General features: G+C 46.6%; 1 long non-coding RNA gene across 1 annotated transcript; it reads right to left on the minus strand.

Moving 5' to 3' along the window:
- Window positions 1-26,567: 26,567 nt before the first annotated feature.
- Window positions 26,568-113,552, minus strand: LOC138580551 (uncharacterized). Its single transcript, XR_011304290.1, has 2 exons — window positions 113,357-113,552; window positions 26,568-31,614 (listed from the first exon to the last, which is right to left on the minus strand). It is a non-coding gene; the product is annotated as an uncharacterized lncRNA (long non-coding RNA).
- Window positions 113,553-144,179: the final 30,627 nt, after the last annotated feature.

The following is a 144,179-nucleotide window of genomic DNA, read 5'->3' on the forward strand; positions in this document are numbered from 1 at the left end:
TCCCCTAATTAAGGCCACCGTCAATGGGTTCTCCCCCTTCATCTGAAGCCAAAAACCTTGTAGTCATCTTTGACTCATCTCTTTCCTTCCTCTCTCACATCCTGGACGTTGCCAAGAAGGACCACTTTCAACTCCACCTCCTCAAAAGGATCATTCCTTTCCTCACTTTCCCCCAGAGGTTCAACGTCTCTAGAGCTTGGGTACTCTCTGAGCTTGACTACTGCAATAGCGCCTTCCTTAATGTACCCTCTTCCTACTCTACGTCCCCTCCAGCTAATCCAGAACAGGGCTGAGAGACTTATCATTGGCCTCAAGCCCAGGAACCACACTCTCCAGCCCTAAAAACTCTCCACTGGCTCCCGACTGCTACAAGGATCAAATTCAAATCCCTCTGCATCATCCATAAGGCTGTCTGGGGCCATGGGCCACGCTATCTACAGCTGACTCTCACTAAATACACGCCCTACAGATCTTTACATTCCTCTGGCAACAACTCACTGCGTGTCAAATGATTCGCTAAACAGCGAGCTGGTGGACGATCTCTTTCCTCGGCTGGCTCCCTCCTATAGAACAGTCTCCCCCTACCTCTTTATCTTGAACTGGAGCTCCTCAAATTCCAGAAGCTCCTCAAGACTTTCCTTTTCCGCTCTTCCTTCCCCCCTCCCTCCCTTGCTAAACCCCACCATCACTGAGATTGGTGACCAGGCCCCTTATGTGTCTACTTGGGCCCTGGCCTTCCACCCCCAATCGCCTTCAGCCTCCGCTCACTCCCAGCGCTTGCCTTAGGCGCCCACTGGCATGGGCTATCACAGGCCTGCACTTACTTAATAGCAGTTGACCAATCTCACCAAGTGATCTCTGCCAGTCACTTAAAAGTGTGCAACTTACTCCTTAGCACGTCCCACCTTGTTACTCCTAGCACCGACCCCCTCATCCCCTGCTCTCTCTGCACTTACACGCTCTGAATGCTCAAAAGGCCTAGTAGGACCCCTCTCTCTTTTCAATTGTTATATTTGCCTTTCATTCCCATGTTCCCTCCCCGTTGCCCTGTGGGCGCTTTGAAACACCATTTACTTGATGTATATGTGCCTTACAAATGCACAACAAATAATGAAATGGCAACTGAATAAGTTCATATTTGTTTAATGAGTAACGGAGTGTCCGAGCCGGGCACTGAATGGACCCCCATTCCAACTGTGTAGAATAAAGTGAGTTTACCATGCATAGTTGGGCTGTCTCTCAAAAATCACTGCTTTCCTCCAAACGGACACTCTCCATCATTCCTTCCCCTTATTTCCGGTAGTGTCACAGCCAGGGAGGGCGAAGGGTAGAGGTGCGCCACAGCAACCGTTTCACCTGTTACTAATTATCGCCCCTTTTCTGCTGCGTTTAGAAGGTGACTTATGCACGCAGGCCACGTTCTCCGCGTGACCGGCCCCTTTCAAGGGCGGGCCCTGGCTGTTTCCCAGGGATGTGATAACTGCTGACATCCTTTCAAAAGCTGTCACAGAAGATTGACATCCTTGGCTAATGCACGAAGGTGCCCATTTGGTGCAGAGAGACCCCTTGACTTGCGTGGCACTTAATGATGTCTGATGGGTGCTAGTGGTTAGCACTTGGTTGCGACACATGTAGAGACTTCGGGAATCTTGGCGAGACACACACATGGCAGCAACATTTGTCCTGAAGTCGTATTTTTTTATTAAGTGCGGTGGGCGTGTTTTTTCGACCTTACTTCCATTGGAAGTCATGGACGCCCCACCTCGCCCCCCCCCCCCCCCCCCGCCCGCCTCAACACCCTTCCGCCAATTACCAATGGTCCTTCACTGAAGAAGAGTGATATATCGGCAAGCGTGGCGGAGTTTCACACTGAGGCAACGACCGGGCCTGACTCTTGGCTGTTTTTATTCTGAATATGAGTCGTCGTTTGAGTGAAAACTCGCTCTTCATTCGCGTTTTGGGGAAATTATAAAACACTTGAGCGGTTTTCCATTAGTTTCACAGATAAAAGGCCTCGCTGTAAACAATTATTCACGCACACTGTAAATTGCACACTATACATGCGTTTTTTCATAGTGCTACACCGTGTAAATCCCTGCTGGTTTCCTGGACGTAGTCATGTTATTCCCGCCTTCCGGACTCCCCAATGACTCGTGTTCTTGGCCATTTGCTTTTGCCTTCGACATAGAGCACACTTATTAGAAAGTTAAACACGTGTACGTGTGAGGTTCTTGCGTCTTCAAGCCGCTTCAAAGGAAAAGTGGATGGAACGGGAAGATGGAAGAGTGGGAATAGAATGAGTGGGAAAGTGAGGCAGGAGATGAGCATGAAAGAAAGATTGGGGGTGGGGATTGCAGTGAAAATTGCGTTTTTCTTAATAAGCAGTGCACAAAAATCGTAATGTTAATAAAGGCTACTGAGGCGCAGATATTGCACTGAACTCCTTTACTGGACCGCCAGGAGCAAAGAATTAACAGGTTAACTTTGATTAAAAAAAACAAAGTAAAACACTGTGAACGTGGCCCACGTGGTCCTAGCAGTGTATTAATAGTTTGTGAGGCACCAATTCTTCCTCTTCCTTGTTTGTCATTGCTGTACATTTTATTCTCAAGACGACGAACTATCGCTGTCACAATGAACGCAAAGCCATGCCATGTCCAACTGATCTAAAACATTGTTGTCTAGTAATAATGCAAAAAAAAAACCTAGTGACAAGGAAGGGCAATGGGGAAATCTACGCCTACGTTGTCTTTATTAAAATTGCGATTTTCGTACGCAGCTTATTAAGAAAATCGCTATTTTAGGTCAAGAGACAGAGGCTGCAATTTTGCACGTTTAAAGCATATTTACAACTTTCTGAGAAGCAGGTAAGATCGGTTTAAAATAATACACCTTGAATGTGGAATTGCTAGACCAATGAGCTGATCTCAAAAAATCTTGCTGGGAACCACCTGCTAAAAAAGGATTTAGAAGCCAACGCTCCCGGGAAGAATAAGCCCCAAAAATGCAAGTATCAATTCCAGCTAAAGACATGACTCAGCTGGCCAGTGTAGGGGAGGAAACTGGTTTCAAAGGGTTCTTGGAAGGAATGCAAAGCTGTGGTTGGTTACTAGTTCTGAGATCGGCTGTGGTTAATTCACACTGTTTTAAACATTTAACAACACGTAATTGTTCTTGTTCTGCAAAAGAGGACTAGTTAATGGTAGCAGAACCACATTTTGTACATCTGGAAATAATAGAACATATACCAAAAGGATAAACATATCTGTTGGCAATGTCTAATGCTTTATCACCTGAAACCCTCCTAAAACATATAAGGCAAAGAAGCATAGCAAGTTTGGCAGAACATTGGTTCAAGGATAAGAATTCGTTAGGCCAAATATTGAAAAGATTGAACATAAAATTACCATCCCATAAAACATTATATTTAGGGCCTGAGGGTTTTCGCACATTAATTTCATTTGGAAACAGCATACCAAAGGGTGGTTACTTACGGATTGCCCATCTAAGAGGACATGTCCAGTTGATCTGTATAGATTAATAGTTTGAACTGCTTTGTTCTGATCAAACAGAGAAGGTACGATATTTACCACCTGGATTGGAGTCACCATAACAGGATCCAGCTCTCGTCCCACACACCTGCGATTTGACAACCCTTGGAAGTTCCGGGAACCAAGATTCCCTGACGACATGAGAAGCCAACGCTGAAAGTCCCTGCAAATTCCAAGAGACCATTAAATCTTCCACGCTACTAACTGAAGTGATCCTTGAATCATCAAGTCATGAGAATTTCCATCTGGATCTACTAGGACCTTGGGAAACATGGGAATTAGGTGAGGGAAATCCACCGACATTTCTAGGAGAGCTGGGTACAAAGCTTGAGATGGCCATAGAGGAGTTATGAGAACTACCTTTGTTTCCTGTATTCTCACATGTCGAAGAAGTCTGGGAATCATGAATGGTGGAAACGCATATCCCTGAAGCTTGGACCAGTCTTGTTGGAATGCATCTAGAGCTAATGATTCCGGGTCTGGTCTCCAACTGAACAACTGTGGAAGTTGAGTATTGAGACAGGATGGAAACAGATCTACCCCCAGAGGTCCCCAAATTCGGACAATTGTCTGAAAAACTGATTGATGTAGTTTCCAATTGTTGGATTCCTTCAGGTGTCTTGAGTTCCAATCTGCAACTCGGTTGTGCAACCCTGGGAGGTATTCTGTTTGGAGTATAATGTCCCTGTCTAGGCAAAAGTGCCAAAAATCCTTCGCGATTTCTGCTAACATGCGTGATTGGGGGGGGGGCATCTTGTGATATATTGTACTGCTGAAATGTTGTTTGACAGGATGACAGGATTGTCGGAAGCGGCTGATGTTGACTCAGTGTGAAGGGCTCAGTGATCAGTGCAGCTTGACAATCAGACGTGGTGCGTGCTGCGTGCTAGATGCCCCAGACGTGTGGTCCTTTCCTCTGGACATAGCAGCAGTGAGGAGCACAGAGAGTTGGTACTGGTGCCGGTGTGGCGGAGGTACTGATGGTGTGTATACACATGACAGAGTTCCCACTTTACCTGCCCACGGGTTATGTCCCTGCTCTCCATGGCTCCCTGCCCCTTTGTTTTGGTGGTGGTGACGGTGAGTCGGAGTTGGCAAGTGGGTGTAGGTGCGAGTCGCGGGCAGGAGTGAATCAGGTAATGTGGGTAAGACTTCCTGGCGAAAAAAGGAAATGTTGAGCGTTGCGCTCACTGCACCATGCATATTAGTTGCAAGGTAATTAGCCAGTCAAATAGTCAGGGAAGGCTCTCTGCCTGCAAAAGTAGCAACAAATTAGTAAGCTGCTATTCTGGCTTCCTGACAATTTAAATTTTGGCCTTGTATGTGTTATATCCTACATTGATCCTCTGTGGCCACTAAACACAACGCTCTGCTGATCCTAGGATTTTGGTCTTGGGTTTTGGTGTTTGGGCTCTAAGAAGCGCCGGTGGGGATTAGTTCCCGTTGAGTGGCGTTGACCTGAGCCAATGTCGCCCAGTGTTGGTGCAGATCCTAGCCAGTCAGTAAGAGGTACAGAGCACTCTGTGAGCAAACCTTAATATTAAGGAATATGACTGATAGGCAGTGACTGCAGGGATTGCTCCATTGGAGCTGCCTGTCTCCAGAAAGCATAAAGTTGGACTTGAATATTGCAAAAACAATGCTTTTGTTAATTCAGTAGAGGTACACTTACCTGTGGAAGCCATGTCTGTCTGGTCTACAAACACTGAAAGTCAAACAATCATTGAAAGTGCACATGCATGGAAAGGCAGGAAAATCAGATATAATTTAGGAAGTGGTGATCCCACAAAAGTCTTAACAGTATCTGAAAGGGTTGAAGGAAACTTGATCGTAAGTCAACAGTCTCCACACAGAGAGCAATCAGAAAATGTTACAATCACAGTCAAGACCATATTGAATGAAGGGACAGGAAAGACATCTAAAAACATTAAAGGTTCTGTTAGGTCCACGAACAGAGGATAAAGAAAATCCTGAGAAAGATCTTAGGAGAAACTAAGATGAGAGAACAATCAGATAAATCTGGGAAAAACACAGGGGGAACATCTCAGTCTATCATTGAAATTACAGACAGCTCGAAATTGACAACAGGAAATAAGTTGCGCAAGAGATATAAAGCATTATTTGAACATGTGATGCACCTAGTCCAACAACGTCGGGCCTTCAAAAAAGGTTGACTCATGGAACAAAGAAGTGGAAAAAGCAGAAGAAAAGGAAAGGATATTGCAGACTTCCTGAAATGGAACCAACATCCAGTAGTAGTTTACAGGGTTGAAGTCAACAAAGTAGTAGAGACGAATAAGACACAAATCATCCTTATATGGTAATCATCCTTAAATGGTAACAAACTTTGATATCCAACCACTAAGAACAAATCCCATGTCTAAGTTCCTTAAGAGGCAGCTGGAAAAAACACACAATCTATAAAATAGACGGGGGAACATGGACGATTTAAACCAGCCAAGAATTTTTGAATCGGTATTTGAGTATGATTGGAATGTGCCGCTCAGCAAAGCTAGAGTAATGTCTGTTTTTCATACAATTCCTCAGTTAAGGTCAATTACTTCGTCTGACACGTTTGATTAAAATCTCTTGTGGAAATGTGTGTTTTACTTTTATTCTATTTTAGTGTGTGATAGACAAGAAGAATTCCTGATTAACGGGTTTGAAAGTTATTATATGAAGGGTGATAAAGTTGACAAGCAACCCAACTATGGAAAACATACTAATGACAGAACAAACTCAATTTGCTTGGTAAACAATGACGGATGGAGGCAGGTTTGCTTTGGGAAATAGACAGGTATTTGGGCTTGGCTTGCAAACACATGATCCACTTCAACCAGAACCCAGCCTGGGTTTTAGAATAAGTGAACGTAAACTCGAGTTGGAATTCAAGAGGACATAATAGCTTTCTGAACACCGATATGAGGGACTTCTTTGTAGGACATGACTACATTCTAATACAAGAATCATGGTTGAATGTGGATCCCATATTTGACGGGTATACATTACATACTAAAAAGGCTATGAAGGGTACCAAGGGAAGAACATGTGATGGAATTCTCACTATGATAAAAAATGCACAGAGACAGACCATTTGTAAAAAGAAACAGGTCTCTGAAGCTGTTTTAGCAACAGAAGTGGTTGATAACCTAGGTGGCACAGAGAAAAAGTGTCCTTATTATTAACATCTATTTCACCCCTCTGCGCCTGAATGTGGATGAAGTGGTTGACAAAATTGAAACATCTTGACTGATTGGATGAGTGACGGTAGCAACTGGCCAATAATATTAGGTGGGGATTTCACCTCCTCATGTACGACTACGGTTGCTGCATTCGAGGAGTTGAATACAGAAACAGTCCACATAAGAAAATCGGGATGAAATGGTGTACAAAGGAGAAGGATGGTAAGGTATGGGCGGGATTCCTAACCAGGTGGGGGTTTTGTCAGACAAATACAGTTTTGAAGCCTGGTGAACCCCCAGAGCCTACGTGGTTCAGATTCTCGTCTTTGTCTGTGATTGCCATATATCTATATGGCAAACTTGGAAATCTTGGATATAATAAACTTGAGACAGTTACCACCAGAAACAGCGATAATGTAATGTTAGTAGTCTCCTTTCTCACACATGTTAGCATAGACAAAAGGCTCCAGTCTGGATGCAAAAACGTAGTTCTAAACGCTTCCAAGAACAGATTTTCACATTTAGCAAACACTCAAAGAAAGCAAATGATCATTTATCAAAGTGGTGGAATTTAATGAGTGAAGAAGAAAACATCTCACATTGTTCCCCCCTTTGAATTCGCCAACATGTTGCTCATGTTAAAGAATTCAAACAAATAGCTTGTAAATTGGGAAAAGACGTTTTTTTGCGGCAGACAAAGGCAAACAGTTCGACAAAGTTATTAGACAAAAAGAAAGTGAGGTTAATCGCTCAATGAGAGCGGAACGAAATCCAAACAATTAGAGTGGATTGAAATAAAGGCTGCAAAACGTTTTAATTTTCAGAAACCTAAGAACTGGTTAAAACATCATAAGATTCAGAAATATATAGGTGAGAATCAGGAGCTACTAGAGAAGATCATCAATAAGGATGCTCGAGCAATATGGTGGGGGCTGAATCAGAAAAACAGGGCGCAGTTAATACATCAGTCCTTGTGTGTTGCAGAAGGTGTCTGGGTGGTCTACTTTACCAGAAGGTTTAAGGATGATGTAAGTCATTTGACAGAATCTTCTTTGGTAAATTGTACTGCACCGACCAAATGGGCCTTTTTGTTTGACAGACTGGATATTATGAACATCATAGGGAATCTGAAAAACTCACAAGGCTATGGTCCGGACAGCATCACTAATGTTCTGCTAAAGGATAATATTGAGCTCTGGGCAGAGATTCTATTTCTATTATTTACACAGGTAACCGTCTCTGGGATGTGTCCTAAGACATGGAACCAGGCCACGCTGGTACCAATCTTTAAAAAAGTTCTCAGAGAAATCCTGGCGAGTTACAGGCCCATAACATCAATTGATACTTCTTCGAAAATGTGAGCAGCTCTGGTTTTAAAAGACCTAACACAGTGGACAGAGAATTCAAGGTTTCTCAGTCCCCTGCAGACTCGATACAGAAAGGGCATGGGCATGATTTTGAGTGGTTTGGCATTGTCTGCGTGTATGTCACTGGCTGGGGGATGGTCAGGGCGCACATTATATGTGGAAGCCCTAGATCTTTCCTCAGCATTTGACAAAATAGACACGTCTAGGTTTTGGAGAAAACAAACTGGTTGGTGCATTGATAGTGGGCTGTTAAGTATGTTACAGCTTCTATATTCAAAGAACACGGCTAACGTTGGGCTACACACAGAAGGAGACCTGTCAAGGAGCCTTGAGATTGAGAAGGGAGCCAGACAAGGCTGTGTACTCACCCCAACCCTTTTTGATCTATATATGGAAGATCTTTGGGATGTGGGTAATGGCTGGGGCGGGTACCCACCGAAATGCGTGATTTATGACTCAACTACATTGTCTATGCTGCTGACCTCTTCCTTCTGGATTTCACTCTGGCAGGTTTGCAGCAAACTCTTAATGGGGTAGAGGCCTACTTAAGTGCAAATAGATTGGTTGTACACCCATCAAATCCTGCACAATGGTAGTGAGCTGTAACATAAAAAGAAAGAGGTTTGTTTGTTTGTTTGTTTGTTTGTTTGTTTTATTACTTGTATTGCGCTCCGGACCCAAAGGTATCAGGGCGCATTGCAGAAGATAATTTACAGCTTAGTTACACACATAAGTAGGGGCATACAAAGTACAGCTTTTTACAAAGGAGAAATAGATCATACCCATCTATACATAAATACACATAGCTACGCGTTGGATAACATGCAGCTTAGTTAGACACATTAGTAGGGGCATACAAAGTACGAAGTACAACTTTTTACAAAGGGGAATAGATCATATCCATCTATACATAAATACCCATATCTACACGTAGGTACAAATGGGTGGGCATATTTACATGTTGGTCCAAATGGGTGAGAAGGAGATAGGTCAGTCGTTAGTCTACATTTTTTAGCCATATTATGAAGTTCTGATGGAATTTGGGGTAAGATTGGTCCACTCGCAGGAGGGGAGGTAGTGAGTTCCAAAGCAGAGCTGCTTTAACCTGAAAGCTGCGTCCTCCAACTCTAGAGTGTTTAAATCGGGGAACTGCAAGACATTTGGTGCTGGATGATCTAGTGTATCTGATAGGAATAGATTTGATGAATCTCTCTGAAAGATAGTGAGGAGCAGCCTCATTTAAACATTTGAAAACGAGTGAGGCGACTTTTAGTTGAATTTTTTCTTGAGTTGAGAGCCAATTGTTAGCTTTTCTGGTTTCAGATATATGATCTCTTCTCGAGATTCCAAGTGCTGCTCTCAGAGCGTTATTCTGGAGAAGCTGGATCCTCTTGTTGGCTCCAATGTAAAGAGCGTTACAATAATCCAACTTTGACAGAATCAGCGCTCTGGCCAAGGTGATACAGCTACTGTTGGAAAGGAAGGGTTTCCTGTTCTGATTAATTTACAAGTGTATGCGGTCGCAGAAGCCATAGCACTAACTTGCTTGTTAAAGGTAAGGGTTGAATCTAGGTAAATGCCTAGAGTTTTCTCTACCGTGGCGGCTGTGATAAGGTTGTCGTCCACATTGAATGAGGAATATCTGGGTCCCAATTCTTTTATGGTGGAAGAGGTACCCAGAATGAGAATCTCCGTTTTATCATCATTCAGGCATAGTCCATGGGTGGCCATCCATGCCTGAATGACTGGTCACCCACGCCAAATCCTTATCATAATCATCAGAAAGTGGTAGGAGAATCTGGGTGTCATCTGCATAGTTCGTGTAGGTGACACAGAGATGGTCCAGATCATCGAAAAGGGGCTTAGTGAAAATGTTATATAACGTCGGAGATACGCATGAACCCTGGGGCACTCTACATGTAATGGGGATAGGGTCTGCAGCTGCTGTATGGGGAGAAGACTCTCATGGTCCTATTGTTGAGAAAGGATTGGATCCACACTATGGCCTCATCAGAGAAATTAGCAGCTGAGTGCAGGTTATTGCAGAGAACCTTGTGGTCCACGAGGTCGAAGGCAGCTGATAAGTCCAGGAGGAGGAGTAGGGCTGGTTTTCCAGAGTCCCTGAGCACGTCAATTTGTGCCTTTAAGTCAATTAAAGCTGTTTCAGTACCGTGCTGGGGGCGGAAGCTGGACTGTCGAACTCCCAGCAAGTGGTTGGATTCCAGGCATTTCTGAATTTGAGAGTATTCCATTTTATCTATGATTTTCAGGAGGAATGGTACGGTGGCAATAGGTCGGTAATTGGTCGATATGGCTGGGTCAAGTGTTTGCTTTTTGAGTAGGGGTAGTACCCAGGATTCTTTGAGATTCCTTGGTATAGAGCCCAGGGACAAAGAAGCATTGATTAGTTTAGTGATGAAGGGGGGCAGGTCTCTAGCTCCGTCCTTTATGAGTTGGGGGGGGCATAGGTCTCCTTTAAAGTTGGAAGGTTTAAGCGTGAGGATGGTTTTTTGGGTCTCGATGATAGAGACTTTTGAGAATTTGAATCGAGGGCAGGCAACATTATTTGTGGAAGAGGGCGGGAGGTTGTTGTGTGCGGGAATGGTAGAGAGTGAAGCTTTTTTCTTTGTGATTTTGGCTTGAAGAGTTGTAACTTTGTTGGCTAATGCGAGCTGTATATTTGAGCACCAAGATTTGTCTTTGACACAGTTGTCGGGTGCTGGTGTGGGAGTTTCTAATTCCTTCAGAATGATAAAGAGTTGTTTTGTGCTTGAGTTGGCTTGAGATATTCTGGTATTATAGGTCTCACGTTTGGCCAGTAGTATTTCCTTTTTGTAGAGAGTGGTTATGTTACTTAGAATAGTTTTGTTTTCATCAGAGGGCAGTAATCTCCATGATGCTTCACATTGTCTTTTTTTGTACGTAAGGTTTTTAATTGCGGTGTGTACCATGAATTGAGGTGAGCTTTAGGCTTCCCTTGCCTCATTTTAAGAGGTGCGATATGGTCAATTGAGGTAGACATTATTTTATTATACACATCCACGAAGGCTTCCGGGGCCAAGTTGAATGGTAAGGAGTTGAGTCTGGGGAGAATCAAAGGGAGTAGTTTGTCAGGGGTAATGGTTGGAATGGGCGATGCCATTTGAGAGTGAGTAAAGGTCGATCTTTTGGTAGCTAGGGAGAAAGCCATTAGGTAGTGGTCTGTCCAAATCTGGGGGGAGATTGACAGGATAGAGGCATTGCAATTGTGATCTGCCACCCAGTCTAGTATTCTGCTTTTATTGTGTGTAGGGTGGAGTACTCTTTGGGTGAGGCCAATGTCATGATGCCTACCCCCGGAGCACCAGGCCAGGCTCAGCACCCCCGGGAGCAGGCATCACACCCCTGGGTAAAAGCCCAGCGGCCCTTTATAGGGGCTCTTTGGACTCTGTCCTGGCGCCGTTGGCGCCAGGCTCATGTTGGACATCAGCCCTGGCATCATAGGCGCCAGGCTCATAAGGGGAAGTGTTTGGTGCACTTACCTGAAGCAGACCATGCTGCACACTCACCTGATGCAGACCATGCTGCATGAAGAACCAAGCCAAATGAGGCTTAGGAGGGACTATTTTTCTGAAGGAACTATTTTGTTACTTGGGTGGGGCTGTGGAAAAATACTCACCTGGAACTTCTTCCAAGGCTATTTAAGCCACACCCGGACAGCCACACGTGCTTCGCGTTGTTCTGCATCCCAGAAGCTGAACGCTTACCGTGTCTGCTCCTGCACCTGGACTCCAGCCACGCCCGCCTCGAACCTGGAACACCTGTAAGGAAAGAAGAGAAGAGAAAGGTGAAAACCAAGAACTTATTCAATCTTCTTACCTGCATCCGGAATCTTCACGCCAGCATTCCTGAAGGAAGACTTCCATTTAAAAGCACTGCGTTGCTCGCTGCAGCGCCGCGCTTCGCTCACCTGTTCCCGAGACGCCGCCCGGCTCCATCGCGGCTCTCAGCACCGGTCGCCACATCTCTGCACCTAGGGGAGAGAAGAAGAGACAAAAGGTGAGCAAGGGAACACAAGAGGAAAGCCGAATTTTCAGCCATATTACTTACCGGCTTTTCTTGGTGAACCATTCCACATCTCGGGTCGGCGCCGCATCTTTGGCAGGTACCGCACCCCGGCCCCTATGGGGAAAGGACAAAAGACATTACTGGGGAATTATAAAGACATTTAGAGGGGTTGCCCTCATCACTAACTCACCTGATTTTACCACCGGCAATTTAACCCCTCAACGCATCGCCTTTGTTCTGCACCTGAAATAAAGGACAGATCACAGGTTAGGAAAAACAACATAAAAGGAGGCTCACACTTGAACTTTTGCATCTTCTTACTTACGGCGTATCGCTCAGAAAAGTCAAGTGGATTTGCCAGCGCCATTCTGAAAACCAGTGAAGTAACTGGACGAACGCGCGCCCCTGCACCAGAAGCAGGATGGAGAGTTCATCCTTCCAAACCATAAGGTGAGCTTAAACCGGGGGTTTTGGAGGAAGTCAGAGAAGAACGAAGGGGGAAAGGGAGGAGCAAGCACACTATTCAGCAGACAGTTAATCCCTTTTCTCATCTGCAGAAGGATATTCTTACGGGCCAGACAAGCAAGATTTGGGGGTCCTGTTCAATCGGTGGTCCGAATTCTGCGCATCACGCTTGAAGAGGCCACAGCAACCCAGACCAGACCAGTGCCTCCGTGGGAGCCAGGTGAGCGTTACAGCCAAGTTCGGACAGAATATTGGCAACACTGGTAGCACGAGGGTCTTTGGGATCGTTAAATCCTAGGTTGAAGTCCCCTAGTAGAATGACTTGGGAGGAGTTATTTAGGTTGTGTGATAAGATATTTGATAAGTCTTCCTCGAAAGTTCCCATAGGTCCTAGAGGACGGTATATCAGATGGATGGTGTGAGTCTGGGAGTTGTTAATGAGCAACTTGGCTGTGAGATTTTCACAGGAGTGGATGTCAGAGGATGAAGCTAATCTGAAGGCAAGGGTAGATTTGAAAATAAGGGCTATGCCACCTCCACGTGTTTCGCTTCTATCCGATCTGAGGATAGTGTACCCATTAGGGATAGCTAGCGAGAGGGCCGGGCCTGCAGCACCGTGCAGCCAAGATTCAGTGATAGCCAAAAAATCAAGGTTATCTTTTTGGATGAGGTTGGCTATTTCAATGGTATGTGCTAGAATTGATCTGTCATTTATTAGGGCTCCCTTGAGTTGATCGCAGGCAGATTTGGGGATAGCAGTCGTTCCTGAAGGCGTGGACTTAGGAATAGAGTGAGTTCTTGACGCGTTGGCCTTCAGAGGACTGTATGATTTTTTTATCTTGTTGTTAGATGATACATTAGGAAAGGTGGCCTTCCTGTCGTTTGTGTAAGGGAGAGATCTAGCTAAGGGTTTGAATATTTTAGCTAGTCTTGCGCGCAGTCTTTGGTTCCTAGCTGTTGTGTTGCAAGGTTGAGTGATAAAGGTGAGGGCTGTTGTGGTCTTGCCTCATTGTTAGTAATAGGTGCATGGGAGAGTGTCTGGATAAAATGGGTCATTGTTGAGCTACAGACTGAGAGGTGGTGAGAGTCCGGGCCTGTCGTGTATATACCGACTAAGGCTATAGTTAGTGTAACCAAGAGTATATGTGACCCCAAAGCCCACATTTTGACACAGTGATTGAATGGGATTATAGGCTGTAACACGATGCGCATATGCAGTAGTGCTTGGGTTGCAGCATCAAACGGTCCTGAATCGGAAGGTAGGCAATGTAGGAAGGACTGATTCTGTGCTGGGCTGCAAATAGTTTCACAATATGAGGAGAGAACTGGTGTGACTTTGTTTAGTTTGCACGAAATGCAGGATAGGCTGGACCAATATAGGTACATAATGTAGTTTGGTTAAGTGGCAAAGGAAGCGTGCCCTGCACTGGCTTTGTGAGATGACGTGTTCGCAATACACACGAAAGAATTGATTAGACAGGTACAGTGGGCGATAGGCTGCATATGCTGGACCAGTAATGGAAGCAGTGTGATAGGCTAGCTCGATGTGTGTCGGTTACAGTATGTATAAACAGAGTTAGTAGTATAGGATGAACAATGAGATGAGCTGGAGCAATTTGCAGGTTGTTCCATAGATAGGCTAGTACAGTGAGTGACTAAGAACATGGTGAGCTAATAGAGATGGTTGAGTTGGCATGTAGGCTAGTTCACTTAGCCCTTAGGTTACGTGGGCTAGATCATTCCTACAGGCAGTTGTTTAGCATAGTAAGTATAACAGAATGCAGACTGTTGTAAAGGTATTAGTAAGTGATGTGGTCGGTTTGCAGTTGAAAATCAAGAAGCAGGTTATATACAGTGCATATCAAGCGAGCGACCATATAACAGAGAAGCTAATAGTGATGCAGATACGAGTAACAGACCTCTTGGAATAGGCGGGCTATAAGTACTTACAGGAAAGGTAGACTGTAGGCAAGATGGCGTATATTAAGCAGGCTATCGATAGTGCTAGCTTTAAGAGCTGCAAGTACGTACAGTTGTTGGAATCGAGAACAAGATGCATTCGATGGTGTCATATGGTACGACCCGGGTGTGGAAGAGTTATTTGGGCCATGGATAATGGTGGTTAAACCTGCATAACCGTGCGCATAACAGTGGCAGAACATGGCCTTTTCCCCAGGGGCCTTATCCAGTGAGGGCCAGCTTCCGCCTCGCAGGCGGATGCTGTGCTGTTAATATTACGGGCAACAGATGATGCTCAGGAGGCGGCGGCCATCTTAGAAGCAAGCCGAAGAACGGTATCTGTGCAGGCAAAGCGAGCAGCTGATTTATAGGGCTGCTTTGCATGAGGTGCTCGGATCACGTCGGGCGAAGAGCAGCAGTAGACTGTAGTGTCGGATGGTGTTGAGAGGGTTGTGGGGGACTCCAGGCAGAAGGTTGATTGCATCAGGAGCGCAGTGGCTGCCCTGGTGCCGGAGCACGATGTGGGATGCTGGGCTCCTGCCCACTCCGATGCTGCAAGATGTATGGAGGAGGGGCGCAGAACAGTGCCTTTTCTCCATGGGCCTTATCCAGTGAGGGCCGGCTTCCACCTATGTGTGGAGCATAAATAAGATTAAAGTTACTGAAGTGGTCTCATTACAATATTTAGGATCCATGCAAAAGGTGTTATTAAATCACAAAAACACATTAGAGGAAAAGACCAGATTATGTGTAACTTTAAAGAAGGTGATAAAAAGCAGACTTGTGCCTTCTCATTAGACCCCCTGATTGAGTTTTTTTTTTTTGCTTGAAGGTTTCCCACATGGTACTGTACGGTATAGAGCTGGTGAATATTTCTACTAGGAATTATTTAGATTCTCTGGAGGGTAAATCTTTGAAACAAGTTCTGTGCCTGTCAAAATCAGTCCCCATTAGCTTTGTGCGGTTAGATCTTGGTTTAAAATCCTTGTGGGTACAGTATATAAAGAAATCAATATCTTTGTATTTGAAGGTTAAGAAATCAGAAAAATCCACTCTTGGCACCTTTTTAAGGGACATTTTAGCAAGTGAATCAAATCCTTTTTTGAATAAGTTCAACAAGTGAGGTGTACGTTTGCTGGAAAATGTAAACACTGATTCGGAATCGACCATTAAAACAAGATCAAAATGTGGGACAGAATAACTAACATCGAAGATCTGGAGAGACTGACACTATACAGAAATAGAGGAATTGTCTATGTTCCCACAACAGAAAGGAAATTGTATCTATGTAAATTTCCATCTGAGAGGCACACAGACTGGTATTTCAGAATTCATCTGAATTGTTTGTCCGCATTGGAGGTCATTGGACCACATTGGAGGTCATTGGACCAAGACTCGGAATGCCATACAAGCTTCGTAAGTGTCGCCTTTGTAAGTCCGATAGTCAGGAAATGTTATACCATGATGTGATAAAGTGTCCAGAGACAATCTCTTTTAGACTCATGACATTGGCATCTTTTGCACACTCTACATCATCAATCGTAGCTAAGGACTTATAGATGAGACTAATGACGAGTACCAATACATTGCTTTTACTTGCATTAGTAAGACTCTATTTGCAGCTCTTGAAAGTGTGATATATCAGGGGGAGGAGCTACTTGCTGAAATGATGCACAACGCACTTTAAATGACACAAATAAGATAACATTTGAAATGTTACGTATTCTTGTGATTTATTAAGAAAGCATTAGGGAACGTCACATTAAGATGGACTAAGTTAAAGAATATATTGACCAATATGCATTTAATTGCGTAGTACTGTCTGTATGTGGTTGATATGTTTTCATAATTTTACCTTCTTTCTTTTAATAGTTGAATTGGTTGGGGGAATATTGTGCAGTGAAGTTTTATGTCTTGACTACAATCAGAATCGTTTTAACAACTTGGTATGAACTCTAGAACGGCAAAGGAAGAAGTAGTACCACTGTGCAAACGTTTTTGTTTATCACACACCAGTCTGTATTTCTCCATGGTCATTCACCTTTGTTTAATTGTGGTATTTGTAGTGTTCTTAATCTGTTTCTTTTTATGTGTAAGCTATTCATATACTAAAAACACAGCTTCTAATAAAAAAAAAAAGAAAATGTTGTCCATTGCCAGAAGAATGCAAAAATGTACGTTGTGTTTCACTGGGCTCTTCAGAGCAAAATAGCCCGCTAAATGTTCTAGACAATTTATGTGAAGTTCCTTCTCCTGGGGAGTCAATTTCCTCCTGGTGGATAGGAGGCCGAAATGAGTACTTCAACCTAGGAGATGGGCATCCGACTCTATGACTAGATCTGGCATCATCGTGAAGATCGCTTTGACATTCCATGCCTGCATGTGTTACAACCACCAATGGTGCAACCGAGGCCTTTCCTGAGGTGTAAAATCCTCAATCTCTAGAAGGCTCGATAATGATGAGGACCTGGAAATATTGCTTGGATTGATGCCAATAGTAGGCCCACAATCTGGGCTAATGACCATAGAGATATTATGTGAGCTTTCAGAATGGATTTGATATAATTCTTTATGGACTTGATTTTGACAAGCGGCAGTTGTAGTGAGGTTTGTTTTGTGTCTATCCGGAAACCCTACAACTCTATTATCTTACAGGGTCTGACCTAAGAGTTCTTCCAATTGATGATTAAGACCAATTGTTGAATGAGATTTGTGGTGATTTTTCGATGTTGAGATGTTAGTGTTTTGGATTGTGACATTAGTAAAATGTCATCCTTGTTAATAATAAGACGACTCCCCCTCGCTCTCAGAGCTGTTACCACAGGTTTTATCACGTCGGTGAAACACCCAAGAATTGATGACAGACCGAACAGGAGAGCTAGACATTTTTATGTCTTGTTGCCTCAAAGACATTGAAGGTAATTCTGATGGGGACCATGAACAGGTATGGTCAGATAAGCATCTTTGAGATCCAACCTGGACATCCAGTCTCCTGGAATAGAGTATCTCTCAATAGGTGAATGTCCTCCATTTTGAAGTGGTTGTATTGTAGGAAACTGTTGAACTCTTTTAGGTTGATTGCCAGACAGACGCGTTCTAGCTTTTTCTTGACTAGGTAAAGATTGCTGAGAATCCCTGGAGTGTCATGGGTACCTGTTTGATGGTGCCTTTTAATTGGATTGGGATGACAAGTCTGAAATGGTGGAGTGTAGACTAGAATGTGAAAAGGATAGTATGTAGAATGCATGGGCTCGAGTGAAATTATAGCAAGACTGTAAAATGTTTGCCAACCTGCCCCCTATCATTGCCGGGAAAGAACATTGATGGGGAAGAAGATTACTCACCACTGTTAAACCTTTGTCATTGGTAACCCCTGTTGTTCCTGGATCTGGTATGCCAGGCTCTTCCACATTGGGGATAAAACATGGATGTTTGGTTGTCATCTTGGATCTTTTGGGAAGGATGTACTTGTCTATGAGGTCCTTGAAATGGGCGGCCAGGTAAACAATCTCTGCCTTTTCTGGCCAGCTAATGAGGTATATAGCCCCACATACTTGGAAATGTCTTTAATAAACCCATCTCCAAATTGCATAGAGCCTGCTTCCACAACAGGCTCCCTAGAGGTGAGATCTGCAAGTCTGGGATTAAGTGCTAGTAGGATCCCTTTCCTGCATTCATCAGCAATTGCGGAATTGGCATTGCTCAGGAAACATATTGCTCTTTGGGCCCATACTCTTAGCGGGACCGAATCTACTGATCCCTCAGTTGCCATAGCTTCCTCAGCTAATTCAAAACATTTTGTCAATGGACCTGAAATGTCCAACACGTTGTCTTGAAATAGTTTAAGGGCCTATCGAAACCTTTTTTGGGTCTCTGCCAAATTATGCCATGAAATTTGTGGCTCTCACTCCTGGGTAACAGTGACTTTTTTTTATTAGTAGAAGGTCTGGGGCACTCAGGTCTGAGTTTGTTCTTTTCCACTCTTTCTAGAGGTTTTCTCCAGCGTATATCTAAATACTTCGCCACATGTGGTATCAGAGTCAATCCTCTGGACCTTGGGTGAGTCACTTCAGACGGATTGAATAAGGGTTTGTTTGCCTCTGGGACCTAAATTTCACCGTGAAACCTCAGATCCTTTAACATTAGGGGAAGCATGACCCTCCCCCATAGGAGGGTGCAGAGATATATTTATGTCACTTTTGGTTCTCCGAAACCAAAACTAGGCCAGAGGAATCTGTATCATTTTCTGCCTCGGACCCTGAGGTAGATGAAAGGGCTACTTCTCGTTTCCTTTTAACAGAAACAGCCTTCTTAAAGGAGAAGCAAAACCGTTCTTAAAGCTTTTCGTGGTATGCAGAGGTATGTGCACTGCTTAATCCCTTGCATTTGTGTTGTGAAACTGCCTCCACAGACTGTGTAGTAGGTTCCTCAAGTAAAGGTTCCTCAAGTAAAGATTCCTCAGGTCCGGACACTTCAGCCAACCAAAACTGCTCCTCAGACTCAGGAGATGTAATCACTTTATCATTTTTATTTTTGGTAGAGGTTCTGACATTAACCCTAGAAACGTTTGTCATATTTTTAGATAATGATCGCAGAGCCCCTAAAAGGGACAAGTGTAGCTGGGCTAAATCGTTCATTTGGTCTCTAGTAATGGCAGGGTTTCCCTCTTGAGGGACTGAATCTACCCACAATTCCATTATAATTAAATAAATATGTAACAAAATATATTAAATATTCTAAACAATCATTTTGAATGCAGGCAAAAGGTAATTGTGTGGCACAAAGTTTCCTTTGTGAGTAAGAAAGAACATGGGCAAAAAGAATAAGACTGGGGAAGCCGTGCATCAGAATCCACACACATTACTTAAAGCAACCCCTCCGGTCCTGAAGTACCAGTCTAGTTGTTGAAAGGAGCTGCTTTGTTCTCCTTAGCCCGCAGGGACGCTCTATAACAATTGAACATAACAACTGATACAAAGGAGGCTCATGCCTCCCGACGTACAACGTAAATGCAAGACAAAAGGAACTGAAGCAGTCGCGTCCAATAAAGGAGTTTAGTACAAAATCACAGCCTCTGTGTCTTGACCTAAAATAATGAGGGTCTGACAGTGAAGCACTGTGGAAGTCCTAGCACGTTAGACATATTTTTGTGTATTTCCACCAAAGGCGTTTCTTTATCAATGTAATATTTATCCTACTTTCTGATTGAACTCACTCAATAAGTGCATATTCTTAGTATGCTATTCCTCAGTTTGTATATAGTGTTTCATGCTGGATTCCTCCCACTTCTATGCACTGTAATAATAACAATGTTGTTACCCAATTGACAAGTATTCAATTCAGAATGACGAACAGCTGAGTTAGCCAAGGCGGGATTCAAACCCGTGTCCTGTGGGCTGAACAAGATGTCTAATACAAGATTTTAACTCACTGAGCTATGTTGATGGACATCACCTAAAGCAGAGGTCTGCAACATAAGGCTCCCCAGATGTATTGAATTACTGCTCCCATTGGCATTGCCATTGCCATTGACTCTGCTGGCAAGGGCTGATGGAAGTTGTAATGCAAAACATCTATAGAGCCAGGGATTTCATACCTAACAAATGCAAATGGATGGTTCAGGATAGAAGACATTCTACAAGTCAACTTTTCAATTTACCATTGACCATAAGAGATGTCCGACGAGAATGTTATAAAACACATCCCTTCAAAGTAAATTGTGAAGTAACACAGGTGAAATGGTGACTTGTTCCAGGTTTGTGGAGCAACTACAGACAACACCAGACCAACAGTTCTTTACTTCATGACCCAGGGTAAGATGTGTGAGAAACCTGAAGGTGTCTTGCCCACTAATCCCAGGGGATCTGTCATCCAGGTGACCAAGACACGGCCATTACTTTTGGATCCATTTCCTGGGGGTGGACCAGTGAGGGAGGATCACCTGGGTGAGGGGTCTTTGGGGAGTGGAAGTGGCACACTGGATGGTGAGACGCGGTATCCCCTTCCCTGTAACACTGTTACCCCATCCTACCAGTTAGGGTACTTGGGAACTCAACCCGACCCCACTTTCCCAACACAAAAATGTCCTCATGGACAGCTTACTACAAGAGAAAACGAACTAACACCCGAGCCGTATACCTGACATGTCCCAATAAAATGGTCAGGCAGGGTCAGAAAATTACTGACCATTACAAACACCTGACCTCCATCACACTTCCCCCATACGGATAAAAGGCGGATGACAAGAGCACACTCTGAGCAAGGCAAAGCACATGAAGAAGCAGCAGTTCCAAGATGGCAGTTTAATACAAGGCAAAAGACGGCAAAACCGAAGAGGATTGCAAGGAGGGAAGTGCCCTGGACCTTTTCAATGAAAGGCTGTTACTTTCATAAACCTTGAAGAATAGGAAATGTAAGACCAGGAATCAAGGCTGAAGAATCCTGCATTGTGTGTCAGAGTTACGCGGAGCTCTCCTGCGTCGATAGTCAAAGCGGGGAGAATCGTTTGCCACTGTGGTACTGTCCTTGGCTCCTACAACAAAGCAGTGCCAGTGAAGTCAGCACACCTCGTGAGTTGGGGAGAATGATACCAGACTGGTCGGTGTTGAAGCCAAGGTTGCAAGCGCCAACATTGTATAGTGAAAGCTGAAGAGAACAGTGTATGAAGCGTATGTGGTAGGTAACGCAAACACAATTAAACAGCAGATGAGTGATTGAACTTTGAAGCCAAGATACGATACCTTAGACATAGTGGTCCCGCACCACATGGGTGCTCATTCGAAAGTCTCTACTAGGTATCCAGCTGAAAAGTGGCACATGTGAAGAGTGATAAAGAATTGTGAAATCAAAGTGGTCCTGCAACGGGTCAAGCAAAACCCTGTGCACAGTCGAAGGTCTTCGATAGTAATAACATAAAGAAAGTTGATGACAAAGTAGATGAAGTTTATCCGAGCCCGGCGGAGGGAGATCAGCTGAAAGCTTTTGGTTCAAGCAAGTTTGTGTAAAGTTATATTTGAAATTGGAATTAGACCAAGCCCAACAGAGGGAGACTAATTGAACGTTTTGTTAAGAGGAACCTAGCCCGGCGGAGGGGGATCCGGAATCTGATCTCGGCTGAGGGGGATCTGGGGTGAACCATGAGCCACCCAAGAAAGAATGTCCTATGAGAAATTGGAAGCATAGATCATCTACGAACATTGTGATGAGAGGATCTGAGCCCGACTGAGGGGGATCCGAGGTGAATAGTGAATCGCCTGAGAGATTGAGTACTTGTGAAAATCTGAAAGAGGAAACAAACTTATCGTTTGTCGCATCAGGCCCCTGAATGAAGAGACTTTGAAAGGCAAAGGCGCTTGGGCACGGAAGGCCCTCATGCTTGTGGATTGAACTGTATCGTTGTGCTAGAGAAGTCAGAGTCTGTGCTAAGCTCGAGTGTACCGTCTTGTCCCGTGCTGAAAACGTGGGGAAGGGAGGCCAACGGCCAGAACATCCTGACATATCATTTTGTTAACACTCCTTTCTTTTTCCTAACATTGTTTCCCACACTATTTGTATTTAGAGGTAAGGATTGGCAATAGGTTTATTAGTATAGGCCCTTTTATTTGGACAAGACACTACTAGGACTGCATTATTATTATTTTAAGGGTCATAGCTTGCTCCCATCTGTAGATTTAGGATTAGATAGGTGTTTTTTAAACGGTTTTTGAAGTTCAATAAACACCCTTTAACTGTGGTCACTTGTGCCTGTCTTACTGTTGATACTAAGCCTTCGTTACACATGGGACAGGGTTGTCATGATTAGGGAAAGCTTTTTCATGTGAAATCATTGGAACTGGAAGCTTAAGTTAATTTTGTTAAATTAAAGTTAAGTAAGACCTCCATCCCTCAAACGAATCAGAATGTTAAATAAAAGCCCACTAGAGATTCACTGCCATGGAATCACTTGGTCACCTAAATGCGATGTTATGTGTTGATGAATAGCAGGAAAGAACAATTTCCCTCCTGTGGTCTGTATATGGGGATTTGTTCAAATGCGAGGCAGTGGCTCCTGCTAGGGACTTGCCTTTCCATTGGCAATCAGAAGAGGCGGATCAAAAGTGAATCCATGTGATTATATCGCCTGCCCCATGAGGTCTAGCTGCATAGAATGGATACAAATATTTTTGGATTGCAGCCAGCAACAGGCTTTGTAAAACCCCAGCCTAGAATCAACAAATAATTGACCAAACATTTCTCCAAGAAATGGTTTACCCTTTTCATCGAAAAAACTCAGAGATCTGCAACAATATTCAACATCAAAGCAAAGCCCCTTCTAAAAACTGCCAACTGGCAGATCTAGATAAAACTAACCGCCACCGATCCCCACCATTTTTCTAATGTGATCCTAAAATCGTACCCAAGCAAATACTCAAGATTATGAGAAACATTCCCCACCTAGAAATATCATGCCTAGCAAGTGAGCAGGCATACATCTTAGCTATCTTTAAAACCAATTCCATATAGCATTACTTCAAACAAGGAACAGATACAGTTCACACTCAAAGAAGCCATTGTTATGTCTCAAACCAGCGGTTACGGCCTACAGTCACACCGTCGACCTTCACATCTTATTCAAATTCCTTGAATAAAACATTGTTTCCCCTCTCCAAAGTGATCTTGGCAGCCACAGCCTTCTCAAACCACTATAGCCGTGCCCCAGTTCAAGGGCTGTTAGAGAAATAACACTCTTCCAAATTTGGTACAATGCCATGACACAGCTCCTGGGTGTAAGTCATGCCAGCTACCACTCCCGGACCAGGATAGTCTGCTTCATCACCTCTCAGAATGAGGATAGTCTGCAGACCCCTTCTTCCAACGACCTGTATTCTTCCTCACCAATGGATTCCAATGACTCAAACTGAGGCTCTTCCTTTGTGGATCATGCCTCTTTCACCTATGCCCTTTAACATCTACTAATTTCCATCCACAAGATAATCAGCAACCTCAGCCTACCCGCCCATTCCTATGCTAGTGACACCTACCTCTACCTACACATCACCAAAACGCAAAGCCACAAATCATGCATGGGGGACTTCCTGAAATTCAATGGTTTAAAAAATGATCTAATGCTTCTCAATGCCAAACCCACCACTAACTTCTCCATTGAACAAATGCCTCCACTGACACTATGGGAGTCAAATACAGTATCAAGCAAAGCGTAGGAGTTCGCCTCAATGAAAAAAGGATGACAATTTCCAGAAAGGGTTGGCAGTCAACACATTGCACCCTTGTCACCCCCTCCTTTGCTGTATTTGTTCCTTCCACTCTCCGAAGACAGCCTGGTAATAATGGGATCTATCACCAGCTCCATGATCAACATTGGTAAATTGCCAACCTGTCGTCACATGACTCACCTCCAAGTGGGCCAGAACACCACAGCCTGTTTATTGCAGAGAAGACGTACGGCTCTACCTCTGCGATCCTCAAATTATAATAGTATCACACTTGTATGTAGTGCTTAATACCTAAGACCTCTCACTTCTGAATGTTGTAAAAATAGGTGTTGCTGTTACCCATATCAATACTGCTCACTTTACCGACTTTGGAAGAATGGTAGTCTGCATCACCTCCATCGGGGATAAAATGTGGCCTGGAGGCTGAACACATATGCTGGGGGTGTCACTTAGCTTGAGGAGATATATTCAAGTCTCTCCATACAGTAGTAGTTGTAGCCTTCCCAATATACAATCGATAGCATGGTTTAGAAAGAAATTTGAAATCAAATGGCGCAAACAGGATGGTGGCTCAAAAGTAGGCGCAAGGCAGGATTTAGGGCCTCATTATGAGATCGGCAGTTGGTAATTCCGGCAGCATGTGCAAAACAACTCCTTAAATAATATCTACTGAATTCATGTTTACGACGAATCCCTGTGGCAGCATTCGAAAATGGGATACCGCCGGCGTTAAAGGCCTCCGGTGGATTTTCAACAAAGAAAGTCTGCTTTTACCTCCGCCTAAAAGGCGGAGGTAAAACATGTAAAATAACACCAAAAGCATGCTTGTTTTTACTCTTCAGAAATTAAGCAAAGGTGCTTCCTTTCCATACAGTAAAAAATGTATTAAACAATATAGAGGAGGTTAAAAGGTGTGTGTCTCTGAGGCCTCGGCTCACTGCTTTACCCTTATAATGCATTAAAGGGTCAGTTTTGGCCCTTATCTGTATTTAAAAATGTACAGCTGCGCATTATTCATTTCAGCCTTCTTGTGCAAAAAAATCTGTCCAACTCATATCAAGGCTCCTAGTCCTCATGCGCCCCTTGGAACACTGAACAGTGTCAAATTTCCACCAAGTCCTCTGGAACGTCATTTCACCAAAATGCCAGGGGGAGCGGAAGTGACCTTTGATGACATCACAGGAAGCTATATCATTTGACCCGCCCCCGAGTGACATCATGGGAAATGATGGCACACAACCTTCAGCTGAGTCTAACATCCATGTTTCCAGGTGCTCTAATTTCAGCCACATATAAGAACTGAGGCACAGAGGGAGGCGAGATTGGTTCACAATCACACATTTGGTGAATGTCATTTTCCAGATTCGACGTGGAGCCTATAAGTAAAAGATACATAATGCAGTACTTGTAACAGGGTAACCAAACGCTCTAACGCAGGCGACACCTAGTGTATTAAGCATCTATAGCTCAATGGACACAGAAGTACTCGTTATCTGTGGCATTGATGCCAAAAAAGCACTGACTTGGGGAGGGCGTGCACTGCTGTATAACCAGGAGCAATATTCTGCATAAGTAAGGCTGGAAAATTAAATTATTGACCAGGATTTAGTTTCAACAAAATTCCCTGGTTATAAGCGTATCTATGAGTCAGCTACCACTACATTAGAAAAAAACTATTGTGCAGGTGCAGGTTGAGGCCATCTGTCTCTGTGTGCATTTATTTTTTAAGTTATGTGGTAAGCAACCTCATCTTGTCACCCCCAACCGAGAGCCGAACACATTAAACCTTAAAATCCTGGCTTTGATACATGACTCTTCTTCAATCTTTTTTAACGGGATGAGGTGTGCGGCTGCACTTCCCTCAAGAGTGGGGCTCAATGCATCTATGAGTTTCAGAGCTCTATGTGCGAGGTGTGCTATTCAATGACCCACCAGAACCGGCCCATGAATGAAGGTTCCACCAACCCTTTCCAAGAAGGAGTTTGAGTGTAAAGGGGTGGGTCACTCCATGGCTCTCTCCCTTCTGAGAATCGGTGTCCAATGCTTATTTTCTTAAACAGTGTTGCACCAGAGCAGGTTCCTGGTCGAGTTTTCGGTCCCTCTCAACCATTCACATCACGCTTGAATACGTTCAAGATGAGCAGAGCCCAATCAGTGGCATAGCACACAATTTGTGGCCCCTGCGAGCCATGCTGAGTCACCCCCACCCTAAGCTCCTTAAAAAAGCTCAAGGCATGCCACACCCCAGGCCAGCCCGGACCACACGTGTGCGCAATGTCCATGACGAGTCTCCTTGTAGCTCACACTACAGGGGCATGCACGACTTCAAGTGAAAGAGGTAAATATGTTTTTTAATCAAAGCTTAAATGTTTGACCTAGCATAGAAAGAAAGGGCTGGTGCTTGGTCCCAAAATATACCAGCCACCAGTGGTGGCTGGAGAGTTGTTTTATTGGAGGGTGTAAATATTTGCCACAAATAAATATGCGATTGCAACTGAGCATAGCAAGGGGGCCCGAACAAACAAAAACGTTTCGTGGGGTTTAGCGGAATTCTTCCTCCCTCATGATAAATGTTTTGAATAATGATTTAAAATGGTGCATTGCACAGCACACTTTATGTGAAAATTTAGGTAGAAGGCCAGACAGTCTGCAATTGGTTTTGTAGGGTGTAGGGTAACTCATGGAAAAAAGTACTGAACTTAAGGTCCTTAATTAGTAACATGTCATGCATTGATGGGATGCAGGATAACTCTTACACCAAATAATCAGAGCGACTCAGGAAGCTGGCAAAAAAGTCTCATCTGACTGTTTTATTATCAATTGTCTAAAACAGGGAGTTACAACGGACATCAACGGACGTTTGTTCAAGCTCTCAACGTATACCATGAAAAATTACACTTAAGTACTGAAAATTCATCACAAGTGACGTCATACTACGTGGCAAATAAGAGAAACCTGCAGGATGTTGTGGTTGGATCAAAGGGACCATCTAAGTTTACTTTCTATATAGGAACGTGTTGTGATTGGGTCTCTAAAGTCAGGTGGATGGACAACATATGCCCACCCCTAGTGCAAGTACACAGAATACTATTATCTCTTAAACTATAAGGCCCTTTGTTATAGGGCCTTCTATAACTGGTTGGCATGCTTGTGCCATGTCTGGAACATTTGGCTCCTTAGCAACACGTAAGCTGATACCCAGGTGCCGGGAGGTGGGCATGACTTTTGCTTCACACCCAATTAGCCCCTCATCTCTCATCGCCCATACCTTCTGCCATGCATATTGTCTTTGAACTTTGCCTTGCAGTAGATTCTCTTCTCTTGGGAAATAAAGGGAGTACAGGCACACGCTTATCACAGTTCTGGTCTGCGTGCCCAACTCCTATTTTCATCCTTGGTTCACATGACACAAGACTGTATTTCGGGCTGTTTTGCAGCATTTAATTGGCTTTAATTAATAAACTTGGCACTCATGGTGTTCCTTCTTTGCACCTTAACACGAGATGATTCAACGTCTCATGGTTTCTGTTCTTCATGGATAGATGACCAGTTCTTGGCTGCTTCAGCTTTGACATCCGGCCAAACGGCTTCACCCTTCAAGTCTGCAATCTCCAGCTAATTCTTTGCTGCGACACACACAGCTCTTGATCCTTCTTTCTCTGTGGATTTGAACTTACTAAAATTGTGGCACCGATGTCCACACACTATACAATGGCGGCTTCGCCTGCAGTTTATTCACTACGTATAACTATCTTCTACGATTGCTTGATGTACTTGCGTTGCTGCATCTGTACAATTATTAAACGGCCTGCATTTTCTGCAGTACTCTTTACATGTGCAATCTTCATTCTGCATAAGGATTTTCACTTGATTCCTTATTTCATCATCAGTTTCTATAAGGTCCATGCATCCTCTTCCTCAGCCACTCCTCTCAGTACATCAATCTCATTTCTTGTGACGTCACCAGCTTCTCTTTCTTTTGTCTTCATATTCCTTCAGGAATCTCCTGCAAGAGATTGTCATCTCTACAGGGGGTACATCAGGTATGGCTTTCTTATTGGATAACTTTTCTCAAACACTCTGCGCAATATGGTCATAACTACTGGCGTCAAGCATGGTGCAGTTTCAACCTTCCAACATACAGGCAGTAAGGGGTTCTGACTTCCTGCAGAGGCATTCGACTGATCCTCTACACTCCCCCCTCTGGTTGATTCATCAACCACACCTTTATCAGACCCCATATCTTGAGACCTTTTCTTGAAGAAGTGCTTCTTTGGAGCCCAGACTTTCACTACTCCCTTCAGGGAGCCAGCTGCTTTGACATGCTCGTCTACACTCCAGGTCATGTGACTGCATTGTCCATTTGGACTACAATAGAGCCACTGTCCCATGTGTGTCTTGTGGTTCTTTGGATACAGGAACTTTGTTCCCTCAGGTGCTAACATACTGGCCTTTATGTATTTTCTGATTAATTCATTAGTCAATTCTCATTCCCACTGCTTTCTTGGCTGTCGTCTTGCACTGTGCAATTATTATCTTAATCACACAGAATTCAAACATCACCATCACCAATATTGCTCCAAAAAACTTAAAGATGTTTGCCATTCACTGTGGAACACATGAGAAGATAGATGCAAACCAAATGTCATCTGCAACATCCTCTGTCTCGTCTTCCATCTTGTTGTGCAGGTTCATCAACAATGTTATGGCCTCTGTCAAGGGCCCATTTTCGTCATCATGAGAAGGTATGAACGTGCAACATGATGGCCCATTTTTGGCGCGAACTCCTCCTTCCATCACTGTGATCATGTCAAGGACATATCTGTTCTTGGGGGTCATTAGTCGTATGGCCCTCAGCTTTTCCTTGATAGCATTACATCCCTTTATGGTGGTGTTTATTGTCTGCAGAAGCTCCCAGAAAGTGATTTGTAACCACTTAGCATTTGCCATTATCTGTATCTCAGGCATAAAGATAGTCATGAAGATTGAAGCAGTTTTGCTGAACAACATGTGCTCTTATGGAATAGCATCAAAGGCTTCTATTGATTTTGCTGAGAAATAGTTCTCCCTCTTTGTTCAATTGAGAAATTCGAGTACTCTTCTCCTTCTCAAATGGGCATCCACTTTTGGAAATTCACCAATATTCAGGTCACTGTGAGGAATCACTAATGCTGGAAAATGGATGAGCACTAAGAAACACGTCCCTCCCCAGTCCTCGGGCAGCTTCAGGTCGGCTCCAGACTCACAAGCCCACTATCGATCCATCAGGACAGCTATCCCTGCCCACATCCTGGAGACATCAACTATAGTCTTGCCACCTATGTTATTTCCCACATGCTTCTTTCCTTCTCTTCTGAAGCACCGTGTCGCATTTGTCAGTGGAATCACATCCATTGGACCTGATTCGTCTTCTACCCATGTGAACAGTTTGGCATGTTCGGCCCATGACTTCAAACACCCACCATTTACTTTCTGTACTCCTCATACATATTCTTGTTTAAAAAAATGAGCTGCACAGGACATCAATCCTTCTTTCCATCTTTTCTTGGACTTCACTCATCAATAGACTAGCATCTGAGTTCTTTCCCAGCATCCAGGCATCCAAGCTATCGGCTTTATGAGGACAGTGCATTCTCTTCATTTCTTTTACAACCACTTCATCCTGTCCTGTCCTAGGATACGTAATTATATTGATCTTCCATTCAGGCTCCTTTTCCATCTGTGTAGTTTTGATATAATCATCCTGGAATGGAAATGACCATTTTGATCTCCATCGCAAAGTGGCGCAATGTCCTTGGAACTGTCCTCGAGTCATGCATGCAGCAAGGTAAACAAGACATCTGGCATTGTGTTCTGGAACTTCTTTGGAGATGAAAGTTCGGGGAGCATACATGGCATAGGGTATGAGCGCACAAACGTACCAACTGTACTCAGATGTTCTTTCCCCTACACTTTTCATGTGCTGATACCACATGTTGTGACCCAAGTGTGCCGCACTATCCAAGTAGGTATTTATCCCCTCATTTTCATCCTCCACGCTTCTCGTGTCTTCCTAACAGAACGGTTGCAGCCCATGGAAACAACTCTCAAGCAGCTTTACTACGGTAAGAAAACAAAAGGGGTTTTGGCTCACCTGTAATGGGCAAATCAACAGCAGTTCCTGGAGTGGGGGGGATTAAAGGGACATCTGCTTTGTTTGGATCCATGAGATAGAAATCAGGAGATACAAAAAGACACAAAGCATAATTGTGCATATATATATATTATAAGCCAACATATTAATCCCCACCACTTGTGCCATTCTGAAATTTCTTGGGATTGCTCATTCTCTGAAAACGTACCAGCTTCAACATTCCTCATTTTTACTTCAATTATTAAGGAGGAAATAAAACACTTTACTCCTGAAGTTGTGACACCTGTTCAATTATTGCGATTAGCAGTCTCCTAATTATTGGGCCATTTTTAGGATCCTGTATAAAAAGTACAAACATCAACGTCTCTTCTGATAAGAGCAGGATAAGCTTGAAGGATAAACCCAAAAGCAGCAAGCACAAGGCGATACACATCACTATCTGTGAGGACCATAAATCTAGCCAAATAAATGCTCAGCGAGAAACGAGTTGGGGTGTTGCTCTTGTTTCAAATTCTTAATCAAGTGTTGTCGTTTAGGCATAATCGTGATACATCAGTATTTCTCTAAAGTTCATTTTAAAGGTTTCTGTGACTCTAGCGAAGAATTGCACCAGGAAATGTTAGTGCACACCACTCTTCAAATCTCAAGAAATTCAAAGTCTTTAAACAATGTTAGGAAACCCTTGAGGTGCAGGGGAAGAACTTTGGTCCTGGCACAGAACCACTACACAATAGAGAAAAAAGAGATGATCCAAAGGTCGGATCCTCCCGTCCCCTGCACACTTTCAAATATTGTATAAAACAGTCAACATTTCAATGGCAAGTATACCAACTTTTGTCCAAATAGTTGTTAATCAGAAAAACATCCATCCAATTTTTCATAACAAAAAGTAGAATTTCAATCACAAACATTTTAAAAATGCAATGTTCAGGTCTGCTTTTTTGGCTGACACATTTCGAGGTCAAAACCCCTTCTTCTTGAGCTTTGCAGACCAAGAGGTTTCCTCTGGAATGGGGCAGGGCTTTATGTCAGATGCATGTTAGTGACACAACAGGCGGCATGAACGTCGGGGTCCATGCACTAATTATTGAATATTGTGCAGGAGGCCGCTGATCATTTTGTCATGCCACTGGTAGTGCAGTATACAACATTGAAATCCATGGGTACAATCTGTCCAGGGTCATACAGGTCTCATCCCTCAACAGGCTCAGGCTCCCACCAATGACACATGGACACGGGGCACGATTTGGAACGTCTAGCAAAGAATTGCACACCTGCTATAATAGCTATAAGGAGTGTCCAAGGGAAGTCACAGTTCAAATGCAAATCTGTATTTATCAACTTGTAGCTTTATCGTCCTTCTTCCTCATCATCGATCGAGTCTGCACACGCTGAAATTCTTCATCTTGCCTTGTTTCTGGATCAGCAATGGTGTGAGATACAGTCTCGCCTTGGTATGGTTTAGAGTCATTTAAGTGGAGCCAAACATACCTCCTTTGAACTTTTACTGCTAATGGGGTTATGTTTTCAATGATAAAAGGGGCATGGGATTGGGCTCATGCCTCTTTCAGGTAAAGTTTCTAATTAATATGGCCTCTCCAACAAATAGTTTAGGTGCTGATAGTAATTCATTTGGTCCGGTTGCTGAATGGTTTTCATCTGTGTTCTGAGTCCATCCTCCTTGACGCTTGAGTTGATCTGAAATGAGAGAGATGCTAGATATCATACATGTCAAATATTCATTCAATTCATTTCCTGACATTTTTGCTGTACTCTGGGCTTCACTTCTACTCCTCGATGGAGGGGTAACAGGCGTTCTCATTCGCCTCCCTGTTACTAGCTCGTGGAGGTGAGATGCTGGTCTGGACCAGGCTGATTCCTTAGAGCATATAGAGCTAAGGGCAGGAAATATAGCCATCCCTTTTTACAAAGTTAGCTTAATCTTGGCAATCCTTTTTTTAAGGAGGCCGTTGACTCACTCACATATTCCGTTTGCTTGCAGATGATAAGCAGAAGAAAATGTAGGCTTAATGTTTAATAACAGCGCTTTCGAGGGGATTGGGTCCTCCGACGTATTCCATATCTATGACAGTAATCACCACAGCTGTGCTGCTTCGGAAAATCTTCGGCGTCTGCATCCTGCATCGATGACGTTGATACGCCGCCCTCGAGGACCTCCTCCGACGGCCGACGTCACTGGATGTTATAAGTAGGACGCACGACGCCCATAGCCTCAGTTCCGTTTTTTCCGCGAACGTGTTCGCTTCGGAGATCTCAGCACGCCTCGACACTTTGGAGTTCCTGTTCTTTCTCGGTTCTTCAAACCTGTTTCGTATTGTGAAGTCTTTCTTCGTGAAGATGTCTACCACGTCTTCCACACCGCGTCCGGGCTTTAAGAAGTGCGGGGACTGTGGGTCCAAGATGTCGGTTATGGACTCGCACGATGCCTGCCTCTGATGCCTCGGGGAGGCCCATGACACGGATGACTGTGTCGACTGCCGGTCGCTCACGTCTTAAGCCTTGAGGGAGCGCAAGAAGAAGTTATCGGTAGGTAAGGTGTTTAAGCCACGGAAGTCGAGGTTTGCAGGGCTTTCGACGGACGATTCGATAGGCGACTCTCCGCGCCGTCATCGGAAGTCCAGTGGGTCTCGGTCCCGGAGTCGGTCCCGCCACTCCTCTGCCTCTTTGAGGCACTCCCGGAAGCGCCGGCATCGGTCACCTTCCCTGTCCTCTTCTGAGGACTTCGCCCATCGGACAAGGGGAATCATTCTCGGCATGCCCGTTCCAGGTCCCGGTCCTCGACGTGCTCGAGATCGTGTGAACCTGTGGTGTCTTCGAGGAAGACGTCGACGCCGGTGGCGCCGAGGTCGTCGACTGACTCTTTTGAGGCCCCCGCCTTCGAAGAAGTCGTCGACGCCATCGGCACCCCGGCTGTCGAGGGACACGCTTGGGGCCCCGGCCTCGAGGACTGTGTCGACACCATCGATGCTGTCGGCGCCGCGTTCACGTCAACGCCGATTCACTCGACGCCCTCGACTCCTTTTGAGGCTGTTTCGATGCGGGTTCCCCAGGGCTCAGAGGGACCACCTAGAAAGGCTCTGGCAAAAGCCAAGCATGGCTTTGTTCCGCATTCTGTACCTTCTTTGCGCCAGCTTGAGTTTATTTTGGAGGTGGATGAGGGCTTTGATGATGGCATGGTTCCGGATACGGTTCCGGACAAGATTTTCTCAGGCCATAGCCAAATTGAAGACCTGCGGCGATCCCCGCACGATGCCAGTGGGCTGGACACCTCTCCGGAGGTGGAGCTTTGTAGGCCAGAGCCTGGCACTCATGCCAACTCCTCGTACCGGCGCCTTATGTTTTAGGGTCACCGAGTACTTGGGATGGTCTGCTCCCCCAGGGGATTTTCTTCAGGATGACCTTATGGATATCCTTGATCAAGGTCCACCAACTGACCCGGCACTGCCGTTCCATATGGCTCTACAGAGGTGTGTGGCAGCGGTTGGACTGCTCCGGAGAGTCTCTCGGCAGTGGGCAAGTCTTTGCCGCGAAAATACCGCCCAGCCAGTAGCGACCCCTGCTACTTGACCAAGCATCCCACTCCGGAGAGTTTGGTGGTGCAGGCGGCTACGGCCCCGGCAAAGCAGGTGTCGCATCCTACCATCCCTCCTGATAGGGACGACAAGCGTTTTGACGGCTGGGTGAAGAAAGTGTTTTCTTCAGGGGGTATGGCGCTTCAGGCAGCCAACTCTGTGTGTGCCTTGTCACGTTTCACGCACACTCTGCGGAACTGTGTTTCCTTAGCGGCTGAACATATTCCCAAAGGGGTTGAACGGGATGGTTTCCTTGCCATGGTTCAGGATGGTAAGGACGCCATGTGTGAGGCCGTTCAGTCGGGTTTGGACATGGCAGATTGCGTCAGCCAGTCCATGGCAGCGAGCACCGTGATACGCAGTTTTGCGTGGTTGCCGAAGTTGGGGTTTGCTCCTGATGTGCAGGCCCGGCTCCTCAACATGCCCTTTGACGGGGAACATCTTTTTGGCAGCAAGGCTGACGAGAGCCTTGAGAGGTTGCAGACCTCCAAAGCTGCAGCAAAGTCGTTGGGCGCTGCAGTTCGCCAACCTCCGCCTTTTCATCCTAGGGGACAGCAATGGAGGGGAGGTTCCTTTCGTTATTACTCGTCCTTTGGTAAAGCGAGAGGAGCTGCCAGTCAAAGGGGCCACCGTAGTAGTGCCAGAGGTGGAAAACAAGGTACTCGAGGTGCCAAGGCCGCTCGGGCTGTTGCCTCTTTGCCCTCAGTCAATGCTGCAGCCGCTTAAGCTCAGTCATGAGGCCATGTCCCATGGTTCACCGGTTGGGGGAAGGCTGGCGCAGCATCTTGCAGAGTGGTGCGCCGTTACTTCAGATGTGTGGGTTCTGGAGATCATAACCCACGGCTACTGTCTTCCTTTCCGGCAGAGGCCTCAAGACAATCCACCGGGGAATCTCTCTTTGAAGAGTCCGGATCCGCTCCTCGCGCAGGAAATTCAATCCCTGCTGGAGAAAGGCGCCATAGAACTGGTGCCTGTACCAGAGAGGAACAAGGGATGGTATTCCCCTTATTTTTTGATTTCCAAGAAAGACAGGGGATTGAGACCCATCATGGATTTGCGCGGTTTGAACAAACTCTTCAGGAAGGACAAGTTCAAGATGGTTACTTTCTCTCAAGTCCTCCAGGCCCTTCAACTTCAGGAATGGTTGGTGTCTCTCGACCTCAAGGATGCTTATTTTCATGTGCCGATACATCCAAAGCACAAGAAGTACCTGAGGTTTGCGGTTGGTGATTCGCATTTTCAGTTTCCGGTCCTGCCATTCGGATTGACCTCCGCCCCGAGGGTCTTCACCAAGCTCATGGTAGTAGTGGCAGCGCACCTCAGGAAAGGGGGAATTCACATCTACCCCTACCTGGACGATTGGTTGATCAGGGCGTGCTCTCCCGAGCAAGTCCTGGATCATCTGACAGTCACCTGCCACTCCCTCCACAAGCTCGGTATCTCCCTCAACTTAAAGAAGTCCCATCTGACACCAACTCAGAGGCTCCAGTACATCGGAGCAGTGCTCAACACGTCCCTGGGGCAGTGTTTTCCTCCCCAGGTAAGGGCTCATCACATTCAGCAGATGGTGCACAAGTTTCAGCTTGCCCAGAGTCTCCCAGCGTTCGAGTTCTTGAGATTGCTCAGCCTCATGGCATCCTGCATTCTTCTGGTGCCAGAGGCCAGGTTGCGGATGAGATCTTTGCAATGGGCACTCAAGCTCCAGTGGTCTCAGTCCTCCGGCAGGATGTCGGACCCTGTTCAGGTGCTGTCCTCGGTCGCCCAGGACCTTCTGTAGTGGGCCGTCGAAGACAATCTGATAAGGGGGGCTCCATTTTGGCTACCCTGGCCGGAGGTGACAATCATGACGGACGCATCCCTCACGGGATGGGGAGCTCTTGCCAACGAGTTGACAGTCAGCGGTCGTTGGTCTCCATCGGAGTCCAGACTCCATATCAATCTGTTGGAGCTGAGGGCCGTCAGGCTAGCCCTGAAGGCTTTTCTGCCAAGTGTGCGAGGGAAGAATGTCCTGATCCTGACGGACAACACGGTGGCCATGCACTACCTCAACAAAAAGGGGGGCAGGGTCACTTCCTCTGTGCAGGGAGGTGATGCAGCTCTGGTTCTGGGCAATCCAGCCGGAAGTTTCGATCTCGGCACTACATCTGGCCGGAGACGTAAACAAGATGGCGGATGCTCTGAGCGGGCAGAGCGCGATCTCTCACGAGTGGGAGCTGACTCAGGAGATTCTCCTGGAGATCTTCGCCATGTGGGGGACCCCTCAAGTGGATCTATTCACCTCCAGTGTCAACCGGAAGTGCGAGAGGTTCTGCTCGCGGGAATTTCCTCCAAAAGGAGCCTTAGGAGACGCGTTCGTGGTGGAGTGGTCATTCCCACTGCTGTACGTATTTCCTCCAGTCCCCGTCATTCCACAAGTACTGCAGAGGTTACGGAGGTTCGGTTCCCGGATGATCCTCGTTGCTCCGGCGTGGGCCCGGAGGATGTGGTACCCGGACCTTCTCGACTTGTCCATCTGCCCTTCACGTCGTCTTCCCTACCAAGACGATCTACTCTCACGGGAGGGGGGTCAGGTTCTCCATCCAGAGGTCAGATCCCTCAACCTTCACGCTTGGTTTCTGAAAGGTTGAGGTGTATGGATTGGGACCTCCCTGAAGACGTGATGGCGGTGTTGCTCTCGGCCAGACGGCTAGCAAAAAAATCCCTGTACCGTTGCCATAAGTTCTGCCACTGTTGCAGGGTTAAGAATGTGGATCCTTTTGCATGTGACATTCCCATGGTTCTGTCTTTTTTGCTTTCTTTGGCCCACAGGGGCCTGCAAGTGGGTACCGTTAAAGGTTACCTGGCGGCGCTGTCCATATTTAAGCGCTAGTCTGAAGAGTGTTCTTATTTTAAAATTCCTTTAATTTCTCAGTTTCTGAAAGGGCTCACTAATGTGTTCCCTCCGTCACCTTTCCTAATGCCCGGTTGGGATTTGAACCTTGTTCTCAAGTTTTTGATGGGTGCTCCGTTTGAGCCTTTGCATTCATGTCCTTTGAGACTGTTAACTCTTAAAACTGTATTTTTGATTGCGGTCACTTCCGCTCGCAGAGTGAGTGAGTTACAGGCACTTTCAGTTAAGCCACTCTTCTCTGTGTTTCATAAGGACAGGGTTGTCCTTAGAGTTCGTCCTTCCTTTCTTCCGAAGGTGATGTCGGAATTTCATTTAAGCCAGAAGGTTGTTCTTCCAGTGTTTTATCCTCCTCCACATCCTGGTAAGGAAGAGGAGTGGCTCCATAGGCTTGATCCTAGGAGAGCGTTAAGCTTTTATATTTCACGCATGTCCCGGGTCAGAGTGGACGATCAACTCTTCATTGGCTACGCTGGAAAGCGTTTGGGACAAGCTGTGACGAAACAGACTTTGTCTCGCTGGATTATTATGGCTATCTCTGAGTGTTACCGCTTGGCGGGTAAGGACCCACCGGTCAGTTTACAGGCCCATTCTACCAGGGGTATGGCTGCCTCTACTGCCCTACAGAGGGGGGTTCCTATTCGTAACATCTGTGATGCAGCCACCTGGGCTTTCGGTACATACTTGTGTACGTCACTACTCCCTCGATTCCATCCGTGGGCAGAATTTGGCCTTTGGCAAGGTGGTCCTTTACTCCGCAATTTGATTGGGCATTCTAAATTTCTGTTTTCTAAATACTTTTCCCACCTCCTTGCATTGGTACTGCTTTGGGAGTCTGTCATAGATATGGAATACGTCAGAGGACCCAATCCCCTCAAAGAACAAGTTACTCTCTTACCTGGTAACGTTCTTTCAATGGGATGGCACGACGACATATTCCATATCGCTCCCTCCCTAACTTCCCTGCTACAGAATTTCTTATGCGATTGGAGCTTACGTTTCCGCAAGGCTTTGTGTGTCAGACTGGCAGAAAACTGGTGCCACACATTCTGGGGGAAAAACTACAACTGAGGCTACTGGCGTCGTGCGTCCTACTTATAACATCCAGTGATGTTGGCCATCGGAGGAGGTCCTCGAGAGCGGCGTATCGACGTCATCGACGCAGGACGGTGATGCCGAAGATTTTCCGAAGCAGCACAGCTGTGGTGATTACTGTCATAGTTATGGAATACGTCGTCAGACCATCCCATCGAAAGAACGTTACCAGGTAAGAGAGTAACTTGTTCATCTGTTCAAATACTTAATTGATAAAATGTGGCCTGTTATCGGATCTCAGCACACACACACCCCATCTTGGAAAGACTTCACATACTAAAAACTTCACTGCACAAATGGCATCAGGGTGTGTACACGGACCTGCTTCGATCCACCTGGAGAAGGGACACACCACCACTATCAGATGCCTGTATCCACTACATACCTGCAGCATATCAACATAGTCAATATGGAAATGCTGAAAAGGACCATTTGGTCGAGGAATGACTCCTCTAATCGTTCTAGGGTACACCCATAGGCAAACATTTGACATACGATACAGTTTACTACATAAAATGCAACGTGTTCTAACAAATTTGGAATAAACCAGTCTTCCACAATTGTTGCAGCAAGACTTTCCCTAGTTACAGGCGCAAGGTAATGCAGCTGTTCAAGCGCGATCTTTAATAATGCTAGTGACATCACCGGCTTCCCAGTGCCGTCCTGTCGCCATAATGCTTCTGTGGGGGATAAAGAGCACCCCCTTTATTTCCATAATTCCTGCTCTTCCTGTGGTGCACTTCCTTGAATCTCCATTAATTTGGGTCATTGGTAATTTATTAAACCCTTCTTGCAACACCATAGCCGTGACTACCTTTTATTTGACATGCGGTGTATCAACACTTGAAATATCTGAAGAATATGCAACACTCTTTGCTTCTGCATATGCAGCTTCGTTCCTGCAAGAAATAAAGTCTGTTTCTTTAGTATGAGCGGCGCATTTAACAACCGCTATGGCTACTGGGAATTGTAGTGCCTTAATAAGCCTGTCCAATAAAGATGTGTGTTGCACTGGAGTGCCATCGGCTCAGAAGTAGCCCCTCATTTTCCAATGTACTAACCCTGCATGTACGGTTGACGTCACATAGGCGGAGTCACTGTCCTTCGCGATTCTTAAGCGTGACAATGAGCGCTACTATTCTGCCACTTGCGCTGAAAAGTGAAACAGTAGTCTTGCACTTGCTACAACTTCAACCTCGCCATTTACTCTATGCCTCACTACAGCTGCGGCAGAATGCCTATCTCCACTTATTTAATAATTCTCGAAGAACCATCAATAAAGAGAATTTACCCTCCTGGAAATACTTTCTCTTTAATACAAGGTAAATCATCATAGAATTCAACATAGTTTGCGCAATCATGCACATGGTCATTCTCTGTCACTGGCTCAGCTACAAATGTGGCAAGGTTCACTATTTTACAACTGACAATTTTGATTGTTGGATTCAAAATCATTACTTTGTAAACAGAAGCTCTCTGGGATGTCAATGTACCCTTGGGTTCCTCTAAAATGGCAAACCGAGCATGCTCCACAAAAAGAGTCATAGTACAGCCCATTACAATGCTTGTAGACTTCTCAATGCTGAACACGGCAGCTGCCAATGACTGTTCGCAAGGAAAGTGTCCTTTCATAACTGGGTCTAGAATCCCACTATAATACGCAAGAGGCTTGTATCCCAATGTGGTCCTCTGTGTAAGCACTGCAGTCATGACTGTCCCATTCGTATGCGAGAATAAGAAAAACTCCTCAGCATAATTGGGAATTCACAAAACAGGAGCACTACAAATAGCTTTTTTTAACTCTTCAAATCATTCCTCCATTTCCTCAGTCCATTCTATTGTGACTTTATCTACCTGTGCCTTATTTAAAGCCTGCGGAAGGGGTCTTGTGTATGAACTGTATTCAAACACCCAGGCTCTAACATAATTACAATTAAAACCGTTGCATCTGTTTTACCATGTGCGGTTTTACGGTTTTCATAATTGCCTCAGCCCTTTCAGGTGTCAACTTTTTTCCCTCATGTGAAATCAACCTTCCTATGTACACCACCTCTTCTTTGCAGTACTGTAGTTTTTTCTTGTTTACCTTATATACCTTGTCTGCTAGGATAGTCATTAATCTAATCAAGCCTTGTCTGCACTCATCTTCTATAGTGCGACAAATTAAAATGTCATCTACATATTGTATCACCACACTTTTCAAATCAATATTGCTAAGGTCCATCTGGAGGACTCTGATAAAGATAGATGGAGACTCACAGTACCCTTGGGGCAAACAAGTGTGTTTCAGACGAGTCTGGCGGAATGTAAATGAAGTCACGTCTTGTGAGTCCTTGTGCAACGGGATTGAGAAAAATGCATTTTTCAAATCAATCACCATGAAATATCGAGCTTCCACAGGGATACTGCATAGTATCGTCACCGGGTTAGGAACTAAAGGAAACTCTGCCTCTTCAATCTGGTTAATCAGTCTCATATCCTGTATGAATCTCCACGACCCTCCCTTTGATTTCTTCACAGGATACACTGCACTGCAGTGTTGCACGATGATTCTGACGGTACCCGAATACCTTGTTCCATCAGTGCTGAAATGGCCTTGAATATACCCTCATAAGCTTCTCGAGTCATGTGGTACTGTCTTGCTTGAGGTAAAATTGCCCCTGGTTTCAGCTTTATTTTAACTTCCCATAAACCCTTTAATAAACCTACATCATAAGGGCCTGTAGTCCATAGGGCGCTGGGCACCTTCTCCAAATCTTCGTCAAAAAATACTGGACGCTGTCGCACTATCGCCATTCTCTCTGGGACTTCCCTTTTCTATATCCTTACCAAGTATGTGATGCTCATAAAGAACACCACTTCATCATCTATTGGGTCATCTCTAAACATGTCATTATCAGTAATGTCAGTCAGTCTGTACCCTTCTTCAATAGCTATCACTGTCCTCCATGGTCTACACTCATCATCCATTCCTTCGAGCATTACCATTTCCCTTCGTACTATGGCTGCTTCTAGCTCTATATGGATAGTCTGCCCCCCTCTTCCTCCATAGGTATCTGTTGTCTAAATATACATTTGTCAGGTATTCTCACAGTATTCCCCACTAAGCCAGGTAATCGTGTTAATAGAATGCTTACCCCATAAAGGAAAACGTCTGGCTCAACTGGAATGCCTCGCAGAGCCACTTGCCCTGTGAATGGCAGTATAAATTTGCCCACATTCATGTAGTGTATTCCAGGAGTGGAACACACTATCCCTTCATCAGTAAATCGTCATGTTAAGTTTTGTCATCAAATCTCTTCCCAAAATGTTAACTGGTGTCTGCCGTGAATACAATAATGGAACAGACATGTCACGCTCTCCTATAGAGACTGGTAAATTATTAGTAAAAAGAACTTGACTTGTAGCTCCAGAGAACCCTTGAGCATTCATGGCAATTCCCGACATTGGATATTTTCCCTCTCGTATACACAGATAGCCCCAGTGTCTACAGAAAAGAAAAAGATTTGCCTCCTATTGTCACATCTGCTGTCACAGATACTACTGAACACATCAAGTCACTATGTGAGCTGTCCTATTGTGGGTATATGCACACCACTGTACCTGTGAAAGGATTCCCTCCCACTACAGAGGCATCTCCTATTCTAGGTGTCAATAGTTGTCCTGTGTTTGCATGCTGCTGTGTCTGCATGGGGGTGTGTTGTGACTGCCCTTGCGGTGGATTCATTGGCACTTGCTGTGATTGCTGTTTCTGTTTCATTCGTGACGCTTGTGTCTGATACACTGCCTGATCCTGGGTAAACCCTTCCCTAGTTTGTGTGCTATATGGTGGAGGATAAGCTGTCCCCCCTCTAGTGAATTGTCCATTCTGTACATTCCTTTGGCTCCCACATCTGCGTGCAATGTGCCCTGTCACCCCACTAGTCCCCCTTGAATATTTCCTCCTTGCACATTCTGATTCTCATTCTGTGCGTTCTGAAACCCACAGTGGTTACTTTTGAATCCACCCCTTCCTCTATATCCCATACCTCTTGCACGCAGCATTAACCCATTTCCTCCTAGGTCCATCAGGCGCTGATTATTTCCTGCAATGTACCCACTGCTTGCTATATTCCCTTCTCCGCTTGTCAATACTGCCCCTTCTATGGCATATTTTGATAATTTCTTCTGAACTAATTTAGCTTCCTCAGTTTTCCTAGCCTCATCTTTCTTTTTGTTTTTCTCCTGGTATATCCGACAGTGATGCACTATTTAAACTGTATCTCAGCCCACGGTTTGGCTTCCATTCCCACCAATTTCTTTGTCTGCCTCTGTATTGGTTCAGGCAACCCTTGACATAAAATGTGGTAAAATAATGCCACTGTTTTTTCTCATGGCTCCTTCGTTTCAAGAGTCCAATGCTTTTGAATATCCTGAATGTGAGCAAGGGTCTTCATCTTCTTTCAACTTGCGTGTCATAATTGAACCCATATCTGATGTGTCAGGATACTGCACTCTAAGAGCCCTCCAAATATCTGCTCAGCAATTATTAAACAGTGCTCCATCGTGTGCTGTGTTCTGTGCTGTCACGCATGAAAAGCTTGCTCTCCTCCATATGTCATCAGCTCTTTCCCCAAGAATGGCTGCCAGGAAACTCTAATGTCTCCAATGGCCAACATAGTTCCTCCTGTCATTTTGTTGTAAATCCATTTTCCCGCACCCAATGTCAAACTCGAGAGTTTTCTTCTTAAATTATCCTTATCCATCTGTGGCCATGGAATATACTGTGGTCTTGCTCCCCTTTTTTGCAATAAGGGAAAATGCATAAACCCTAACCCACAAACAGCTCCCCATCTGCCTATGCATGGCAGGGACAAAGGTCCCTGACCATCTCCTCCCTGGCAATGATCTCAACCTGCTCACATATGGTGGTGATTCTCTCTTCTCACCATACAATCGTCTTCGGGTATGCTCTGGATATGTAATTGGATCTGGTGTCCTTTCCTTAGGCTGCTCTAGAATGGACCATCTTTCTTTCTTGTCCATCTGTAGGCTTCCCTCAGGGGCACATGTGCCTCTTCCCCATGGAAGGATTCTCTCTTCGTCTGACATGTCTAGTCCCCAACTAGTGTGACTCTCGTCCCCTTCACCCTGGTCTAGGTTCAGTCTGCTCAATGTCAAGGCTCTATGCTCTATACGAAGCAGATCTTCCTCTTTGTTTTGTAATTGAAATACTAGGGATTGATCTTCCTCCCCTCAGCTTCCTGATCTGCTACCTTCCTTTAATTCTTGGTAAGCCTTATCGATCCTATCTCTGATACTTCCTATGTCTAAATTATCTCCATCTAGTGCTACTCTAGAAGCTACTGATGTTGCCTCCTTCCTTGATTTTGGCCCATTGTATTGTTGGACCCAGTTCCATTAGCTCCTTTTGAATGCAGTTAATATCAAGCTCACTTTGTCTCCTCTTATGTTCTAATTCGTCATCTACTTCTCTTTGCTTTCTCGCCTCCCTTCTAATGCTATCCTTCTCTTGTCTTATCTCTTTTCTCTTTGCTTCTGCTCTTCTTTCTTCCTCTTCTCTTCGTCTCTGTATTCTTTTGTCTCTTAATTTCTGCACTTCCTCCTCTTCTCTCTTCCTTTCTCGTCTGTTCTTATCTTCAATGGCTCTCCGCCTGTTGTCATACTTTCTTTACTCCTCTGCCTGCTCTTGCTTTTTCTCTTGCTCCTCCTGATACATCTGTTATCGTCACTCCTTGCTCTTTCTCTTATGCTCATTTTCTTTCAAATCTTTTTTCTCGTTCCCTGTCTTTTCTGTCCTGTTCATCTTTATCTTCTCTTTGTCTTACTTCTTCAATGGTTTTCCCATTTAGCTTTAGTAATATCTGTCCTCCCATCCATTCGTTCTGTACGAGCATTACCTCATCAGCTTTATCTTTCTCTCCTTTCCATCTCTTGATCTCTCATTCTATTTCTGTTGATTTTTGATTGCTCACTTTTCTCTTCTTTATCTTTTATGATCTTAAAAATGTCCTCTTTTCTCCTACTCTCCTCTGGACTATTGTCGCTGCTATAAGTTGGTGGTTCGTATATCGGATTACTATACCCTGCTGCCGCCTTCAGTTCCTTTAACGGATCCAACCCAATGTCTTCCATTTCAATGCCTGTCACTTCAGGCGAGGCAAGGGCAGCCAAAGGCTCGACACCTTCCTCCTTACAGTGACTAAGAATCCACTCCTCAGGTGGTGGATCGTCTCTCTCTTCCTGATACATTTTCCAAAGCTCTAAAGTAGCTAACCTTTTCTCCAACATCTTCCCCTTGTACACAGCGTGCAAGTATGTTGCAATACCACTTTTGACAGCGATCCCCCTTGTAGCCATGGCATGAACATCTCGTCTGCTGTGCCTCCCACCCATTCCGCACTATACTGTTTGAGCTTGGGCATGTGCTTTGGCAATGTCTTAGCTAAATGCATCAGATGAGTGTCATCTCCCATTGTGACAGGTCTCACTTGACTGTCAATACTGACCAGATTTTATAAAAAATACCTTCACCAAAAACAACAAATGAGAGCGCTCCAAAAATCACAGCTCAAAACCTCTTTCTATCTCTAGATTGGTACCAACAGCTTCCTTAGATAGACAATATAACTCCTTGACTTTTTATCTTAATTCCTTCATAACTGTTCGGTTCGTGATGCTCTTCAACAACTAAATTCACACAAATACACAGATAGACTAGTCGACTTTTCACATTTAAATCCTTGGTGATCACCCTTTTTCTTCTTTGCCTCTACTCAATACTCTATAACAAAGTTTAACTTGTCTTCTCATATGAACCTGTTCACACGTCTCCTAGAGACCCTGACTGCAGTATAAGACAAGTTCTTCTGGAATTCACTTGAGTCAGGACTCGTTAGGCGCCATCTCTATTTCTTCATACAATATTTCCTGTTACCCCTGTTACTTTTCATTACTTTCGTTACTTTTAAAATTACCATAATCATGTTCCCTTAATTTGCCATTCCCCTCAATCTACTCACCATTCCGTCGTTTGGCTCAAGGTCTTCCGTATCGTTTCCCCCTCCAACCAACCACTTTCGCCTTCTGCCTGCAAAGCGCCTGTGGAAACCAGGTAGGGATTTCGTCAAAGAGGGACCCCGCCCACCGTCTCGATTTTCTTGCAAGTTTTCTATTCAGCCGCTCTCCACAGGAAACCCTGTGATCTTCCGGCTAAATGGCAGAGGATGTCCGATCATCTGAACCCAACAGGTCAGTGGGTCTTTTTAACCATCCGACATTGCCATCACGTGAATTTAAGGTCCTTATTCAGTGACATGTCATGCATGAACGGGATGCAGAATAACTCTTACAGCAAATAATCAGACCAATTCAGGAAGGTGGCAAAAAGTCTCATCTGACTGTTTTATTATCAATTGTCTAAAACAGGGAGTTACAACAGACATGAACAGATGTTTGCTCGAGCTCTCAGTGTATTTCATCAAAAATGACACTTGAGTACTGAACATTCGTCATAAGTGATGTCATACTATGTGGCAAATAAGAGAAACTTATGGGGTGTTGTGGTTGGATCAAGGGGAACATCTAAGTATACTTTCTATATAGGAATGCATTGTGATTGGGTCTCTATAGTCAGGTGGACAACTTTTGCCCACCCCTAGTGCAAGTTATCTTCAGCACTTATTAAGTACACAGAAAACTATTGGCAATTAAACGATAAGGCCCTTTGTTATATGGCCTTCTATAACTGGTTGGCATGCTTGTGCCATGTCTGAAACATTTAGCTCCTTAGCAGCACGTAAGCTCATACCAAAGTGCCGGGAGGTGGGCATGACTTTTGCTTCCCACTCCTCATCTGTCATCGCCCATGCCTTCTGCCATGCAGACTGTGTTTGAACTTGGCCTTGCACTAGATTATCTTCTCTTGGGACTAAAAGGGAGTACAGGCACATGCTTATCACAGTTGTGGTCTGCGTGCCCAACATCTATTTTCATCTCTGGTTCACGTGACAGGAGACTGCATTTCAGCCTGTTTTGCAGCATTTAATGAATAAACTTGGCACTCGTGTTCTTTCTTTGTACCTTAACACAAGATGATTCAACGTCTCATAGTTTCTGTTCTTATGGATAGATTACTAGTTCTTGGCTGATTCAGCTTTGACATCCGGTCAAACAGCTTCACCCTTCAAGTTTTACTTACGTTGCTGCATCTGTACAATTATTAAGAAATAAAATGCTCACTGCTCTTAGAAAGGCACAGCTTCTCCTCACTGATGATGCCCAACTAGGCTGAAACACGTGTATGCGGTTGTTGTGGTACTCTCGTTCAGAGGAGACTTGCCTAGCATTTCGGTGCTGGACTGCCCCTGGGCAGGACAAGACTGATATGCGGGGATATTTCTTCTCTGTGAAAAGAACAGTGAGCTAAAGACCTGGTTGAGACTCTCCCAGGGGCCATCCACCCAAGAACATGTCAATGGGCTGTGTTTGTGTTGGTAGAGAGTTTCCCAGACCCCCCATCTGTTTTGCAATTATTAAACAGCTTACATTTTCTTTACACATGCAATCTTCATTCTGCATAAGGATGTTCACTCAATTCCTTATTTCTTCATCAGTTTCTATAGGGTCCATACATCCTCTTCCTCAGTCACTCTTCTCAGTGGGTCACTCTCATTTCTTGTGATGTCACCAGCTTCTCTTTCTTTTGTCTACATATTCCTTCAGGAATCTCCTCCAAGAGATTGTCATCTCTACGGGGGTACATCAGGTATGGCTTTCTTAGTGGATACCTTTTCTCGAACACTCTACGCAGTATGGTCATAACTACTGGTGTCAAACATGGCGCCGTTTCAGCCTTCCAACATACAGGCAGTAGGGGGGTGGGACTTCCTGCAGAAGCATTCGGCTGCTCCTCTACACTACAATAGATGCAAGTTACCAAAAGTGCACAAGCACATCTCCCAATTCGTTGTCATGGAGGTGCCTTCAATATTTGCCAGTATAAAAAACATTTTCATGCTGACTGTGCCCATACATTTCCATGCTGGCTCCACCAACATATGCTAGTATTCCCATATAAGAACATATTCATGTTCGCTTTATAGTATTTATTTAATTTTATTTAATAGTTTTTTTATAATGCGCCTAATACCATACCAGAGTTCAGTTTCTAAGCACAGATCCAGGATTTTAACCTCTATTGCTCTGCGTGATCTTGTTTCCAAGACCAGCACATTGCCCCTGTGCTGTCCTCAGCTCACAAATCATTACTTGCAATAGGCACAAGGCTGGCTCTGCCAATATATGCCAGTACTCCTATGTAAGAAAATACTCCTGTTGGTTTGGCCATTAAAAGTGACATGTCGCAATAAGAAAACATGTCCAAACTGGTTCCAATGTAAGCCAGTCTAGACCCATAAGAACACTTATCATCCTTGCTACATCATAGATGCTCAGTTAATAAAATGTCATGTTACAGTATGAAATATACAGGCCGCTACACCAAAACGTTAGTCTAGTGAGATAATACAACTTATCATTCTTGCTTTATCAAAAATGACGAGTAATAAATGGCTTGCCACAGTGAGCAATGGCTAGACTGGCTGTACCAAAATGCCATTCTAGCCAGGTAATGACACACATGAACTTAGCTTTGTCCGAAAATACCAGTAAAACGTGCAAAACTAATAAAGGATGTGTCAAAAATGCTCTAGTGATCCACAGTCTCCCATGGCTTTACACACAGACACACATGCAGGCATCCCCTTTCACCCACCCATACATCTCCTCTCACATTCATTCACATTGCATTCACCACACAGGTATGCACCCACCCACCCAGAACATTCACACACACAATCACATTCATATCCATTCACCCACCAGTCACTCACCCATATACCTTCTCTCACACACACTTACACTGGCACCCACACACCCAGAACATTTACACACACACACACACTCACATCCCTACTCACACACCCCCGCCCACTCACCCATAAACCTCTCACGTCCACTTGCACTGCATTCTCCACATAGGAATGCACCCACCCACCCAGAACATTCAAACAGACACTATCACATTCACACTCGTTGACCCACCAATCACTCACCAATACACCTTCTCTTAAATCCACTCTCACTGCATTCTCTACACAGGCACGCACCCACAACATTCAAACACACACACTATCACATTTCATCCAATTCACCCACCACTCACTGACCCATAGTACATACTTGCATCTGACACACACTTCATACATGCAAAATACACATCACATTTATTTTTAAAAGCCTTCTTACCTGTTTTTCCAGCTTCGGTCTGTCACTCCAGGCCACCCTCGGCTCCTCTGTGCTGCTCACAAACAGAAACCAGGAAGCTGGGAGAGCTTCCTGGTTCCTGTCTATGAGCCGCAAGGAAGTTGGAGGAAAAGGGGCTGGAGCTGAATGTGGCATGTGACACGTGCCACATTTAATGGTCAGCTCCAACTCCTACTGAGTGCTTCCTTCTCGTGCTGCAAGCCCCGGCCCAACCTTCACCTTTATGGGTGAAGACTGCACTGGGGCACCCCCAGACCTGGTGTGGCAGGGCCCCGGCACTGCAGGGGCTGTGGGAGACCTTGCTACTCCAGGAGCTTCAGTTTAAATATATATACTGCTGGCAAGCCACACGTCTGTGGTGAAACGCGTCAGGCTGCCTGCTCACACAAATGAAACTGGGAAATGAAATTTTAAAATGCGGATATACGCTTTGAAATAAAGTTTGTTACATGGATCAAACTTCGGCAGCAATCTTGGCTTTCTTCAACATTGGGCATCTGCATCACGGGAGTCCTACTTGCTAAAACAGAGTTTTCGTCACGGTTTAATTTTGTCTGTATATGTATATATATATATATATATATATATATACACACACAAGGGAGATTGCAGAGTTAGCAATGAAGAACATAGGGGTCGCAGCTGCGTCCCCTGGCGACCCCCAAATTACGTCCCTGCGCATCCTCCACTCCCCCCCCCCTAGCCCGCAGTTTACCTAGCTCATGAGCCATAGCATTGCACCTTCCCACATTCTGAATAATATGCTTGGTTCGGTGGGGGGGGGAACTAAAGGAGTAATTAGTGTAGAGATGTTACAGCACTGATTATTTTGAAGGTAGACACTGCTTTTGGGCGCATCAGTCAATGGGATCTGGTACCCTTGGGCCCAAGTTTATGATGAGTTAAAACTGACCCTGGGCAGTGTCAGATGTAGCAAAATTGACTACATCGAATACTTCCCCTGATAGAGTTCTTGTTCTTTTCTGTAACACTAACACTTAGGTAAAATCATGTCAGGGCAGTTCTGCGGATCATTTAAAGTAACAAAAACTGGACCGAGCAGTCAGACCTTGTCCACACAGAGAGCTGGCGTAGAGGCAGAACCTTAAGGGCCGAGCGATAGTTGATCAGGTACTGGAATCAAGAGGATGTTCAAGTAGTTGTGTTGATGTTGGTTTGAGACACTGACTGCTGGATGTGTGCTATCAGTAGGTAGATGAAGGCTCGCGCCTGCTTGTTTTGGCAGGCAGTGCCCAGGGGCTGGTTTGATGTTGCTCAATAATGTGATGAAGTTGGAGTTTTCAACAAGCTGAGGCAAGATTTACCTCTCCCCTTTACACCATTCAAATGTATACAGCACGAATCTCCATGTATTGGAGTCAGAATGCAGAAAGCACCTGCGCTATTCCAACACTTTTATGGGCCAATCCCCAACTACAGTTTTGAGAATCACATTTTTCAAGTAACAGGGCTTTTAATGTCCTCCGACAACCCACTCATGATCCTGAAGCCAGCCCAGGGCTTGAACCGGCTGATCCCACCTCCTCAGTGAGTAATATCAGCGGATGTAACACCAATGAATAATCTTTTGGACAGGAACTTGCCAATAAACACGCATGCCATTGGCGGGATATTAGCACTTGTGAATTTGTTGGGGCTTCCGACGCCATTTCCAGGTCTCCTGTGTGCTGTGATCACATTTCCCCCCACTAAAATGAATCATTTTGCTGTTTCTAAACCTTGGCCACAAAGCACCGGCAATGCGCTTGGAGACGTTCTCCATGTGGCACCTGCCCTGCGCGCGGAGCCTTTGTGATCCCGCTTCCCTGTCTATCAACACCTATTCAATTGCTTTCATAGGCGGCGAATTACGCATGGGTCATGCCGTAGAGTAGTCATGGTGGAGGGAGAAAGATACATTCTTTCAAATGTCATTTAACCCGGCCCAGTGCGAATGTCCAGGTTAGGGGTGTATGGCACACAAGTGCGATTGGGGTCCCCTGACGAGAAATGTCATTGTCATAAACTTTATTCGGCGCAAGCATTAAAAGTGCAACACATTTGTGAGGTTTAAAAGTGAAACCGCGTGCTTACGGGAAGGCTGATAATAACCCAACTATACATCGTTTGTGCAGCCATAAAATGTCCTTCGGACCCTTCCTGTTGCTGGCAAGCTCCTAAAATGATAAGGCCTTTAAGAGAGAGCTATTTCACAAACCAATATTTACTTGGAGTACGGTGTGGTTTAAGAGTTCTAAGACACTAAGGAACTGTGATAAGAGGACTCCTTTTATTTTTCTAAAATTGTGCTCTAAGTGACGTGTTTTCGATCTATTGAAAAAATAAACCTGGCATGATAGGGAGACAATTTCCCATGCATAAGTGCGTTAATCAATGACACGCACAGTTATATGTGCTGTCCATATTCCAGACTATGGATATTGATTACTGAAAGGCACGCTGCACCTCTGTTTGGCACAAGGGTCTGATTCTCAAAAATTTTAACATGAGCAAATCAGGAGATGCCCATGAGCGTCTAGATTTACACTTTCTACCTTATACCAAATTCCAGAAGCCAAAGTCTAGAGCAGATCAGGAGATGCCCATGAGCATCTATATTTACGCTTTCTACCTTTTACCGAATTCCTGAAGCCAAAGTCTAGAGCGAATCAGGAGATGCCCATGAGCATCTAGATTTACGCTTTCTACCTTTTACCGAATTCCTGAAGCCAAAGTCTAGAGCAAATCAGGAGATGCCCATGAGCGTCTAGATTTACACTTTCTACCTTTTACCGAATTCCTGAAGCCAAAGTCTAGAGCAAATCAGGAGATGCCCATGAGCGTCTAGATTTACACTTTCTACCTTTTACCGAATTCCTGAAGCCAAAGTCTAGAGCAAATCAGGAGATGCCCATGAGCGTCTAGATTTACACTTTCTACCTTATACCAAATTCCAGAAGCCAAAGTCTAGAGCAAATCAGGAGATGCACATGAGCGTCTAGATTTACACTTTCTACCTTATACCGAATTCTCAAAGCCAAAGTCTAGAGCAAATCAGGAGATGTCCATGAACATCTAGATTTACAGTTGCTACCTTATACCGGATTCTTGAAGCAAAGTCCAGAGCAAATCAGGACATGCCCAGGAGCATCTAGATTTACCTTATAGCAGATTCCCGAAGCCAAAGACTAGAGTAAATCAAATCAGGAGATGCCTGTGAGAATTTAATTTACAGTTAGTACTTTATACCAGATTCTCGAAGCCAAAGTGTACAGCAAATCAGGAGATGGCCATGAACATCTAGATTAACAGTTGCTACCTTATAACGGATTCTCAAAGCAAAACCCAGACAGAATCGAAAGATGCCTGTGAGCATCTAGATTTACATTTGCTACCTTATACCCGATTTCCAAAGCCAAAGCCTAGAGCAAATCCAGAGATGCCTGTGTGCATCTAGATTTACAGTTGCTACCGTATACCGGATTCTTGAAGTCAAAGTCTAGAGCAAATCGGGAGATGCCTGTGAGCATCTGGATTTACAGTTACTACCTTATACCGGATTCTCCAAGTCAAAGTCTAGAGCAAATTGGGAGATGCCTGTGTGCATCTAGATTTACAGTTGCTACCGTATACCGGATTCTCGAAGGCAAAGTCTAGAGCAAATCGGGAGATGCCTGTGAGCATCTGGATTTACAGTTACTACCTTAAACTGGATTCTCTAAGCCAAAGTCTAGAGCAAATCCAGAGATGCCTGTGTGCATCTAGATTTACAGTTGCTACTGTATACCAGATTCTCGAAGTCAAAGTCTAGAGCAAATCAGGAGATGCCTGTGAGCATCTGGATTTACAGTTACTATCTTATACCGGATTCTCCAAGTCAAAGTCTAGAGCAAATTGGGAGATGCCTGTGTGCATCTAGATTTACAGTTGCTACCGTATACCGGATTCTCGAAGGCAAAGTCTAGAGCAAATCGGGAGATGCCTGTGAGCATCTGGATTTACAGTTACTACCTTAAACCGTACTCACTAAGCCAAAGTCTAGAGCAAATCAGGAGATGCCCATGAACATCTGGATTAACAGTTGCTACCTTATACAGATTCTCAAAGCAAAGTCCGGAGTGAATCAAAAGATGCCTGTGAGCATCTCAATTTACAGTTGCTACCTTATACCCAAGTCCCAAAGCCAAAGTCTAGAGCAAATCGGGAGATGCCTGTGTGCATCTAGATTTACAGTTGTTACCGTATACCGGATTCTCGAAGACAAAGTCTAGTGCAAATTGGGAGATGCCTGTGAGCATCTGGATTTACAGTTAATACCTTATATCAGATTCACAAAGCAAAGTACAGAGCTAATCGGGAGATGCCTGTGAGCATCTAGATTCACAGTTGCTACCGTATACCAGATTCTCTAAGCCAAAGTCTAGAGCAAATCAGGAGATGCCCATGAACATCTGGATTAACAGTTGCTACCTTATACAGATTCTCAAAGCAAAGTCCGGAGTGAATCAAAAGATGCCTGCGAGCATCTAAATTTACAGTTGCTACCTTATACCCAATTCCCAAAGCCAAAGTCTAGAGCAAATCAGGAGATGCCCATGAACATCTGGATTAACAGTTGCTACCTTATACAGATTCTCAAAGCAAAGTCCGTAGTGAATCAAAAGATGCCTGTGAGCATCTAAATTTACAGTTGCTACCTTATACCCAATTCCCAAAGCCAAAGTCTAGAGCAAATCAGGAGATGTCCATGAACATCTAGATTTACAGTTGCTACCTTATACCGGATTCTTGAAGCAAAGTCCAGAGCAAATCAGGACATGCCCAGGAGCATCTAGATTTACCTTATAGCAGATTCCCGAAGCCAAAGACTAGAGTAAATCAAATCAGGAGATGCCTGTGAGAATTTAATTTACAGTTACTACTTTATACCAGATTCTCGAAGCCAAAGTGTACAGCAAATCAGGAGATGGCCATGATCATCTAGATTAACAGTTGCTACCTTATAACGGATTCTCAAAGCAAATCCCAGACAGAATCGAAAGATGCCTGTGAGCATCTAGATTTACATTTGCTACCTTATACCCGATTTCCAAAGCCAAAGCCTAGAGCAAATCCAGAGATGCCTCTGTGCATCTAGATTTACAGTTGCTACCGTATACCGGATTCTCGAAGTCAAAGTCTAGAGCAAATCGGGAGATGCCTGTGAGCATCTGGATTTACAGTTACTACCTTATACCGGATTCTCCAAGTCAAAGTCTAGAGCAAATTGGTAGATGCCTGTGTGCATCTAGATTTACAGTTGCTACCGTATACCGGATTCTCGAAGGCAAAGTCTAGAGCAAATCGGGAGATGCCTGTGAGCATCTGGATTTACAGTTACTATCTTATACCGGATTCTCCAAGTCAAAGTCTAGAGCAAATCCAGAGATGCCTGTGTGCATCTAGATTTACAGTTGCTACCGTATACCGGATTCTCGAAGGCAAAGTCTAGAGCAAATCGGGAGATGCCTGTGAGCATCTGGATTTACAGTTACTACCATAAACCGTACTCACTAAGCCAAAGTCTAGAGCAAATCAGGAGATGCCCATGAACATCTGGATTAACAGTTGCTACCTTATACAGATTCTCAAAGCAAAGTCCGGAGTGAATCAAAAGATGCCTGTGAGCATCTAAATTTACAGTTGCTACCTTATACCCAAGTCCCAAAGCCAAAGTCTAGAGCAAATCGGGAGATGCCTGTGTGCATCTAGATTTACAGTTGTTACCGTATACCGGATTCTCGAAGACAAAGTCTAGTGCAAATTGGGAGATGCCTGTGAGCATCTGGATTTACAGTTAATACCTTATATCAGATTCACAAAGCAAAGTCCAGAGCTAATCGGGAGATGCCTGTGAGCATCTAGATTCACAGTTGCTACCGTATACCAGATTCTCTAAGCCAAAGTCTAGAGCAAATCAGGAGATGCCCATGAACATCTGGATTAACAGTTGCTACCTTATACAGATTCTCAAAGCAAAGTCCGGTGTGAATCAAAAGATGCCTGCGAGCATCTAAATTTACAGTTGCTACCTTATACCCAATTCCCAAAGCCAAAGTCTAGAGCAAATCAGGAGTTGCCCATGAACATCTGGATTAACAGTTGCTACCTTATACAGATTCTCAAAGCAAAGTCCGGAGTGAATCAAAAGATGCCTGTGAGCATCTAAATTTACAGTTGCTACCTTATACCCAATTCCCAAAGCCAAAGTCTAGAGCAAATCAGGAGATGTCCATGAACATCTAGTTTTACAGTTGCTACCTTATACCGGATTCTTGAAGCAAAGTCCAGAGCAAATCAGGACATGCCCAGGAGCATCTAGATTTACCTTATAGCAGATTCCCGAAGCCAAAGACTAGAGTAAATCAAATCAGGAGATGCCTGTGAGAATTTAATTTACAGTTACTACTTTATACCAGATTCTCGAAGCCAAAGTGTACAGCAAATCAGGAGATGGCCATGAACATCTAGATTAACAGTTGCTACCTTATAACGGATTCTCAAAGCAAAACCCAGACAGAATCGAAAGATGCCTGTGAGCATCTAGATTTACATTTGCTACCTTATACCCAATTTCCAAAGCCAAAGCCTAGAGCAAATCCAGAGATGCCTCTGTGCATCTAGATTTACAGTTGCAACCGTATACCGGATTCTCGAAGTCAAAGTCTAGAGCAAATCGGGAGATGCCTGTGAGCATCTGGATTTACAGTTACTACCTTATACCGGATTGTCCAAGTCAAAGTCTAGAGCAAATTGGGAGATGCCTGTGTGCATCTAGATTTACAGTTGCTACCGTATACCGGATTCTCGAAGGAAAAGTCTAGAGCAAATCGGGAGATGCCTGTGAGCATCTGGATTTACAGTTACTACCTTAAACCGGATTCTCTAAGCCAAAGTCTAGAGCAAATCCAGAGATGCCCATGAACATCTGGATTAACAGTTGCTACCTTATACAGATTCTCAAAGCAAAGTCCGGAGTGAATCAAAAGATGCCTGTGAGCATCTAAATTTACAGTTGCTACCTTATACCCAAGTCCCAAAGCCAAAGTCTAGAGCAAATCGGGAGATGCCTGTGTGCATCTAGATTTACAGTTGTTACCGTATACCGGATTCTCGAAGACAAAGTCTAGTGCAAATTGGGAGATGCCTGTGAGCATCTGGGTTTACAGTTAATACCTTATATCAGATTCACAAAGCAAAGTCCAGAGCTAATCGGGAGATGCCTGTGAGCATCTAGATTCACAGTTGCTACCGTATACCAGATTCTCTAAGCCAAAGTCTAGAGCAAATCAGGAGATGCCCATGAACATCTGGATTAACAGTTGCTACCTTATACAGATTCTCAAAGCAAAGTCCGGAGTGAATCAAAAGATGCCTGTGAGCATCTAAATTTACATTTGCTACCTTATACCCAATTCCCAAAGCCAAAGTCTAGAGCAAATCGGGAGATGCCTGTGTGCATCTAGATTTACAGTTGCTACCTTATACAGGATTTCCAAAGCCAAAGTCTGGAGCAAATCAGCAGATGACTGTGAGCATCTGGATTTACAGTTACTTCCTTATGCCAGATTCTCGAAGCGAAAGTCTAGAGCAAATCAGGAGATGCCTGTGAGAATTTAATTTACAGTTACTACTTTATACCAGATTCTCTAAGCCAATGTGTACAGCAAATCAGGAGATGGCCATGAACATCTAGATTAACAGTTGCTACCTTATAACGGATTCTCAAAGCAAAACCCAGACAGAATCGAAAGATGCCTGTGAGCATCTAGATTTACATTTGCTACCTTATACCCGATTTCCAAAGCCAAAGCCTAGAGCAAATCCAGAGATGCCTGTGTGCATCTAGATTTACAGTTGCTACCGTATACCGGATTCTCGAAGTCAAAGTCTAGAGCAAATCGGGAGATGCCTGTGAGCATCTGGATTTACAGTTACTACCTTATACCGGATTCTCCAAGTCAAAGTCTAGAGCAAATTGGGAGATGCCTGTGTGCATCTAGGTTTACAGTTGCTACCGTATACCGGATTCTCGAAGGCAAAGTCTAGAGCAAATCGGGAGATGCCTGTGAGCATCTGGATTTACAGTTACTACCTTAAACCGGATTCTCTAAGCCAAAGTCTAGAGCAAATCCAGAGATGCCTGTGTGCATCTAGATATACAGTTGCTACCGTATACCAGATTCTCGAAGTCAAAGTCTAGAGCAAATCAGGAGATGCCTGTGAGCATCTGGATTTACAGTTACTATCTTATACCGGATTTTCCAAGTCAAAGTCTAGAGCAAATTGGGAGATGCCCATGAACATCTGGATTAACAGTTGCTACCTTATACAGATTCTCAAAGCAAAGTCCGGAGTGAATCAAAAGATGCCTGTGAGCATCTACATTTACAGTTGCTACCTTATACCCAAGTCCCAAAGCCAAAGTCTAGAGCAAATCGGGAGATGCCTGTGTGCATCTAGATTTACAGTTGTTACCGTATACCGGATTCTCGAAGACAAAGTCTAGTGCAAATTGGGAGATGCCTGTGAGCATCTGGATTTACAGTTAATACCTTATATCAGATTCACAAAGCAAAGTCCAGAGTTAATCGGGAGATGCCTGTGAGCATCTAGATTCACAGTTGCTACCGTATACCAGATTCTCTAAGCCAAAGTCTAGAGCAAATCAGGAGATCCCCATGAACATCTGGATTAACAGTTGCTACCTTATACAGATTCTCAAAGCAAAGTCCGGAATGAATCAAAAGATGCCTGTGAGCATCTAAATTTACAGTTGCTACCTTATACCCAATTCCCAAAGCCAAAGTCTAGAGCAAATCGGGAGATGCCTATGTGCATCTAGATTTACAGTTACTTCCTTATGCCAGATTCTAGAAGCGAAAGTCTAGAGCAAATCGGGAGATGCCTGTGAGCATCTAGATTCACAGTTGCTACCGTATACCAGATTCTTGAAGACAAAGTCTAGAGCAAATCAGGAGATGCCTGTGAGTATCTGGATTTACAGTTACTGCTGTATACCAGATTCTCTAAGCCAAAAACCAGAACAAATCTGGAGATTCCCTTGAGCAAACCTTTGGGAAACGCACTTGACATCAGCATATCAAAGATACGCAAGGGCATTTTCTGATTTGCACCAGTTTTAGGGTTTGAGAATTAAATATAAGGAAGCAGGTGCAAACCAGAGAGTCTCACTGGCACCGCCTCAATTGCTCCAGTGCAAACCTTTCGGGAATCAGGCTTAATGGGTCTGTAAAAGAACTGTCTCAGGCCCTACAAATCAACCCATTTCAAATAGTTCTCATCTGGGTGACAATAATGCAAATTAACCAGGCACTGGATTCAACAGTAACATACCGCTGTTAATTATAGGCCTTTTCTTTATCTAGGGCTCACATTTGCTGTGTTGAAGAATGTACTGCTTACCGCTGGCGCCAGTTCAATCTGGCACACAGAATGAAAATGAAGTGCCAAGATAAACTGCTGCTCGGCAGAAATGGAGCTCTAAAAACAGCTCTAAATTGCCTGACTGTGTGCAACGGCACAGAAGGTAGCAAACAATATAAATATATACATTTTTAACTCTCCTGCCTATAAATATTCGCAATCTATTTATGGTTCGTTTGACGATGGTCGAAGGAGATGTGTACATTTCCCTGGGCAGCTTATTAATACATCTTGTTTTTTTTTTTGGGTCGGTAGATGGGCATGCAGGCCTCCATTTTCCTTGTGAAAGTAAGAGAACAATGTGAAGAGGAAAAAGAGGAGAAAATGCAAGGGCATTGTCTGCAGGGAGTGTAGTGTGGGGCAGTTAATGCCAGCAACATGTTCCGCCTTCTAGCACTGTGGACTGCTCTGCAACCCCGGTGATGTTATGCTATGTTAATCTGCCTGACGAATGATTACTGCTGCGCAGCAGGTAAATGGCCTACTCAGCCTCACACTGCTACTAAACCGGAAGTGATCCCAGCCGTCGGCTAGACTTCTTGCACCTCTTATGGAATCGTGGGCCACGGTGCAGTTTATACCCTCAGAAGGGGCGCGAAGTGATAGCAGAAATACAAACGGCAATAGTTCAAAGTCTCCAAAATAAAAGAATGTCCAGTCAAAGTTCTATAACAATGTATAAACTTTAACTAAACACACAAAAATGCAATCAACTAACTAAAACACTACAAAAAATGCACCCCTGTCTAGATAACGCAGAAAATGCAGAACTGGTAAAGTGATGCAGTCTCTGTACTTGAGCGGGAGTGATCAAGCAAGCAATTGCAGCAATGCCACCTTAAAGCATATGTGAATGAGGAATAAGCTAAAATAAGTGGACGTACAGCTCACAATGGTCCCAGAAATTGGGCCAGGGAACAGGGCCTCTCAACAGTACCGTATTCTTATCTTGGAAGGCTTGACAGAGTCACGCAGGGCTTCTTGGCACTTTTCCTAACCAGATTTGAGATAATGGGAGTCGCTTTGATCCAGTGGCAAGGTGGAGTCGAGACGGCATGAAGACGGGACTCCGTGTGTTTCGAGTCATACATTCAAATTGGTTCGAGACAATGTTCCTCTGGGTCCAGTCGGTGTGAGATAAGGATGATGTTGTGATTATATATATATATATATGTATATATGCAGCCAGCGATTTAAAGATGCACAATGTACCAAAAGCAGCACCATAACAGGATTATAGGAGATTTTGGGCTACTCAGGTTGCTGTAAATCCAAATCCATGTGCTCTAGGACAGGTGGGTCTTTCTTTCTCTGCACTCTGAGTCCACAGAGTTTGTCTGGCACCTAAAGGGGGGTTCCGTCACCTCCATTGAGGAACCTGGTTCCAGTGCAGTTGAAAGAGTGGCAGGCTTTGGTCCACAGCAGTTCAGCCCAATCTTATATGAGGGTGGTTATGGGGCACATCTCTGCTCTGCCTTGGATCCCTTCTTCAGTCACCTCTTTGTCAGAGGACTTTGGAATAGACTGCACTCCCAGCAGAGGTCCAAAAGGGAATGCTTCTTCCAATAACCAAAGTTGAATCCAGGAAAGGGTGGGAGACGCCCTCCTTATAAAGGCAAAATGTCATTGGGGATTGGCTGCAATCAACCCTGCAGTAGGGGATCCAATCCCTGCTGCTATATCAAGTGACCATACCCATCTGACATCAGGCCAGAAGGCCTTGTACTGCAGTAAATTGAGGTAACAGGAATGAAGGGATCCCTCAAAGAAAACCAAGATGGGGAGACCTCTTCTCATGCTGTCTTCTCTCCCTGGCCACTGCAACTCCGCCTGTGTCCATACCCTGCTGACTTCAAAGGCCCTTTCGCATGCAAAACAAATATGTGAGACTGGTCTTTGTTAGTGAGTGCCCCTTAAAAGAATGATAAATCTCCTTGGAAGATCTCCCGGGCACTAAGGAGAGGTGTTATTTTTCCTTGCAGGGAGTCAAAGGATGGTAGTATCCTGGCTAGTGTGTTAATTGGAGCAGTGAAAACAGCCAGCTAGCCATGAGTATGCATCGTCTTCACATCACAACTGATGTGGATACATCGTTGACACTTGAATGATATTGCATTCTGTAGGTTTGATCATTTTGGGATCCTATCAGTGACAATTCACGATGGCTTTTTCTGAGAGCCAACCCTGCCACCACTGATAAGCCAACATTGATTACATTTTAGTTTAGAGGTGCAAAAGTTAAAATGCTATGTCTGTCTGAAGGAACCTGGTGTTCCCGCCACTGTCAGGAATGCACCTCTGACCTTTAAACCTGCCCTGTGCCACTGGAGAAAAAGGGCTGCAGATCAGAGCAGACTGGTGCAACAAAGGCACATGGGTCCACAATGCTTTTGGCATTGAGATACTGCAATAAAACACCACCATAGTGTTATCAGAGTGCCTGGGCTTGTCCGTGGAGGGGCGTACTGTGCCCCCACCAGGGTTATTCAGACCTTGCTCTGCTGGAAAAGAGACAATGAGCGAGGGGAAAAATAAGAGATGGGGGAAAAAGGGAAGGAAGGCCTACAAGGAGAGGGAGGCAGAGATGCAGCAGGGAAGAATCGCATGTCATTTCTGTTAGTAGTTCTGGAAAAGAGAGGATGTGGATACATCCTAAAGGTTTGTGGTAAGTCCTTAGGGGTCCATTTTTGATTCTCCCGTAATTTATCGGCAGTAACCTGTCATATTTGCACTTCTGTTTGCATCGGTCCCCGCCGCCGAATTTTTCCTCATTTGCACGGCGGCCTGCAAAAGGGGAGTGTAAAAAGGTGGCAAACACGCTTGTACACCACCCTTTTGCACTCCACCATGGAGATTAAGTTAATGCTACCTGCCATGTACGCATGATAGGCTGCGTTTACAATGGATTCCTATGGAGTCTGCCTGCTTTTTGCTGGTGTAAAAAGTCAGAGGGCTCCATAGGAATCCACAGCATTTGCACCAGTAGGAAAATGCATCCTAGCACAAATGCTGGTGTATTTGAATGGCTAAGAGGAAGGGAGCGGCGGAATCGTATGTTACGATCCACCCCTCCTCTCTGCCATATAACTGCATGAAAATGTGCCGAGACGTGAATGTAAACCGTGAAAGCGTTACGCAAGGCTTTTACTCCTTTCATTTACGTTACCATTACCATTGTGTTTCTAAGGCATATTTGGAGAATTGGAACTTGGTACACAATGTTGGATGCATGAGGTGCTTGTAAGTGTGCTCGGGCAATCCTGGAAGTGGTGTAGCTCAATCCGTTAACATGAAAAGGCATTATAACCCGGGCATTTGACGTTTTTGGGAGGCAGACAAGAATTGTAGCCCTTAATATACTTTCCAAACGTGTCTTGTAATATTCTCAATTGCAAAAAAAAAAAAAAAAACTAATTGATGCTAAATAAGTCAAGGAAAAATAGCCATATTTCTTCTCTCAGTGTGTATCTCATACACACAATTGAAACTGGGTGTCCGTGCGCTCATTAGAGTCAGGCTGGATAATGGCACCACATAACGGGACTGGTGCAGACATTCTGTGCAAAGCTTATCATTTATGTAAATTATTGCTTTGAATTCATCCACTCCACTGGTCCCTATTTACTAGCTGCCTCACTCCCTTTTGGGTTGCTCGCTTGATCTTTCCTTCACTACCAGGCCTTCTGGGTGATGTGGTCCTAGAGGACAAACAGAGAAACTAGCCAGCATTGTGCAATAAAAGTAGAGGTTGTAGACAATTCAGTCACGAGATGCTTATTGTGAGAGGAGCAGTGATACGCAATCTAAATTCATCATTTGAAAAGGAGAAACATGATATTGATCAGGACAATCGGCTTTCCCGACCAACCGTCTTCCACAAGGAAGCAGTTCAAGGGATACTGTTGGTTAATGGACCCAAATGCGTCATGTTAGGAATCAGGGCTGCAGCACACACGCCACCAGGTGCAAACGCTCCTGAACTATCATGGCGAGGGGCTCCTAAGGGCACTCAAGCTCTTCTGATAATTAAAGAAGAAAGGTGAGAATTATGTTCACTCTATTGATTGGCCTTGCATGCTGGGAAGGCTGATATTGCCCTGTAGGAATTAAACCGCTGGCCCGGCGGTTGCACAGATAGCTGTAATATGTGTACTTTATAATTGTATTTTTTGAGGGGAAACATTTTTCTCGTTTAGAAACACTTACAGAGTGAAGATACATTAATCAGGGTAATCCTGAAACAGGTGCCATACATTTGAGGAGAAATGTGCCGGAAGAACTGACCAGGTGGTGGGTGAACTACACCAGCACATAAACCAGGGACAAGATAGGAATATGGATATGTTAGCAGCAGTCAAGGCGATCAGCAGGCTAGATATGGCCTGGTGGTCTTTCCTTGCCATTGAGGTCTACTTTTCTGTCTCTTCAATGGGTACATCACCTCACTGATCCTAGAGTACCCACTAAAATAGTCCAGACAGTCCCCATGACTATTAGAGATGCTAATCTAGATCAGTGTGCAAAACACTTGCATTAGTGGACTGGGTGCAACCTGCGGATCACTTTTGAATCCTAGAGGGTTCACCCAGCCTCTCACACTTCTGGGGCACTAAAATGAGAGCTTGGGGGTCATCACATTAGCAATCATGTCCCCGCTGTCCACTGCTTTGCCATGCCCTGTACAGCACACTCCTTATCAGTGGCCTTGATGACGGTGCCAGCTACACCCACCGTGAGTTCATTCAGGGCTGTACCTATCTCTCCTTGATTTATCTTCCCATATTTGTCTTTTGACACATGGAAGACCCCAAGAACCCTGTTTCCTCTCCAATCCTCTTGTCCCTTTTCGCCAGCAGTCCGCTGATGTGGCACAATGGTTCTGTCACATATGTCTGTGTAAAAGAAGGTGGAGTAATTTTCCTCGGCACCAACATTGAAACATATTGAATACACGTGGAGTGTTTATTCTAATGGTACATGTCAATGCAATCAGTTTAAGGCATCACACGGAGGAGGTTTGGAAAGACGTGGTGTATGCAGATGATTCTGAGAAGAGCCTTCCACTCTTCGGTTTCAAGAGTCGCCCTATCCCCGCAACACCAGTGGGACCCCAAAAGGAAACTGAAATGGTAGGGAGGACCTAAACATGTAACAGACAGGCAGCACTCAGAGTATGCTGGTGTGTGGGGATTCACACGGTGAGAAAGTGTCCTGGAAAATAACTGTTGCTTTCCCTGAACTATGCTTTTGGTGAAGGCGTCTTACAAATTCAATTTTCCTTTGCACTTTTTTTTTCTTGTCATATTATACAATTAATAGATCTGTGAGGTTCCACAAATTATAATGCTTTATGCACCATTTTTAGCCTTTGCAACATCAACAAAAAAGGCATGTTTCACACGATTGGTCTACTTCAAGTGCTCTACAATCATGATATGATATGATATGGCATTTGTAATGCGCCTATACACAAGTGTTTCAAGGCGCGACGATGCGGGGGGGGGGAACAAGGGGAGACAGACAACGATCCTACTAGGGCAAGTGTCATTCAGATCGCCCAAGTACATGGGTAGAGGGGAAGGGAAAAGTGCAAAGGGGAAAGGGAGAGGGGAAAGTGCAGTACAGGGTTAGTAAATGCAAGTAAATGCAAGATAAATAATAAGGGCCAGCTGGTGGCAAGTGCAAGATAAGTGCAGACAAGTGCTGGGAAGGGGGGGCTGTAGGGATACAGAGACAGTCCCGTAGTGCAGGGGTTGCCAGGGAGGCAGTGCAGGGGAGAGAGGCTGGGCCACGGACCGAGTTTGGTGAGTGGCCCAGTTGCAGATTCATTGCAGTTTCAGTGATTAGCAGGGGAGAGGGGGAGAGAAAGCAGAAGCAAAGAGGAAGGTTTTGAGGTGCTTCCGGAACCGGAGATGGTTCTCCAAGTTTCAGGGAGGCAGGAAGGATGTTCCAGAGGGAGGCCCCTGCTGCGGAGAGAGATCTCCCCCCAACTCGTTGCTTGGAGAAGCGGCTGACCATGAGGGAGTTGGAGGCGGATGAGCGAAGAGCTTGAGAAGGAAGATATTTGGGAAGAGAGAGTTGAAGGTATTTTGGCCCCAATCTCTAGAAGGCCTTGTGGACAATGCAGAGGGTTTTGAACTTAATCCTCGCAGCCACTGGGAGCCAGTGTAGTGATTTCAGTCCTGGAGAGATAGGGTCCCTGGGCTTGAGGCCAAGGACAAGTCTCTCAGTCCTGTTCTGGATGAGTTGTAGAGGGCGGAGAGTAGAGGCAGGCAGATTTAGATAGAGGCTGTTACAGTAGTCCAGCTTAGAGAGCACCAGGGCTCTGGAGACAGTGAGCTTCTGGGGGAAGGAGAGGAAAGGAAGGATACCTCTGAGGAGGTGCAGCTGGTAGTGTGACTTCTTAGAAACGTCAGAAATGTGAGGAGAGAAGGAGAGTGTGGAGTCGAAGATGACCCTGAGGTTTTTAGCCTTGCAGGTAGGAGCAGGAAGAGGGCCAAGAGAGGCCGGCCAAAGAGCTGCACGGAAGGAGGGAATTGGTGTGACGATAGGTAGAATCTCAGACTTACTGGCATTAAGGCAGAGGTCATTGGCGGCACACCATTCCTGGATAGCAGAAAGACAGTCAGAGATGAGGGAAGGAGAAGAGGAGGCTGAGGGTAGCCTGAAAATGGGCTGGGTATCATCCGCATAGCACTGAAAGTTGGGGCAGAGAGCGGTGATGCGGTGGGCAAGGAGTGCCAGATACTGGTTGAACAGCCAGGGAGAGATGTCAGATCCCTGGGGGACACCACAGGTAGAGAAAAAGATGTCAGAGAGGAAGGACCCCAGTTGGACCTGGGAGGGTCGATTGGAGAGGAAAGAGGTCAGCCACGCCAGGGCCTGACCAGTGATACCCAGGTTATCACGGAGACGGTTAAGCAGGATGGCATGGTTGACAGTATCAAAGGCAGGAGAGAGATCGAGCAAAATGAGAACACATGGAGTGTTAGAGTCATGGTTCGAGAGCAGGTCCTCACGGATGTTCAGGAGCGCGGTTTCCGTGGTTCTGGCAGCTCTGAAGCCAGACTGATGGTCATGAAGACTACCAACAGATTCAGCATGGAGATTAAGCTGGGAGATGGCCAGTTTCTCCAGGAGCTTGCCCAGGAAGGGAGTGATGGAGATTGGGCAATAGTTAGCCAGGCAGGAGGGATCGGAAGAGGGTTTCTTAAGAAGAGGGTGCACAAGGGAGTGCTTAAGGGGGGATGGGAAGACTCCAGAGGCGAAGGAGTGATTGCAGAAGTCAACCAGGGCAGGAGCCAGGGAGTCTATGTGGTCCTTGATAGTTTTGGAGGAACAGGGATGAACCTGTTTTGACGAGACTTTCATAGATCGGACTTGTCTGGAAACCTTGTCAGCAGAAATAAGTGGAAAGGCAGAGAAGGAGGGAGGAGGGATGGCTGCAGAAGGGCCAGAGGAAGAGCAGGGAATAGAGGGGGGGGTGATAGGAGGAGAGTGAGGACAGGATGTCCTGAGTTTTTTAAATTAAGTGAGAGGCCAGTGCCGTGCAGAGGGCCTGGGAGGGGACAGGAGAGGTAGAGACTGCAGCAGGGTTGGCCAGCTGCTTGCAGATTTTAAAGAGTTCAGCCGAATTGTTAGATTCCGCGGAGATGCAGGCTTGGATAAGGGCTCTCTTCTTGGTGAGAACGGAGAGCCGGTATTGTCAGAGAAAGAACATGAACCACGCCATTTCCTCTCTGCCACCCTGCACTTGCGTTTTAGGGTGACCAGATCAGAGTCAAACCAGGAGTTACATTTGGCTTTGGGCTTCTGGCGGATTCTCATGACAGGGGCAAGGATATCAAGAGTATCAGATATAGCAGAGTGGAGAGTGGAGAGGGCTGTGTCAGGGTGGGAGTCAGCTGAAGGGGGGGGGCGAGAAGGTGGCGGCGAAAGCCTCAACTGACACACGCTTCATGGGTCGGATGACCGAGAAGGAGGGTGGCAGTGATGAAGGTGGCTTTGCCTGCGGAGTAGGGAAGATGAGGTTGGAGGATAGGAGAAAGTGATCACTCCAGTAGAGGAGTGGAGAGAGGGACAGAGAGGGGAAGGTCAGAGGAGATCAGAGCATCAAGAGTGTGCCCTGCAGAATGAGTCGGCAAAGAAGATTGTACACTATAATCACCCTACAATGTCGATTTTGTGTCTTCATGCCGAAATGCAATGCATAGGAAAGGGCAATTACTTGCTATATGGAAAAGGCTTGTCTTGCCTTCCTAGAATGCCAGTGGCTAATAAATGGGAAGGAACACTTATACTTAACAATGTACACCATAACATTCATGAAGCGCCCCTTTCCCTTTCACCCACAGATCATGGCCTGGTTTACCATGGGCAGGGCACATTATACCTCTATCCGGATACGCCTCAGCACCGGAATCCCACTACGGTGGTGGTGGGCGCAGTATATATATATATATAAACTCTTAGTATCCCTGTGGATTTACTCATTTTATGGCAAGAATCCAAAATAAAATTGCAAACACTAACACTAACAAGTAACAGTAACTCACTATAGCACTTTCAGACAAGGTAAGACAAGGTAAGGAGGGCTAGCGGTATACCAGGCAGAGACATGTGGCCACATTTAGTATCTTACAAATTGAAGCTAAAGCTCACTTGATAGTGTTCTTCTGTCTTTCAGGACACCCAGCCCACTCCTACCCATCCATAGAGTGGGGCTTTCAGTGTGTCTGCCTTGTTAAAGCCCTTCTCTTTGGGCTAAGGGCTAGAGCACAGTCGCCAGGGTGCACAGATGTGTGTTCATATTTATTGAGGGTCTTTGGACAGACAGCGTTACTAAAGTAGTCATCCACTGGTCACCAGTTCAATTTAGCTCACCACATTTATCGTATTTGGGGTTTATACAAATGGTAAATTTTAATGCAAGGAGCTAAAGGCATCACACAGAGGATGTTTGAGAAGTGGTGTGCGTAGACGATTCTGAGAAGAGTTTACCCCCTGGATCACGATGTGCGAAAGGTAACCACTGTATATGAACGTGTTCAGTGTTGCACAACCCATTCCACTATCCTACGTGTATGGTTACCATTGGGAATGTCATTCCAGGGTATTGTTTTGACTCTTCTTTGTACACTACCAACAGATACCTATAGCTATACCCCTATGCCGTTCACACTTAATGGAGACACTACAGACAGAATTCCTGTGGCACAAAGGTAGGCTTCTCAATGCCGCAACGCCTCACTCTTAAATTGTTCTCCAAGCATATTGCTTCATGGGCACAGACACTTGAGCAATATTCTGACCAGTCCTCAAAACTCAGACACACCCATCCACCTACCATCTACAAAAAATCACTTTGACCATTTCTCTTAGACTCCCCCTCTCGCTCTACCAACTATCTTCGCCAAGGCCCAAAACACAGCTGTCAAGGTGACACTCAAGTAGACCATTCTCCTTTCCCAGCTTCTACTCCTACCTTTGCTGATCTGGAAAGGCACACGCCCAAAGATCCTCGCTTTCATCCCTATTCATAATGACTAAACAGAGCTTCGAAAAGACAAAACTAGACGAGCCAAGATTACATTCAGTCAATAGTCATCCTAAAACCTGCTGCACATTATTTTTCACATAAACAACAATAGTAAAAGTAACAATGTTTCACCATCAGCAAATAGAATGAAATTTACAGAAGAACAAAAGCATCATAAATAATTCAGACCAAACAAAAATAACCAACCATAGTGAAACATAACCAACAAAATAACAATAACCATAAAAGACAACACACCAAAAAAAAAAAAAAAAAAGGGAACCCCACCAATTATACCACGAATACCATAGCCATTAAAACAAGCCCACCTTCCCGTCAATCATAAAGAGCGATAAATGAACCCCATAATTTCATATAGCCCTCATCCTTATCTTTATTACGAAATGAAACCTTATCATACTGTGCCAAAACATGCAATTCCGTCAGCCATTCATCAACATTCGGTTTCTTCCTCGATTTCCAAACCCTGAGTATTAACTTAATCGCTACCATTATGGCCCTGTCAATCCAGCAAGAATGTCTCCTAATTCGACCACCCCTATCTTTATGGGAAAGTAGAATGATATTTACCGCCATTCTCTGCAAAACCACACCAAAAATCAAATCAATCCTATCAATCACTGCTGTCCAAAACTCCCGCACTCTCGGGCAATCCCACAGTAAATGCAATAATGTACCCTTGTCAACATTACAACACCAACATAAATCGTTAGGCCGGAGCCCCAATCTAAACATCTTAAAAGGCTTCCAATATAACCTTCCAATAATTTTTTGCCGAATTAAATGGAAACCCATATCAGGACCCAAAGTCAAGTTAACCTTCAGAATGTATCTCCAATCTAACTCAGAAATATCATCCAGAACATCATCCGACCAAATATCTCTCAATCTAGACCATGCCCCTCGGAGTTTCTCGTCAATAGGCATCATTTGCATATAAGTACGTACCCCATATTCCTGACCCTCCAATAATTTACTAATCTCCGGTTTCTCCCCAATAGAACCATCAGCCAATTCCATCCTATTATTTATCATAGTCACAAAAGTCAAGTACCTATTCAGTTCACTTCGCCTTAAACCGTACACATCCATCAATTCCACAAAACTCAACAACCTATCCCTATCCATCACATCCGCCAGCCTCAGAATACCTTTCTTTACCCAACTAAGCCAATTCAAACATTTATTATCAATCTGCAAAGCTTCATTATACCATATAGATGCATCACGACTGAAACCATAACTCATTCCAAACCACTCCCCCATCACCTGTCTTGTAGCCACTATCGGACACAACTTCAACCTCTTAATTGGCAATTTATCCATAGTGTATATGGATCTCAAGTCAAAAGGAGCACAAATGTTCCTTTCCATATGCAACCAAATTGGTTCATTCACATCACAATCTCTAAAATAATAGGAGTTTTTTTTAAGTGAAAATGCCTTGTAATATTTTACCAAATCAGGGAACCCAAAACCCCCATCCTTAACCTTTTATACTAGCATGTATTTTGGAACCCGAGGCCTTCTTCCAGGACCCCACAAGAAAGAAGAAAAAAGTTTTTCAATCTTAAATAATTGTTTTTTATACAACAACAACGGGATGGACTGAAGAACATACAAGATTTTTGGCAAAAGAACCATTTTAATCGCGTTGATCTTTGCCCACAGATTCAAAGTCAATCCCTCCCATCTCCTAATCAATAATGACATATGCGCAGTTACCAAATCCAGATTATATTGCAGCAATTTCTTTAAATCCCCAATAACATAAATCCCTAAATACTTAACCCCCCCTGGAGACCACTTACAATTCCATGAACTCAAAACCGTACACTCACGCCGACTAGACAAGGGGAAAACCTCAGTTTTATCCCAATTCACCTTATGCCCTGACAATTCACCCACTTCTTGAAACATCGATTTTATTACATCCCCACACACTTCTGGATTTGACAACACAAGAAGCATATCATCAGCATACGATAGAACTTTCACTTCAACCTCCGCAACTTTAATACCTCTAATAATCTCACATTGCCTAAAATAAGTAGCAAGAGGTTCTAACGCCAAATCAAACAAAAAAGGTGACAACGGACAACCTTGTCTCGTGCCCCTCAACAACTGAAACGGATCCGAAACCACCCCATTAACCAACACTCAGGCCTTAACATCACTATGAATACATTCTACCATTTTCATGAAAATCGGGCCAAAACCCATTTTCAGTAAAGTATATTCCAAAAACCTGCAGTTTACCCTATCAAAGGCTTTTTCAGCATCAAAAAACCCTATGACTTCACAAAAGATTCTGTTGAGCTAAGGAAAGACGGGGGGGGCCCGTACATTTGCAAAATAACAATTGGACCAATATCTCATTAGTTCACATTGCAATTAGACCTAACATTGCATGTACATACAAAGTTTCACATAGATATAACGCTCAACAGAATCTTTTGTGCGTATATCCACATATATCTATATTTTATAAATCCGCGGATCCACATAGGAAAGAGTCCTTCTCTTTTAATCCAGTGATGCTCCATTGCTACAACACTGACAAGGCATGACAGGACTTTTGAAAAGGTTAAAGCGCCTGTATTTTGGGTTCTTTAAAACAACAGATACAGTTCTGTACGGGCTGCTTCCCGCATTACATCACCCAAAAGGAGTTAGATGTTTACGTCCGTGCGCGTGCGATGACGTGATGACTTCATCACGCGACGTCGCGTGCACGTCGGTTCATGTCGTGATGACTCCATCACGTCCCCCGCGAGAGCGATCCCGGGATACTGATTTTTTAAAAACAGATTCTATCAGAGGCACTCCGTGGATCGTGCTACCTGTAATTTTGAGATTTACCTAGTGAGCATATTGTATAATTATTACTTTGGCTATAGCTGATAACTAAAAGACCAGTGATCTTCTTGAAGGATCTGTTATTTTACAGCTTCTAAAACAAAGAGGACAACTCCTCTTGTGGAGCGACAACTAGCCTATTTGAATGGGCGTTTTGGAGATTTTCTCTCTATCACTGTTACACAAGTAAGTGGATGCCTCGAATTCATCAGCATTTTCACTTTAAAATCAATAAGCGGACAAACCATTGAGGGCAATTGTTTCCATAATTATATCTTTCAGGGAACAGTCAGCCTCTTGAGAATATGAGTTTCTTTGAGAAGTCGGAACACACCATGACTTGTTAGAGAGTCATTGTGGCCATATGTTTACAACAATATGGTGAGACTTTTATTTACGAAAGCAGGATATGATGATACATTGCATCACAGGCCAATATGAGTCTAATACAAATATGTGTTGTATATTAGGACATAAGATAGAGGAAACAAGGCATCAATTTCTAAAGTAATTGGAATTTTGACATCAAATTAACCAATCAAGGTTAGAGAAGACTCCAGGATATTGATCCCTCGAGCCAGAGAGGTATGTAATTAATAACATGCTTTTTCACCCTTATGGGGATAAGGGTTACACAGCCAGTTTAATTAATGGACTAGTATTGTGACATGAGGGAGTAATATAGTGCCTCCTTTTTATTAACAGGGTACATCGTCTTTACAAGAAGACGAAGGTTTGGTAATACAGTTTCATCTTGAATAGAATCGACACAAGATACTTCACACCCCTGAAGAATTTGCTAATTGTTGTGCTAATGGGACATAAACTTGTACAAGTTGGGAATCTGGAAAGGAAAATTTGAAATAGCCAAAAAAACATCTTCGGCTAAGGGAACTCAGTGTGATTAGCCCACACGTGTTTGACCAAATATCGAATTTAAGATGAGAACCTATTTAGGATGATTCACTTGTGTTGTTTTAAGGTTGATTGATTGTTTTATGTGATATGATCATTTTTATGATGACTTTTTTAGTAATGAACTCTGTATGACTAATAACATTTTTATTTTTTGAGTATTAGAGTATTACTTAACTGTTAGATAGGATACCCATGTGTGTTTGGCACCTTTTAGGAATCGAACTTCTTTTTGTAGATAACGTATATAATGAATACACCACATTAGATCTTATCCAAAGAGACCCAATGAGATTAACAAATAATAGCATGTCACTAAGAAGGACATGTTATGTGACAAAAGAATCTAACAATGTATAAAGAAGATTAAAAGGCCCGTTCCTCCAAGTAGACCCGCAGAACATATGAAGCATCCAACACAAACCATTCATCTTTTTACGCATATCCCCAGGACTGCAGCATCCGGGTTCAAGAGATAGAGCTGCAAATTACACCACACCCCCACTAATGGAACTCAAAAGGAAAGAGAGGGACGAGGAATTTAAGGGAAACAGCAGATAAAACCATAGGGACACCCCCATGAAAGCATGGAAAATGAACCATGGATCATTGAAGATGTATGTGCTCAAGATCCTTCCGTAGTCAAGTGAAAGCTATATGAAGCCGCCCCGAAATCAGCTGTGACCAGGTGACTTACTTCTAAGGGCATCTTGGCTGCGAAAAGTCACACAACGTGCCATGCCTTCCAACAGCTCCATGTCCAGTCACATAGGGAACGACATTCCAACGCTATTTTTCCTTTCCTCCCCCTTTATATAGATCATCAATCCACTTCCAAGTTCGCATGTAAGTCAACTTATACAACAGTACCTCACACCAGCGAATGGAGACAGCACAGCATAAGATACCTCAGTAGCGGGACACGCATGAAGTGCGAAGTGCATACAGCTGCGAACACATAGAGAATTAAAAAGCTGCTTCCAATTTCGTTCCCGTTAGAATGCTGGAATTTAGAACATTCAAAGACATCTGCGGGTGGAAAAAGTCTCAATCCACGGTTGCAACTCCAAAAAACACATCGGAAGCCATTCCAGGTCCATACCAATCTACCCAGCCTCAACGCCAGGTCAATGCACCAAAGCCCATACCCTTGTCTTTGCACCTCCCCTGCAGCGGGATTCAGCACTGTCCACATAAGTAAACATACCAATCAGGAGGAGGTAGTCCACTTGATGAAATGACAACAACGGGATGTTTGGGCCAAAGCAGACCACCCGTAATAAGCTTGAACCAGCGATCTCCAGGATAGTCAAGAGGAAAGCCTGTAGAACAAAACTCTGTGCACAAAAACTAGTCTCTGAAACAGCTTACCCAAGTTGCAGAGGAGCAAACGGGGACAGGACACACTGCAAGCTGGAACGAAGCTGCGTAAAGTTGAAGCCCCGAACATTGAATCAGGCAACAGTTGGAACGAAGCTGCGTAAAGTTGAAGCCCTGAACATTGAATCAGGCAACCTCCGCAGAGAGTAAAGTAGTTGAAGCACGCAATCGCCACCATGACGGTATACGCGCACAGAGCGATCCGGTTGTGTTCCATTCCCGTCTCACCACTTTGGTCACGCTCGGTAAATGAAGAGGGCGTGACAAACAGGAAGCGAAGGCATATGCACAACATTAGCATCTAAGGGTGGTTGTCCTTCTATAACTCGAACCAACCTGTTACACCCCGTACCCCTGGGCTACTCCATAACAGTAAGACTCGTCTATTCTTAACCCCGAGGATGCCTGCACATGAGCACCTCGCGGACAATCTACATACCAGGCACAAAAGAGTGCCAGATACATGCTGCTTCTATAATTAATATACCCCTATATCCAGTCAGGCGTTCCACCTTATAAACAGATGGCTGTATATGGAGGATGTGCTCACTAACCCCAATCGTGTCTATTAGCTGTTTTCCTTAGCTTATTCCACCTGAGCACCATCACACGTTACTCCATTTGCTTCATCATAGTTTCTGTCAGCCCTATTACTCTAGGGACATAGGCAGATACTCCACAACAGCTCCACCACAACAGAGACTAGCATCTCTGTCAATGCGCATGCCTGGCACTTCGTTTTCCAGCAAATAGTGCACTCGTACTTTTCTCGCATCAGACTTTCAGATGCCATCAATTAGCAGCTATATCGCACTAGTTGTAATACTTTTAACATAGGACTATGCACATACTCTGATTGATATCGAGCAGTCCCTCACATCCTGATCTCTTTACTTACACACCAGGATAGACGCTAGTCACCTGACGCACGTGCAGCCGTGCAAACGTATTGGTTCGAGTTTAGAAAGCTACACTAGCAACGGCAGCCTTTCTTCTTGATCGGAACCCTTTGCCGCAGCCACATCACGATGAAGCGCCTCCGGACTTCGCATTGCAGGTAACATGTTACCTAGCGAGGCAGCACGCCATTAACTCGTCTTTGAGAATCGCGCAATACAGATTGAATTCCAGCCTTCTCTTTAATTCGGAAGCAACTGGAGTGAATACACTTGTTTTCTGACTTTGCCACATTGCAATGCGCTAGCAAATTGCCCTCAAGTCATTTTTGCAACAGTTCTGGTCTACACCTGGCCAGATGGCGTCTTTAATCTGGTAGATTCTTACTACACATTTCTCCTATTTAGTTTCTCACTGCTTCCATTCTTTACACCGTAAACATTGCCTTTACTGATCAATGAGTTAAACAACAATTCCCGACTACATATTTATATGGGTTCCATTTTCTACTCCACAGAATTTGGTACTAAACCCTGTATGCCTGCATCAACAATATTTAAACAGGCACTCCAATCTTTCAATGAATTTTTTAGCACACAAGTGAAACTTAAAGTAAGTCTTCTTTCACCTATACCTGTGTGACTTAATTTAAACCATTTATCACACAACAATTTTCACAATATTTATATAGAACCCTAATCTTTTAGGTTTGACAGGACGGTGTGTTTTTATATCTGTATACTTATAGGACTCTTATTGGAGACTGCAACACTGTGATTCCAGACAGTACTAGCGCGCTGCTTACTAACACTAAGAGACGGTAAGTGCCCATTATAAGTGCATCTTCTAATTAAAATTGATTACTGATGTAACTTATCGAGCAACCACACTAATTAAGATGTGGTTTTTCTTGTGTTTTGCTTGAATAGGTGTGGCCTGGATCGATTTTCTTGTACTGTTAACAAGATTACACAGACATTATCTCCCTAAATGGTCCATTAAGAAACATTGAACAAGACTTCACACATTTACGACAGTCTGACAGCTACTAATTCAACTTGGGCTGGGAGTGTCTTCCGCCCCAACCCCCACACATTTTCCCCTCAAGAAGTTCCTACTATCAACCTATAGGACTATAGGAACGAAACATGTTGGGTTTTGAACAGATGGATTAGTATACCATAGATGCACTTTAGGTACTCCTTGACTAAGGCATCAAAATTAGAGACACCCAACAAAGAAGGTCTCTACTTATGCACTTTGTGTGGTTTCTTTGCTTTGTTGTATTTTGTTTGATTCAAGCTGTATATTAGACTCATTTCAAAAGTACACAACTGTTTACAAATTTGTATGTACAATTGGAGCCTGATATGATCTATGTACCTTGCCCTTTTGTAGCCATGTGGCAAAGTGTACTTAGCACTTTGTGTTGTTAGCACTAGTCAATTTGTCAGTGCGTATGTTAGATTTTACATGTTGGTTTTACATAGTTGGTTTTAATGCTTGTATGTTTTTTATTAAAATTTCATTATCAACTGTATTTTTCAATGAGGTAAGGTTGTATTTTCCTTAGACTTCGATTATGCACTGTCCCCTAATTGCCTTTGAGTGTGATTTCTTTAGTGATCCAGTAAAACGCATGCTCACACCCACCCCAGGCGCGGGAGGCCCGTTTATGTTTTTTCCCTCTCAAAGGTGTCCAGATGGGCAGGTCTACAAGGTGCTCTCGTTTTTCCTACTGCATGGATAGTGTTCTCATCCTCAGATATATAAGCACAATCGATTCTCAGGCATGTAGCACCAGGTTGCTCCCTGACTTAATTCACAGTCACAACCTAGGAGTTTGGGATAAACACCCACAGGGCCTAAGGGTTTCCGTGCTATGTCACAGGGAGTCCATCCTTGGGAATGGCCAATCTTCTCAGTGCCAGGATGGGACACGCAGTAAAGTGCTCTGGTAATGCCTCTCTTCCCCAGACTCTCTAAACAGGTGCACTCTCAGGGGTGTAGTGTCTAGACGAGCATTGACTCAAACTCATAGTCTGAAGGTCATAGCGAGCCCAGATGTGTTTTGGTTCAGCTCACACCCTTAGGGAGGGAGCGCTTCTTTACCAAAGGTTCTTTTCGCAGGGGTCTAGAGGCTTGTACACTATTTGTAATCCACCACCAGGAGGATAGTGCCTGGTCCGCTTCTTGCTGGTACAGGCTTAGCTTTCCAACAGAGTTAGAACTGCTGAGTCCAGGTAAGTGTTGGATCCTTGGACAATATTCTCAAAGAACCCAAATCCTTCCACTTCCCTTATGTTGGCTCCACAACTTCTTGGTTCGGGTCTTTAACTACCTGAAGAGCCGCTCCTTGTTATCTCTGCAGGCTCACAAACCCACTGGCAGTGTCTGCCCCAGGTGTTCACTGCGGTACCAGCCTGGCCTCCCCCAGCCCCTGCAGGTTTTCTTCCCTCCCAAGTCCCTCTCCTTCCCTCTTAGATCACGCTCCATCTCTTCTCTCTCCAGTCTCCTGCAACTCCCACATTGGTCTCTGGGCTTCCACAGCCGCTTCACAACTTCTAGGGTCTTTTACAGGCCTCTTTCCATGTTTCCAGCTCTCTAATTAGTTGGAAATAGACACTCCATTAGTTAACTGCTATGTCCATCTCAATTAGCCAACTCCCTGTGGGTCTGTATTCTCCTGAAGTGATAAAAAGAACAGGAAGACATTTTCAAGTCAGATGAAGTCCTGTCCCTCCAGAGTTCTCATGTGTACCCTGTGCAAGTGCTAAACTCATCTCCCCGGGCTTGGTCTGCTTTCATGGATCCATCTTTCTACGCCACTCTTGCCACCCTCTCACTCCCCACAGCCCCACTAGTGTGTCTGTGGCTAAGTGTTCACAGCCATATTGGGCAGCATTTGCTGGCTCCTCTTTCTTTGGCACCCTCTATCCCCTGTGGTCCTGCAATCTTTGCTCCACTGCTGTACTAGTCTTTGAGGTAAAGGTCATTCCGGGAACCTCTAACTCCAGGGGTCCTAGTCAAACCACCATTGCCAGAGTTAACCCGGCTGAGACTGGGGTTGGTCTTTCTATGGATCTTCATGTGGCCACTGCAAAGAGTGGTTAATAAGACAGATCTAGCCTTCTCCTCAGAGTCTGAGGTAGTGACTCATCAGGGCATGGCCCAAAGAATGTAGGGGACCTCTGCAGCTTCCTCTCAAAATCACCTCGGGTAGCACCATGGCTTTGGCTAGTTTGCCCTAGTTGCCCAGCTTTCCCGGGCTGCAGAGACCCTTCTGGCCATGATGACAGTTAGGGAGCTGACTGTCACAGTGTTTTAGCCTGAAGGGTAATTGTTATTTTGAATAGTGTGTTTGCACGGCAGAATAGTCCCCATGGTAACCTGTCAAACAGGGAAATTGGTATTTCCTTGGTAAAGAGTAGATTAGTCTCTATAAGTGAACATTATGAAGTGTGGCAAAACCTGCTGCCTGACACCATTGGAGGCCCCCCACATGGCCTCCTCTCTCACTTCACTCTGGTGAACTTCCAGGAAAACACTCAGCCTGGAATTGCAAAAAATAAGCAAATCCACAGAATTCCCCAGATGAGATTGGGGTTGGATTTCTCATCAAATTGTGAACAAAACAGGGTTTTAGGAAATTGGCTAAAAGCCATCGATTTGACATACAGTTTACTTATGTATGCACTTGGAAAAAAACTCCGATACATTTTAAGACCAATGAAGCTTCTTCATCAAATACGCTATTGGTTTAGTTTCATCTTCAAGGCAGCAGGGTAAGCGGCAATTGGAGTACCTGGGAACGGACAGCTGGAGGCCATGCCGGATGGAGGTGGGGCTCCCTGAGGAGGGGATTGGAACACCTACTGGAGCATAGGACTCCCATCAGTGACATATGAGGATCGTGGTGGTGGGAACTAGTGTAAGCGCCCCCCCTCTTTTGGAGGTGAACAATCTGGCTTTGAGGATGCCAGGGTCAACTACATCTAAATTGCACGCATCGTGCACAGTCTTCTTTGTTGTATGGAAATCAGAGGTATTACATTAGCGCAAATAAGGCTGACCAGCTATTAGCAAGGCAGTTGCGAGTAGACACAGCATCTCAGAGAATTCTCAAGGTTAAAGTTAGGAGGAAATTGCAAGGGCAATTCATTCTCATCCGCTCAATTGCATAAAAAATATAAGTCTAAATTGCTCCCATGGTTGACTCCACTATTTAATTATTTTAAGGATGTGGGAGGTATTACACCCTTCATGGAGCAGGCCAAGGGAGTGAGATTTCCGAAACCCCAGAAATATCCAACGACCTGTGGGTCTTATAGACCCATCGCGCTCATTAATAGCAACTCTCATTAATATCATCACTAAGCTATTTGCTAGTTTTGGGGAACTGTCTGTCCCCAATTCTTTCTAAGTTGGTCGCACCTGATCAATCTGCCTTTATTCCTGCTCGACAAACGTTTCATGTTAGGCAAGTTTGTCATTTGAGTGAAAAGGTTGCGTCACATAGACCCCGGCCATATTGTTATCACTTGACGGCGAAAAAGTGGTTGACCGAGTTGAATGGTCTTTCCTTCTCCACATGCTTGACTGTATGGAGTTTGGTTCTAGTTTTATGAAACTGGTCAGGGCAAACTGTCAGTCTCCATGCATGAGATTATCAATTAATGACGTCAGTTCAGGCGCATTCCCCTTACGCGGGGGACCAAACAGGGATGCCCACTCTCTCCCCTACTTTATGTATTATATTTGGAACCACTCTTAGCTAAGATCCTGATATCTGAGGCTGTAAAGGGGACAGATTTTGGCAGCATCGAGCATAAATTGCGTTTGCTGATGATATGTTGGTGACACTTACAGATCCTAACTTGTCTCTGGTGGCATTAAACAAAGTATTAGGGGACTTTGGGGCCATTGCGGGGGTTAAGAAAAAATATGCAGAAATCGGAAATCTTAGAGTTGGGTGGGATGTGGAGAGGTGGTGCCGTGGCTGGACAGACCCACCTTTTTTTTGGGCTCAGGGGCCATTAGATACTTAGGGGGGTTTGATCACTCACTCTCCTACCCTACTGCATTTGGCTAATTTCCCCACATTATTAACATCCGTAAAGGCAGAACCCACTCTCCATCACGTGGTTGGGCTGCATAGCTACGGTCAAAAAGTGATGTTATGTTATAGGGCATTTGTATAGTGCCTTTTTCCATTGGTATTATTCCAAAGTGCTGTGGGGTGAAAGCTCTCGGGGACCATAGTCCAGGTCAGTGGAGAAAGTAGCGTAGTAAATAATGTTTGGGTTCACTCAGTATGTGTGCAGCCAGGGCGGATTAAGTGGTGTGTTGCTGCATTCTAGTGCTAGGCATGGTGCAGTGGTTGTATGAGATCAGTAGAATGTGGGCAGCAAGGCGATTATGATTCGCCTAATAGCAGCATTTTTTATCATTGCCCAGAGGTGGAAGCAAAGAGATCCTCCAACTGAGTATGATTGGCTACACAACGTTTAGCATTTTTTCTCTATGAAATGGAATACATACAGGATCCAAGTGGGACTATGCAGCTTTTAAGAAAGATTGGGGATTGATTCATCTTAACGTCTCTCTCCAGTGTCTCTATGTTTCAATGTTGCCCACACAGACTACGAATGTTGGACATTCTATGAACCTATGGGTGAGCGATGACTTGAGGTGATTGGTTGTTATTGTTTGTTAACTGCCTCTGATATTCCCTGGGGGAAGGGGACAAGGATGAAGGGTGGGAGAGGGAGGAGGGCTGTGCTGGGTTATTGTTAGTATCATTTTTGAAAAACTCCAATAAAAAGAATGTAAAAAAGATATCTGTCTCATTAGTCCCTCTTCCCTCTTCTTTGCTGCTCGTCACAGCAGACTATGTGAAGAATCATATGTATCCCTCACTGAAACCCTGCCTAAAGTCTCCTTCCAGGTGGCCATGGAAAACAAGCGCTTCCTGATCTTCACCTTGGGGGTGGTGTACTGCGGGAGGATCATCTGGGAGGAGAAAGGGCCCAGGGTGGTGAGGAGATTTCATGGGATGAGACACGTTGTGCTCTAAAAATCTCAAATTACCAGCATGGCGCTCTTAACATGTCCGCCCAGCAAGAGGGTGCTAATAGCGTACCATTACGAGTACGTGGACACGAGCATAGCGTCATGCCGGTAATGACCCTACCGCCATGCCGCTAAAGACCCCAAAAAGTCACTTACCGCCCTCGACGAAAGTGCAGATAGCACCTCCGCCCTCACGCTGCATGCAAATAGCGGTCACTGCTAATAGCGGTGACCGCTAAATTGCGGAACCGGAAATAGCGTCATCGCACAGGAATGGGAAAGAGCACGGCGGCCATCTTTAAAAACACAATCCATTGCCATCCTCTGCCCCCTGGACCTGTTTGGAGTAGCTTGCAGTTGCAAATCATCAGGGACACCCTCAACATGCCCAAGGCATTGAAAAAAAACACCGACCGGCAGCGGAAAGAAATATTCACCTCAGAGGAGCTAATCATGCTGACCCAGACCCTAGCTGACAATGCCGCCGTTGTCTTTGCCAACGACATGGGGCGGGAGACACTCATTAAAAAAAAGGCAATCTGGGCTGATGTTGCGGTGAAAGTTAGTGCAGTGGGCACCACCACCCGCAATGTGCGGTAGTGCAGGAAAAGGTGGGACATCCTCAGACTCCGGGTGAGAAGCATCCTTGCCGAAAACCACAAAATAGCCACTGCAGGTGGATCCGGTTCACCCATCAAACTAAAGGAATGGGAGGAGACCTGTGCGAACCTAATCGGAGTGGAATGCATTGAGGGAGTCGGCACTATGGAGCATGGCGTGGCAACCACTTCAGATGGAGGTGAGTGTACACATGACAGGATGCTATGTTAATGTACTGGTCCCCCCAAATGTGAGCCCAGAATCATCTCATGGATGGACAAACATCCACACATGCATCCATCCTTGCCCATGTCAGTGTCAGACCCAAACACACACACATGCACACATCACCAGAGACAAGTGCCAAACACAACCATGCATGGATGAGGCACTGAACTGACACATCACCTGCATCCCCAACAATGAAGTCCCAATGGCCACAACTGCATTATTGCTGTATTCTGCATAAAGTACATAGAAACGTAACCAATGCCACCCCCTTTCTTGTCCCTGACAGGCTCACATACAGACAGTGAGGATGCCGGAAATGCATCCCAGGCACCCCCTGCAAGTAAGAGAACAAGGGCACAGGACTCTGAGGACACCCCCACGACATCAAGGGGCAAGGGGGGAAGGTTCCACATGATGAGTGTCAAGCATCAGAGGAGTGCCACTGCCAGGATAGAAGTAGCCACACCACCCATTACAGCCCCACCACCGAAGGTGAACCCACAACCACCAATCCCAGCCACGGAGGGCCCACCATCAGCTGCGCCAAGCTCCGCAGGAGAGGCAGCAGCCACTGCCCCACTATCTGATGTTGAGGACACAAAAGATGTCACAATGGAGATGCACACCCCAACCCCCCCTGGAACTCCTGAGCCATCACCACTCCAGACACCTGGGTCTGATGCCACTGGCGAGGACAACATTCTAGGTTCTTTGACCCCCACGGTGCTTCACCTGCTGACATGGATGCATCAGAGGGCACAGCAGCCACTCCACCAGCACCCAGCACTGCCCTCGACCTGGCCACCATCAGCCAGCGGCAACAGGAACTAACTGTGCTGGTTGGCCAGCATGTGGAGGAGGCTGCCCGTCTCAGGGAGGAGATTGTGGAGACAGCAAGGCACTCCAGGGAGGGGATGGAGGCCTGTACAGACAGGCTGTGTGAGGAGTTAGGCAGACTTAGGGAGGTCCTCACTCGAATAGCAGACACAATGGACCGCCACTTCACACCACCAGGACAGTCAGTCACGTCATCAGCCGCCGGTTCAACGCAGACAAGCCCCCTCCGCCGCTCCACACGCACCACCAGGCGCATGTCTAGCCACCCTCCAATTGCTGCTGCAGACAATGGCCAATAGGGAGTTCATGGCGAAGCTTCTGCGTGCATGGCCGGACGGAAACATAGTGGCAGACACATGAGGAACTGTTGTGGGGGGTGGGGGAAAGGGTGTTATGGGTCTGTTGTGGGGGGTGGGGAAAGGGTGTTATGGGTCTGTTGTGGGGGGTGGGGGTAAGGGTGTTATGGGTCTGTTGTGGGGGGTGGGTGGAAGGGTGGTGGGAAGTTTGGGGACATGCACTTTGTCATCTTTCCGTTACTTAATACACTGGTGTCTGATCAAAACACAGGCTTGGACATCTTCATTGTGTTTGTGTACTTTATTGGCGACAGGGTCCATTGCATGCTTCCAAACATACACCAGTGCATTCATACCCATATCCATGTGACAGTAAAAAAACACGTTACTCAGAATATTTGGTTGATCAGATGTTGTCTCACAGCACGTCCCTTCTGACCATCCCCTCTTGCATGTCCCGCATCCCCTTCACCTCCATCCTCATCACCATCATCATCCTCATCAGGTGCTTCCATTTCAACAACAGGGGGCAGTGGCACATTCCGTCTGATACACAAATTGTGCAGCATGACACATGCCATGGTGATCTTGGCCACCTTCTCATGGCCATACAGGAGAGCACCACCAGACCTGCTAATGCACCTAAACCGTGTCTTCAAAAGGCCAAAAGTCTGCTCAATCACGTTGCGGGTACGGGTATGTGCACGATTGTATTCCTCCTCGTGCCTGTTCTGTGGGTTCCGTACAGGGGTAAGGAGCCACCTCTTCAGGGGATAGCCAGCATCACCTGTATGGGGGGACGAATGGGGACCTGTTACTGTTCAGCTCAAGTGCGGCAGTTCATTTCAGGCTTTTTTAATTTGCATTGTGATTGAAGTGAACAATTAACAGCATACATGCAGACTGTCTGTGTGACTGGAATGTGCAAAGGTAAGGGCGATCCTGCAAGTACACATGCCCCGTCAATGCCTACAACAGTAATTGACATGTCCTGGCTGAAGCCGTGTGTTAGGGGTTCCTTGGTCCTAGGCAGATTTGGTATCACACTGCTGGTGTACTGCCATTCCAACATTGATGTTGCCATGCTGAGAGGCATCACTTGAGTTGTGCTATAAGTGTGTGGTGTAATGCTATAGCTAGGGGTGATCCCTTCGCATGCATTCAAGGCCACAATGCATTATTGATGTTGTGCTGCGCTCATTTTGTATGACTATGTTGGTGGCATGTATGAGATTTGTGTATTTTGAGGTGTGGAATGTTGTGCAATGTGGATGTGGATGGATGTTTGATTTTTCTAGACCTTGATTGTCATCTATGTTATGTAGCTCACCCTTGCATGTCCATTCATCTCTGGTACGTTTTGGGCCTACCCAGATGGATGTTGGCGTACATCTGTATGTGCATTTGTCCAACGGACAACAACCTACACCCAATCGGAGTATGTATCTCTCCCCCCCCCAATCACACTGCCATGTGATTGCCCTGCTACTCACCAAGTAGCCACACACGTTGTCCGGCTTGTCGCTCCATATAGCGTGGGATAGTTGAGTTCCGCAGGACCATGGAATCATGGGTTGATCCAGGAAATCGGGCACAGCAATAAGTGATTATCTTGTTGGCGTCACATACCATTTGGACATTGATGGAGTGGAATTGCTTCCTGTTTCGGTACACTACTTCATTGTGATGTGGGACCACCAATTCCACATGGGTACAGTCGATTGCCCCGATGCAACTTGAGATGCCTGCCAGTGCATAGAAGCCAACTTTGGTGTTTGCACTCTCCTGGGCAGTCCGTGGCATGAATATGTGTTCAGATGCATGCTTCAGGAGGGCATCGAGTACCTGGGTCAGCGTGCGTGAGAACACTGGTTGTGAGATGCCATGCATCTGCCCCACTGTATGCTGGTAAGTGCCTGTGGCCAGGAAGTGGAGCACAGTCACCACCTTGAGTAGAGGGGGGATGGCAGTTCGGATGTCTCTGAGGCTCACAATGTCGTTGTGTATCATGTCTACAATGCTGGTGATGGTATCCCGGTCCAGACAGTACAGGGTGTGTATCTGCTCCGGGGTTAGGTTAAATGGACTGGCTCTGATCCTGGGGATTGGTGGGTGCCTCTGTGGTATGATTAGGTGCCGTGATGGTGCTTGCTGTGCCTGTCTTGCCCTCCTCCTCCTCCTCCTGCGTCTCCTCTGTGCTGCCTACTGCTGCTGCTGCTGCGCTGCGATCATGTCCTCCAGCCCATGTAATGCTGCTAGTATTGGAACCATCTTGGTGTGGGAAGGGGTGTGGTGTGCTCCTTTTGTGCTGCCTGAGTCTCCATTGCCTCCACCTGTGCTGATTGTGTCCACCTGTGGCAGGTGGGAACACTGCTCAGTTCTCTTAACGGGTGGTTCGCGATGGTGGTATTAGCACCATGGTGGTAAGGGGTTTTGGGTGCTTTTCCATGCCGCTATTGGCACGTCCGCCTGGCTTGTGATGATGTGCTAATAGCGGCATGGCATAAATTATGGACTCGAGGGTCGCGCGCCCGCGGACTGGCCGCTATTAGTGGCACCGTACTTAGCGGTGCCGCAAATAGCGGTGAGCCAGGTCGTTATTTGGATGGGGATTTAACGTTACCGGTATTCCATTACCGGTAACGTTAAATACCTACCGCCTACCGTGTAATGAGGCCCAGTATGTGTTATCTGACAGGAAGAATCTTTCCATGATACCAACACAGGTAATGTTTTATTGCCATTATAATGTCCCTGACCCTCTTACCAGACCTATGGTAAGGGGTGTAAATACCATAGAACCGGAGCAAGAATTGCCTATATAGAGATCCTTCAAAGTGATTCAGGATAAACACCTTCCTCAACCCCAAAGGCAGAATGGAAGGAAAGCTAGAAATATTTCCTTAACTAAATTGTCTTCCCCCTATAGCAACAAATTCTCATGATTCCTTTTTAAATGACTTGGAGGGAAATAGGTTCACCCTCGAAATCAAGCCTATGCTTAAAAGAACTGACTTTGTTGTTGGGGACTATGTGTACCATAATCCCATGAGTACTAGGATGAGGAAGAGGGCAGTAGTCAGGCATTTAAGCCTAACACCCCACACCTGAAGCAGTCTGGGAGGCATAAAAGACCCTCTCGGATGCAAGCAATGAGGAGGAGCTGGAACTGTGGCTGCAGTGAGCATTGTAGAAGCAGAGGCAGAAGGAAGAAGGCGCAGTGCTGGCAAATGAAGCAGAAGTGGGAGAACGAGAGGGACACCCGAACGTGGATGCAGCAGATTTCACCTGCTTGTTCTGAGATGGTCCCGTTTTCCCAAACTCTGAAGTGCAGGGACTGTGCAGTGGAAGACGTGCAGGGAGGCTGTCTTTACCCATGTGAGCCTGATTGCCATTATTGCTGTGCAGTAACCGTGTTGGAGACCAAAGCGAGGAGCTGTGGGTGAGTCACAGGTCTCCTGAGTAGGAGGGGATCCAAAACCGAGAGGCTGGACCGAAGACACCTTCAGCGAGGAATGATGCAGGTCCGTAAGAAGCCAGAAGCAGTAGAAGTTGTGCCCGAAGTTGTAGAAGCTGGGCAATCCACAGAACAATGATCACAGAAGCTGGTGAGTCAAACCTGGCTTTCTGATTCCTTGTGCGAGCACTGCTGGCAACAGTATCCAGTCCAAATATTCCCTTGCATATAAGTTAAAGCAAACTGAAGTGTTTGTTGAAGTCTTTCAGCAAAGGAGCACTCGTGTAATTCATATTTCACTCGCGCAAAGAGCAAGCGTTACAAAGACCATTGTTGAACCCTTAACCCCGTAAGTGCCAAGGACGAGGTATCTCTTCCTTGGGATTACCTCCAGGTTGCTAAGGACGAGATAGCTTGTCCTTTTTGGCACTTTGTTTTGAGCGATCTCTGCAAAGCAGGAATCACTCAAAACAGTGATCCAACCCCCGGGCTATGTGAGGGGGAGGTCCCTCCTCACTGCCGGGGGGATGGATTACCTTCAGTTTCATGTCGGTGTGTGTAATGCACGCCGACGTGAAAGTGAAAGTAACTTCACCACGGCAGCCATTTCAGGCTGCCGCGGTGAAAGAGAGAAGGTAAGAGCCCTTCTCCCTCTCCCTCGATCTCCGGCTGTATTTCAAGTCGGAGATCGAGGGAGGTGTCGTTGGAAAGGGAAGATTCTCCCCTTTCCAACGACACCTTTTATGAAAGCATTGCTGGGCGCGGATCGGGCACAGAGCGCTCGATCCGTGCCCAGCAATGCCCACTAGACCACCAGGGATCTGTTTTAGAAGCGGGGGTGAGGTGGAGGCTGCTTACAGTAAGCAGCCCTCTCCCCTTCAGCCTCCAAAGCATGGGGGCACATATGAATAACCCTGGGGGAAGATGGCTGATCATCTGCCCCCAGGGAAAGGGGTAAATTGAAAGATAAAAGTAAAACAAATGAAATGCAACGGGGATGGGAGTGGGTGAGGGCCACCAGGAATAAGTGTGCAGGACCCCCAAAGGATGGGGTCTACAGGTTAGGGTCCCCCTGGGGTCAGATGGGTGATCATCTGCCCCCATCATGGGGGATATTTGGAAAAAAATAATTGAGTAAACAAATAGAAAAGGGGGCTGGGGTGGGGTGGCCCTTTCCCTCCCACCCCAAGTGGAAAGGGGGGGACCCCTTGCAGCCCTCCCTGGGAGTAGATTTCTGCCCCCAGGCAGGAGTACATAAGGTGGCACCCCATCCAATTGGAGGGTGTGTGAGGGCCACCAGGAAAGTGTGGACAGGCCCCCCAAAGGATGGGGCCTGTGGTTTAGGGTCCCCCTGGGGCAGATGCGTGCCCATCTGCCCCCATCTGCCCCTAGGGAATGGGCCTTAGGAAAAAGGAATAAGGGAAAAAATTGGATGATGTTGCGGAAGTGCCCCACACCCCCAATAGACCACCAGGGAATTGTTCTTATGGAAAGGGGATGTTCCCCCTACCCAAAATGGACTGGGGGCCATGGTATGCAACCCTCCCTGGGGGCAGTTATCTGCTCCCAAGTAGGGGCATCTGACCCCAAGGGGGGCTGCATGAGATGCCCCCTCTTATCTGCCCCCAGGGAGGGCTGATTGAGATGGCCCCCCTTTCATTTGGTGTGGGGGGGAGAGGGCCACCCCCCTTTACATTGGAAAATTCCCCAGAGGTTTAGGGTGGCAAACTATTGTGCCTATTTGCGGCAAGGGGAGTTGGGTAAACAAAGGAAAACAAGTGAAAATGGTAGACAGCATTTTAGGTGGGGGGGGCTGTGGCGCACACCACGATGGGGAATTTTCTAATGGGAAGGGGTGGTGGCCCGATACCCCCCCATCCACAATGGAGTGATGGCCATGTCATGCAACCCTCCCTGGGGGCAGATATCTGCTCCTAGGAAGGGACACCTGACCCCAGGGAGGAGTGCATGACAGCCCCCCTATCCGCCCCTAGGGAGGGCTACATGAGATGCGCTGCTCCTTCATTTGGGGGGGTTGGAGAGGTACACCCCCCTTCACATTACAAAATTCCTCTGCGGTTTAGGGTGCCCCCAGCCCCCCCCCCCCTAAAGTGCAGCCTGCCATTTTCAATTTTTTTCTTTGTTTGCCAAACTTGGCTTGGCGCAGATGGGCACATTGGTGCACATATCTTACTGCCCCACCCGCTGGGGGGCCTGTCCCACATTTTTTGGTGCCCCCCCCAAATGGAGGGGGGGTGTACCTCACGCAGCCGTTTGTAGGAGGCCCAGGGAGGCCTGCATGAGGTGCCCTCCCACCCATTTGGGGTGAGGGGGGAGCGGGCCACCACAAAATGTTGGACAGGCCCCCCAATGGGTGGGGAAGTATGTTTTGGGCACCCTGGGGGCAGAATGGCACCCTATGGTGCCCATCTGCACCAAGGGGAGTTGGGTAAACAAAGGAAAAAAGTTAAAAGGGTAGACAGCATTTTAGGTGGGGGGCTGTGGCGCACACCAAACCGATGGGGAATTTTCTAATGGGAAGGGGTGGTGGCCCGATCCTCCCCACAATGGAGTGGGGGCCATGTCATGCAGCCCTCCCTGGGGGCAGATATCTACTCCTAGGAAGGGACACCTCACCCCAGGGAGGAGTGCATGACAGGCCCCCCTTATTTGCCCCTAGGGAGGGCTAAATGTGATGTGCTGCCCCTCCATTTGGGGGGGTGGAGAGGTGCGCCCCCCCTTTACATTTCAAAATTCCCCAGCGGTTAAGGGTGTCCCTCAGCCCCCCCTAAAGTGCAGCCTACCATTTTCAGTTTTTTTCTTTGTTTACCAAACTTCCCTTGGCGCGGATGGGCACATTGGTGTGCCAATCAGCCCCCAGGGTGCTCAAACCCTACTGCCCCATCCATTGGGGGGCCTGTCTGACGTTTTGGGGTGGGTTTCTCCCCCCACCCCAAATGGAGTGTGGGAGGCACTTCATTCAGTCCTCCCTGGGGGCAGATTTCTGCCCATAGGAAGGGGCAACTGTGTTTTCACTGGGGTGGTGAGGTTCAGTCGACCGCCAGGGATGGCTTGCAAGGGGGGGCATTATTGCAAAGTATGAGCGTAGATTTGTTTTTGCTGGGGTGACTGTAGGTAACACATGTTTTTTGTTTTGTTTGCAGCTTTTTCTACCTGAGCAGCTGCAACGTTATGTGAGTACTGTTTTTTTTATTATTCTATGGTTAGGGGTCAGTGGGGTGGGTAAGACTGGGGCTGGATTGTGGTGGTGTGGATGGGAATGGGCTGTCTGGGAAGATATTTTGGTGGGCTGGGACACAATTGCAGGAGAAGGCCACAAATTGCCCCCCATGCCAGCAGAACATTGGTGTTTCCCTGAGAGCAGATGTCTCCCATGTGGGTTGTCCCTCTGCAAGCTCAGGCTGCACCTTTGACTGTGCTACGTTACAGATGACAACTACGGGGAGGAATGGGGACCCTGCCGGGCCTCCCTGGAGCTGCTGCTGTGCTTAGGGGACGGTATACCCACATTGTACATTGGTGTCCAAGGCCGGGGACATCACCTCCAACCGTCCTGGAGTTGCAGCTGGGCTGCATTATAGCTTTTCCCTTTGGGGAGGTATTGGCACACTGCCAGGACTCCCTGGTGGGGAGTAGCTGTAACGCAGGCCAGCCAGATCTCCAGCAAAGTCGGCGGTAATGTCCCTGGCATTGGGCACTCTTCTCCCATGTGGGTCTTTGGCGGGGCTTTTGGGTAATACATTCTGGGGAGGTTTGCACAAGTCAGACATCTTTGGATTCCCACTGGTGTCTTCTTTTCCGAAATGCATGGGGTTCCCTGTTTTCCCTGGTGGCTTGAACACCCTAGGCCCATATCTGTATGGTGTGCGCTTCAGAAAAATCCCTGATACTCAGCTGTCGGAAAAGACTTGGGGTTAGCCGTGTTTTAGGCTTTCCCCTTTGTGCCCAGGTATGTGCACCCACACATGTGAGGTACCATTTTCATTGGGACATGTGTGGGAACGCGGGAAGGTAGGCCATGTGTTGTTGGCGGCATGTTTCTGTGGGTGAGCCGAATGAAATGAGTGGAAATTGGTGTTTTTTTTGCCACATTTCAGACTTTGCCAGGGTTTCTTGGTAATAAATTCTGGGCTGATTTGCACAAGTCAGACCTCTGCGGATTCCCATCTTTTTTGAAATGCATGGGGTTCCCTGTTTTCCTTGGTGGCTTGTACACCCTAGACCCATATCTGTATGGTGTGCGCTTGGACAGAATTCCACAAATTCTGCTGTCGGAAAAGACTTGGGGTTAGCCGTGTTTTCGGCTTTCTCCTTGGCGCCTATGTAGCTGCACCCACACCTCTGAGGTACCATTATCATCGGGACACCTGTGGGAACATGGGAAGGGAGGCCATGTATTGTTGGAGGCATGTTTCGGTGGGTGAGCCGAGTGAAATGTGCAGAAATTTGGGGTTTTTCACCACATTTCAGACTTTGCTGTTGTTTCTGGGCAATAAATTCTAGGCTGATTTGCGCAAGTCAGACCTATGCGGATTCCCATGGGTGTCCTCTTTTCGGAAAAGCATGGGGTTCCCTGTTTTCCTTCGTGGCTTGGATACCTTAGGCCCATATCTGTACGGTGTGCGCTTGAACAGAATTCCACAAATTCTGCTGTCGGAAAAGACTTGGGGTCAGCCGTGTTTTCGGCTTTGCCCTTGGTGCCCAGGTATCTGCAGCCACACATGTGTGGTACTCTTTTAGTCGGGACACCTGTGGGAACGCGGGAAGGTAAGCCATGTGTTGTTGGCGGTGTGCTTCGGTGGGTGGGCCAGGTGAAATGTGCGTAAATTGGGTTCTTTTCGACACATTTCTGACTTTGCTGGGTTTCTGGGTAATACATTCTGGGCCGATTTGCGCAAGTCAGACCTCTGCAGATTCCCACGTGTGTCCTCTTTTCAGAAATGCAAGAGGTTCCCTGTTTTCCTTGGTGACTTGGACACCCCAGGCCCATATCTGTATGGAGTGCGCTACTGAAAAAATCCTGAAATTCTGCGGTCGGAAAAGACTTGGAGTTAGCCGTGTTTTAGGCTTTCCCCTTTGTGCCCAGGTAGGTGCACCCACACATTTGAGCTACAGTTTTCATCGGGACACATGTGGGAACGCGGGAAGGTAGGCCATGTGTGTTGCCGGCGTGTTTCGGTGGGTGAGCCGAGTGAAATGTGTGGAAATAGTGTTTTTTTTCCCCACATTTCGGACTTTGCCAGGGTTTCTGGGTAATAAATTCTGGGCCGATTTGCGCAAGTCAGACCTCTGCGGATTCCCACAGGTGTCCTCTTTTCGGAAATGCATGGGTTTCCCTGTTTTCCGTGGTGGCTTGGACACCCTAGGCCCATATTTTTATGGTGTGCGATTGAACAGAATTCCACAAATTCTGCTGTCGGAAAAGACTTGGGGTTAGCCGTGTTTTCGGCTTTCCCCTTAGCGCCCAGGTAGCTACACCCACACATGTGAGGTACTGTTTTCGTCGGAACACCTGTGGGAATGCGAGAAGGTAGGCCATATGTTGTTGGCTGCGTGTTTCGGTGGGTGAGCGGAGTGAAAGGTGCGGAAATTGGGGGTTTTTCACCACATTTTGGACTTTGCCAGGGTTTCTGGGTAATAGATTCTGGGCCGATTTATGCAAGTCAGACCTTTGCAGATCGCCATGGTTGTCCTCCTTTCGGAAATGCATGGGGCCCCTGTTTTTGTTGGTGTCTTGGACATCCTAGGCCCATATCTGTCTGGTGTGTACTTCTGAAAAAAGCCTGAAATTCAGCTGTCGGAAAAGACTTGGGGTTAGCCGTTTTTTAGGCTTTCCTCTTTGCACTCAGGTAGGTGCACCCAAACCTGTGAGGTGCCATTTTCATCGGGACACGTGCAAGAATATGGGAAGGTAAGCCATGTGTTGTTGGCCGCATGTTTCGGTGGGTGAGCAGAGTAAAATGTGCAGAAATTGGGGGTTTTTTTCACCACATTTCGGACTTTGCGTGGGTTTCTGGGTAATACATTCTGTGCCGATTTGTGAACGTCAGACCTCTGCGGATTCCCACGGTTTCCTTTCTTCGGAAATGCATGGGGTTTCCTGTTTTCCTTGGTGGCTTGGACACCCTAGGCCCATATCTGTATGGTGTGCGCTTCTGAAAAAATCCTTAACTTCAGCTGTCGGAAAAGACTTGGGGTTAGCCGTGTTTTAGGCTCTCCCCTTTGCACCCAGGTATGGGCACCTACACATGTGAGGCACCATTTTCGTTGGGACACCTGTGGGAACGCGGGATGGTATGCCATGTGTTGTTGGCGGCGTGTTTCGGTGGGTGAGCCGAGTGAGAAATGTGCGGATATGGTTTTTTTTGGCCACATTTCAGACTTTGCCACGGTTTCTGGGTAATACATTCTGGCCGATTCCCACAGGTGTCCTCTTTTCGGAAATGCATGGGGTTCCCTATTTTCCTTGGCGGGTCGGACACCCGAGGCCCATATCTGTATGTTGTGCGCTTGAACAGAATTCCACAAATTCTGCCGTCTGAAAAGACTTGGGGTTAGCTGCGTTTTCGGCTTCCCCCTCAGCGCCAAGGTAGCTGCACCCACACACGTAAGGTACAATTTTCATCAGGACACCTGTGGGAACGTGGAAAGTATGACATTTGTTGTGTTTGTGTGGTTTTCATAACGTTTTGACCCATTTGCTGGTGCCCTTTGTCACACAACCCTTTCATTTCCCAAATGTGCCCTACATTTAGTCGCTGCTTTTGGCACCATACACTTTTGTAACCTGCACAAGTCACCTACCCATGAAACGGTCTGCCTGTGTTCTTTCAAAAAATGTATTCTTGCCATTCCTCACCACATTGGTTCTCCTGATTTACACATGCTAAATATGTCTGTTCAAGCCGTAAGCATAAAACTCTGGTGTACCATGGCTCCGTTTTTGGCTTGTGGTATTGCTTGTTTTGTGAAACACTGCAAAGAATGTGTCATTTCCTAACTGCAAGAGTTGGGGGAATGTAGCGGAGCATTGTTTTACTCAAAATTCATAGAAGCCATTGCCGTACCAGGCCAACCATGTCCACCACATACCTTTGTTTCGGTAATTTTCCTGCTTTTTCCCCAAACTATGGAATTTTCCTCTACCTAATTCTTGCCTGACCTGCGCAAATCACCCCTTCCTAAACTTGGAATGTTGTCGTCTTTTCAGAAATGTATGCCTTTCTGTCCTCCAATTCGGCTTTCCTACCCTTTTCTTCCATTCCGTCCACACATGTCCAATTGGCAAAAATGACCAAAAACGCCTACCTCTCACAAAACGGTTGATAACCGAATCAAAATAATTGTTTTTCATTTTCAATCAACCTGTTCTTGAAAGCCAGGAGATTGGGGAATCCAGCAAAGCAAACCATCTGTTCCTAGCTCTTACAAGGAAAAAACCACAGGCTTCTTTGTACATCATTTTATTGGCATTTTCAGAAGAAAAAAAAACAATTTTCCCCCCTTTTTGGTCATTTTCTCTCACCCCCCCCTACAGCAACCCAGGATTACGACCGCCACCATGTGGGAAAAAAAGGGGCCAAATTTGGCTGTGATATCTCATGTAACAAAAAAGTTACAAGGCATTGAATGGCGACATACCGAAATCACCAAAAAAGGCCTTGGCACTGGGGGGAAACCCATGGCACGTAAAGGGTTAAAGCTCATAGACTTTATGAAGAAGTTGTTGCGGGTCTGCCATTATGCAGAATAAACATTGGGAAAGACATTGTTGAACCTCTAACCTTCATAAACCCATTTAGAAGTGGTTGCATGTGCCCAATTTCGATTTCCAAAGAAAGACTGAACTCAAGTGGTAAAACATTGTATAATTGCATACACGACCGCAGAGAACGAGCAAGCATTGCTAAAGCCAAGACTCTTTACATATTGATAGTAAAAGCAGCCTGTTTTAGAGCCAAAACGGAATCCTACAAATACTGTGAGGCCCATAGAAGTTCAATCTTCAATCTTGCTTGTAAAAGCATAACCTAAAACCAAGAGAGGGCCACCAAGGCTTTTGGGTAATTGTTTGGCTAACAACTGGCAGAGAAAGTAAAGGCAAAGCTGGGGAATGGGAACATGCTGCTCATAAAGATTTGTAAAGTTGATACAACCTATATTGCCACAGACTGTAAGAGAGAGGTGGGTCATGAAGGCAAACCTGGGTTGTTATTGAGGCAGAGAGACAAGAGACGCAAAGAGGTTGCCCCTTTTAAAGAGAGACATTCACAGTAGGGGTGCCTTGCCTATATGGTGGTGTTGAAGTACTGTGAAGGGAGTCTTGTTGAAGTCTGTCTTTAGTCTTAATACTACTGAAGCAGTTGTGGTGTATCTAATTGTCAGTGGATGCAAACTTTCAGGGGAACAAGTAAAGTGAAGTGTTATAAGGCAAAGGAGAATGTCCTGATGGTAACCACTAGTAGAAGTGAAGTGGATGAAGTGGAAGTAGTCGCAGCACTGTAAAGTCATCCTGACAAATATACCCATTACAAAGTAATGAAGCTGTGGTTGTATCACAAAGTACTGCTGTGGTTGTATCACAAAGTACTGAAGGTCTGGCTGTATGGTAAGTTGAACATGATATGATATGATATGATATGGCATTTATAACGTGCCTATACACAAGTGTTTCAAGGCGCGAAGAAGAATAAGCACTGTTAACCAAGATTTGTGTTCCACTAACCTTTTAGAAGTTGTTCTTCTTTTGAACTGTATCAAGAATACTTGAAAGTGGTGACAAGGCATTGTGGCTGGGAATAACATTGATGCTATTCTGAGTAAGTGGAAAGTATGTATTTCTTAAGGAAGATGAACTCTGGTGTTGGTGGAAATTTGGTTAACAACAATTTACCTTACCAGCGGACTTTCAAGAACTGAATTCAGACTTCGCTACTTATGTGGATCTTTCTTCTTTTCCTTTTGATGTACAATGGAGCTGAATTATCCTTGAATCCTGGGAAAAGGAGGTCACCAAGGTCACTGAAAAGGTTTACAGGACACTGCAACTATCTGTTTGTTTATTGAAATGCCATATATTTCCTTTCTATTGAATGTTTAAGTGTGAGGCCCAGATATCCTGTGTTAGAGTGTTTCCCCTTAATTTGTTTAGACCTGGACATCCTCAGGAGAGTAGGGATAGTGAGGCATTTCATATTATTTTCATCCTAATGAAATGGCATGTTTGGAGAAATCATCAAACAGCTGTTTTCCTTGCATTGCTGACCCCTCATAACAAGCACTCTTCATTTCTGTAACTTCTGGTTACCTAGCCTTTTAACTGACTTTCAGTTATGTGGTGTGCTTTAGCTTAAGCAGTTCAATACTCTGCTTACTTTTATTTACAAGGCTTCTCTTTTTGTTCAGTAGATCCCTGACTTTGGAGTGCAGGTTTCTTTTTTGTTGCTTCTCTCTCCTGAGCGCAGTATTTGGAGGCTCTCCTCTGTGGGAGGAGACTCTGGGGAAACGTGGCTTTGCTGCTGGTCATGCAGACTACAGCCCCGCTGTGTGCCTTGTTGTTTTCCAGCGCATGGTCTTGGAGGCCCTCGCTTGCATGGGAGCTCTGATTTAAGTGTAGCTGGTCACACATAAAGCGCATGGGTTAACCTTCTGTGGTACAGCGGGTAAACTCTTGACTTTGAATTTCTTTTTTTTACTTGGTTTTATTTGCATTTATGAAAGAGAACAAGGCATTTCAATACAACAAAGATTACATGTGTAAGCCACAACAGTGCTAACAGTCTAGGTATCCCCCTCCCCAAACACCCCTTCCCCCTGAACCAACCCCTACAGACCCCTACCCTCCAGCCACCTCCCTCTTCCCCCCTTCTAATCCCAAACTTGTTCAGTGGTGCAGGGCCCCTTTTTCAGCATCTTGGAGACTGAAATCCTCAGTTTGTCTGTTTGTTCCCATAGTAATCACTTGCTTAATCGATCCCTGATGTCGCCTTCCTCCAGACCCCATGTGAACAGCAAGGAGCACCACTCTGCTTGAAACTCATCCGTCCGGTCGTTCACTGCCCCTGCCAACCGCTCCATTATCATCATGGTTTGTACTTTCCCCTACCAAACCTCTTTCGAGGGGAGCCTTTTACTTTTCCAGCCCTGGGCCATGGCTAATGTCCCCACCCTTAGCATTGCTTCTGATATCTTAGGGAGTCTGTATTTTTGCCTATCTTTTTGCGATATCCCTAGTAGTGACTGCAGCGGGTCCAGGCCCAACCTTATGCCCGTGATCTCTTCCATCCAGTATAGCACCTCTTTCCAAAACACTTGCACCTTGGGACACCACCACCACGTATGCGCTAGGGATCCCCGACTCCCACAACCCTGGGGCACATTGGAGAGGCACCCTCGAACATCCTGGACAACCTCTGGGGATCTCCGTGCCAGCCTATTAGCATTTTTAAGTTATGTTCTATCGTGGAGGTGAACAGTCCCCTCTGAAAGACAATTTTATAGATGCATGCCCAGTCCTCATCGGGGGTCTCCTCCCCTACAATATCTACCGAATATCTCTAGAAAGTTTGCCGCCCTTGTAAGCAGTTTTCATTCATAGCTTTATAAAACCTGGATAGTATTCCCTTTCTTGTTGTGGACGTGTCAAGGACTTTCTCCACTGTTGTTAAATCTATAGCCACTAATCCACCCCACTTTGGGTCTGTCAGGTTACCCGTGATGCGGATATATTCAAATACCGAGATCAAGTCCTCTCCCAGTAACTCCCGTACCATTACCCACTCATGAAATCCTCTGCCCCCGAATAGTTGTCCCACCCTTTCAAGGCCCGCGTCCGACCAAGTCTGTGAGCGTGCCAGACCCCAGTGTCCTTGGTCAAATGGGGGCCCCCATACGGATGACAATGGGGAGGGCCACGTTGTATACCTCTGTGTGTCCATGGACTCTCGCCAGAATGACCAAAAAAAAACCCAACATGGATTGGGACATTAGCCGTTCTGGGATTTACCTAAATGGAGACCAGAGATAGTCCCTCACCTTCAGTGGGTGCTCCGCTAGGTCCTCTAAGTAGGTCCAGTAGACCCTAAGGTTGTCCCTCATATGTTGAAGCATAACCCTGAGTTGGGTCACCTTATAGTAAAGGTGGATGTCCGGAAACCCAAATACCCATTTGTCCATTGGTACCAAGTATCAGGGTTGTCATTTTTACCCTTTGCGTCTTATTCCTCCAGATAAATCTACAGAGCTCTCCTATAACTTCTGCAAAGAACTTCTCCGGGAGCCGCCTCGGGGTGGCTGCAAACAGGTATAACAGTCTGGGGAGCACGTTAATTTTTATCCAAGTCATCCTGCCATACCATGTCAAAACCAGTGGGTCCCATCTCTTTAAGTCAGCCATCAATTGCGTCCGGAAAGGGTTGCAGTTAGCCGCAACCATCTGCTCCAGGTTCTTAGTGAGCTGGAGACCGAGATACTGTATACTCTTTTGGTCCACTCTCATGCCTTGGTAACTCCTGTTCGAGTCAAGTAGGGGGCTCTGCTCTAGTATTGGCATACTTCCTGATTTCCCTATGTTGATTTTAAGCCCAGAAAGGCAGCGCTACTCCTCTATCTGGGCCATAAGAGGGAGAGTTTGCATTCAATTTCCCCCCATTTATGCCCTTAATTTGGTTGTTTGCCCAGATTGCAATTTCCAGTAGTTCCATGACTAAAGCATACAGGAGAGGGGATAGGGGTCATCCATTCCTTGTAACTCTTGTGAGGTCAACGGTCTCTATCAGTACCCCATTTATCTGGATCTTTGCCCTGGGCCTGTTATAAAGTTCCGCCACCCACCTCAAGAAATGAGTCCCCAGCCCCATCCTCATCAGGGCCCTCATCATGAAGGGCCACTCGACCCTTCGAAGGCTTCTCTGAATCTAATGAGATTAGGCAAGTGTCTAGTCCTTTCATTTGTGCCCCATGGATCAGGTTCATGGTCTTGCGGAGGTTATCTGATCCTTGTCTCCCTTTAATGCAGACCAACTGGTCTCCATGTATTAGGAGCGGTAGTCCCACCTCCAGTCTGGACCCCAAGACTTTCGCCAATATCTTGACATCTCCATTTAGGAGTGAGATATGTTGATACGAGGAGCACCTAGGACGGTCCTTCCCCTTCTTAGGGAGTGCCACAATAGTTGCTAACCGCTTCTTGGGGGGCAGGGCCTCATGTCCTAGGCATGCATTGAATACCTTTTCCAGGTGTGGAGCTAGCACTGACCTAAATAGTTTGTAGAACTTTATCGAGAAACTGTTTTCCCCAGGAGCTGACCCCGTCTTCATCCCCTTGTTGGCCCTCAGGACTTCGTCCACCATTGTGGGGATCTCGAGTTTTTCTGCCATTTCTTAGGGGAGCCCCGGGAGGGACAGCCCTCTCAGGAAGTCATCTATCTGTGCCTCCTCCCCTTTCCACTCTAAGGTATAGTGGGAGCTGTAGTATTTCACAAACACTCCCCTGATGCGTTTGGTGTCATAGGCACACCTTCCTCCTCTGTCTTAATAGCCCCTATAGTCCTCCTCTTATTCTCCTCCCTCAGCCTCCAGTCCAGGATTTGGTCCGCCCTGTCCCCCTTATCGTGATATTTCTGTTTCAGAAACAGGAGGTTTTTTTTCCCGTAGCCTGAGTCAGGATGACTTCCAATTGTGTCTTATAGCGCCGAAGATCTTTCCCTTCTGATGGCGATATATAATTTCCCTGGGTACCCCCCGGCTGTATCTGCTCTATTTTCTGATGGAGCCAGTATTCCTTCTCCCCCTTACCTTGTCTTTCTTAGAGCCTATCCTTATCAGGGTCGCCCAAATAGTTGCCTTGAAGCCCTCCCAGACTGCCTGAATCCCCACCTCCCCAGTATCGTTGAAGTGGAAATACTCATTAATACCTGTGAGTAGTTCCTGTTGCACCACCCTATCCTTTAGTAGGTAAACATTGCATCTCCAGTTCCCCTAGGGGCTGTTGCCCACCCATTTGCACTGAAACTCTCACCATATTGTGGTTAGACCATGGAATTGGGGTGACCTGGGATTCCTGGACCTGTGCTTTTCGGGACGAGTCCACTAGGATCAGGTCTATACGCGAGAAGGAGTCATCCACCGCCGAGTAGAAGGTATAAGGTCTATCTCCTGCGCCTTCGCTTTCTCCAGGATTTTTTGTCTATCCGGGTAGTTGTGGAAGTGGGAAAGCACTGAGTGGGGCCCCCTCCCGACTGCCCCCGCTCTATGCACTCTTTCAATTCTCAGTTCATCCATGTTCTCATCTCCAAACAGAACCTTCACCACCTTGTGGAAAGTCCTCCTAAGGTCCTGCTCTGTTTCCCCTTCCTTCTCTAGGATTCCAAAAAATCTCAGATTATTTCTCCTCTCCCGGTTCTCAATATCGTCTATTTTCAAGGCCACCTCCCCCTCTCTTCTCTCCAGCTCCACCACCCTCTTGTCTAGTTTGGTCTCCATTGTTTCTAGGGAGGTCTGATTCTGCTCAATGGCCTGGAGTCGCTCGTCCATTCCATCGATTCTGATGTTTATTCTGTCTACTTTTCCTCCGATATCCGTCCTCATTCCTCTGATCTTCTCGAGGAGGGTGGCGATATCTCTCTTGGCGGAAATGACATCACCACCTTCCTCCGACATGTTGGAAGCAGCTGTGTTACTTGCCGGATTTGACCTCTGAAATTCAAATTGCCCCAACCGTGCCCTCCAGTCCATGGGAGGGTGGGGACCTTTTTTCTGGATTCCGAATTAACTCCTTCTGGAGACCCCGGCGGCTCGCCCTGTCTCAGCATCTGCCCCTTGCGCCTGCAGCGTTGTCTAAGGGCTTGTGGGGCTCTCTCCCCAACCCCACTCCCCTTTCGGGTTCTCAGGTGTTGGGTGGTATAAGTTCTCCTCTAGGCAGGCATATGCCCCAGTTCGTGACCTGGGGGCCCTCACCTAGTCCCTATTCCTTGCAGCGTAATTGGGGGGACAATTCCCTCACCGGGAGATCTCTCTCGAGTGATTTTCTTTTTTCCTTTCCCTTCCCCTTCTGGAATTACTGCTTCAGGGGGCTCGGGGAGTCCTCTTGAGGGTGGGCACGCAGTTTGGCAAGGCCGCTCTCAGCCTGCTGGCAGTTCATTGTGTCTCGTGGAGCTCTTCACAGGCTTGTGGTTGCGGCTCTCCGCGCTGCCACTTCCTCTGCTTTCTTATTCTGGTTTCCCTGGACCCACCGGCCTGGAAATTGGACCAGGAGTGCTCCTGATGGTCACCCAGCCCGTGTGGGGGTTAGCATCCTTGGGCGGTGGCTTCATGGGGGAGCTCAACCCTCGATGTGTCCTTTGGCTGAGGAGCTGAGCGCAAAGTCTAAAACATCTCCACACGCCCTGGTGGCCTTTAACTTTGAATTTGAAGGATCTAACTTCATATCTGGCTCCAGTGTGATGTGATAAACCATAACAGTGTTCCCACTTATTTAAACAAATATTCCCCTACAAGTACATTTTCAATGAGCCATACATCACATGACAGTGTTGCTAATGGTATGGTATGGTAATGTTTATTTATAAAGCGCCCATACACAAGGCAAGTGTTTCAAAGCACTCAAGGAGGGTGGGAACAAGGGGAAAAAACAACAGTCATTCAGAGTCCTTGAATTTCTGAATGATACAAGTCTGCACAGGCAGAGTAAGTGCATATAGTACAGTTAATAGTGTAGTGTAGATAACAGCAGATGGGTCTGATGACGATTCTGCAGTTTTTCCAAGTGCATTTAGGCACCACCATGCTAGGAGGGGAGACAGGGAAAATAGATAGACGATCTTCAAAGGCATGGTACGTTCAGATCGTGCAAGTTCACAGACGGTACAGGAGAGGGAGGGGGAGGGGGTGAGAGGGAGAACAAGTGCGCCCTGTCAGTTGGAAACTGGGGTAAGTGCTGAGAGATGCCACTCTCATGGGTCATTGACCAAGTGCAGTAGTGATGCGGCAAGTGCAGGCCCGGAGGAAAGTGTGAGAGGACTGGCAAGGGTGCCGGGACCTGTGAGACCAGGTGGCCAGTCAGAAAGCTGTGTGGAAAAGGAGGGGAAAAGGGATAGAGCAGAGAGACAGAGGTTAGCAGGGTATAGGGTGGGAGAAGGAAGAGGAGAAAATAAATATCTTTATGAGTTTCTTGAACTTAAGGAGATCAGGCTCAAGACGGAGGGTGGCAACAGGGAGGCTATTCCAGAGGGAGGCCCCACCTGAGGATAAATATCTCCCTCCAAATCTGCACTTGGAGGACCGGCTCACTCGCAGAAGATTGGAGGCAGATGAGCAGAGGGCTCGGGAAGGACAGTATATAGGTAGGCATCATTGCAGATAGGTAGGTCCCAGGCCCCAGAAAATCTTGTGGACAATGCAGAGGATCCTGCAGTTGATCCTTGCAGCCATGGGTAGCCAGTGGAGGGATTTCTGCACTGCAGAGAAGCGGTCCCTAGGCTTAAGGCCAAGGATAAATCTTACGGTTCTGTTCTGGATGAGTTGCAAAGGACGCAAAGCAGAGACAGAGAGGTTGGGAAAGAGGCTGTTGAAGTAGTCCAGTCTTGAGAGAACCAGGTTTAGCCCCCTTGTTAATCTACTTCCTTGATACATATTTTTTCCATGTCATAGATATCGGGCTGTCCTCATGTGTTCAGTTCCCAGAAGGTCACTCTCTGCCTGTTTGCTCTCTAGTGTGCAATGGGGCTGATGAATGCTCAGGTAATACCTGCTGCCCCTACTCAGAGGAGTATGCAAGTACCAATTCCTAGCCCTACCTCTTGCCAGTATCTTCCAGGTGAGAAATTATACCACCTGACAACCCTACCACCCCAAGAGTTTGGGGTGAAAGGCAAAAGTAACTAAGATCATGAAGATGTCGGTTTGAATAGAATAGATAGTGTGTCCAGTAGACCAATAGGTAGATGTTAATATATACATGCACTTAGAGATAGAGAATAACTAGATGGCTACACACATAAACATGACGTACACATAGCAGACACACGTACCTATAGACACAAAGAGAACATAGACATGAAGAATAGTCATACATAGATATGAAGTACATATGCATGCAGACATGAATGATATTTTCATGTAGGCACGAAAAACATACACATATAATGCAGCCCCTGAAACCATTAAAAAGCGCCATGAGAGGCCACAGAGAACACAACATGCACATTAGAATTTGCAAAAACCTTAACCAATAGAAGGAAATCCACTCTCAAACACGGTATCCCAACATGTGACCTAGAGATAGTACAGGTGCAGAACTCCCTCAATATGCACACAGACACCAGACGGCACACAGGGCAGTTCAAAGGATAAGGGAAGCCCTCATCAACTTAAGATGATTAGGAGTATTCTTTAATTGGAAATATGGCAGACCATGGAAGTCTCTTCTCCCACTTGTGTCTCACTTGTATCATGTCCTGTCAACCTGTCCATGGTTGGTAAACTAGAGGCCAACCAATAAGAAATCCTCCTGTCACACCGCACATGATGGATAGCAACAACCAATCAATTAGTCCTATGGTGATGTATTAGAAATAATATCTGTAGTTAGGACGGGCCCAGGTTGAGCCATCAGATAGATATCCACCAATTGAGTGACTAACCCTTAAACATTCTATATGTACCTCGCCTACTAACCAACCCCAACTTCCCGTAGGATTTGTAAATTGATAATATAATGTGATGACATTGATGATGCAATTTCGTAACAAAACAAGTTTGTAATCGTTAGAAAGACGAGAGTTACGAGATGAAATGCTTGTATGCTGTCACAGCTTGCATTTGTTGTGGAATAAAGCTGTTTTTTTACATGTACCTCTGTCCTCCATCACTGAATATTTTTCCTGACTGAATGCGTGATCCTCAGCACCCCCTTAACAAGTGTTACTTTTCATAGATAGTAGAAGGTAGGATGATAGCTCAGGGCTACTCTTCCTGACTTGTAAGCAGGGCAACGTTGGGCAATGTGAGTTCGGGGCTGGCTCCAGCAGGCAGCTTGTTCAGCTGTACATATGTTATTTTAGCATGAATTTTACTACAAAAAAAGAGGATTCTGTGAAATAGGTACATGCCCTATCCACCTTCCGAAAGAGGTCATAGGGATGTTTTTCCAGTTCTTTATTTGCTGCTCGCAAATACTACAAGGAAGTTGAGGGAATATATGGTCTACGGAGCATTGGGGTACACAGGCCCGGCTCAGATCCTGCACTGTGCTTGGGTGCATTTTGACATATACATACATGGGCATATGTGTCAGCTGCGGGGAGATTTAACATCCATGCTCTGTGTGAATAACATTTAAATCACATATCCCAGGCCAAATAATGTTTCTTACACTGGGCCGCATCACGAGTTGGACGGTAACCTTAAATGCGGTGGTAACGGGGTTACTGTCGCATTTAAGAGTCCGCCAATCATGAGTATGGCATGTTTACCCCCAGCTCCGAGCCGGGGATATACATACACCGGAAAAATTACGATTTTCGGTGCAATTACCGTGCAGTAATACCGCTGGCGGCAATTGCACTGAAAATTCCCCATTGTGGACCCAATGGGGAATGGAGAATAATGTTTACCGCCCAATCCGTGATTAGCAGTAATACCACCGGACGGGTGGGTGTAATGCAAATAAAGTTGGGCAGTATCCCAGTCGGGATACCGCCCAACTCGTAATGAGGCCCACTATATGTATTCCCCTCATGCCTGCTCGGCAGATTGACCCATGCTAATGGGATTGGTGTTGTTGTATCTACTGCCTGCTCAGAAGGTTGACCCACGCTAATAATGAGACTAATGTCTGGTATTGGTGTTGTTGCACCTATTGCCTGCTCGGCAGAATGACCCACGTTAACAATAGGACCAGGTGACTGGCACTGATGTTGCACCTACTGCCTGCTTGGAAGATTGACCCATGCTAATGGGACCAGGTGTTTGGTATTCGTGTTGTTGCACCAACTGCATGTTCAGCAGATTACAGCTAGGTATATTTGCTCACTGCTGTGGGTTTTGAATTCTAGGTGCATTTTCCCACTACTGTGAGTTTTAAATCTAGGTGCGTTTTCCCACTAATGTGAGTTTTAAACTCTAGGTGCATTTTTCCACTGCTGTGTGTTTTGGATTCTAGGTGCATTTTCTCACTGCTGTGAGTTTTAAATTTAGTTGTATTTTCCCACTACTGTGTGTTTTGAATTCTAGTTGCATTGTCCCACTGCTGTGAGTTTAAGTTTTAAATCTAGGTGCATTTTCCCACTGCTGTGAGTTTTAAATCAAGGTGCATTTTTCCACTACTATGTGTTTTAAACTCTAGGTGCATTTTCCCACTGTTGTTGAGTTTTAAATCTAGGTGCATTTTCTGCCTGCTGTCGAGTTTTATATCTAGGGGTACTTTTGCCACTGCTGTTGAGTTTTAAATCTAGGTGCATTTTCCCACTGTTGTGAGCTTTATATCTAGATGCATTTTCCCACTGCTGCGTGTTTTGAATTATAGGCGCATTTTCCCCACTGATGTGAGTTTTAAACTGTAAGTACATTTTCCCTCTGTTGTGTCTCTTAAATCTAGGTGCATTTTCCCACTACCGTCAGTTTGAAATCTGGGTGCATCTTTCCCAACTCTAGCCACCATGCCTGACACTGCCCAGATCAGGGTGGCTCACTGGCACTCCAGACACCCAAATAATGACCTGCCAGGCCAACCTCTCCCCTCTTCCTCAACCAGCACTCACACTTCCTGCACTCATCCGATATCATAACCTCATCTGTTACAACTACTCAGACGACACCCAGATCATCCTCAAAATCCCCAAATCGCACGCCGCCTGCTGCCTCCCGCCAGGACCTCTCCTCCTGCCTTTCTGATATTTTTTACTTGATGATTACCAACCACCTCCTCCTCAACAGAAATCCTAGTATGTGGCAAAGCTGCTCTCCTTCCCCAACCAATCCCCTGGCCACACCCCCAATAACTTCCACTTCTGTGAAAAACCTGGGATGCACACTGCACTTGAATCTATCCCTCTCTCAACACATCAACTCCGTGTCCAGAACCTGCTTCTTCAATCTCTGCATTCTCAGGCGAATCTTCCCGTACTTCACCTACCCACACTGAATCGTTGCTATCCTTGCCATCATCCTTTTCCACATAGGCTATGCAAACATCCTTTGTCTAGGCGCCCGGGCAGTCCAGCTCAGGAAACTCCAAAGAATCCAAAACACTGATGCCGATCTCCTTATTGGCCTCTCACCTAGAGAACATATTAGCCCTGCACTCAGAGTCCTACACTGGCTCCCTATCAGTCGACGTACTACCTTTAAAGCCATGTGCATCACTCAATGTACCCTCCACAACACCGGACCCGAATTCCTCCAGGATAAACTCATACGCTATCAACCCACCAGGAACCTCAGATATGGCTCTGCTCTTCTCGTTATCCCACATTGCAACTCTACCACATTGGGAGGATCCTCTTTCTCCATCCAAGCCCCTGCGATCTGAAACTCGCTTCCTCTCCACATCTGCCACATTGATAACCACCTCTCATTCAGAAAGGCCCTCAAAACTTGGCTTTTCCCTAATACAACCTGAAATCCTCTTCCATTGCTCATTTCCATCACCATTCGCTCGTTCACAAGCACCAGCCTCAGACTCATCGAAACACCAACAAGTCATCTTTGCAGCAGGTGTCAGACGTTGTCGCAGCGGCCCCCCTTTCACACACCATCACTGAAAATCTCTCATAAACAAATCGTCAGGCGGATGCCGGTTGTTGTCGCAGCAAACCACCCTGCTAAACTCAACCCCCTGTCCACTCTTTGCACAAGATCATATATCAGCCCCCAGACCTCCTTCCCTTTGACTGGTGTGTTCTGGTTACCGGTATATAGCACCTGAGTGTCTGATGGTAGCTTGTACGTTACCACTGAAGGGTTACAGGACAGCTGGTCAGAAGATAAAATGTGCACTGGGTCCCGTCCTTGCACCCGCTTTGGGTGCTCACCTGGTGGACCTTTACTGGTAGCCCTTCTCATATCAAATATCCAAGGGGATTGCCAAAAAGCATTCTGGATGTTTGATTAGATGATTGCTGGGGGTAGGAAATGTGGTGCACCTAGTTGGATTTTTGGGGGTAGGAAGGGTGGTGCACATAGATGGATTTTGGGGGTAGGAATCATGATGCAGTTAGAAGGATTGTTGGGGGTAGGAAATACACTTCTCTTCTGAACACCAGCAAAGACTGTTCACATCCCTTGACTCCAACTCCCCTGCTGTCCTCATCCTCCTTAGTTTCTCTTCTGCATTTGACACAGTAAACCACTCCATCCTCATAAAAAGACTCCACTACACCCTTGGTATCTCAGAGTCTATTCTATTCTATTTAACTCTTATAAAGCGCTAGCACGCCCGCAGGCCTCAGAGCGCTGTGATAAAACATAGAACAGATAGAACAACAATCATGAAATTACAGATAAATCAAGATGCCAATGGATCAGTATTTCTAGTAAGACGTTCGGCGCAGTACAATCTAAACTCCTCTGCAGTCAAATAGACTGGTTTTCAGGGTTTTTCTAAATTAAAGATATAAAGGCAATTGCCTAAAGGTACTTGGAAGGTCATTCCAAACCTTGGGCCCCATGCATTAAAACTACGGTCCCCATACGTTTTAGTCTAAAACGTAGTTGTTGTAGTAGATCTTTATTGTTAGAACAAAGGGTACGTCTAAAAAGTATTTTCATGAGGTGGTCCTGTAAATAATGAAGAGCGGTATGGCTAAGGCACTTATAAACTAGACAAGAAACCTTAAAGCAAATCTGTTGTGCCACAGGGAGCCAATGCAAATTCCTCCGTGCACTGATCACGTGCTCTCTGCACCCTAACCCGCAGTAGTCCATTGCAGTAATCCAACGTCGAATTGATAGTTGCCGTGGCTATTAAAGCGTGATTTTCTTCAGCAATATAGGGTCTAATCTGCCATAGAAGATGGATTGTGTAATTGCAGCCAGAACTTATATATGTGTTATGTCTATCAAAATTAAGGTTGCAATCAAAGATTACTCCTAATGTCTTGACTTGGCTGGAGACTTTGACAGCCCTGAGCTTAGTGGGCACTTACCTGAACTGGCTTACCTCCTTACTAACCGATCACTCCAAAGTCATACTGGGCTCCTTCTCGTCCCCTACTTCCTCCTCCACCTGTGGCATCCCCCAAGGCTCCATTATTTCACCTTGGCTCTTTAACATCTACCTTACTCTGCTTGCACGCCTGATCTCCTCCTTCTCCCCTAACTTCCAGTGCTATGATGATGACACACAACTCTTCTTCAAACTTTCTACAGACGCCCTTGCACCCTCCTTCATCCCTGACTGCCTCTCAGCCATCCAGGCCTGGTGCACTTCTAATGATCTTTGCCTCAAGGCCAGCAAAATAGAGATACTCCCTATTGGGACCCCATCACCCTACTTCTTCCCTTCTCTCGGGCCTTCCTCCATGGGTCCTCCCGCTGCTCCCTCCTCAGAAGCCAGGAATCTCTGAGTCATTTTCGACTCCTCTCTCTCCTTCCTCCCTCTTACTCAGGTCATTTTCAAGAAGACCCACTTTCAGCTCTTCCTTCTGAAAGGAATACTACCTTTGCTCACCTTCCCCGAGAGACTCAATGTTACCCGCCCCGGGTTATCTCTAGGCTTGACTATTGAAACAGCCTCCTCCTTAATCTACCTTCATCCACTCTGCGACCCTTCCAGCTAATCCAGAATAGGGCAGCAAGACTTATCCTTGGCCTGAAGCCCAGAGATCGCATCTCTCCTGCCCTACAAAGTCTTCACTGGCTCCCGATTGCAGCACTAATTTAATTAAAATCTCTCTGCATCATCCACAAGGCTGGCTGGGGTCGAGGGCCACTCTATCTGCATCCATTTCTGACCAAATACTCCCTCTAGACACCTGCATTCCTCTGGCACCAACTCCTTGTGTGTGAAGTGGTTTGCTAACCAGAGAGCAAGTGGTCGATTGCTTTCTTCGGCGGGGTCCCTTCTTTGACATAGCCTCCCTGTCCCTCTTTGTCTTGAGCGGGACCTCCTTAAGTTTTAGAAAAGCCTCAAGACCTTCCTCTTCACCTCTCTATTTCTCTCCTGCTAATCGCACAGTAGCTTGACTGAAGTGCAGGGCCCTTATGCATCTTCGGGCTCCGACCTCCCACTTCTTATCATCTCAGCTGCTGTCCATCCTCTGCACTTGCTTTGGCTCACCCTCCCCATTGAAGGTTGCACTTACCTTTTCTTCATAGCACTTCACCTGCTGCTCGCCATGCGCACCACATCACCTATCCCATACCCCTCTCCCCTATGCACTTGCACGTTCTGAACACTCACAAGGCATAGTAGGTTTGTCCTTCCCTCCCCACTTCTCTTCTTTTTGTTGTATTTGATTAACTGTAATTACATTTTCTATCATCCCCTGTACCCTCCTTGTTGCCCTGTGTGCGCTTTGAAACAGTATTTGGTTCCTGTATAAGCTCCTAACAAGTGAACAATAAATAATTAAATAAATAAATATGAGGGGCAGTATATGGGTCACTGTTTACTATCTTTGACGGACTCTGCAGTGCTAGGTACTGCCGGAAGAGGAGTCAGAGTTCTATTTTCCCATGTTTTCCATGCATGTGTGGTACGCGTGTAATATGACTAAAGTCTTAACAATGCTTATAGTGGTCTCGAAGGAATCTGAGGTTGGTTTGTATATATATAAAATGGGGACCAAATATGGCCAAACCTAATTTAAGTAATTAAAACTAAACATTCTATTCTAATAACATTATGGCAATAATGTGTAGGAAGTCCCCTTATATGATCGGTTCTCATAGATGGCCATTAGGAATTCATAACAATAGAAATAGCAATAAGAGGAGGTGTTTTAAATAAAATCAGATGCTCCTGCGAATTTAAATAAAAATAACTGAAGTATATGACTTAGATTTGATTTAAATTGCAATTATAGCCATGCTCAGCTTTCGTTTTCAAAGAGAAGATATTTTTCTTTTCTCTGAAATCATTAAACGATTGAAATGATTTTAATATAAGATGCATGAGGGAGCTGAGAACACACATTGTAAAGAAACATTTCCAACATGGCACCCATATTAACCAGGCTCAATGCAACATATCTCTTCAAATGAAAGTGAAGAGGGACTACAACATCAGAAAAATGTTAAAAGGAGATATCTGTTTTCTATGTTTACAATCCGACGAAGCCCGGAAGGGTGAAACGCGTAATTGTTTGTTCTCTCCTGAAACTGCTTGTCCACCGTGTTTCTAAAGCAAAATAAAGGACGTATGATGGAGATCCTCTTTTGCATCTGGTGCATTTCTATTTGTGGGAGAAGAGTGCCGCCTAAAAAGCTTTGATTAGCTTTTTCTCTTTTTTTGTTTTTCTTTTCTCGATATATATATATATATATAGGTGATCTGCGCTTGCTTTTCTTGCAGTGTGTTGGCGACAGTTATCCCTCTGTCCTTCAGGTCTTCAGGAGTGTAATAAGCTCATGGGCTATTGGGTCCCGTCATGTGAGGATTACAGAATAGTGTTTTTCTTTTAGCTTTGAATAAAACTGGCATTGTAGTTTGATGTGACAGTCAGAAGCTTATATATTGTTGGTGTTTTTTCCGCAAGCGGTGTGATCACTGACAAGCTGGATACAAATGGCTTCCCTAGACTTGCAAGAGGACCTTAATCCCTTCCCCCTGTCCACCCCCGCCCCCACCCTCCACCCCAAGTCATGGCCTTTTAACTTACCTGAGAAATCAGGTAATCGTTAACGTTTACATCATGAGTTGTCTATTCAAGACTGCACATGTGGTTAACCTTGCCAGGTAACATGGCGTTGGGGGGCATACAATATTGTCTATAACAGCTATGTCTACTTACATACATTGGGGACATTCATGCTAAAATGAATGGTACACTTACCCATGGTGGGATATGCAGGTGTTGTGGTGTTTAACATCAGTATATTTTAATTTTTAATTGGGTCAAATGCCTTCTTCCCGGTGGACGGTGTTTTGGTTACTTTACTCCCTCTATTCTTCAATGATTTTTCATCTGCATTGCCAGTGGGAGTCTGTTATCCCTTCCTAGTTTCAGTAGACACAAGCATATATATATATCAGTCTATTAAAGCTCGTCACCTCCTTCTGTGTGCTGAAATGACTCTGGGGATACGTTGTCACTTTTCTGTAGTTCTAATTCTGTCAATATTTCCTTTCCCATTTATTTTCCCATTTATTTGCATCCCAGCTGGTTAATGAGGTGTAATGTTTCCAGGCAAACATACCAATGAGTCATTCCTTCTGTGATTTGGTAACGTGCATGAATACGCATTAGGACACACCTAGTAGGTTGTATAGAATTGACAAATGTATGGTTTGCACCTTGTATGGGAGTTACATTGGCGGAACGTTATGGAACACCCCTGGCTTTCCAGAGTTCCTCCTGCTTCCCAAGTGATGCAGAAGACCCGGGAGCTGCATTCAGCTCCTGTTAGTCAAATCCATATTCCATATTCCAAGTCCTGCACGATAGCATTAAAATTGCATAGTATGAAGCCTCTGGTCTTGACCTAGAATGGCTATTCCCCCTCACTATTGTTAGTGTGGGTTTAGATTCTATTAGGCAAGTATTATCCCACCCTCTCCAACCACCCCCCGGGTTGATAGCTATTCTTTTCACCACTCAAGTATGCTGGGATTGAGGAAAGTAGTTGCAAAGAGGATGCCGTCCTTCACCATGTAACAGTATCTTCCATTTTCTAGGTTTGCAATTTTATTTTCACAATTACCTGGTTTCAGCATCATTAGTGTCGGGGGGCACAGGGTTGATGTCTCAACATTTATGCCTAGAAACTGGTTTGTACTTGTGTTTCTCTGCATTTACTTACCCATCTGTTTGCTCCAAATCCCTCACAGTGTAGTGGGTACAATGGACAGGGTTTTCTTTCTCTGGATACTGTTAACCTCATGTCATCAGTGGCCCTCAACCTCAGATTTTCTTATGTCAATGCAGTAGTTATTACCTTTGTTAAGGGAGGACGAACGTGAGTAATCCTGGGCCACGAAGTATGGTGAACATCTGATTATGTTCCTTAGAATGTATGTAGATGATGTCCAGGAGTTTGGGCTGGTCTTCCTGGTGGCCTGGCTCAGCTTAACTAATTTTTTTCATTTTAGGCTTCAGGCAAATTAGTCTTTTATTTTTATTTTTCGGAGGGTTAACATTTGGATAATATGTATCCTTTTTGACTGTTATGAGGAATAATACTCATATGGTATTTTTGTTGCAATGGCATGTTCCATCCTGAATTCTCGTTTTCCTAACACAGATGATCCTCTTATTTTTTATTTTATTTTATGCATTTAGTTTATATTCAGTCAAGAACAAACTTTTGCACATTAAAAACACAAAAATTAAAAATAGCATTACCTGCTACATAAAGAACCAATTCATCAACACAGGAGACTAAAAACCCCTCTGTATGTAAAATGTCAGCATTTCTATATTCTTTCCTAAATTAGCCATATGGTGACTTCTTTTATGACATTTATCAGTTAATTATCTAATCGGTCGTCATTTGCCATTTATAGTAGGCAGCAGCGTTGTATACTACTGATTCCGCCCCAATCAGGTTCGACCAAAATTGGTCCCTGCTTATGCTCTCTATGGATGTGCCACGACCGCCATATCCTTTGATATACAAGAGTTTCAGTACTATACATGCTGCCAATAGCTGTCGAACTGTTTCCACTTCTATAGAACAGTGCCTGCACATTAGATGTTTGACCTCTTGGGCAGCTCTATTCCACTTGTTCGTGTATTCTTTGGATCCCAATATATTGAGTCTTAGTTGCAGCATAAATCTCCTGAGCGATGGATTGGACCATTTTATTAGGTAGCTTGTGGGTTTACCCATCTTGAAACCTTGATGAGAGTACTCTCTGTATCTGCTGAGTTTCCACAGATTATCTATGTCCCTTACCATATCCCTCTCTCAAGATTTCTTTTGATCACTGACTCATAGTCCGGTCGTTCACATATTATGTCTAAATTTAGACCCAATTTGCACAAATAATCTTACGTAAAACAGCTCAGCTCCTTCATAAAGTGGTTGGAACATTGACAATTTGTAGTTTTACCCAAAAGCTGTAATGGGGGATTTGTTCCTGCTACTGTTTTTTCTATTTTTAGAAATCCTCTAATTTGGAAACCTGTTAATATGGGTTTCAGTTTCCACCATCCTACTTGGGAAGTACAGAAGGGGCTATTAAAGTCTAGCCCCCTCGCCCCTTTGTCCTTCAGCATAGTTGGTATGGATCTGTGTAGTTCAGAATGTATGTAAAGGATCGCCGGAGGTTGCAGTAGCCTTCCATTTTAAGTTATTTTTATTTTATTTTACGTCCTGCCTTGGGTTTGGTTGGCCATAGAGTATGTATTTGGTGCACAGTTGCAGCTTGAAAATTACAATGGGATATTAGTGGCTTTCTAATGGCTGCAAGCAAGTTCCACAAATAACCAGAGGCAGGTCATTGTGGGAGAAACATCTCTGGTTCCAGAAGCACCTCAAGACCTTCCTCTTTGCTTCTGCCTTCGCCCCCCTCTCTCCTACTGGTCTGGTCTCCCTTGGCACTGTGCACCTGGCCACCCTCTGTCCTCTGGGCCCAGGTACCTGCTCACCCTGCCACCCTCCTGCACTGCCTCTGGGCCACCCCTTGCAGTGAGGTCTGTATGTGTACCCATACAGCCCCCCTTCTTCCTTCCTGCACTTATCAGACCTACCCTGTCTGCTGCCTTAAACTCAGCACTTGCTGGCTGCACTACCACTTTTGTTGATTGTATTTTTATGTATTGGCTACTCAAATCCAGCCATACCAGAGTAAAAGCCACCGGACTTGGGAGGGCTTTTCCCACCAAGGCAATTGCTCTCTGGAATGAGCTTCTGGCTAATCTTAGGCTGGAAAGTAACTATCTTTCGTTTAGGAAGCAGCTGAAAACATTACTCTTTCGGTAATCTGTTACAAACTCAGCTTTGGACTCAATTTGAGTCCTTCTCTTCTCTGTTTTACGTAGTCCCGTGATCTCTTCAGCCTTCGTGTTTCTGTCGCGCCCTGATGCTTGCGAGCTGCGGTGCGTTATAAATATATAAATAATTTTTTTTTAAAAAAGATGTATTATTTATTCTGTTCTCCTTCTGCTCTGCACTTTCCACTTCTCCCCCCTTCCTTGCACTTTGCCCTCCCCCTCTCCCATGCACTTGAACGTTCTCAATGTCACTGGGCCTAGTAAGGTCGTTGTTTTGTTCTCCCTTGTTCGCCTCCAATGCCTTGTCACGCTCTGAAACACTTGTGTGTGAGCGCGATAGAAATAAAATATCAATTCAATTCGAAACAAATTCCCGTTAAGGGATGCATGCGATTATCAGACCCCCATCTTATTTGTTTTCCACCAGGGGCGCACTTTTCATTCTTGGGGATATGGTCTGTCATATCTGGCTCTGTCGTTCTATAAAGTCCGCACTGGGAACACGAATGCCTTGAGGGAGCTCAACCTCCTCATGTGTTCTTGTTTAAACAGGGAAGGGGTTATTGTTCCGTACAGGTTGATGTAGCCTTCCCTTCCCAGTGGGCATGAGGATACTACTGTTCACTGCCTCTGGGTACCCAAGGCTGCTACAATATATGTCTAGTTGCAAAAGGTAGCTCCTGTCATTTCGAAATCATGAGAATAAAGTGCATGGTGCCCTCTGTGCCAGTCTTCCCATGGATGTTTCTTGTATCTCCCTTCAGGTGCCAATGAGGAAACAGGCGTCATGGATTGTAAAAGCTTCTGTTGGCCTATATCCTGTGAGGAAGAGATGACAGCTCTTGGCGAGCCTTCTTCGTCGTCACACACAACAGACAGTGGCGCTGGGCTAAATCTTTCCTTGGATCGTTTATGTGGAGATTGCTTCAAGTACATGTGTCTGCTCCGCACATTAAAGAAGATGGAAGAGGGACTAATGACGCAGCTTTTTAAGGAGTGGGTCAGGCTGTGAGTGGTTTGTACAGAGGTCATGGACCCAGCTAGTCCTGAAGTTTCATTTCATGTTTTACTTATTTTAAGAACAGTTTTTTCTTGAAGAGTAATTTTTCTTTTCAGCTGGACTAGTGTATAAAGAAGGTAAGGCATAATACTCGCCTGCGTACCTTTAACAGAATCTAAACCCTCGCGATAGTGAGGGGGGTTGGCGATTGTATTTGCTTATTTGTTGGTGATTTGGGAGAACGCCATGTGCGGTGTAATTCTGCTTCACGGCGCCACAGTGAATGAATGGCTGAATTACAATAACGTGGAAGGATTGAATGTAACGCCGGAAAAGGCGCGGGAATTGCTGACAGCTGCATGACTGGAAAACCTCAAATAGCCCAGAGATTATGGCAAACTGGAACGGCATCCGCAACCTGTCAGGCAAAAAAAGGATGCGCTCATTTTGGACGTGCATCAGGCTACACAGACCTCTCTCAGCAGGTGCATTTATACGACTGGGCTTCCCCCCTTCCCCAACAAAGGGCATATTGTTTCCAAATGATATTTGCCTTTTTTGGCCAGTCAGGCGTCTCGAACGCGTGCAAATGAGCTTTAGGATAACCGTATATAAGTACACAAATTCAGGCTGAATTAATGTGATGTGTTTTGAATGACATAAATAGAAATGGCAGCTTTTAGAATACTAGAGATGAAACTGCCAAAAAGAAACTTAATTGCAAACAAATGCTCCTCGACTAAGCAGCCAAGCGCCTACAGTGCGTGGGATTCGCAGGCACTTAAAGTGTGTGTTACACAAACGGCAAGGTGTGTGGAGAGACACTTTTATTACCTGTGCGCAGTCACTTCTCCCCGCCTGACTGCCCTTCACACGCTGGTCTGGCGGCTCTTTTATCGCTAGGGGGTGGGGGCGGAGGGGCGCTGTGTGGTTGCCTTCCATTCAGGCCCTTGGCACATAGCTGCCCGGCTTCCCATGAGGTGAGATTTATCACGGCGCGGGCGGCCTGACACGCCGCGGCTCCTCCGTCTTCGCCATATCCTGCTGAGTAACGCGGGATTCACATCCTTACATGGCCAAGAATTTGTTTAGGGCTGCCCCGCCCCTCTCCTCCTCTCGGTAAATAACATTCGCACTCGGTGCTGCTGCAAGTGAACGGGGAGGTTTTTTTCTTTCTTTCTTTTTCTCACTGCCCAACTCGCGGAGACACACTTGCCTTACGAAAACCAGCAGAAAAGAAGCGCGCCAGAAATGGCCAGACATCCTCGGATACTGGCGTAGCGCCACGAGGTTTCTCATAGTGCTTGAATGTACGTAAAGGAGCTAGTGTAGCCTGTCGCCTATGTTTGTCCAAACACTGGATTTGTACTTTAATGTTCCTGTTTTCATGTATGTGGTTTGCTATTTTTTGAACCGAGGGTCTTGCTAGTCTTTTCGGGTCCATATAAACTATTTCGCCATTGCTTGTATTGGATCGCATTGGTGCGCTGAAAACAGCTAAAGCGGAGATTAGGCGCTTTATAAATGCATGCGAACGCGGCATAACGCTGTGGCAACCTGTGCTTGGCTCTCCCTCTGACAAATGCCACTTCGAATTCAACACTGATTTATACTTATAAATTCATACAGGCAGGTGTCAGCCCTCAGCCAAACTATCATCCAACCCACGGATATGATATGATATTTGTATCACGCTCATACACATGTGCCAGGGAGGGGAACAAGGGAGGACAAAACAACGTGTGCCAGGGAGGGGAACAAGGGAGGACAAAACAACGTGTGCCAGGGAGGGGAACAAGGGAGGACAACACAACGATCTTACTAGGCCCAGCGACATTGAGAACGTGCAAGCGCAGAGGAGAGAAAGTGCGAGGGGCAGTGGAAAGTGCTGAACACGTGATAGAATAACACCAGGTAGTGCGGCTAGCAGGTGGTAAGTGCGAGAATAAGGAGTAGACAACAGGTGTCTGATGAATGCTGGAAGGGGACTGTAGGGTTGCAGATACAGAACCAAGCTCAGGGGTTGCCAGGAGGCTGTGCGGGTGTGTGGCTGGGAGGGCAGGGGTCTGGGCCCGAAATCAGAGGGTAACCAGTGCCCGGTGCCGAAGCAGACAAATCAGCAGGGGAGAGGAAGAGCAAAGGCAGAAGCAAAGAGGAAGGTCTTCAGGTGCTTCCGGAACCGAAGATGGTTCTCCCGAGCCCCACCCTCGACATTCCTAGAGGCCAGAGATGGGGAAGTCAAGCAGATGATGGGAGTTCCTGCTGCACCCATGTACCCCAACACACCCAACAGGATAGGAGATCAGGAGGTCTTATGCATCAATGACCCGCCCTGCCAGGGGTCCTGCACCCCTGCCAGATCTGCACCAGGATATGCCACCCATGACTACCGCAACACCAATAACAAATGCAAGCCTCAAAGCCCAACTTTGATTCTTACCTTTGCCCGCAGGCCCCATAGATCGTTATCGCACTTGCCTCCTGAAAATACATGAATTACGCAGTCAAGTTATGAGCACGAGGATTCAGCAGGAGCAAGGCGTGTGCTGTTTCGCGCACGCGCAGTGTTTCTAGAACTGCACTGGTGACGAGGCGGTCAGGCCCTGCGCAGCTTCCCCTGTCAGAAGCCCACTCGCTCACAAACCAGCCTCGTTGCTGCTGACACTGAGCTACAATGACCAAGGCGTGAGTGCAAATGCACACCTTGCCTCTCTGCCCATTGGCACAGAACTGTCTCATCTTTATGCTCACCAACATGTGCCCTGGTATTGCACCCCTGCCTGCACATACTGCAGAAATCTGCTTGCCCCAAGCATAACTCCGGCACACAATGGCCCTCATTACAAGTGAGCCGATCCGGAAATAAGGCTGGCCAATAGGGCAATGCCCGAACTAAAAATGTAAAATGCTAGCGTGGGCCGGTTTTCCTGGTCAAAATGGGCCACTTTTTTGGCCAATGTGGTCCAGTTTGATGAGTTAGTTCACTATGCAGCTAGTAGTTTTGACCATTGTTGCTGAATAGATATCCTTTAACTATCACAATTTGCTTACATTTTAACAAAAAAACAGCACCTTGGATACTATTCAAGCAGTCTGTAACTACCGAAATGAATTGCCATTTGGAACTGTGGGCCACTTTATCATTTGTGCCCGAGACAGTTTTATGCTCCAGTCCGACCCTGGGTACCGGTGCACCTTTTCCGGACCAGCTCACCCCGAGTCTGCAGGTAGGGGCTGTGAACTACCGGTAGGCCTGACCTGCCAGTAGTTCAGGCCCCTACCGGTAGATGATGGCACAGTTACTAAGGGTGCTGGTGCTTTGGTGCCCCCATTCCCATAGAGTCCTATGGGAATCCACAGGAATGGAAACATACTGTTCCGCCGCCGCCCGTAGTATCCCAGTATTACTGGGATATCAGGTGGCAGACAGGGTAAACCGAATGAGGGCCAATTTGTATACCACATAGTACTACCTCATTGATTTAGGTACATGCAGGACCCACAATGCTTAATATCACTGTCCCACCGCGAGGTCACAAGTGCAACAAGGTCTGCAAGAGTAGCCCGGGGAAAAAAACCAAGCCTAGCACGCAGGCACAAAGGCACACCATGCAGCCATTGTAAGCAATGATTATAGGCCGACCATGCAACCATTGAAATTAGCACGGAACATGGCACTGTGCAGTCACCCCAATAAATAGCTCAGCCTGCTTCCATAAAAAGCACGAAGGTCCACCGCAACCCCTGCTTAAACATAAAATACAAATGGTGACAGCACTGCCACTGTGACACATAGGCCCAGTGGGGTCAAAAGTGTGTTCTGCTGTTGCACCTCATCCCCCATGAAGCAGCTGAGAGCTCAATGGGACGGCTTTTCCTCAATTTGTATCATAGCAACAGTGGGCTCGGATGCAAATTGCTGAATCGGCCCTTCCATTCACTCCGCCGTACAAACTGTACAGCTTCTGCCCCCATGTGTAACTTTCATGCGGGCAGATTTGCAATGAATTCCTATGGACACCCCTGCCTTTTGCACCTGCTACAACCAGGCACATTCTATAGGAATCCATGTCAATGTTTTGAGCCAAGCACGTACATGGCAAGAGACATGGACGAATGTTTGCATTACGAGGCGACCTAGGAACACCTGGGTTTCTGTGCATCATTTGCACCTTGGAGTGCAAACAATCAGAATTGCATGCACCAAAGTGCACAAGTTTGCAATCCGTCCTCACAGATGTCATTTGAGGCTCGTCAGGGGACCAAGCTGGCACACTTAGCTTGCCTTTTGGTGACTATGGCATTTACCTTGCGACCCCTGCGTCAGAGGTCACTGGGGAAGTATCAACCGAGCTTGTGCAGCAGCCCATGCTTCATGTTCTTCAGTTCTTTCCACCCTAAAATTTCTCCAAAGCTATTCAAAAAAACCTCAGATGTATTAATGCTGTAACTCCATGCCAGGAGGCGAGCACTGTTTTCATGTCTCTCATCATACACCATAATGTTCACTGGTTTAACATTTACAGGGTAATTCATAGAATTCGGCGCACAAGTGGCGCACGCGGCTGGCACACAGTGTGCACCTGCGGCAGCCGCGTGCGCCAAAACCCATTTCAGCGCACAGCGTATTCATGGATTTCAACATCCATAACCAGCCGTGGCGCAGAGTGGCGCAGCGACCCTGCAGCAGCTCCAGTTACGCCCCCAACCCCGCCCTGTGTGCCAAGACCAGCGCACAAATCCAGTACATGGCGCAAAGGCCAGTGGACCAGCATACAGCCCCCCAACCACGAAAATGCGTGTAAAACTTCCCGCGCACCCCCAGGATACACGTACCTCTCCTGCGGCAGCGAAAACGCATGTAAAACTCCCCGCGCAACCCTCTGAATACACGTACCCCGCTCGCGCCAGATAAATAGCATAGAAAAAGCACCCCCCTGTGGCGTGGGCTGCCTTTGGGGCATGCCCAGGGTGGATGGGGTGCCTGCGTGTATTTGGGGTGTGCGCGTGAAGTATCACACGCGATAGGCCTTGTGCAAGCGGGGTAAGTGTATTTGGGGTGTGCACGTGAAGTATCACACGCGATAGGCCCTGTGCAAGCGGGGTATGTGTATTCTGGGGGTGCGCGGGACGTTTTACACGTGATAGGCCTTGGCCGAGCAGGGTACGTGCATTCTGAGGGGTGTGCAGGGAGTTATACACGCGTTTTCGCTGCCGCGGGAGGGGTACGTGTATTCTGGGGGTGCGCTGGACATTTTACACGCGATAGGCCTTGGCCGAGCGGGGTACGTGTATTCTGAGGGGTGCACGGGGAGTTTTACACACGTTTTCGCTGCCACGGGAGGGGTACGTGTATTCTGGGGGTGCGCGGAGCGTTTTACACGCGATAGGCTTTGGCCGAGCGGGGTAGGTGTATTCTGAGGGGTGCGCAGGGAGTTTTACACACATTTTCGCTTCCGCGGGAGGGGTATGTGTATTCTGGGGGTGCGTGGGACGTTTTACACGTGATAGGCCTTGGCCGAGCGGGGTACGAGTATTCTGAGGGGTGCGTGGGGAGTTTTACATACATTTACGCTGCCGCGGGAGGGGTACGTGTATTCTGGTGGTGTACGGGACGTTTTACACGTGATAGGCCTTGGCCGAGCGGGGTACGTGTATTCTGAGGGGTGCGCAGGGAGTTTTATGCGAGTTTTCGCTTCTGTGGGAGTGGTACGTGTATTCTGGGGGTGCGTGGGACGTTTTACACGCGATAGGCCTTGACCGAGCGGGGTACGTGTATTCTGAGGGGTGTGCAAGGAGTTCCACACGCGATTACGCTGGGGGAGCGGGGTACGTGTGATCCTGGGTGCCCCAACGCAAATTGGCAGTGTGTGGCCTCCCAGGTGTGCCCTCTCCCCCCTCCCCAGGCCCTGCAGGCAGCCCAAAACACAGGGGACTACCCTGCACCCCTGGCCATGCCCCACAGGCAGCCCATCCACCCTGCCCATGCACCCCAGCCAGCCCACATGTCACCATGCACAAGTGAGCACTGACACATGTCCCCCTGCACCCCCACCCACCCAGCAGTGACAGGCACCTGCCAGCAGGCCCCGACTCATTTCCCCCCACCCACTCACCCACCCAGCAGTGACAGGCACCTGCCAGCAGGCCCTGACTCATGTGCCCCCACCCACTCACCCACCCAGCAGTGACAGGCACCTGCCAGCAGGCCCCGACTCATGTCCCCCCCAGCAGGCCCTGACTCATGTCCCTGCACCCCCACCCACCCAGCAGTGACAGGCACCTGCCAGCAGGCCCCGACTCATGTCCCCCCACCCACTCACCCACCTAGCAGTGACAGGCACCTGCCAGCAGGCCCGACTCATGTCCCTGCACCCACTCACCCACCCAGCAGTGGCAGGCACCTGCCAGCAGGCCCTGACTCATGTCCCTGAACCCATTCACCCACCCAGCAGTGACAGGCACCTGCCAGCAGCCCCGGACTCATATCCCCCACCCACTCACCCACCCAGCAGTGACAGGCACCTGCCAGCAGGCCCCGACTCATGTCCCCCCCCAACACGTCATCACGATCCACAATCATGGGCCTTATGGCCACCCAAATCACACCCCACGCCAACCCAGTCCAAACACACAACCAAGTATTACATTCACCCCACATTGAAATCCCCATCACATGATACATCCCAAATGGCAAGTATGCACATCAACACATTTCCGTCACACACACACACAATGGGTGCATGTGATTGAGAAAACACACATCGTGACATGCATGAAACCAAAGATAGAATACCACACATTGAACTATGAAATAAAAATGAATTAAACACAAAAGCAAGGGAATGAAATGAAACACACAATAATGGAAATAATTAAGAAAAAGCTGCATGTCCAAAATATAAAAAAAATGTGTGAAAGCAGGATCCAAATCAATCCAAAAGCACATGGGTCCAACGTGTCTGTCCGTCCAAACAAATCCAAAGTGAAAAAATCAGACAAAACCATTGATCCATGGAAAAAAATAAAAAAATAAAGTGAAATCCAATGTAGAACTATATACAAAGTACAAATCCAGGGTCCATGAGCCCAACCATTGAAAGGAAACCTACAGAAAACCATACCTAATGAACAACTATATACAAAAAGGTGGGGCATTGTCCAAGGGCCCCAAAAGAAATAAAAACAGAAAGGAAACCTAACACTAATTAACTATATACAATGGCGGCGGGCAAGTCCTACGGCTCACTCTGTGATATCCCGGGCCAGCGCATCATCGAACTCCACGTCGATGTCCCGGAGGCGGGCCTCTCCCCTGGCCCTGAGGTCTTGCAGGGATGCAGTCATGGCCTGTTTCAACTCCCTGCGAGTTGCCTCGAGGCACTCAGCCCGCCTCAATGCCCTGCGCATGGAGAACTCCGCCCTGACCATGGTGAGCCGTGCCTCTTCTGCCCGCCGCCACTCCGCATCTATACGCAGGCCCAACCTCTGCCACACGGAAGACACTCCCATTCCAGGTTCCTCCTGCCCTCCGGCCGATGCCTGCCCCTCTGATGTTGATGGCCCCGTGCTATCATCGCTCCCACCTTGAGCCTGCTGCTGCTGTCCATGTGCCCTGCCTGATGATGCCGGCACATCCTCCATCTGCTGGTCTCCAGTTGGTGGGCTGTCCACCCCTGCTGGACCTCCGACTCCCGACTGTGGCAGGGATGTGATCTCCACCGATCTGGCTGCGTTGGTCGGGCCAGGTCCACAGGGGGCCCTGGTGGAATCTGGGCCGGAAGACGGCAGGGAGAACGACTGGCGCATAGTCTCCACAGAGAAGGAGAGGGCCGCCAGAGTGCTCGACACATGTAGGAAACCTCGGACCAGGGCCCCTCCCAACTGTGCCACATTGCCACGCAGCTCTTCGTGATGGCGTGCGTGGTCCCCCCAGGAAGCACGCACGTCATCACGAATGTCACGCGTGCGCAACGCGACACCAATCAGGACGGACCCCATACAGTCATGGGTCTCCTCGTCCGCAGATAGTGGAGTGCCAGATGACGTGGGCCTCCCCCTTACCTGTGGACGGACCTGGGACGGGGCATCCCTGCTGGTCCATGGTGGTGCAGTCACAGGGTCAGGGACAGTGACATGCACAGGCCCCTCCGCAGCGACCTGTGCTGCCTCCTGCCCCTGGCCCTGGACTGCACCACTTGCACCAGTGGTACAACCCCCACCAGGCCCCATGTGCGTCTCAGTAGCGGCCTCCTCCTCCTCTGTGTAGACCACCAACCTGGATGGCTCCGCACCGTCTTCCGCCATCACAAGCCCCTGTGGGGGCTCACCCGGCCCTTCCGCTGCAGCCGTAGTGGCAGACGCGGCACCAGTGCCCTCGCTCCCGGATGATGGTAATTCCTGGGAGGGTGGCTGGGCCTTGCGTCGCCAGCCGGTGGAGGCATCCCCGCCGCTTTGCTCCACAGCGCCGTCCCCGCCCTCTTCTTCACTCGACGCTGTCTAGAGGGAGACATAGAACACAAGCATTAGGGTAGTGTACAATAGTCCCCTAGACAGGAAGCAATAGCACATGAGTGGCACTGTCAAACGTCACTTCCATCCTGTCCCTCCACAACACATGGGTCAATGCAGGCAACACACATGCAGAAACAGGCACGGCGCATGCAATCAACATTAGCATCCATGTACAAGGGCCACTATTGACATAAATGTTGTCTTCAAACTCACATGCATCATGGGTCATACTGAGGCTCATGCATCTGGCCTTGTACACCACAGACACAGTGGATAGAAGGATGACTAGACTGCATCAGTGAATCAACACATCGTCACGGACATGTTTCATGCATCCATGGCATTTCAAAGTCACACACACGCTACTCAGACACACAGACATGTACACCATACATGTCCATGACAGCAGCACCCATCTCTCACACCCCATCCATGTCCAAGAACAGAGACAGGCATGCGTTCATGTGTGAATTCTGCATGCTGCTCCCCATGTTGCATTGTAACACATGCACCATCCATGTGGCTCACGCATAACTGGTCTCACATGCAGCAACATGATGTCCCTGCACACACATCCATACATGGCCTATGTCACACATACAGGCAAGTAGCTGACTACCAGCACACTGCAACATGCCCTGTGTCCCACAGCAATGCATGGCCACTCACCGCTCGACTCCAGACGGGCCTGCATCCTGTGGATCTGGTGGCGAAGTACTGGGCGAATGCCCTCCAGGACCCTCATCTGCTGGTTGGTAAACTGGCCCTGGCGCCCCACTGCACCCTCTGCCTCTAAGAGGCGCCGGGCCTTCTTGAGGGTCCTGGACTTGTAGTCCTCCCATCGCTTCTGAACGTGTCTCAGGTCTCAGGGTGCCACCCCTCCGCGTTGATGGCACCCACTATGTCCGTCCAGATTCTCCTTCATCCTTCCTTGTCGGTGCGCGATGATGTGAAGAGGGCATCATAATGCCCCAGAACTTGCTCCACCAGGATACCAACTTCCTTATCGCTGAAGCTGATAGCCCTCTGCCTCTCTGGCTGGGGGTCGCCAGTGGTCTCAGATGGTGTTTGCCAAGACATGGCGACCCCCGAGGCAGGTGTGGGTGGGCAACTGGGTCCTGGGGCTGGGCTGTGAGCGATGGTATACCAGTCAGGAGTCTTCTGTTCCAGAAGGGGTGGACACAGCAACTGGACCCCTGCAGATGGCTGACGTGCAGGCACCAAATAGCAGGGCACATGGGCAGCAAGCAGGCAGGCAGCAGCAGATGGCAGGTGGGAGCATACTCGGGGCTCTGGGGGGCAGGAAAATGGCCTTCTGGGCAGGAGCGTGGTCTTCCGTATGTTGTTGCGTGGCCAGCTTGATACGGAGTGATTTGGCACGCGAAAAAACTGCATGTCAGCGTGTAATTTGAGGAAAGGCCCTTAGCGCGTAAGCGCGTCTGTGATGTTACGTGCAGGGGCGTTTCCCTCGTGACAGGTGCATAGTGATTCAGCACGTGAAAAAACAGCACGTCCGCGTGTTAATGCGTGTAATCCGAGGAAAGGACCTAAGCGCGTAAGTGACGTGACGCGCGCGGGCATTTCTCTCAGCACGGGTTAAAGGTGTGCAGGACCAGCAGTTCGCTGTATGTGCCTTTCGTGGAGACCGATGTGTGTGTTCCTACTTCGTGTTGTTTCGCGCACCACACCATCACAACTTCACAGCGGATCAAGGACGTATCTCTTCTTTTGGCAGGCGTATTGGGTATGCGTGTTTTTCATTATGCTATTTTTCCCACTGCGGGTGCCCCTGTGTATCGCATACCCGTTTTCGAGGTCATAGTAGCCTGTGTGTCCCACGCGTACGTGTTTTTCATGTCCCTGGGTGCCACCGCGTACTGCGGGAGGTTAATTCCACACAAGTGGGCTACTGGGGGTTGCGTGCGTGGTTTCACTGCAGTTTTTGGGTGCCTGAGCGTTGCGTGACCCGTCAATTCATCACTGGGGTCACATACAGCCTTGCAGGTGCAGGGGTGCTTTTAACATCTTGTATCCCACCACCTTCACCCCAATTGCCCAGGACAATTGTCGTGTACACCTCCCATTGGCACTACTCCATCTGTGCTGGCACTACTCCATCTGTGCCATGGTTGGGAGGCCACGAAAGGTGAGGGCCGCCTCAGCTGGGCGTACTCCTCGTGGTGGGCATGGTCAGGGATGTGGCCGGGGTGACGAGGGAGTAGGGGGACTCCAGGGTGTCCAGGGTGGCTGCAGAGGGGGAAGAGGCAGGGGTGTGGCAGCTCGGGACGATGTTGTGCCACCTGTTGGTGCAGTCATGCCACCACCCCCTGCGGCTCTGGGAGATGCATTTCATGCATCTGGCACTGGCACCCATGTGACCCGGCAGTCCGTTTCATCGTCTGCCACGGGCCCAAGAGTAGTGGTAGCTGCAGGTGCAGCTGTGGACACTACCACCCAGGCTCAGGGTCTGCCAGCGCAGGCTGCGTTGGCACTTGAAGAGTCCATGGAAGATTTCCAGCAGGTCAGGAGGAACACTGTAGGTGCACGCAGGGCTGCCCTGACCGAGGCAGGTGTCCCTGGGGCAGTAATGGCATCTGCTGCCCCAACCAGCCAGGTGTTGGCAAGTGCAGGGGCAGCGGCAGCCAACAACACCCTGGTTGTGAGCCTATCAACCAGGACAGTTGCGGTCAATGACCCTGGCACAGTGGATGTTGCTGCGCAAGGTCCATTCCAGGGCACCCAGCAGCCACTGACGCAAGTCAGGCCTTCGGTCATCCTTCCACCTGCCACTCCCTTGGTTCAATCCACCGGTGCCACTGGCCATACTGATCAGGGCGGCATTCGCCAGCCAGGGTCCGCACCACCACCCAAGAGGAGGAAGGTTGCACCTGCAACACAGGGTGGGACCCCAGACACAGCCACGGTCTCCTGCACGTTAAGGAAGATGCCTTTCTGTGCGCAGGAACTTGTGGACTACGTTCGGGAACACAGCCGTGACATGCTAGTGGGGCCGAATTGTCAAACTACGGCTGCCCATCGGAATACCCACTGGAAGCATGTTGCGGATAATGTGAGTGCGTTTGGCCATGAGGTGCGCACAGCTGCCGAGTGCAAGAAGCGTTGGGATGACCTCATACGCAGCGCTAAGGCCAAGCATGCCTCTTATTACAGCATGACTCTGGTGACTGGCAGTGGGCCACCACCTGAGGAGGATGACCTCACTCCGCACGAGTCACTCATTGCGGAGTTCATACCGGCAGAATCGGTCGAAGGAGTGGGAGAGATGCAGGACTTTGACCCCCATCCAGTGAGTGTTGTTGCGTGTATGTCCAGCCCATGTGTGGTTTGCCTGTGTTATGTTATGTTATGTTATTTTGCATTTATATAGCGCCTTATATACCATTGGTATGGTCTGAAGGCGATGGTAGGTTGAACGCCCTTGGGAACCGAAGTTCAAATCAGTAGAGAGAGTAGAGAGAGTCAGAAGGTGCATGTGAGCACCGAGTATGTGTGCAGCTCGTGTGATATCCGTGTAGTAGCTGCTTCTTAGCGATAGGTGTGGTGGTTGAGAGGTCAGGAGAATGTGTTCGTTCAGGCAGGTTTTATCCAGAACGGCTGCGGCTGCGTTAGGCCTGAAGAGAACGCCTGGCTGGGGGGTGTGAGACCAGCAGTGTCAACTTAGAATGATGTGGGGTGAGCGGCGGATGTTGATATGAGAACAGTTATACCGAATGGTGTCTGTGTTCTAGTTGAGTGGTGATGTAAAGGAGAGAGTAAGCATCGTGGTGTGATATGATGAGTTATATGCTCTTTCAAACGTTCTTTGCATTCTAAACCATACTATATACGTCGCGCAATATTTATGCGTTCCAGTCCGTACCGTGGACAGCTATCCATTCTATGCACCCCAGTCAGGTCCAAATACACTCTGCTCCGCCCTGCGCGGTCTAGTCTGCTCCGCGCATGCACTCTTGTCTGCCACACGACTGTCCACTTGTCCGCACCACATATGCCCTCTTGTCTGCCTCAACCATGCACTTTAACTGCCCAAGGCATGCACACTTGACTGCCCCAGGCATGCACTCCTGACTGATTCATGCTGTACGCATTCAGTAGCTCAACATACTCATCCATTCTACGCACTCATCAGTACTGGATGCGTCAGTGCTCGTTCGTTCTACGTGCTCGTTGGCTCTACGCGACGCGTCAGTTCACTCTGGGCACTCGATCGCTCCAGGTACTCATCCGCTCTATGCCCTCAAGCGTGCTATGCGTTTACCTGTTTTAAGCACTTATCCCCTCGATGCACTCACCCCCTCTACGCACTCACCCCCTCTATGCACTCACCCCTTCTACGGAGTCACCCCCTCTACGGAGTCACCCCCTCTACGGACTCACCCCCTCTACGGACTCACCCGCTCCACGCACTTAACCGTTCCACGCACTCATCCTCTCTGCACTCATCCATTTTAATCACTCGTGATTTTCACGCATCCAGCAGTAATATCTTGTTCTATATATTCATCTCTACGCTCATCTGTCCTATACCTTCATTTACTCTGAGTATACATCCACTTCATATATTCATCTGTTCGATACGCCTATCCATTCCATACTCCATTCGGCTTCATACACTCAGCCTCTCCATACACCGATCTGCTGGCTGCATACCTTCATTTACTCTGAATATACATCCACTTCATATATTCATCCGTTCCATACACCTATCCGCTCCATACTCCCCTCGGCTTCATACACCTAACCTCTCCATACACCGATCTGCTGACTGCATACATCTAATCTCTCCATACACCGATCTGCTGGCTGCATACAATTTACCGCTCCATACACCCGTCCGTTCCATACATCCATCCGCTCCATACATCCATCCGTTCCATACACCTATCAGCTCCATACACCCATCCGCTCCATACACCCATCCGCTCCATACACCCATCCGCTCCATACACTCATCCACTCCATGCACTCATCCGCTCCATGCACTCATCCGCTCCATGCACTCATCCGCTCCATGCACTCATTCGCTCCATATACTCATCCGCTCCATACACCCCTGCGTTCCATTCCACCGTCCGTTCCAAACACTCGTCCGCTCCATACACTCATCTGCTCCATGCACTCATGTGGTGTGCTTGACTGCCACTACATGCTATGTGTACATGGTTCTCATGTGCTAGTCATGCAATGCTTCACTGATGCGTGCATGCTGTGCAGGATGGTGGACATGTAGAGCAGACGGGGACTGTCCTCAGCACCACACTTGCACCCTATTCACATGCTAGTCACCCAGATGCCCCTCCGGCATGTTCCAGCTCACAGGCCCTTCTGCATGTAGCCAGGGGTGTGTTTCCTCTCCGCACTGGGACTATGTCATTGCATGACTGACATGCATGTGTCCTCTGCCTGCATCCGGGTACTCCACGTAGGCTTGCCCCCTTGCCCCTCCCCCCCTGCACCCCAATTTCACCATTGCACTGGTGTGCATCATTTTGGCATACTGCAATGGCCTGTTCAAGCCTCCTGTGTACATGCTAACTTCCACCAGGCAACCTGCCAGACACATGCAGTGGGGTACATCCTCTGCCCTTCACGCAGGGTGTCTCACTTGGACTGTGCAGATGGCAGATGCTCCGCAGGGACATGAGTGCCCATTCATGCTCCATGTGCATTCCATGCATGCCCCATGTGTCCTTGACTGGATGATCATTGTAGTACCTGTCCAGGATGAGCTACATTTCATGGCATTTCTTCAGCCATCCCATGCCCACTCTGGCTCAGTCCTGCATCACACACATGTTTAGGGTGTCACAGTCTGTGTGGGGCACAGTCCTCCCCCCTGTTTCAGTTCCACTGACTCTGTCCAACTGGTGTAGTGGCTTCTGCACACATGGGTGTACTACTGAGGGTTCATCATGTGTCCTGCTTACTGTCCGATCATCATCTGCTGTGTTGTCAGTTGACCTAGATGATGCAATTGATGATAGTCAACACTGTCTGCCAATACACAGGTCTCTGGTCACCCTTGTGCTACCATGCAAGGCATCCCTGCATTTTCACTAAGGGGGTGGGGAGGGTTTGCTTGTAGCCATGCAACCCATTGCATGCACATTGCACCTGATGCCTGAACCTGCTCTTGCACTGTCTTCACGTTTTTTGATACACATCATGAAGTACTTGTACATGTAGATAGTGAGTAACGTACACATGTTCTGCACTGCATCAACCTACCTCTGGGCGTATAACACCCTTCTACATGCCTACTCACTGATGCAATGTCAAATTGACCTGGCATGCATGGCAGGTTCTCTTTTGTGTGTGACATGTCTGCTTCATGTGTTGGCTGTCTGTGTGATGTGTATGTGTGTGTGTGTGTTATGTGCTTCTAACATGTGTACTCATGTTTTTTTCTCTCCACTTTTCAGATGATGACGCAATGGAGCCAGAGGATGGTGTTGTCATCCAGGCACAGGGTTGTTATCACAACAGCAACCCGGCACAAGTGGGGGTCGTGGGGTGGTAGACCACGAGAACCCACATGTGCTACAGACCATCTTGTCTTTGGCTGGCAATGAGTCCAGCCCAGATGACCACTCTGACGTCCATGTCGAGTTGGATGTGCATCAGGTCCATACGTCATGGGTGAGTGATTCTGATGTGCACACTCCTCTGTCCGCGACACCTGCACTGAGGGGCCAGACAGTGGCCAGACAGTGGTGGGACCTCCGCCTGTGGTGGATCGGGACGCCTGGGCCATCACATCGACGGGGGCATGTAGTTGTGCAGCCGCGGGCGGTGCCAACCCAATGAGGACAGCCAGTCCTTGGGTCCCGCAGGTGTCAAGCCCAGCAACACGGTGGCCGCGCGCCTCCGAGGTATACTGAGTGGGAGCAAGACATGACTGCCAGTTCAGAACGGCAGGGGGCAGCACTTGATAACATCGCTGTGAGCATGGAACGTGTGACCCAATCCGTGCTCCCCCCTGCTAGGCAGGTGCTTCTCCAGCAGCAGGCGGCACGGTCCAAGGCCCGCTCGCTCAGGCTGGGCATGGCGACCTCAGACAGGGCACGCCACGCTGAAATGGTCTCTTTGCGTCAAGCAATTGCTGCTCACGCAGAGGCACACATGGAGGCCATGGAGGTTGAGTATGCTTCCCTAAGATCCACTCTGGGTGTGCTCATGATGACCCAGAGGGAGCGGGCAGAGGAGAGCTTTGTGTAGCTTGAGCGTACCATCTTGGTTGAGCTACGTGCTTGCTGGGAGGTGCATCAGTTGTCCAGCCAGGCCTTGCAGGAAGAACTCTGTGTTACACGTGTTACCTTGCAAGAGGAAGCACGCGTATCACGGGAGGTTCTGCATGCAGACCTACATGTCATCACCGCACAGAACCAGGCTCACCCGTCCGGCAGACTTGCTGCCGATGAGGGGCAAGCTGCGGCTAGGCGTGGTCAGGCTTCTGTGCCACGTCCTCCTTTTCAGGATGAGCCAGACTCGGACGGCAGGCGTTGAGCCCATGGAGTTTTTTTTTTGTCTCAACATCATCGCATGTGGGTGTTGAGGTGCACCCTGTACCTCTCCCCTCTTGGGTGCCCCCCGGGTCGTATGTGGCCATTTTTGATTTTTGATTTTAGTTTAGTTAGTTAATATTGATTATTTGATAGTTATTTTAATTAGGTTATGTAGGTTGTTCATTGTTAGTTTAATTAGTTAATATAGTTTAATATCGTTTGTCTATTGTGCATTCATGTGACGGTGTGGTGCTTTGTGGCTTTTGAAAGCATCCACTGTCTGTTCCATCTGGGCCCTTCAAGCTTGTCTCGTGTATGTGTTTGCAGCTTGGGGTCCTGACTCACATAGGCCACTCCTGCTTCCCTTATCCATGGGCTTGCTAGGATGGTTCGGTGTAACAAACATTTACACAAGGGCTTTGGACCTTCGTCATAACTGTGGCCTGTCTGCTGCTGTACTACTTGTGTTAACACCCCTAGTGGGGATTTGTAGTGTTTTATCCACCCCATGTCTGTAATCAATTTGGGTGAGTACGTGATTGATGTCTCCATTAATTGATGTGGATTGTGATGTATCTTATTTTCTTGCCTGTATATGTGCTTGATGCCCTTCATGCTGTAGACAGTAGCCTGCACCCATGGCCTGTCAAAGTCACACTGATGGTGGGAGGAGTTTGGATGTAGGTCTGTAACCTGGCCCAGTGACAACCAGCATGAAGACACACACAGGGAACTTTTAAGCATTATTGATATCTTGTATGCCCTTTCTGCAGGGAAATGAGCCTCCACACTACCTTTGCCAGCAGACACAGGGACGAGTAATCCTGATGACTCGCCACGTTCGGTGGTGCAGACGTGTGCATGTGTGCGCAAGCAGAAGCACAGGGCTTGTGCTCAGACGTCCGACAGAAGCAGACATGTTTCCAGGAGCTCCAGGCAAGGTGAGCAGCACAAGGGCCCACACCGCAGCCAACCTTCCACCAGGCCACTTTTACATGCATGCTAAGTAGCACCAGTGCTGGGGAGCTTTGCCAGGCATTGTTGGAGAAGCGCACAGTACAGCTGACATGCGTTGAGGGCCAAATGCAAAGTGGCTTTACAAGTTGTCAGGGGCACACGCAGGGGCCATCGAACATATCCTCGAGTACCTTCTGCTCCATTGAAGCAGAGTTATTAGGGCAGTAGCGTTCCTAGCCAGAAACTGATAAAGCGCACAGGGACACCCTGCGAGGCACAGACTTGTGTGCAGTGCATATCATTTGCATGTGCAAATTGCCACCTGCACTACCTATTGAAATCCGCGGCTGCCAGAGCACTACTTGTACTGAAGTTGCACCTCGCTATACGCGTGTAGCAGCTCACCCAGGGACCATTGCATCATGTGTGTTTCTTGACGCATTGGTCTTCCATTTCCCGCGCCCCCACATGCGCATGCCTTATTGCATTGACAGTGTATGAACCATGAGGGGGCCAAGCTAACGTATGGGTACAAAGCAGCAGACAGGAGTGTTTGTTTGTGGAGGAGTCACTTACTTTGGGGCATGGATGGTGTTGTGTGTGTGTGTGTTGTTAACACACATTCAGATTAGTAACTCACGCTCTCTTTGCAGCATTGAAGTGCTCCTGTTACCAGACTTGAGAGTGCGCAGGCAGGAGGCCACATCCTGGGGAAAACACGCGCAGGCCCTTCCTTGAATCGCACGCGTGCGCATGCGCTTTCTTTTTCATGCTTGCGCCAGCTTGCGCTGAGATTTCCGGCGCACATTTGTTCCATGAATCGGCCCCTTAATGAAATTGATCATGGAATGTCCTATGTTTAGGATTAGCGGTTGTACTGACTTAATGCAGCACAATGTAGTGTGCCAATCTCCCACACACTTATCAGGGACCTCGACCTTTAAAAATATTTTGTTTGTTTGAAATTATTTCATGTTTTTGAAATCTCTTGTCTCTTACAACTTATTCCTAAATTCATATTTATGCTTTACATTCTATATATTATTGACTGTTTATTCGGTACAGTGGTCTGCAGGGGACACGAGAGTCCTCAAGTCTAGGACTCTTTCCTTCCTTACTCTATTAGTCTACCTTGTGCCAGGGGCGTTCTACTCTCCCCCGCACCCGAGTTGACACAACATAGATTTACCTTGCATAAATAATCAACTTTTTCTACACAGGTGTGCACTTCTAGTACATATTTCAGTTTTTTTTTCCAGTTTGAATGTATAAAAGACAAATATATGAAAATCCATAGGGCTCAATGCTTGGGAGCACAGGGTGGGTGATGTAAGGTCATCTTCCCACTCCCTGACCAGTTCTAGGATGATACGGGGTAGAAACCTATACCTGCCTTAGACCTGGTCGTCAGGCATCCCAAAAAGGCTAGTCCGGGGAAGAAAAATGCGGGCCCTGGCTATTCTCCTCCTCCTGCGGTGTCCCACGATCAGTGCTGCGACAAATGGGGCATTCATCGTAGCTGGATATACGTGTTTGTTGTTTGCGCGCACTTTTATACAGTGTGCGGGGAAGCTTCCACCTGCCTTCGAGTGGTGGATGTGTTGACGCCTGTGCGCGTCTTTTGGCGTGCGCGGGTTTCCCGTATTCGATTCCATGAATACGTGATGTGCGTGTGCGTGTGGGAGTTCCGTGTATTTCCCTGCAGTACTTCCCCAGTTACGCCTTCTTTTTCACGCGTTGTTCTCCATTCCGCATGTTACGCCCCGTGTCCCGCCACCTTTTTGGTGTGTGCGCCAACATTGTGCGCTTTCCCTGTGCGCATTGCGCACGGCGTTAGGGATGTTGCAATGACGTGTGCACCCGTGTGCGCCACGCACGGATTTGGCGTACATCCTGGGGAAAACACTGCTCAGGCCCTTCCTTGAATCGCATGCGTGCGCGTGTGCTTTCTTTTTCATGCTTGCGCCAGCTTGCGCTGAGATTTCCGGCGCACATTTGTTCCATGAATCGGCCCCTTAATGAAATTGATCATGGAATGTCGTATGTTTATGATTAGCGGTTGTACTGACTTAATGCAGGACAATGTAGTGTGCCAATCCCCCACATACTTATCAGGGACACAATGCTTAATTAAAAGTTCCTAATGGCAATGAAGTTTGTAGTTTACCAGAACATTTCCTTGCTCACACTTTCAAGAATGGTTTCAAAATATTTGAAAAGTTTATTTTGACAGTTTTGAGGAATTTCCCACTGAAGATGCATTTTCATATATTTGTCTTTTATACATTCAAACTGGAAAAAACTTGAAGTGGGAGAATGGAAGACCAGGCTCCCGTCCTTCACCTCTCGCGCTTGGCCTAAAGGGTCACGACCCAGACACCCGCCACGAGAAGAGTTTGCCCATCTACCAGACGACCAAATACCCTGGTACAGGAACATACGGATGTGTCCATCTGCCTGCCCAGCAGCCCGCACTGGCCATGCCGACACCTGCGGCCCGGATCAACTAGACTAAAACCTACACGTCGTTAGAGATGCCATGATGACCTAGCCAACGGTCAGCACACCTGTACAAATATACACACTGGACACTCCCGCACCAATCTACACGAAGAATATACTCAGTGCTATGACGTAGGCGACAGACATACTCACGGACGTGCATTTTTATTATTTTCCACATAGGCTTTCAAAATGCAGAAACGCAAGACGCATCATGAACTCATCTAAAAGAGCTTGCTTACGCTTCTCCTAAAACCAGTTGCCACAATGAGAAATATAATGAAGACACGATACTGGTCATAAGACAATATGGTACTGTAACCTAAAGCCCCTGTGCACCAAACGGCTCCACTTATACACCAGGCCTAAGTAGGCCGCAAGCAAGAGCTTCCATGGAATTTAAAAGAACAAGAGTCAGGTTGCTGATCCTGCAGAATGAGCCCGGCGAAGCAACCAGCCAAGGTCGCAATGTTGCCAACCCACATTCCGAGAGCAAACCATCAAGGGCACGATGTTACAACCTCGCACGCCGCACACCAACGTTAAAGTCACACCTGCAAATTAAACCAGGCACACAGTGGAAAAACAATATTAATTGTGCAGAATTCTGCCTCAAACACGGTCCCACCTCACGTGACCAAGCCGAACCTGACAGGATGCCAAGCCCAGGAGGAAGAAAGCGTCTGGATCCCTCGTTACAAGACATAGGCAGATACAATTAAAAGGCTCAATGGACATCTGCGACAGTGGGAGTAGTCGGCCTTCCAGCTATGAATAAGTCCTCACATTGTCTGCACGTACCCATAGTGAAACATTGTTGCAAATGACAGGTACACCGAGAGCTGGGAGCAGCGATGGTCCCAGGCTGGGAAGCTCGCGGGCGCACCAATCAGAACATGGGGCTCCTATCACTGACGCCATTAACTTTAACCAATCATCAGGGGTCTTCATGTAACAATTCTCATGTATCTAATTGTAGGGACAACCCAGATATATCACCTGACTAACCCTTGTCCACTAATATTGTTCTCTATACGTGTGCTATACTAACCCTACCACTCGAGCAACCAATTAAGAGTGGCGATAGGTTTTTTGCTAACTTTCCAAGGTGACGCAAGTAGCGCGTCATAATAAGGTAAAAAGGGCCTGCGAGCCCTACGATTGTGTGTGTGTCAGGACGGACGCGTACGCTCCTTGACCCATCCCTGCCGTTTTCGTCTAATAAACAGCAGAGTCACCTTGCTTCTTGCGTGTGTCTCATACTCTGTCTCATCTGGGATATACGGGAGGAGTTGGGGCCTCCCTGCCCGGAGGTCTGCGGACGGCCCGGCCGATCCCGGCAGAATTTCCCCCCGACAAGTTGGAGGCACTGCTGAGATCTGTTTAAGATCCGCCTTTTTATTTTTACTTTTTCCAGGCACTCCCGCTGCGAGGAGGCCCGGCGGCGCGGCCCCCTCTGCCGTTGCCCCCTTCTGAGGACTACAGGACCATCGCGGAGCTGCGAGAAGACGGGACAGCGCAATCCGGATATAGGCCCTCGGGAGCCGGTTGAGAAGTATCCCGCCCGTGGTTGGCGAGTGTCCAGACGTGGTCCAGACGAGGGGAGGTGACGAGCCGCTTGGAGGGGTGCACGCAGTCAAGCGGCCCCGCATCAAGAGAACTTGGTGAGCATGACACGCACAACAAGCAATGCGAAATTGTGAGGGAGGGAGGGGGAATTAAATAAGGGAGGAGGGAGGTGTTGCACAGGTGCGCGGCGAAGGTTTGACAATCTAGTGTTGGCAATGGAATGAATGGTAGTGAAACGAGTGCGAGAGCAGTCGGCTACGTCACGCGAAAGAGGGGGGCGGAGCACGAAAACATCACGTGCGGCCGCTCGTAGACACTGATTGGCCTAGGTCGCGACTACGTGTAAGGGTGGGTGTGTGTGGTTTCCTACGATTTGGCATTTATTGATCAATGAGTAGATGAGGATCCCTATTGTTCGAGCAAGAAACTCGATAGGTAGATGACGTTTCCCTGTAGGCGGTAGCTAGTTAGTTGCCCAATACGGAAGATAATTGGCTGGTTAAGCCCTCCTGTTGAGGGGCGTATCACACGCGAGGCGACGCAGCGTGCGCAGTCCGATTATATTATTGATTTGATTACCTTGTTCCAGGAGTGACAGGAAGACAGCTGTAGGGTTAACGGGGGTAGATTGCAAGTGTTTGTAACTTAAAGAATATACGAAGAACTTACCAGTAGCTCGAAGAGATCGGTGACGTCACCAGTAGGGCTTTCATAGGATATCGCGAGCACAAGGCATCTCCGTTTTAAGAGTGGTGGGGAAGAGAAATATGGTAAGGGAGTGGATACGGAGATAAACGGTAAATGAGTGGATCGGGGAAAGGAGAAAGGGGGGCGTGGCTGCGCACGGAGAACGCCGGCCACGGCAAGTGTAAAAGGGGGAGGAGCACGTGAAAATAGGACGACTGTATAAGAGCGTCATAAGGGGTACGCAGCCGCAGGTGGCTACGTGCGCCTCGGCCGCAGGGGGCCGTAAGGGTGTTGTAGAAAGAAAGAAAGACAGAAGGAAATATACAAATGTAAAATACCATATTTTTATAATTTTCATTAGCGGATTGTCGTAAGTCCCCAAACTTACGGGGCCAGGTAAACAATATAAGGTTGTATATTGTAAACTGCTAGTGAGATAAACTGCTACCAGATAGGGGAAGGGTAACAAGTGGAGCGCTACTATGTCATACGGGACAGGGTCGGGAGGGTGGGGGAACACCCTCACTACCCCACTACAACACATATGCACAACACTGCCACCCCATAGGGAGAAACTAATTAAGTACAGCATAGAATGGACCCAGGGGACGGATAACAAAATGCTAACACCGTGGCCGCCTAATGGTAGCTTCGATCCATATGCCCGACATTCACTGCTAAACCATCTGCACAATACATACAAGGGGAAGAAGTTGGCAAACCATGTGGAGGTGTTTAACTTATGGAGGATGTTCCAGGGGTCCCGACCAGGACCAAATGGAATGTTCACTATGGGGAAAAAACCGGAAGAAAAAGAGATTAAGGAGGAAGGAGAGGATGGGAAAAAGGGGAGTGAAAGCAGAAAGAACACGGGGAACGGAGGAGAAGGAGGAGAAAAGAATAATAAATTAGATGACATAAAAAAGGAACCGAGCAACGAGATATCCATAACACAGGAAGTGAAAACAGAGGGAGGAGGGCTGTACCCTTTAAGAGAATTAGGAGAAATAGAAAGAGGACAGTTAAGGGCGGCTGAGGGATACTCGAACCCGGCAAACAGCCCTCCACCATATGTGGCTCATAGGAAGATGCCAGTGGGGGAGGGGAGGACTGGAGAAGAGCAGACTGTGGAGATAGGAAATGATGAGTGGGTAGCTGCACAGATACTATTAAAATTACGAGGTTCACTAACTGGAGAAGAGAAGGAGGTAGTAAAGAAAACAGACGAGGATAGTGCCAGGGAGAGTGAAATGAGGGGGGAAGAGCTATTACGGCAAAAGGAAGAGATTTTGGAGGAACGACTAGCAAAGCTAAGGGATGAGCAGAATGAATTGATCAAACAGCTCGAGAGGGAGGAGAGAGAGAGAGCGAGGAAAAGGAAAGAAGGTAAGAACGAATTGGAAAAAATAAGGGAACGGAATGAGGAGCAAAGGAGAGAAGCTGAAAGGGTAAAAGCAGCAGCAGAAAAGGTATCAAGAGTAGTGCTGCGAGAGAAGAAGAGGGAAGAAGAAGAAAAAGAAAAAGAAATGGCAATGTGGAAGAGGAGGTTACTATCAGAAACAACTAAGAAATATGAAGAAGGGAAGGTAATAGAGAGTATAGAAAGAGAAAGGGTGAAATGGGAAAGGAAGAAAGTGGATGAAAGAATATTGGAACAGATGAGCAGTGAAGTGATGGAGGAATTAAAAAGGAAAAGGGAGGAAAATAGTAGGGAGATGGAGGAGAGAAGTGAAGGAGAAAGAGAAGATAGGAGTAGGGAGAGTGAAAGATGGGGGGATGTATATAGAAGCACAGAAGTAGCGACAACATCAGCACAAGGGGGAGCAGTTGGTAAAGGAGAAAAAGGAGAATTGGACCTAATAGACTTACAAACAGTAACAATAAAAGGGAAAAAGACTGAGTGGGGGGTGCCGTTTATGACTGACTTTTGTAGTGAGGAAGAAGAAGGAGTGGAGAGGGAAGGAAGAAAAAGTGAAAGGGAAAGCTTAGACAAACTATACCTCACCCGAACCAACATAGACTCGCCATGGATCAGTAGGAGAAAGGATGAGCTGGAGAGAAGTGAGGAGGGAGAGCAAGGACTAGCGGAAAGACAGACACATGAAGCCACACCATCCCCATCCCCATCACGCCCTCCCCCATCGCACCCTACATGCTCAACCACCTCACGCTCGTTGCGCAAAATAAAACTCGCGCCCTTCACAGACGAACTGACACCCTATGCATGTCGGCTTAGAGACCTCCCTAGTCGCAGGCAGGACAGACGAATACACATGCCCACATTAAATACAGGAAATGATGGAAGGAGGGGAAAAGATGGAGAAGAAAGAGTTACGAGCAGGGGTAATAAGGACGAAATTGAAGATGTAGAAGAAAGGGAAGAGGAGGAAGGATGTGAGGACTCGATATTATGGAACATAAAGGGTGAAACGAGACACAACTTAATGCCACTTTTGGAGAGAGGGGGAGTTAGACCACAGTATGTCCCTTGGAAGCATACAGATAAAGAAAATATAAAATGCAGGCTTCCATCATTAAGTGGAGGTGCGGGTAAGTGGATATATGAAATGGAAAAACACACTGCAGGACAGAAACTGGCAGTAGGAGATGTAAAGGGCCTTTTAATATCAATATTAGGGGATAGAGCGAATGACATTTGGAAGAGAGCAGGATTCCATGGGGTAACAATAACAAACACATCGCATGATGGGGCACCATTCGCAAACTGCAGACATGCACTATGGCAGGCACTGAGGGTACAGTACCCAGACACATCAGACATAGGAGCAATTACCTCCCGTAAGATGCGTGAGAATGAAGATCCTGTTGATTATATCCAGGAAATCCAAGAGAAGTGGCGCATGGAAACTAGAGAGCAATGGGATAAAACACCAGCAATATTCTATCATATACTAGTACAAGGGCTCCCAGAAGGAGTTCAGAAACAACTAAAGAAAGTAGTGGGAATGGAAGCAAAACCATGGCCAGAAATACAACTGACTATAGCGCATCACTGCAGGACATGGCAAGGAAAAATGAAACAAAAGGAAGAGGACAGGAAAACGGAAGAGGCTAAACTAGTACAGAAAAAACTTACTAAATACACAATGGAAGGGGCACTAATAACTACGCCCACAACAATGGCCCAAAGCCCCACACAAGTAGTGGCTGCACAAGATTCCGCCCAAATACCACCTTCACAGACTATAACACAACAGGCGCCGCCACTGCAACCATACACAACCAACATGGGAGGAGGGTACCCAATGCAAGGAGCTGGGTATTATAATTATAACAGGGGGAGAGGAGGATTTATGAGAGGGAGAGGATACGGATATAACACCCAACAGCAGATGGGAGGACTTAGAAATTCCTACCCCACAGGGCAACCAGTATACCAGGACAACACAGGGAGCTTCCCATGGCAGAGTAGGGAACCACCAGTGTGTTGGAGTTGTGGATTATTAGGACACATGTCACGCACGTGTAGAGTTAGGCCAGGAACACCATCATGGAGTGAACAGGGACAACCAAGGCCCTCACAAGAACAGCAGGGCATGCAACAACAGCAGACGTTGCAACAGGGAAATGAACAACAACAACAAATAACACAACAACAGCCACAGACATATTCACTGCCACAACAACAGGTAGCGATGACACAACAACCCCAAACACAACAAACACAATTGGGTAGGGTGACGGTCTTGGGACACAACCCTTACACAGGAAATGGCCAATCATTGTACCCTCAATAGGACAGCCCACAGACGGCCTTGGTGTGTCCCATCCTGTCAGTAACACCTAATAGTGCGGAGGAGCCACGCATAGAAATAACGATAGGTGACAAAAAATTATCATTCCTTGTTGACACCGGGGCGACCCGGTCTTGCATAAGGGAAGGTAAATTTAAGATGTCAGGCGAAGCCATGAACACCCAAGGATTCTCTGGGGCTAGAGGGTTGGTTCCCTTTACTGATAACATTCCCTTATCTATTGGAGATTATGATCTGTCAGTTCCACTTTTATATTATAGTGCCTCACCAGTAAATATACTGGGGAGAGACATAATGAACAGGTTGAATATGACGATCTCCTTTACAGAGGACGGCATAATTTGCTCTACTCCAGGGATTAACATGCTCACAGCACGACAGATTATGCAAGCATACTGCGGACAGACAGCGATTAGGGCGGAGCCAGTAGATGGCGAACTATTCCAGTATGGAACAGACATGGCATTTGCATGGATGCCAGGGATAGAAGGGAAAATATGGAGGAGGCCAGCAGCCTATCTGTTCAGACCAGAAACACCTGTTAATGAACCAGAAGGAAAGGTGGTTCTAATGGACATTGAGAGCATTATTGCAACAGCTGATTATAATGCTGTGCATGCCCAAGACAAAGAAGGAAGAGCATGGAGGGCAGTGATAGCACTAGCAGAAGGATGTAGGCTAACCCAGGTGTCAGATGAGAAGCTGTTCTCAGAAGAAAAGGAGGAAGGTGAAATGGTGTTCATGATGAGTGTAGAAATATGGCTAAGAGTGGCTCACAAACAAGTAGCACAGAAAATTGCGATGGCACTTGAGGCCCCCGCATGCACCCCAGTCCCCTTCTTTAAGGAGGATATGTCAAAGGTACCCAAATCATTGTGGACTACTAGCCCTTATGACGTGGGGTGCATAAAAAGCATAGGGGGAGTAAGGATAAAATTGAAAAAAGGTGCAATACTCCCCAGAGTGAAACAGTACCCACTGTCAAAAGAGGCAGATGAGGGCATATATGAAACCATAACGGCCCTTGTAAACAATGGCATATTAGTCCCCTCAGAATCACCATGCAACACGGCTGTGTACCCAGTGCGCAAGGCTAAAAGGGGGTCTTGGCGCTTCATACAGGATCTCAGGCCCTTGAACAACATAGTAGAAGCAGAATATCCCATAGCAGCAAACCCGGCCACAATATTGTGTGGCATTCCAGCAGAAGCATCACGATTTACAGTGATCAACCTTAAAAATGCTTTTTTCTCAATACCATTGCACCCAGACTCACAAGATCTGACAAGCTTCACTTACCGAAATACAAAGTGGAAACATACCAGATTGCCACAGGGGTATTGCGAATCACCCTCAATTTTCAATAGAGTAATACATATGGATTTGGGTAACATTGAAGTGGAAAGCACAGTGTTGCAGTATGTGGATGACATAATAATTTGCAGTACAAACGAAAGTAAATGCAGAGAGGACTCCTTAAAGATGTTGACAATATTGGCTGAAAAAGGGTACAAGGTAGACATGGAAAAGATACAATACTGTCAAGAACAGGTACTTTACATTGGTCAACTTATATCCCAACATGGAAGAAAGATTGCACCACAAAGAGCACAGGCCATTTCAAGCACTCCAATGCCACAAACTGTGAGGGAACTGCAGCAATTCCTGGGGCTGTGCAACTACTGTAGAGCATGGGTATTTGATTACAGCTCGTACATAGGACCCCTGCTTGAGGCTTTAAGGGAAGCTAATTAAGGGGAGAAAAAGTTGGGGTGGACTATGGAAATGAAAGAGGCTTTTGATGAATTGAAAGATGCGATATCACCTGCTCCAGTACTGGCATCCCCAGACTATGAGCGACAATTTTTTATATTTTCACATTGCGACTCAGCAGTAATGAAAGCAGTGTTGGCTCAAAAAACAAGCATGGGCTACAAACCAGTAGCATTTTACAGCGGTCACTTGGATCCTGTGATGTTAGGTCACTTCCCTTGCGAACAAGGTCTCGCTGCAGCTGCTTTTGCAGTGGAAAAAGAATCAGCAATCACCATGGGGTGCCCAACTACACTGTTTGTGGAACATGCACTATTTGCAATATTGAATAAACCTAAGTCCACCCTAACCACACAGAGGGCATCAGGTTATGAGATCATTCTATCTAGAGCTGAACTATCAATTGTTAGATGTAGCACGGTTAACCCTGCAAGGTTCCTAGCAGAAGTAATTGAGGAGGGAGATTATGCCCATGACTGTACGCAAATAACTGAAATGTACTCATGTACTAGAAAGGTTGAAGAAAACGCACTAAAGGGAGGTGAGCTTTTGTTTATTGATGGGTCATCAACTATTGATCAAAGAGATGGGATAAGGAGAACTGGGGCAGCAGTGGTAAAAATGATGGAGGTACCGGTGTGTGTGGCTATGAAATGTGTACAATTACCACAGCATTACTCCGCTCAAGCAGCGGAACTGGTTGCACTAATCTTGGCGTTGAAGGAAAGCTTTGACAAACGAGTAACCATATACTCCGACAGTGCATATGTTACATCCACTGTCCACTCAGGGCTGTCGAAATGGAGAAGAAGAGGGTTTAGGAGAGCTGATGGCACTCCAGTGCAACATGCCCTCTTATTGGCTGAACTAATTGAAGTAATAAATGACCCCCAAGAATTAGCCCTAGTAAAATGCACCGCACACACCAATGGTGAAGACCACGTCTCAAAGGGGAATGCAGCAGCAGACGCACATGCGAAGTATGCTGCATACTTTGGTGAGATATGGAACCCCCCAGAGTCACAGAGAGGGAGAGGGAGGGGAATGGCTAAGGCGATGTTGATAAGAGAAGGGTACACCCATCTCCCAGCCACGCAGATTATGGAGCTACAAGCGGCTGCACCAATGGCCGAAAAAGAAATATGGGTAAAACGAGGATGCACAATGTCACCAACCGACGCACTATGGTGCCAGGGTGGCACTGGAAAGGTTGTAATACCATTGGCACTTTTGAACACCGCCTTGAGCCAATTACATCATCCAGCCCACACAGGCAAGGAAGTAATTGCAGCACGAATTAGAGAAGATTGGTTCTGCCCCGAGTTAAATTCTCATGTGTCAAATTTTATCAGCAATTGTCTCACATGTCAACAGTTTACGGCCGGCCATACCCTAAAAGTAATAAGAGGTACTATACCCCGGCCAGAGGGACCTTTTCGGCATCTCCATATTGACTATGTTGATATGATCAACATATGTCAAGGTAATAGGTATATGATTGTAGTAGTATGCCCATTCTCTAGGTGGATTGAAGCAGGGCCCTGTTCACACCCAGATGCATTTAGAGCAGCTAAATTCCTAGTGAGGGAGGTCTTCCCCAGGTGGGGAGTGTGCGAGGTGTTAAGGTCAGACAATGGCCCACATTTCGCAAACGAAATGTTCCAGCATATCACATCATTGCTGAACATAAAACATAAATTTGCATGTGCCTACCACCCACAGGCCAACGGTATATGTGAACGCCTGAATGGCCTATTAAAAGAGGCAATTGCAAAGATACAGCAAACAACAAAGAAAAGCTGGTTATATTGCCTTCCATTAGCCCTATTTGAACTAAGGAATAGACCAGGGTCCGACCACCACCTCACCCCACACGAGGTGGTTACCGGACGTCAAATGCGCCTTCCCCTAACGCCAACATCAAGAGCATTTACCGACCACGAAAGCACAGCGCGTGTTCTTGGTGATGAAATGTACCAATATGTGTCTTCTTTGATTACTAGTGTAGTGTTTGTGTCTCAACAGCTCGAGCGCACACGGGGCGGGTCTAACAGCAATCAACAAGAAGACGCGGATAAAGAATCGGAAAAGGAAAACCTGTGTAAAATTGCTAAAGGTGACCACGTGCTACTTCGCAATTTCAAAAGGAAGTGGAATAATGCACGATTTACTGGCCCCCATCTGGTAGAGGAAGTATCAGCAAGGGCAGTAAAGCTACAAGACAAGCGTGCCTGGAACCACCTACATGATGTAAAGATCTACAAACTGCAGACCCGCCCCAGCGCCACCGACAGGTCCATTGGGAGAACAACAACAACACCACCAACCGAGGAAGAGAGTTCTACCACAGCCAACGACCCAATTGTTCCCATACCCTGTCACTCCCCAGATTCCCCGGAGACAATAACTGAAGAAGAAAGGGGTGATCCCCATACTGCCCACCCCATGGTCACACGCTCAAAGAGTAAAAATACTTCCACAAGCTGAGCCCAAACCCCCTGCCCATTGACCCCTACCCCCAATACAGTAATAACCGAACTGAAGGACATTGCCTTGCACACGTACACATGTAAACACGTGAATGCTCTCTTTTCTCTTCTCTCGCACATGCAGGAACTGCGTATTATTGTATTGCTAAAAAAAAATAGATAACTAACAAATTCACTGCCCAGGAGTAGATGGTACCCCCAGACGATAACTACCCGGAAGAATTGTCACACCAATTTGTATATGAAATAAAAAGGCCAACGTACCTGAAAAGGAGAAGGGTACGTGTCTACTACACAGCATTCCTCTTGGCCATAGAATATTCAATGCCCCACCTCCACCCATACTTGCCTGTCCTAAGAGATAGATCACTTAGAGTAGCGTGGGAACAGCTCTTCGCCTGGGCACTGAATGACTATTTGATGGGGAGAGCTTGAAGAAAAACAACAACTAACATTTAATAACCAGCATTTTGAGAATTTTCAGGCGGGCAACTTTAACGTCGCAAGAATACGCTGCCAGGACTGCAGCAAGGTAAGAGCAAAATGCCGGTGAAATTAGCATATGTAATAAAACTAATAGGGATTTTGATGATCACCGGGTTCTTGGCTGCCTCTGTATGGCAGTACAGCTATGCTATTCATCTTATTGCTGCACCCAAACCTAATACCCCCCCATCCCCTGCTGCAACAGGTGTTATGTCAGGTGATACTAGTAAAATTGCACACAAGCAAAATAGAGTTAAACGCAGCACATACTCAGATTATAAAGGTATTGATAATTATATACAAGATTCAGCACACGTCTCAAACAACATATGGTACCAACACATGACACGCATTGGTAAGCAGACAACAGAGGACAGCTGCTACGTTTGCTCATTAATACCATACGCCATGAGCGCTTCTCGAACATTTGTTGCCACAGAAATAGATGAAAAGACAGCACGATGCATAATATACTTGGCACTGTTCCAAACGAAGGGAAGATTCCAAGGGACAGTGGTGCATATGGTGTGGAAAACACGAGACTCATACCCATATGAAAACAACTTCCTCAAGACTTATTTGAGTTACCACAAGAGCAGTCTACATGCTGAAGCATTCAAATACATAACAAGTGGTCCTGCAAAAGGGGAAACAAAGAAAGTAACACTGCAGTATCTACCATGTGATTGGTACGCCACTGAAGTTCCTGGTAAACCAGGATGTTGGGAAAGGCCACTGGTGACGATAACAGGGAAGGTGTACCTGGACAACAATTGGGAGACAGGAGTGATTGGCAGCAACATGGTAACAAAAGAAACTATCTCAACTATCGAGGCACACAACCAGAGATGTTGGACGACGTGGATCAAGTACGTACCCATGCTCACGTGGGTGGAGACGGATGAAGACACAATAACAATACTGCCGCTGACTGCGCCCAAGGTATGCTACCAACATAAAGGAGAGGTGGACGTAGGATACAACACCAACTGTGCAAGCGTGATGGAGTTACCTGAGGGGGGAGCAGGAACAGCAGTAATAATGGACCATTATTGGGCCTGTGGAGAAAAGGCATACCATACACTGCCTCCCCTGTGGAATGGTGTGTGCACAATGGTGCACGTCAATGTACCATCACTAGTGGTACCCCAGAAGCATGTGATTGTGGCAAACTTTCCCAAAATGGATGAAGGGGACAAAAGAAGGAAGAGATCTGCACCACCTCAGGAGGAGCAAGGGAATAGGACCAACAGCAATGATACTGTCCTAAACAGAAGGAAAAGACAAGGAGAACCTCTGACAGGAAATTACCTGTGGGGAAGGTCGGAAACGGCACTCACTTCAATCCCGCCAGAACACAGACTATTCAGCAGAGCAG

Source organism: Ambystoma mexicanum, chromosome 3p (genome assembly GCF_040938575.1).
Source record: "Ambystoma mexicanum isolate Mex_15411 chromosome 3p, UKY_AmexF1_1, whole genome shotgun sequence".
Lineage (NCBI taxonomy): Eukaryota > Metazoa > Chordata > Amphibia > Caudata > Ambystomatidae > Ambystoma > Ambystoma mexicanum.